Source organism: Leptodactylus fuscus, chromosome 5 (assembly GCF_031893055.1).
Source record: "Leptodactylus fuscus isolate aLepFus1 chromosome 5, aLepFus1.hap2, whole genome shotgun sequence".
Classification (NCBI taxonomy): domain Eukaryota; kingdom Metazoa; phylum Chordata; class Amphibia; order Anura; family Leptodactylidae; genus Leptodactylus; species Leptodactylus fuscus.
This window is the reverse complement of record NC_134269.1, coordinates 80,780,291-80,924,469: the sequence shown is the minus strand read 5'-3', so window position 1 is coordinate 80,924,469 and position 144,179 is coordinate 80,780,291. Positions and strand designations below refer to the sequence as shown.

At 40.9% G+C, this 144,179-nt stretch overlaps 1 protein-coding gene across 1 annotated transcript; it reads right to left on the bottom strand.

The window, feature by feature from the left end:
* Positions 1-32,616: 32,616 nt before the first annotated feature.
* On the bottom strand, positions 32,617-120,117 carry CGNL1 (cingulin like 1). Its single transcript, XM_075273489.1, has 19 exons — positions 120,020-120,117; positions 97,581-99,144; positions 84,374-84,468; positions 80,991-81,084; positions 78,192-78,293; positions 76,957-77,105; positions 75,285-75,426; positions 73,720-73,932; positions 56,580-56,786; positions 55,441-55,545; positions 54,400-54,552; positions 48,807-48,977; positions 47,871-48,032; positions 46,664-46,753; positions 39,239-39,322; positions 37,563-37,687; positions 35,839-35,947; positions 34,216-34,379; positions 32,617-32,775 (listed from the first exon to the last, which is right to left on the bottom strand). Exons 2-19 carry the CDS (start codon positions 99,123-99,125, stop codon positions 32,643-32,645), a joined length of 3,843 nt encoding a protein of 1,280 aa, XP_075129590.1. The 5' UTR covers positions 99,126-99,144; positions 120,020-120,117; the 3' UTR covers positions 32,617-32,642.
* Between the last annotated feature and the right edge of the window lie 24,062 nt (positions 120,118-144,179).

Genomic DNA, 144,179 nt, shown 5'->3' with positions numbered 1-144,179 from the left:
AATGGGAGATGATTGGGAAGGGGGACAATGCTGCTACTAATGGGGGAGACTTGGAAAGGAGGACAATACTACTGCCAGTGGTGCTTCTAGGAAGGTGTTTGGAGCTTCAAGTATCCTCTGCAACACATTGGTATTTGGCACAACTGAGGAAGTATTCTGTGCTGCACTGTGATGTTTTTGTTGCACCTTGAGTGGTATTTTGTGCTGTAGTTTGGGGTTTCTTGGCCCTGTTGGTGCGGAGAGGGAGACTTGTTGTTCTGTGTTGTAGTATTTCGTACTGCTATAGAGTATAATGTTCACTGGTGAACCGATATTAAACTATGCCTCATACTATTAACTAAAACCTTAATCTGTACAGTAATAATATAGAATTATTGCTACATGGATCAGAAGCGTAACTGGGATTAAGCCTTAATATAAAATCTGTAACTGCCTAATTTAACACAGTCAAATTTACCAAATTGATAACTTTTGTTTTAAATTTTACCAATTTACCAAAAATCTAAAACTTTAAAAACAAAGTTTTTCCTGGACTTGCCATTTCTGACCTAACTTTTTTATTTTTCTGTATACAGGGCTTTATGTGGGTCCAGTCATACTTTTGATATCGTCTTATGGAATTTCTGATAGCTTTTTATTTTTCTCACTGTGGTGTTGATCATAGGGGGAAAATATTTTTATGTGTTTTTGTTTATTTTTATTTGTGATTTAAGGAAAGAGGGGGATTTGAAATGTTATAATTTTTAAAAACTTCTTTTTTTTTTTTTACTAGGGGCTTGAACCTGTGAGCACTAGATAGCTTTTACCATAGATTGTTGCAGTTTACAGGGGAAATTGCTATGCTTTCTATTGTGCCATGTTTAGCTATGACAGGCCTGGGAGCCTTCAGAAGGTTCCAAGCTGTCATGACGCTGGGACAGCCCTTTTCCTCAGACGCTCACCCCCTACTTCCTGATATTAACCTGCACTCCATGCACTTAGTATCTTTGACAGCTCATCCAGCTTCAGTTATATCATCTTACATATTAAAAGATGGCTGAACCACTGTACCAAACAAGCCCTCATAGATTGTAAGCAGAGCCGTCGATCCTATTGCTTTATATTGTATTTATTTTGTCACATTGTAATATCCAATAATGTCTGTTCATGTACTCTCGAATACAGCACTGCAGAATATGCTGATGCTATATAACTAAAATTATTATTACTGCTCTTTCGGTCTCACCAGAAGGAGCTGCTACAGCAACCAAGGATTCTTTAGAGGGATCATTTCTGTGATTAGAGTCCGCAGATTATCATTGGGTCTCTATTCTATGAAATGTTAATAAAACAGCTATAGAACCTGCTCTGCTTCTGAGTAATGCTATATTTAAAGATCTGACATCTGCCATAATAGTACAGCAGATGTTGGAAAGGGGTTAATGAGGTTCTCCACTAGCAAACTGTTGGTGAACTCAGAGTGGTTTAAAGAAATGAAAACCGAAACACACTTCTCGATCCCCTGCCTCTCCAATTGTGATGTTTATGTGTCCCTGCTGGTCTCTACTTCTTGAAACTTTCTTGAGACATGGGTTATGCCTGCTCAGACAATCAATCGCTAACTTCAGGGCCGCTTTAAAGGGGTTGTCCCATCACAAGGATCCTATCTATACTGCTTGTTAATGTGGATGTAAGACTTTTCCTAAATACACTGCTTCAGCAAAACTGCTTTGTTTGTCCACTATTTTACTTTATTCAATTCATTGTGGCCACAGCCCTGACTTAGCTGCTCATGAGTCAAGTGATGTATCTGCTGCTCTCAGGGGGAGGGAGGAGGGGCTAAATGCAGGGAGCGAGCCTGTGTATCTAGCTATTCCTGTGTCTACACCCCGTGACCTAGCTTCCTGTTAGCAGATAGGGGAGAGGAGCTGCTTTCATTTCTTCTGTTCTCCCAGTTATCAGGCTAGCTAATTCAATTGTGTTCATTATGGCAGAGACAGGCAGTCACTGTATGTAACACAGAATGGAGTTGCTGCTGCCTGTACTTCATAGTCCAATATGGGTGGGCGGGGCTACACACGAATTTGGGGGCGGAGCTAAACGGCAGGTTGCATGTGAAACCCCGCCCACCAAATGATGCAAGAAACCAGGAAGAAAGAAGATTTTACAGCAGTAAAGACTGCTGAGTATGTGAGGTGGGAATACCCCTTTAACCATAAATCAAATCAAGCCATATGGTAGCAGGGGCTCCCTTGGGACAGTCCAGCAATTAAAATGCTGTTCCGCTGTTGTGGGCCATCCCAGCATGTCCCGATTCCAACAGATCTGCCAGACTTCCCACTACTAGACTGTATTGATTTTGCTATTAAGGGGTACATTCTACTTACAGAGGTACATTGTTTACTGAGGTAGATGATATATATTATAACAGATTAAAGGGGCTCTATCATTGGGAAAACTACTGAGGCAATTTACATACAAAAATTATGTGTGTAATAGCCTTTCTAAAGGCTATGCAAATATGTGCTTAGCTAAAAATGACTTTTCCGAATGATAGAGCCCCTTTAACATCAGTTGCACAGCAGTAGAAAACACCCAGGTTCAACATCAGCAGTGCACGCAACAGGAACAGAGCACTTTTATTGGCGTCAGATCAAAGGTCTCATGACACACATAGTCATTCCCCAGTTCTCACATGGGTTTGCACTCAACAGTCACATTACCCAGTTCTCAGCATAGCAACAAATTCAGAATACTAGGATTCGTAAACAGGCTTGACTTCTGAATTGCACTGCCCAGAATGCCAGACTTGTAGCAGTGGATCCAAAGACACTGGAAAACATTCCTTATGTATTGAAGGCTACCTGTCTGATATGACTACAAAGCATCAGGCCGTTTGTTCAGTGAGTAGAACATCATACAATCTAATGTTATCAGCATATTCAATAATATAAAATGCACATAAAGATGCATGAAACACAAGTAAATACACAAAACAGATACACAAGCCAATCTTGAGTAAGAACCTAAACAAGTCCCTACCTAAGGCCATTTTCTGGAAGGTGGCAGCTCCTACCATTTTGCAAGGTGATAATCTGTTGTTTCATATATTAAACTCACTCTCATCTCAGTGTTACCAATTCTCTCCTTTAAAGGGGTTCTCTTAAAAAAAACAAAACAAAAAAAAAAAACCTCTGTCCATATACCCTAGTGGGACATTAAGCCACCCAAGGGATCTGACTAGAGATGGGCAAAAAGAGAATCTATTCAAGAGTTGCAAGTCGGGAACTTCATCAACACAGATCTTAATTTTAATAATGTATAGTTGCCTAGTCTATAATCATGAATTCTGCCCTAACCCATTCAAATACATTGGCCTCTGCACTGGCCGCCCTAAACGACAGAATTAGCTCATTGCTTACCTATTTGCTCCCCTGACCTGCTCTGTCTACCTGCCTCCTGCTCCTGGGGCACATGACATCACAACCGTGTGCCAGGAGCAGGAAGGAGCTGGATCAGGAACCATTCAGGTTAAGTACTGATACTATAACCTCTTATTCCACACAGATTGTAGGCCACAGGCCTAATGCATGTGGCTTCCTGGTCTACCACTAGCAGAACTGTGTAGGCATCACTTATCTTAAGTTTCTTCCAGTCCGGCTGTTGTGCTTAGCCACGACAACTGCCAGAGTGCCCCCTCCTCCCCTATTCCACATCTTAAGGGTCTGGAAGATGGCTGGTTTCATCTAAGCCTTAGAAAGAAGAATACTCCACAAATGGCTGTGTGGCCATTAGCCCGTGACCCTCATATTTATGCCTGACAGAGTTAGCTAAAACCAACTAGAAACTAAAACAATAAAACTTGCTCTTGCCCTGGTCTTGATTTCACCCCTGTCCCCCCTGATATTGCTTGTGTATACACCTACCAATACAGCATACTGATGACACATGTATAAACAATACACTCACTAAGGAGATATATATATATATATATATATATATATATATATATATATATATATAGGTAGTCCTCGACTTACGACGTTGATCCGTTCTTGCGCGGCGGCGGCGTAAACCGAATTTCGACGGGCATTCAGGCCTCCTCTTCCTCCGATGTTCCGTCCTCCTCCTCCGGCGCTCGCAAACTGATAATGGCCTGGGCGCATGCGCAGTAGCCGTAATAGAAGCATTATGATACTGCGCATGCGCCCAGGCCATTATCAGTTCGCGAGCGCCGGAGGAAGTGGTCAGGACATCAGAGCAAGAGGAGGCCTGAATGCCCGCCCACCCTGCACCGTTCGGTAAGTTTCACATTCTGTTTCAGGGTTTTATTTTACAAGCTCACTTGTAACAGCAAGCTGCCAGCTCTCTTCCGATGAGCAAGGATGAGCCTGCTGCAGAACCAGCATTGATTTGCCGCAGGCTAGTCCTTGCTAGCTGGGAGTGCTGGCAGTTTTCTGTTACAAGGGAGCTGTCGTAACCACGAAACGTCGGAACCCGAGGACTACCTGTATATGATTCATTAATACCAGTAATACATCCACAAATTGGCTCCTTTCATCACAGTCTTCTTGTTCATAGCAACCAATAAACTTTTATTCTGAAATTTCTCTGAACAATAATTGGTGGCCATTTTTCTGTTTTGCGATATGAGGCCCAAAAACATATCTTTCAAAATTTTCTACAGATTTTCTAGCCACACATCTGCTTTAATTGTTTCAATACGGGCTGTATTCTTGAAGAATGTTACATAATAAACTTGCTTTGTTCCCTACTATTACAGAACATGGTTGTGTTATTTCTACAAAGTATATTTTAAGCTTCGCTAGATCCCCTAATCCACTAATGTTTCATGTTCTACCATCTCTTTTCTTTTTTTATGGTACAGTAGGTGCACATACAGGTCTGCTACCAGTTTATTTTGCTACTAGGAGTGGCCACAATAAAGATAAAACTGAGCCCACATTTCCGCCCAGAATGCAGACATACTGAGTTGTTGTAGGAGTAAGGATTAGGGAAGTTATTGCAGAGACCTTTGTATCAGAATACCTAAAGTAACTACATAAAACACTCAATTACCATAAACTTGTGCTATATGCACAGAGCGTACAATACATTGCTTCTATACTATGACAATTACTTCCATATTTAGACTGCTGTAAAGGTTAGTCCTTATTATATGCAGGGCTTCTATAATATTTACCATACTTATTAAAACGTGGCTTTATCTAAGCAGGCAATAGTGATGAATTGCATTAATGAATAGTACCTAAAATTATAAGAAACTTTATAATATATCTTATCAGAAGGTAATGTCTCTTTCTTCTTTTATCAGGTGATTTACCTGCTCCTCCTTGCTCTATTAAACTGACTTTCACTCTGAAAATCTCTACTCTGTCCATCTCAAGATGGGACTGCAGGTCACATGACTCAGATGACTTATCCTACTAATATTTTAAATTGGATGTTTGGATGTATGTGTGTTTGGATGTTTGTTCCTTAAACACACAAAAACGGCTGAACGGATTTGAATGAAATTTGCCACATAGATAGTTTGTAACCTCGATTAAAACATAGGCTACTTATTATCCAGGTAAATGACATGGCTTCACGACTGTTATGAATTTATGTTCACATACTATATTACACTGCTCCTGCAGCAGCCTTATCTCAGGTCCCAGGGCTGTTATCTCTCTGTGTAAACACACGCTAACCTTCTGTGGATTGTCTAGATGCATTTGCATATTACCTGATCTGCTCCAGGCAGTGAAGACAAACTGACATGAGCATACACCTTTAATCCAATTTGGCAGTTTTTCAATTTTAAAAATGCCTGGAAAAAGATAATCTAAAAATTACAGGCACGGTGCAAAGAACAACTTCAGTTCCAGGCCAACTAGAGAGCTGCCAGAGCTTGCGGATCATCAATACCAACAACACGCTCATTATATGGCTTCCCATCAAGCTGCTGAGATGCCGGAACAATCCTGGCACAGTGCAAGGAACGCGTTCAGCGACAGGCCAGCTTGACAGCTGTCGAAACGCTGGAACAGGCGGATCATCAACACCAACAACACGCTCATTATATGACGTCCCAGCGAGCTGCTGAGATGCCAGAACAATCACAGGCATGCTGCGAGGAACAAGTTCAGCAGCAGGACAGCTTAAGAACTGCCAAAACGCTGGAGCAGGCAAACCATCAACGGCAGCAATTTGCTGAATATAGGCGGATCATCCATTCCAACAACCTGCAGACGAAGTCATGGGCAGAGGCTAGTGTATTATAAAAGTCTAAGGACGGAGAAGTGAAAAGTGAACAAATACAAAGAGAAGAAAAGGTTTAGGCTAATGCTGGAGATTTCTAACAAAACAAAATACTTTCCTCACAGTAGGTCATTACTTCTCAATATATCCCCCTCAGAAGCAATGCTAGCAGTGGCGTAACTAGGAATGGCGGGGACCTGTGGCGAACTTTTGACATGGGGTCCCCCCCAACCGACGCCCTTGACCGACCCCCTCCTCCGCACTCTATTATGCCCCTTAGTAAGCCCTGCACACAGTATTATGTCCCTTAGTGGCTCCTGCACACAGTATTATCCCCCATAGTGTCCCCTGCAAACAATATTATCCCCAATAGTGTCCCCTGCACACAGTATTATCCCCAATAGTGGCCCCTGCACACAGTATTATCCCCAATAGTGTCCCCTGCACACAGTATTATCCCCCATAGTGGCCCCTGCACACAGTATAATCCCCAATAGTGTCCCCTGCAAACAATATTATCCCCAATAGTGTCCCCCTGCACACAATATTATCCCCAATAGTGTCCCCTGCACACAGTATTATCCCCAATAGTGGCCCCTGCACACAGTATTATCCTCCATAGTGTCCCCTGCACACAGTATTATCCCCAATAGTGTCACCCGCACACAGTATTATCCCCAATAGTGTCCCCTGCACACAGTATTATCCTCCATAGTGTCCACTGCACACAGTATTATCCCCAATAGTGTCCCCTGCACACACTATTATGTCCCACTGTGGACACCCATAAACAATTATTATACTCTAGGGTCTTTTCAGACCTCAGAGTATAATAATCAGAGACCCGGGGGGGGGGGGGGAAATAAAAACATTAAAAAAAACACTGTTGCTTACCTGTTCCCCGGCTCCTAGGCTGTTGACCGCCGCTCACGTCCTTCTTTAATGGCGTCGGACGTCACATGACCCGGGAAGCATGCCGGGTTCATGTGACGTCAGAGACGTCAGACAAAGTAGGATGGAGGCCTGGCAGGATCGTGGAGGGGTAAGTAACAGTGTTTGTTATGTTTCTTACCTCTCCTGTCTGCCGATCATTATACTCGGGGGTCTGCAAAGACCCCCGAGTATAATGATAGTCTTTGTGGGGCCCACGGTGTCACTTGCCGATCTCGGCCCAGCCAGGATCGGCAAGTGAATAGGACCTGTAACGGCCTATTAAAAAAAAAAAAACGCAGCAGTAGCGGCTGTCACTGGGCCCCCTAATGGCCCGGGCCCTGTGGCAGCCGCCTCCGCTGCTTCTACGGTAGTTACGCCCCTGAATGCTAGGAGTTCAACATGGGGGGATGAACATATTTAAGTGGGCTCCCAACTGAAGAATACCCATACTATTAATATACAGTGACCATGTAAGGTTAGATAGTGGCTCTACTCAGATAGATGAAGACCATTTAGGTAACTAGAGTGCAAGTAATAAACTAGAGTGCAAGTAATAATACTTAGAGGTGATGTCTCTGACTGTAATCATTCCCATTTCTCCTCACTTCCATCTGGACCGCCATGACAAACAATCTGAGTTCAGAACCTTATTAAAGTACAAATAGGAGGCATCTGGATGGGCAGAAAAAGAGTTTAAATATCCCTCCTCAGCTGCTGATTGGATCAGAAAACTGTCAGAGATTCATATGTTGGCACAGTAACCTGAAGGCAACAGCAGCTAGCTGTTTAGCACAATGGGATTCCTAACAATGGAATTTAGCTGTTAGGAGTCTTTGATTAAATGTCTCATGTTTCTAGCCAGTTCAGAAAAAGACAGAAAATTCTGAGTTAATAAAAATATTGGTATTTGTTTGTTCAGAATCCTAATCTGATTACATTGAGAACCTATTGATTAGAGATGAGCGAGTAGTGAAATATTCAATATTCGATATTCGTTTCGAGTAGACCCTCAATATTTGACTATTCGACCGAATATCGAATCCTATTATAGTCTATGGGGAAAAAATGCTCGTTGCAGGGGAAACCATAATTCGACTAAGGAGAGTCACCAAGTTCACAATGACACCCCAGGAAATGATGCCAACACCTTTGGAATGCAACTGGGACAGCAGGGGAAAGCATGCCTGGGTGCATCTAACACGCCCAAGTCCCAGTATTACCCCACCATAACAGCCTATCAACTAGACACTTTTCACACTTAATAGAACCACTATGAAAGTGGAAAAATACCTAGAAACCTTCTTTCCTCTACATTAATATGGACAGAAACACAAATTTAAACCTAAATAAACATTAGCATGCACTCATCACAATCCCTGACTTGATAGCTACATTAAGCAGGGTGCAGGGTACAACGCAGACCAGGCCAGAGCACCAGGAACAGGTGTTACAAGGGCTAGCGGATAATGCTTCCAGCGGCTTTTCCACAAGCCAGTCAGCCACTACCTGCAGTCGTGTTCATACCCAAGAGTCTGCCACTCCTTCCTCCCAACATGCCCAATCTTCCCAGCAGAGTCATCCCACTCTTGCCCCCTCCCAGGAGCTGTTTTTGGATCCTTTTCCACTCTTCAACTCTGTTCAACCACTTCACGAATCCAAGGAGCTAACAGACGAATTTCTCTGTCCTGATGCCCAAACACTGGAGCATCCACCATCTCATGCCGATTCTGTGGTTATGGGCCCACAACAAGCATTTCTCGGCCTCAGTGATGATGACGAGACACAGTTTCCATCGAGGCAGGCTGTGGTTATGTGCGGTTTGCAGTAAGAGGAGCGTGAGCAATTGGAAAAGGAAGTGGTGGACGACGAGGCCACCGACCCAACCTGGACAGGGGTGATGTGTGGCGTGGAAAGCAGCATAGATCTGGAGGCAAGCACAGCAGCAAAAAAGGTGGCTAGAGGCAGAGGCATGTCCAGAGGCACAGGACAGCTGCTTCACAGAAGCCAGGCCAGAGCCAGCAAGGCCCAAGATGTTCCCTGTACTAGCTACTCACCCAAAAGTCACTCATCGAGGCCACATCCCTCGATGGTGTGTAGATTTTTCAAAGTATGCGCGGAGGACAACCCAGCAACTCCACATATCCCAGGCGTTTCATTGCAGGCAGAAGTACAGCGCAACCAACCCACATGCTCAAGCCTTCAATGGCCTCATCTCAAAGTTGCTGGCCCTGGAGATGTTGGCGTTTATGTTAGTGGAGACTCAGGCCTTCCATGACCTGATAGCAGCTGCGGCATCTCGCTATGCTGCCCCTAGCCGTCACTACTTATCTTGGTGTGCTGTCCCCGCCTTGCGCCAGCACGTGTCCCATCACATAAGTCGGGCCCTAAGTTCCACGTTTTGCTCTAAGGTCCACTTGACCACCGACGCATGGACAAGCGCATGCGGTCAGGGATGCTGCTTCTCTATAATGACTGGGTGAATGTAGTGGAGGCTGGGCTTGGCTCGCAAACTGGGGCGGCCTATCTCCTCTCCCAGCCCAAAATTCATGCCAGGGGGTCTCAGAAAGCCTACTCTTCCGCTGCAACATCGACCCCTCCTGCGAGCTGTAAACACTCCAGCACTGGCATGTGGAGACGTCAGCAGGTCGTGCTGAAGCTCAGCTTGGCCAACAGAAAACACACTGCCCCCGAGGTGAGGGATGCCATCCTAGATGAAATGGCAATGTCTTTCTCGCCGATGCACCTGGGCATGGTCATGTGTGATAATGGCCGGAACCTGGTAGCGGCTCTGGAGCTTGCCAGACTCATAGACGGTCCATACATGGCCCACGTTTTCAGCTTGTTGGTGCAAAAGTTTTTAAAAACCTACCCCATTGTGCCTGATATACTGGTGAAAGTGCAGCCATTTTCGTAAGTCTAAAGTAGCCACTGCTAGCCAGAAAACATTCAGAGCACACTCCTGTCATCTTCTCACTGTTGGATGACGGAGGAAGAGGAGGAGGATGAAGTGGTATTTGATGTCACTGTCCCACACGAGGCTAGCAGGAAAGTTCAGTGCATCCCATTCAGCGGGATGGTGTGAAGGGGAGTTGAAAGTGGAGGAAATGGAGAGTGACCCTTCCGGTGGGGGAAGCAAAGTCATGCCAAGTAACACTATAGCACACATGGCTGACTTCATGTTGGGCTTCTTTTCCAGAGACAAAGGCATTGTTCACATCATGGAGAGCAACCAATACTGGATTTTTGCAATCCTCGACATCCTAACATCTCGTCTTTCATTCTGGTAGGGGAGAGGAACAATCGCATAAATGATTGCCACAAGCACCTGGTACAGAATATGATGGAAATGTTTCCATCAACCCTTGCTGGTGGCAGACAGGAGATTTCCTCAAAGAGGCAAACAACTGCCATCTGGTCCACAACCACCAGGAGAACACTCTCCAAGGTACGGGACACGTTAATGCCCCCCCCCCCCCCCCCGGCCAAACTACGCTCACTGAGGGGCCTAGTGTCACCAGGAGGGAAAAGTATAGGCGCATGTTGCATGAGTACCTGACCAACCACAGCCCTGTCCTCTCCGATCCCTCTGTGCCTTACACGTATTGGGTGTAGAAGTTAGACCTGTGGCCCTTGGGGTGAGTGGAGGATTCCCCCAGCTGAGGTTTGGGTGAGTTTGGTGAGGGGGTGCAAGTACGCCCTCCTTTTAGCCTTTTTGGTGGCATAGAGTGTACACAATGAACCCCAACTCTCACTTGCTGAGCCACTCTTCTGCTTGTAACTTCATGAAAGAACCTGCGTGTCTATGCTTTCTTTGCAGTTCTAGTTAGATTTGTGTACCTGCATTTCAAGTTTATGCCCCATTCTGTGACTGAAGCCTAACACCAGCATAGTGTCAGGCCCTTGGGGTCATTTTTTTGCCTTGTACATGCAGGGTTTTAGGCCCTTGGGGTGAGGGGAGGCTTCCCCCAGCTGAAGTTTGGGTGAGTTTGGCGAGGGGGTGCATGTACGCCCCCCAGTTAGCCTTTTTTGTGTCATAGAGTGTACACAATGAACCCCAACTGTCACTTGCTGAGCTACTCTTCTACTTGTAACGTCATGATAGAACCTGTGTGTCTATGCTTTCTTTTGAGTTCCAGTTAGATTTTTGCACCTGCATTTCAAGTTTATGCCCCATTCTATTGCTTTAGCCCACAAGCAGAGATTTTTTTTTAATGCCCCTCTGTGCAAATTCAGCCCTGCCACCCCCAGTAGTAATTCTTTCACCCCTTTCTTTCAATTGTGACTTCCCCCAATGTTTACAGTGTCAGGCTCATTCTGTTGCTTCAGCCCAGGTATATACTATATACCAGTGGTATGGAATTTCAGCCCTAAAAAGTGGTTTTGAGAACTTTCTGCAGGATGAGCCTATAAGCTGATGGTGTTTATAGACTCATCAAGCAGTGTTGCTGTTTTCAGAATATTTCCTGCTTACCAGAATCTAAAATTTCTCTCTGACCCTCAGCACGATGTCTCTCCCTATCTATCCCAGCTGCAGAAGACACGAACATGGCTGCCACTATTCTTATAAATGTGAGGTCACCTGATTTCACTAGCCAATAACTTTTTCCTATTCTTTTTTAATGCCTCCGTTTTCCTCTTTCTTGTCCCATCTCCCCTGCATATTTATTGGTGCAAAAAAAGCGCCAGGGAAGGTGGGAGGGGATACGAATTTTTACTGCGTTTACTGTGTGGTATTCGTTCGAAATTGAATATGTCAAATAGCCTGATATTCGATCGAATACCTACTCGATCAACTGGTATTCGCTCATCTCTACTATTGATTTCAATAAGCATTGTCTAATATTTCATTTCTCCTCCAAATTTCCCCATAGACTACCAACAGGAACTGTCCAAAGCGGAGATTAAACTCTGACAAAATGATGATCAGACTGCATGACGTACAACTATCTTTACAAAGGACATCTCAATGGAATGGCATCATTACTCTAGGTCTGTGTAGGTTATCAGTCTCTCTCCCTCCTCCATTAGAAGTATGTAGATAGAGAGATATAGTAGATTTACCGTGTGTCATGAATTATGTATTGCCAGTGATACCATAGATATTTGCCTATGGTGGTGCTCATTCCTGTCACAAACAGACCATCTTAGGCTAGACATCTGTTGTTAGGAACTTCCATTGCAGAGGCCATTTAAAATTGCGAATGTGCAGGACTTTCTCACTATTACGGATGTCCAATGGACTCCACTGTAGTCACTGGGGTCCTTCGGGATTTGTTGCTGTCACTCATTAGACAGATTTTTTTTTTTTTTAGCATTCGATTTTTCTGTTCCTATGAGCAGAGCCATAACCTGAAGCTCCTGAGTCCCAATGCAAAATTTCTAATGGGTTCCCCACCTAACTTTTACTATTTAGAATTGTGGTATATGTAATATGTCAAAGGGACCTTAGGAGTCCTCTTAAGGCTCAGGGCCTGGTAGCAACTGCTACCTCTGCACCCCCTATTGCTACACCCATGTCTATAGGAGACCAGAGAAAAGCAAACAACAGGCACCACCTAGAGCTCTAGAATACTGCATAGAAAGAGGATACCCTGTTTGATTTTCTAGGGCATGACACATTTATTGGCTTAGTGACCATGAGCAAGCTGATAAAACGGTCTTATCACAAGGACTAGACTATGTGTGCAGTATATTCTACACTGAAAGGAACGCCAGTACTACTGGGAAACTGAACCCATGCCTTTAATTCCCACAGATACTGTGTTATTCTATTGAAAGTGTCAGGAAACATAGTTCAAAATAACCAGGAAGAGGAACATACCAGAGCCGTGTTATGGGAATAGACAGGACATCACATTCATCTAGATTGTTCTTGTATACCATGCAGAGCTACTGTATGCAGTAAGGCAAGCAGGAATATAAAGCTCTATATTCTAATGGCAGAAATTTGTCAATGGTCTGTATCCTGAGTTATTTTCATAAATGTAAGAAACAATTCTGAAACAGGATTTTTTAATATTACTATTTTATTATTTAGTATTATTTTTAGAGGACCATTAATTCCATTGTGCTCTATCTTTGATTTATACAAGAGCAAAGCTGTACAGTCTCAGATTCCGGGACCTGTCCCACGGTCCTGTCCCAGTATCAACATGGCTGCAACCGGAGAGGACACAGATGAGTTGAATACAGCGATGAAGCAGTAGCAGACAGTCCCTGCCTCACCACTATGTTCCCTTTGTGCTCTGGCTCCAGAGTTGTAGGCGCGATGTGATGACGTCACTCACATTGTGCTCGCAGCTCCCTGAACATTCTGGGACAAGAGACTGCACAGAGCGGCAGGGAAGTGAGAAGAGATGAGTATCAGTGTTTTATTATGTTAAACTGGGGGCAGATGAAGGGGGGACATTAAATTGGGAGGGCAGATAGAGGGTGACATTACACAGTGGGGTTTGCTGGACGGGGACAATAAACTGGGGGCAACTGGAGGAGGATATTAAATTGTGGAGTTAGCTGGAGGGGAACATGTCTGCCTCTAGTTTCCCCAAGTTTAATGTCCTCCTGCAGCTACCTCCACGGTTTAATGTCCCCCTCCAGCTACTCCAGTTTAATATCCCACTCTAGTTGCCCCCAGTTTAATGTCCCCATCCAACTATTCCCATGGTTTAATGTGCCCCACTTTAATCTCCCCCACACTAGTATCTTCATACTGTGGTGCAATTGAAGGGGAACATTACAATGTTAGGGTGACTGTAAGAGGATTATACTATGTGGGGGCACATAGAAAAATGGATAAGAATGAGTGGAGTCAATATAGCAGTGGTTGGAACTAAATTTGCATAGTGCACTGCACATTCTGTCCCTCTGTCTATCTTTTGAAAGTTGCGAGGCATGGTATCATATCATAAGAGTAGGGCCCATTACAGATTTTACTTTGGGGCTTAAAGTTATGCCTCTGGATGTATATGTGTATATACTGTCAGAAACAAACACTACACGTCACTGTGAAAGTAAAATTCAGCACTTCTACTATTCTAATTCTAATATTATATATTTCTCAAGTACAGCGTGTACCAGTATACTAGCATGAATGAATCCATTAAAGAGAAGCTTTGTGTACCCCCTAGTGGTTATGATGGGTACTAGTGTACAGAGTACGACTTTGTTGGCCTTCTCTAACCAATACAATATAACTTAGTTTCTTATGTTTCCATTTCATAGACAAGACATATAATGAAAATATTCCAATGTCTTCTGTGTTTTGGACCCACTCCTGCTATTGTCCTACAAATACTGATCCAAAACATTGAAGTGGAGGAAATATATTTCATTAAAGGGGGTTTCCAAGCAAACAATATCAATGTCTTACTTTAGAATAGGTCATCAATATCAGATTGTTGGGGGATCCTCAGATGTGCGATGTTCTCTGTATGGAGGCTGTACTGAGTTACTGCAGCTCTGCTCCTGTGCAAGTGAATGGAAGGTGAGCCGCAGTAACTCAGCACCGCCAGTATATAGAGAACACAACTTTCTGATTCTGACCCTGCTCTCCATATTGCGATTGCTGGGAACTGAAGTTGGACCCCCTGCCAATCTGATATTAATGACCTATCTTAAAGATAGGTCATCAACATTGTGTGTCTGGAAATCTCCTTTACTGTAATGACTGACTAGAAGGAAGGAAAATATTACGGCAAAGTGAATGGTAATTTCCCTTTGTGGTCTGGTTCCTGGGATTGTCCAGGCAAAGTCAGAACTGATGACATGTCTGACTTTGTATGATGTTATCTGTAGCTTTGGATCCCCTTAAAGCTGCAGTCCAGCAAAAACACTTATTTTCCACCTTGCACTTTACACTTCTGTATATTTTGCACTCATATCCTTTCAGTTCAGCATTCTGTCTTTTTATGATCAAACTCCATCTTAAAGGGGCTCTATCAGCAAAATCATGCTGATAGAGTCCCACATATGCGTGAATAGCCTTTAAAAAGGCTATTCAGGGCGTCTCTGGAACAGGTTGGTGTCGGTCGGGTGTTCCTCCATAGGGTGCTTGCTTTGTACGGGGACTCCTCTGCCAGGGTGCGTGCGAACGGGATCCTCTCGGAGCCTTTCTCAGTTCGGAATGGCACTCGTCAGGGTTGTCCTCTTTCCCCCCTCCTTGCGGGATTCTCGGTGGCCGACTCTCAAGTTAAAGCAGCCTTGTATGCGGACGACCTGCTACTATATGTAGCCCAACCTGACCGCTCATTCCCAGCCATCCTTGATGAATTTTGCCGCTTTGGGGAGGTTTCTAACTTTAAAGTTAACCTCTCCAAGAGCGAGGCGCTTAACATCTCCCTTCCGCCCTCAGATGTCGCTGGTCTGGCTGCTCAGTTCCCTTTCCGTTGGCGCCACCGTTCCATTAAATATCTGGGGATTCAGATCGCACCCAACCCGAAGGACCTGGTAGACCTTAACTACTTTCCCCTTCTGGAGCAGACTGCCTCCGACTTGAGCTCCTATGGCCCTCTTGGGTTATCTTGGTTCGGCCGTATAAAGGTTCTGAAAATGGACGTTGTCCCCCGTTTCCTTTATCTTTTTCAGGCCCTTCCGATACCCGTCCCCGGGCGTTTTTTCTCTGCACTCAAATCTCTCTTTGGTCGGTTTGTTTGGGGCCCCTCCCGCAGTAGATTTCGTTTTAGGACCCTTACTAGGCGCAAAACTGCCGGGGGTGCTGGTTTGCCGGATCCCCTTCTCTACTATCGCGCGGCAGTCCTCCTCCGCTTGCTTGATTGGCGCTTTAGGTCCCGTGACAAACAGTGGGTCTCCCTGGAGGCAGCACTGACTTTGTCCTTCCTCCCTTCTCTCCCCTGGATTCCTTCGCACTTTCGCCCCGCTTCAGTTCGTTCTTCCCCGCTAGCCTCTCACTTCCTCTCAATGTGGGACAACTTGTGTAAATCTGCTGCCCTTGCTAGGGTTCCTGGCCCCCTAACTCCGTTGTTTAGGAACCCTATGTTCCCACCGGGCGTGGCTGCTCGTCGTTTCCTAGTTTGGCATGCTAGACTGGGCGCTATTTCCGAATCTTCCGCCTCCCTACCCTCCTTTGCCCACCTCCAATCTACTCACCCAGATGCCACGCTCTCCTGGTTGGAGTACCATCAATTGTCCGCCTTTTGGCGCAAATACTCTGTACAGTCTTCCTCTCCCCTCCCCTCTCGGAGGTTGAGACCTTGTTGCATGGGTCCAGCTTCCCCCCGCACGCCCTCTCCCTTCTGTACTATGTACTTCTGAGAGCTGCTGCCCCAGGCCCCCCCCCCCCCTTCATTAGTTCATGGGAGTCTGATCTGGGGTCTAGCCTGTCTGCTGCTGATTGGAACCGTTGTTTTCTCTTCTCGCATAAGCTGCCTCTACCTTGTAGTGCCCAGGAAAAGAACTTTAAATTGCTGTCCCGATGGTATCGCTGCCCTACCCTCCTCCATAAGTTTTATCCCTCGGTTTCTGACCGATGTTGGCGCTGTGGTTCCGCGGAGGGTTCTCTTCTGCACATATGGTGGGAATGTGAGGAGATCAAGCCATTTTGGTCTGCTGTGTTCTCATTGTATGAAAAGGTTACTGGCTGTTCTCCTACTCCTTCTTTGCAGCTGGCCCTCCTTTCCCTTATCCCTGGCAAGATCTCTAGAGTTAAGGGTGATCTTCTACATCACTTCCTCACGGCTGCCAAGACGGTCATCCCCCGCCATTGGCGCACCTCTACCCCTCCTTCTCTTCTGGAGTGGCTGCAGGAGTTCCTCCTCATCCGCAGAATGGAGTTCTTGGTGGTGGAAGATGTACCTGTCACTTCCAAATTTATTGCCCTCTGGCAGCCGTGGGTGGTGTTTCAGGAGTCCTCAGATTTCTCTGCTCACTTCGCATGATGTCCTAGCCTTTTTTGAAGACTTTTGCCACGAGTCTTGCCATCTCTCTGGGTCAACCCTCCTTTATGTTTCTGTAGTGCTGTTTGTCTGTCCCATTTTCCTTCTGTGTCTGGTGTCCTCGTCTTGTCCTTCCCTCCCCCCTGGTCTCTCTTGTTACCGATATTGTGACTAAAGGTTTTTGTTTTTTTTGTTTTTTTTTCTTTCTCTGTCCTTTCTTTTCTGGTTCATGCTTATTGTGATGGGGTATTCCCCACGTATTCTCTTGCCTTGTTGCTCGGCCCTGCGTGGCCGCTTTATTAGTTTATAAGTTCTGTTTCCCCCCCTCCCCCTTTTTTTTTTTTTTTTTTTTTTTTGGTTCAGTTGTTTTGTATTTGTTTCATTCCTTATTGCAAAAATCTCAATAAAACCTGATTACACCTAAAAAGGCTATTCAGGCACCGTAAATGTTATATTAAACTACCCCCCCCCCCCCCCCCCGTTTTAAAATAAAACCCTAAAAAAGAGTGTGATCTACTTACGCATCGTGCATGATGGGCGGGCATTCAGGGTGCACCGTCTTCTTCTTCATCCACACCTCTTCTTCCTCCGGTCCTGTCCTCCTCCAGTGCTCGCGAACTGACACTGATAAAAAAAAATGGCCTGGGCGCCTGCGCAGTAGCCATAGTAGAAGCCGCATGCTACTGAGCATGCGCCCAGGCCATTTTTTTTATATCAAGTGTCAGTTCGCGAGCGCCGGAGGAAGACGGGACCGGAGGACATCGCAGGAAGAGGAGGCGTGGATGAAGAAGAAGACACACCTTGAATGCCCGCCCATCGTGCACGATGCGTAAGTAGATAACATTCTTTTTTTTAGGGTTTTATTTTAAAACGGGGGGGGGGGGGGGAGTAGTTTAATATAACTTTAGCGGTGCCTGAACAGCCTTTTTAAAGGTTATTCACGTATATGCAGGGCTCTATCAGCATGATTTTGCTGATAGAGCCCCTTTAAGTTGTAAATGTCACTTTCTCTGTGCTCAGTTATCAGTCCCATGACCGCCTAGCACAGGATCACATGGGAGGCTAGAGAGAGTACAATCTCTGTCTGCTGGAAGGGAATGTAACTATCCATCATCATAACTGTGTGATAGGAGTTTGTGCCCCCCTTTGTCCATGAAGGTTCTGTGTGATTCAGGTTCAATTATAAAGGAAGGCCTGGTCCTTGATGGTGACTCCCCAGCCCTCCCCCCATCCTTGAGGCATTTTTCTCAGGAAGTCCCCATTAGATCACATGAACCAAATGAAGAGAATAACCCATACATTTTTGGATAGATATAAATAACTAAATACTGTTATACACACACACACACGTCTTTCTAGAAAAAAATGAACTACATACTTTGTATTGTGTTAATCATGTTAATCATGTGACTCATATCTAAGATACATTGTTGAAGCTAAGCATTGGGCTGGGTGGCAATTATGACCTAAATCAAAATCACGATTAATTGGTCATTTTATTTCTAATACGATCAATGATAGTTATATTAGGCTATGCCCCTTTTATAAAGCTACATTCCCAGGGCGGATTATAATAAGTGCGAAATGGGTGGTAGCCGAGTGTCTAATGGCAAGTAATTGCTTATTTTTCCCCATTATAATCAGACCTAATCTGTATTTGCATCCGCCTATACAGTTGATTACTGTTGTGGGGAACAGGATACAGTAGGTGAGTGTGTGTTGGGCAAACTTCACTGGATTCGTCTTTTGAGGTTTGCCTGGTGGTTTCATTCAGACTGGACATGTCAGAATCATAACTTCCTTTATTATACTCAGTTGTCTCTTCAGACCCCAAATAAATTAATGGAGGCCCATGGGAGGTGAGCAAACATTAAAAAAAAACAGTGTTACTCACCTCCCCTGGGTGCTGGCACAGGTCCTAATCCTCTTCAGGCCTGTTCCAGCCGCCTTAATGATATCCAGGACTACTGAGAGCTGTGAATATGCCACGTGACTTACGCAATGTTGTAAAGTTTGTGTCTATGCATCACAACGCCACATTATAGGCCTGATTGATGTCGTTGAGGTGCCCGTAAAAGGACTGAAGAAGACAAAGAGCTGTGCCAGCAATCAGATCCACAATGTAAAATCTGTACCAGGGCTTCTCAAACATTTCATGTATAGTACTGGTGGTAATTTTATATAAGGTCTATTGTGCCGTCTTAAGCATCAGGGTCTATATATGTGACCCCGACACCCACTGTACACCCTTCTTTGTGACTGCAGTGAGTTTGCTCTGCTGATTAGATGACAGTATGAGTAGTGCCTAGTACTGTAGTTTGCTCTGGTGTTCTAGCTGCCAGGGTATGTAAAGCTCATAGCTAAAATTAGCATATAGTGATTATTACTACTTTTTCATACTTGCCAAACTAAAGAATCTCATCAAAGCAAAGAATGGGAATGCCCCTTGAGATTGAGGGTTGCATAAACACCACTTCTTTTGCAGTCCTCTAATTAGACTCTGCCCTCTCTGTCCTCAAGAGTGGAAAGGCCCCAGAGCCTGATAGCATCTCCTCACTATACTATAAGAAATGTAAAGATGTTCTTTCCCCACATCTTCAACAGCTATTCAATTACATTTTGCAGGGCGGAAAATTTCCTCTAGATCTGCTTAGCGCAAAATCAAAGCTGGGTTTATCTCTGGTAGACAGGCCTCTGATAATGTTAGAAAACTGGGCTAACTGCATACGCAAGCCCATCTCGTGGTTGACTTCTGACATTGAGAAGGGCTTTGACAGTCTCTCACAGACCTACCTAGCTCATGTCTTAAAATTCATGGGCATTACTGGTCACTTTCAGAGGGCCCTCCGTACCCTCTATTGTGACTCCATTGCGTAGTGTTGCCCAACCTCTATCCATATCTGTAGTGTACCGTCATGGATGTCCCTGTCTCCAGCGCTATTTGCAGTTGCTATGGAACCATTGGTGATTGCCATGTGCTCTCATCCCAATATTAGGGGCGTGCAGATTCGAGATCAAGATTATAACTCTTGCCTTTTTGCAGATTACATATTTTGAACTATCACAAACCCATTATCCCAAATCTGTTTAACATTCTCTCCTGCTTCATGCATCTGCCCGGCCTAAGCTCAACACATCCAAATCATAAATTCTCCACTGTAATGTTCCTCCGGCCACTGCAAAGTTGATTGCCCTAAATTTTGGCTTTCGGACCAGAGACAAATACCTGCTGTACCTAGGCATCAACCTGTGTAATTCTTTAGATATTCACTTCAAATGGAACTATGTAGTGTTAATTCCAAAACACCTAAAATATCTCTTTTCATGGCATTGTCCTATTCTTTCTTGGATAGGTAAATTCAACTCCGTTAAGATGTTACCCTATCATGTATCTTCTACTACTTTCACACTCTCCCAACCCTAGTGAGCTTTGCCTCCCTAACCCCCTTCAGAAAGAAATTTTTCATTTTATATTGTCCTATAAACAACCATGTATCTACAGAACATTATGTATCGCCGTAAAAAGTGAGGAGGCTTGTCAGTCCCCCATCTTTACAAATAACATATACTAGCTGGTACCCGCGACTTTGTCTGCGGTGATTGTAGAGGTGGGTATATACAGGTGTGGGTAAGGTTTTCGTACTGTGTATAAGGTATGGGATATGAAATGTAACTTTGTATCTTGTTGTTGCTGTAATTCTGAGAGCACATGAGACTTTTGTGTTGAATGTAATTTGTATTTCAGCTGCTATACGGTGTTGGTATAATCTGTACATAGTGACTTTGGGACAGAGGTATTACAAGTGAATATACTTCAATATACGACATTGTATGATTTGTTATTTTCCGCCAGTACATGTAAGTTTTGGGCACAGGATACTCTTGAGCAGCCACATAAAGTCTGTCCCTGTGCATGACAGTTCAGTAACTCCATGTGCCTCTTATTAATAGCAATTAACCCCATCATGTCCCTCACATTAACCCTTGTGTAAGAGTTACTGATATGTGAGAGACTTGGAGGTAATAATTAAGTATCTTCATTATTGAGTTTTTTTATTAGTACCTCCATATGTCTCACATATTAGTAACCCTTATATGGGGCCCACAGGGGTTAATATGAGGGACATGATGGGGGTTATTCCTATTAATATGAGGCACACAGGGGTTAATATGAGGGACATGATGGGGTTTATTCCTATTAATGTGAGGCACACAGGGGTTAATATGAGGGACATGATGGGGTTTATTCCTATTAATGTGAGGCACACAGGGGTTAATATGAGGGACATGATGGGGTTTATTCCTATTAATGTGAGGCACACAGGGGTTAATATGAGGGACATGATGGGGTTTATTCCTATTAATGTGAGGCACACAGGGGTTAATATGAGGGACATGATGGGGTTTATTCCTATTAATGTGAGGCACACAGGGGTTAATATGAGGGACATGATGGGGGTTTATTCCTATTAATGTGAGGCACCTGGAGTTACTAAGACTAAACTAATAACCCCAAATGTCTGACATTAATGAGAACAGTAATCCTATGTACCTTTGTGTTTTTCAGTGTCACTTTGCTAGCAGCTTCCTCTCCTCCAGGATGCAGTCCACTATAGCAGGCAGGCACAGACCTGAGCAATTAAGCTCCACCCCCTGGGTTTCCTGCACCCCTCTCAAAGGGGAGTGTCCTTGAGCTCTAGCAGAGCACTTAAGGGACTTCATTTAACTCTTGCAGGTCCTGTGCTGCTGGTGTGCCAGTGAAATATGGCAGGAGTGCCACTCTTGGCATGTGTTCCAGGGGTTGCTGACCTCTGCTGTAGTATGCGGTAATATGAATTTTGTGGCTTGCTATGGTCCAAAGTGTGTGAGATTGCAGAAATAGTGATGTGAGTTTGGATTTTGTGGGGGTCCTGGGAAAAATGTATGTGCGCTATTGTGACGAAAAGTAGCCTATTGCGCAATCGAGTGTAGTGACTATGTTTGTGGAAAATTTCAGCCAAATCGGTCGAGCGGGTTTTGCGTGATTGAGGAACAAACATCCAAACACACAAACCCACAAACATCCAAACTCACAAACTTTCACCTTTATAATATTAATAGGATACTGCTAGGCTCTCCCTGCTTAGTTCTATCCATGATATTTCACACGTAATTCCAATGTTTTCTAACCACCTCTTCCCTCTTGGCCTATCCCCTGAAGTGTTTATTTGGTGGAGATAAGTGCGGTTTCGCTACCTCAAAGTCTTCCTCTGTAACCAACAGGTCTATTCCAAATAGTATTTTGTTACTACACACTCCCCATCTCCCTCAGAGGCTTTTCGGACTGCACAGGTATTTCATTTCCTCCACTCTGGAGATTTCCCCTAGCAGTTTTGAGATGCTTTGTTTCGAGCTGCAGCCAGGGGTTCTCTCTCCTTCATATTTAGTTTATTAATGGTCCCACCTCCTGAAGCTAAGATAGACTTTATGGTAGCCTGGGAATGGGACTTTGATTCTCCCCTAACCCTAGCCCAATGGATTGATTGTTGCACATCCATTAGCAAAGGGTATGTAGTTGTTCTGTATTTTCTTCTGGGTCGTCTTTCCAGGGTCTGGTCAGAGATATATACTTATAATGTGTAACTTCTGGTCTAAGCTATGTACAGTATTTATTATGCCGTCTAAGTTTAGTGTTTAACTAGGGAGTCTCAGATACAGTTTAATTACTACATCGTATGCAGCAACCATATTATTACTGTCTGCAGAGCATCTCGCAAATAATCCCCATATTATTACTGTCTCTGCAGGATAGTGTAAAGTTGTATGTGAGATGTGCGACTGCCACCCGCAGCAGATACTGTCTATAAGGTTAAATCCACATGTTGCTGAATTTCTCTGTATAGAGATTAACCTGTATTGCATACCTGAAAACCTGCATCATATTTTTCTGTTTTAGCAGGTATTTCTGTCTTTTCAACATGGCAAGGATGAAATACTTTTTGGAGGAAAGATATGCTGTTCATGTTCAGGGAGCCCATTCAAAAGTTTGCTATGGGACTTTTAGTCCGCAATCTGCCCCGTTACAGATACCTACCTCCACACACTGCTACATCCTCAATCTGATCCTCATCCTACATGCTATTGGTAATCTTGTGGGATCAGTCTGCACCATATGTTTGTGTTTGCTCATGTACTATGGGTGACCTGTTCATGCAGCTTTATGTATATTAACAATACAAGGGTTGGATAAAACTAGCACCTTGCACCTATTGTCACGTATTCCATTTGTATTGTAAACTTCTCTCTTTTTTGTTATGTGTTGGTTACTTCCCCACTTATATAGCGCTAAGGAATTTATTGGTGTTAGATAATTATTAGAGATGAGCGAACACTAAAATGTTCGAGGTTTGAAATTCGATTCGAACAGCCGCTCACTGTTCGAGTGTTCGAATGGGTTTCGAACCCCATTATAGTCTATGGGGAACATATACTCGTTAAGGGGGAAACCCAAATCCGTGTCTGGAGGGTCACCAAGTCCACTATGACACCCCAGGAAATGATACCAACACCCTGGAATGACACTGGGACAGCAGGGGAAGCATGTCTGGGGGCATAAAAGTCACTTTATTTCATGGAAATCCCTGTCAGTTTGCGATTTTCGCAAGCTAACTTTTCCCCATAGAAATGCATTGGCCAGTGCTGATTGGACAGAGTACGGAACTCGACCAATCAGCGCTGGCTCTGCTGGAGGAGGCGGAGTCTAAGATCGCTCCACACCAGTCTCCATTCAGGTCCGACCTTAGACTCCGCTTCCTCCGGCAGAGCCAGCGCTGATTGGCCGAAGGCTGGCCAATGCATTCCTATGCGAATGCAGAGACTTAGCAGTGCTGAGCCAGTTCTGCTCAACTACACATCTGATGCACACTCGGCACTGCTACATCAGATGTAGCAATCTGATGTAGCAGAGCCGAGGGTGCACTAGAACCCCTGTGCAAACTCAGTTCACGCTAATAGAATGCATTGGCCAGCGCTGATTGGCCAATGCATTCTATTAGCCCGATGAAGTAGAGCTGAATGTGTGTGCTTAGAATGCATTGGCCAATCAGCGCTGGCCAATGCATTCTATTAGCGTGAGCTGAGTTTGCACAGGGGTTCTAGTGCACCCTCGGCTCTGCTACATCAGATTGCTACATCTGATGTAGCAGTGCCAAGTGTGCATCAGATGTGTAGTTGAGCAGAACTGGCTCAGCACTGCTAAGTCTCTGCATTCGCATAGGAATGCATTGGCCAGCCTTCGGCCAATCAGCGCTGGCTCTGCCGGAGGAGGCGGAGTCTAAGGTCGGACCTGAATGGAGACTGGTGTGGAGCGATCTTAGACTCCGCCTCCTCCAGCAGAGCCAGCGCTGATTGGTCGAGTTCCGTACTCTGGCCACTCAGCGCTGTCCAATGCATTCCTATTGGAAAAAGTTTATGTCACAAAAATCACAATTACACACCTGATAGAGCCCCAAAAAGTTATTTTTAATAACATTCCTACCTAAATAAAGGTTATCCCTAGCTATCCCTGCCTGTACAGCTATCCCTGTCTCTTAGTCACAAAGTTCACATTCTCATATGACCCGGATTTGAAATCCACTATTCGTCTAAAATGGAGGTCACCTGATTTCGGCAGCCAATGACTTTTTCCGATTTTTTTCGATGCCTCCGGTGTCGTAGTTCCTGTCCCACCTCCCCTGCGCTGTTATTGGTGCAAAAAAAGCGCCAGGGAAGGTGGGAGGGGAATCGAATTTTTTTGGAGTTTGCCACGTGATGTTCGATTCGAATCGAACACATCGAACAGCCTGATATCCGATCGAACATGTGTTCGATAGAACACTGTTCGCTCATCTCTAATAATTATTATGAGGAAGAATCAGACAAGTAAATAGCTGTAGTTAGTTTCCATAGACCTTAGACTTGTATGTGATTGAAGATCTAATAGTCTAAGGGGTGCTCTTCTGTCTGCACAAACCCCTATTGTATATAGTACCATTGTCTTCAGTAGAATGTAGAGCAATTTATGGGTATCCCCAACTACACCCTTCAAATATGAAATTTGGGAAGGAGGTATATTTCTAAGTTGCACTCTGTCCTATTTTCAGCCACTTTGGGACCCCTTTGTCATAGGGCCGTGATGGCGAACCTATGGCACGGGTGCCAGAGGTGGCACTCGGAGCCCTCTCTTTGGGCACCCATCCGTGGAACAGATTATACTGTGTGGGGGCCACCGTGGAGCAAATTGTAATGTGTGGGGACCACTGTGCAGCAGATAATACTGTGTGGGGGCCACTGTGAAGCAGATTGGACTGTGTGAGTGTCACAGTGGAGCTCTATAAACCTCCATTCATATGACCATTTTTTGGGGGTCTGTAATTGTGTGCAATTGTGGATCCACAAATTATTAAGGTTAAATTGCTGTGTTGGCACTTGGTGATAAATTAGTGGGCTTTGGGTTGCAGTTTGGGCACTCGGTCTCTAAAAAGTTCATCATCACTGTCATAGGGTATATTGTAAGGCTAGCTTTCTCCTATATATTCAGCAGGTGGCACTGTTGACCAAACATCTGATCACTGAAACCATCAGTGCGTATTACATAGGCTGAGCTGCTCTTTTCTAGCATCTATTAATAGATTCAGTTATTATAACCCCGCTGACTCCTCTGCACGGTGGGAGATTTCCTAATTTGCCACAGATTTGTAGGTCTTATGTCATATTCTTATTATCCTTGTCTACTACACAAATAAGGGAATATGAGAAAATCCATCCCTTTAACACAAATCTACAGAGCACAAAAGGACCTGAGGGTCTAATCATTTTTATGGGCTCCAGCTGTGATGGGTCCAGCGCTTGGCAAACCCAAATGGTAGCTTAAGTAGCTTGGCTTACTCACTTTCATGGGTCATTTCCCAACAACGTTTTACTGATTTGCGGATAGGCCATCAGTATTAGATCTGCGGACATCAAATGTCTGGGTCCTCTGCGTGTCACCAGTACCCAGACAGTGTGGCCCACAGTATTTAAATACCGCATTGCTCATTTACTCTACAAACGGTAGCAGCGAGTGTACATAGGTGTTACAGCAAGCCCCAGTGAAATAGTTAGGACAGTGCTGGAATACCAGAGAAGGATTAAGACCAAGATCATGTCTGTAGCTCACATATATGTAGAGATATCACTGTTTAAAGTGGAGATGCATATACTCGCACTTTCACTTTAACCAATGTGATGGAGAACACATGTAGCTGACAGTGTGTAGGGAGGGAAGCTTTTTTTTTTTTCCTGCTGTCCTCGTCTCTTCAGATGACACCAGGGGAAGGGTACCATAGACTTTTATTCATGATATCACCCCTCCCAATAACAATTAGAAAGCATTACTAGCCATTTAACCCCCTAAATGCTACAGCCAATACTGACTGCAGCAACCCAAGTCATTTTACAAGTTGAAAAAAATGTAAAAACATACTTTTACCCTTTTTAATGCACACTCTCCCCCCCCCCAAAAAAAAAAAAAAAGATGGAATCTGCCACATCTGTAAAAGTTTCCAGAATTGATGTTTTCTGATCATGTCACCTCTCAAAAACAAATAGTAATAAAATGGAAGAAAATGTCATATGTACCCCACAAAATGCAAGGTCTCATAAACCTACACTGTAATAAAATGTAAAAACTTATGAAAGCGGGAATGCAGAAAGTGATAAGGCAAACGGACAGGATTTTGACATCATTAACCCTTTCCTAACATCCGCTGTAATAGTACAGTGATGTTGGATATTTAAATATGGTGGCTGCTCAGGAGCTGAAGCGGCTGCCATAGCCACTGGGTCTCTGCTATTTTATACAACAGGGACCCAGTGCTAATGCCTGCAATCAGTGCCCACACTGATTGCGGGCATTGAGGCCCCTGGTACCTACGTCAAAGCTAATCAAGGTGCCATATATCCGGTGGCACATAGGCGTGGCCATTTTGGCAAGGATCATCTGCATTTGGGACGAGATTTGGGGTTAGTGTTCCTTCGCCATGAGCGCCGAAAGCCTACAGAAGGCTCCCAGGTTTGTCTGGCATTAGTTTGTATGACAGGCTGCTTTATGCAGCCTATCATACAAATGCTGATATTTTGGCATCAGGCATCAGACCCCTGGGGATCAAGATCCCTAGGGGTCAAATAAATGCAATAATAAAAAAAGAAAAGAAAAGTTCAAATCACCACCCTTTCCCTAGAATACATATAAAAGTTAAAAATATATAAAAATTACTGTGTAGACACACACACATTAGGTATCCCTGTGTCTGAAAACGCAGTCTACAAACAAAGGCAGGGAAAGAAAATATTAAGTCGGCAAGTATTAACATACAAACTACCCTGCATCCTTAAGGTTTAATATCAGGTGCCATCCTTTTTGGCAGGTGTTTGTAAAAACCTCTCTATTAAGTCAGAAGAGTGTCAGCAGTGAAGTGAACCCTCTGATTGGGTGCAATAATGGGTTATGTGCAGATTATCAGTAAGATACTGAAGAGAAGGGCCTGGATCTCCTAGAGTACTGCTCCTACATTGCTGGCACTTGAACCGGAAGGCATCAATGATCGATGTTTTAGTTGCAGCATGGGGATAAGATGTGGGATTTTTACCAAATGTAGCTTTCAGTCTCAAGAAACATGGATGGCAGTAGATCTTTGCCTTATTCTTGATATTACCAAATAGTGTTATTAAATGTAGTGTTTCAACATGAAATATGCATACTATTGGTGTAGTATGAAATGAAAGAAGTTTTTTGAGAGAAGTCCTCAGTAGTTGATACCTTTTTTAATGGCTAACTTCATCCTGATGAAGGGACCTCTATAGAGTCTCGAAAGCTCGATATGTCATCAAAAAATTTAAGCTAGCCATTAAAAAACGTAACTAAATTTTTTTTTGATGACATAGCGAGCTTTCGAGACTCTATAGAGCTCCCTTCATCAGGATGAAGTTAGCCATTAAAAAAGGTATCAGCTACTGAGGACTTCTCTCAAAAAATTTCTTTCATTTCATATCCACTGGCTAACACGGTACAAAGACATTTTTTCTTATACATATTGGTGTAGTACTGACATATAGTAGCATTACCATACTGACTGTATCGCATATTATATAACAATATTCTGTTAGCGCTCTGTATGGTGTGAGTCTTTGTTTTTTAATTTAAAAAATACAAATATTATAAGAGGGATTCTTTTATTGGCTAACATGAGAATGATATCTGCAAGCTTTCAGAGCACAGAGGTCCTGTTGGCTTTGTGTGCTACTATTATTGTACTCTGTACTGCATAGAGTAGCTTACCTAAAAATATTCTCACTGAGACAATGCCCTGAACCTGTTCTAATCCTATTAACACCTCTCTGGTCATGGTCTCACTGATACACCTGCTTGTAGCATCCACAATGAAGATATGTTCATTTTTACCAATAGAGGGCAGCACTTACACACAGTACAAAACATAGTATACTGTATAACCTCCATGGACTGTAACTACTTTATAGCCAGTATATACCAGCTCTATAGAAATATGCATATATTCTAGTTCTTTTTGGCTTACGGCCTAAATTCACCTTGAGGTGTCCTGATATATGCAGTATGTGCAGTGTCAGGATATTGATTGTAGATTTGAAACAACCTTGTTAAACACATCAGATACGTTGCCATTATAAATCATGTTGAATAGATCAATAATTTGTTGCTTTAACCTTGTGTGACCCTGAAATATTCTCCTTTCCATTAAAAAAGAGAAGGTGTTGGAAGTGCGTGTGGAACTAAATAGACTGAAGTTCTGCATTCTAAAGCAATATTGGAGAATATCAGTGGATTTCAGGCACATATGAGGGTTTGATTTATGATCTGCATTGCTCTCATCTAAAAGTTAATGTTGGGTATGTAGAAGTCAGTCAAAGGTTAAAGAAATCACCAACGTTATATCTGAAAGGAGTGTGAGATCAATCCGCTACCCTACATACAGCAGCTCTATCATTTACTATTGTAGCAATACGGGCTGTAGCCTGATATCTCCAGCAGTCAACTGACCATGCCAAGACTGTTATTCCCTTAAGAAGCTTTCACACGGAGTTTATGCTCCGCTCATTCTGAACGTAAACTTGTTCAGAGTGAGCGGCATAAAAAACAGATCCCATTGACTTGAATGGGTGCCGGCATACGCGCGTATCACATTGAAAGCAATAGGTAAAAAAGCCTCCCATTGATTTCAGTGGGGAGCGCGTGTATGCCGGCACCCATTCAAGTCAATGGGATCTGTTTTTTACGCTGCTCACTCTGAACGAATTTACGTTCAGAATGAGCGGAGTGTAAACTCCGTGTGAAGGCTCCCTTATAATGCCGACATTACATCTACAGGTCAATTGATCTTAAATCTACCTCAGCCCTGCCCTGTTGACAGAATAATGTCAGGAATGCACATGTATAGTTTCTGGGCAAATAGATATGCGCCCAACATCAGCATGAAATGAAATATATGGTAAATCTTGGAAATGTAGAACCCATCATTATCTTTTCACGTGTATCGTATCAGATATGCAATTTGAAAGTTTTTTTGTTTTTTTTGCCACGTTCATTCGAGAGACTGTTATCCTTAGCTTCTGAGAACCTCATTGAAAATAAAGCTAAAGAATAGCATACTTCAGCTACATAGAGAAATACATGTACCAGAACAAGGAAAAAGAACTTGAAATTCGTTACCCGACTCTTTCTCAACAGCAGATTAGGGGAAATGAGGGTCGGACATGTTGATTTGCACATTCCCAATCCTTTAAGTTTATAAATGAAAATGCTGCCAGAGGCATCTAGTAATAGCTTGCTCCAACTCTCCCAACTGAGAACATGTGCAAGGTTAGCCCAGCCAAGGGGAAGTCAGAAAAAACAGCTATTAAATCTAGGGCTGCAGTCACACTAGTATTAAAGTGAAAGCCCTGTAGGTAGGACTTTTCTCTCTGCTGATTTTGTGCAGAAACTAGGTGGACCCCATTATAGTCCATGGGGTCTGCAGGTTTACGTGGGTAACTGCTGTATCAGCAGATAAGGTTTCCATTGTTTGGTTCCCCATGCGGACCTGAAGAATGGAGACCTTACTGCTAGTGTGAACCTAGTGTAAGGTGTATGGCCTGAATGTGTAATGTGATTATTTACAGTCATGTGATCAGATATACAGTGTGATATTTGTGCTTCTTACACAGATATCCGCCTACTTGTGTATGTAGGCCTGATATCTCACAGCTTTCATGATAAACTCAAGGGGAACTACTTTGCTCAGTGAAGAACAGCTAACAGTTCTAAGTGTCCTTAGTTGCCTGGTGTAATAATGGTGTTACACAAGAGCTCTTAACACACAGTAGACATTCCAATAGAAGAACATTTCCAAGAGGTTCTACTGCCAGTAGGACAGACACTGCCTGTCATGTCCTAATACCGCAGCAATAAGTTCATACTCATGTGGGAAGAAGACAACTCCTAAATCTCCTTTTCTCCTGAGCCATTTTCTTTATTAGTCATGATTGATTGTCTTATACAGCCTTTTATTAGCTGTTAAACCTGGATATCAGCGCTGTGTCACACCCTATGGGACTGAATATCAGAAAGTGAAACATTTCCTTTGTGACATTGCTGTTGGCCCTGCCCTAGCAATAGCACAATGGATCCTCTTTCCTTAGTGCAAAGTCTTTAAAAAGGGTTTTCTGGGACTACAATATTGATGGCCTATACTAGAGATAAGCCATCGATATCAGATATGCGGGTGTGTAAATCTCACCACCTTGCTGGTAAGCTGAATGAAGGAGCCGTGGAAAACCATGCCATCTTCATTGTTTGCCAATAGTATAGATTTGTGTCTGGTAATAGCTATCACAGCTCTGTCTTATCCCCCTTGAATGAGACTAAGTTGCTATACCCAGCATAGCCACTACCCAATCTGGCGTTGTCCCTAGTAAACAATGTAATGGGACCCCACTAATCTGATGATGGCCTACTTGAAGTATAGACAAGCATTTCGTATTCAGGTAACATCTCTTTTACAATAAAACCAGAATTTTATCCAAAAAAATAAATTTTTAAAGGGATTCTACCATTAACTTTTTTTTTTTTTTTTTGTGGATAAGACATCGGAATAGCCTTTAGAAAGGCTATTCGTCTCTTACCTTTAGACGTGGTCTCCGCCGCGCCGTTGCTCAGAAATACCGGTATGCAAATGAGTTCTCTTGCAGCGATGGGGGTGGGCCCCAGCGCTTTAACAGCGATGAGGGCGTCCCCACCGCTGCCAGAGAAGTGTCTCCAAGCACCACCTCCTTCTTCGTCCGCCGCGTCATGTTCAATGTCTTCTTCCGGTGCAGGCTCGTAACCTAGCAAAGCAGAGCAGACTGCGCAGATGCACAGGCCACGGGAAAATGGCCGCTAACAATACTGTGCAAGCGGCCATTTTCCCGTGACCTGTACACCTGCGCATTCTGCTCTGCTCGAAGTTACAAGCCTGCGCCGGAAGACATTGAAGATGACGCGGCAGACGAAGAAGGAGGTGGCGCTTGGAGACACTTCTCTGGCAGTGGTGGGGACGCCATCATCGCTGTTTGAGCAATGGGGGCCGCACCCATCGCTGCGGGAGAACTCATTTGCATACCGGTAAAAATCGGTATTTCTAAGGAACGGCGCGGCGGAGACTACGTCTAAAGGTAAGAGACGAATAGCCTTTCCACAAAAAAAAAAAAAAAAATGTTTTAATGTTTTTTTTTAAGAAAAAAAGAAAATCTAAGGTCTTATTTCCACACTGGTACTTTTTTGCACATTTTGTTTCTTTGCAAGTCAAAACCAGGGGTGACAAAAGAGGGAATGTTTTTTTTTCAGATTCACACCTAGAACTGTCTCAAGAAAATACATAAAAATTTGCATATAATGAGCAGTGTGTGAACATGGCTTAAGACACTATTCTATTGGTTCATTCAGAAGCACAATCGACCGAACGATTTAACTTGTGATGCTAAATTTTACAAACGTTTGCATTCTGTTAAAAGTCCTTTAATAGGTAAAATATTATTAAAAAAATATGATTTCATTTTGACAGGAAAGTGACATCAGGATTAATAGATATTCCAACAAGGTAATCTAGAAATCAACACAGATGAATAATTATTTACAGCACAGTAGTGTCTACACCTTCAACACTTCCATTCACCAAGTGCCGGGATCTGCCTTCACAATAGCAGATGTGCAGATGGTCGCTTTCTATTGATTTATAGCCATTACACAGCTGTGGGCGCCAATTTCCTTTCACATATTGATTCTTGTAACAGTTTGGTTGAATACATTTTTATGAAATGCTTAAAAATCATATTTCAATTAGTATATTTACAAAAAACAATTGTTTTATGACATGAACCTGTACAAATCAAATTCCTTCAACCTTATACAGAACGATATCTATAACGCTGGTAGACCTGAAACTTATGGCTATAGCTTTTGTTATGTGGGACTATAATATGTATTAAAATAGAGGTTTCTGGCTTTATAGTCCAAATAGAAGATCCGAATTAGGAGAGTAAGCCATCATCTCTAGCGAATTTATATACAGACGGAGATTCATAAAGACTGTCTCCATCGGTGCTTAGGTCATCATCATCATCCAAGTCATTCAGCATCTTGCTTGGTGAACATCTGCGTCTGCTACAAGAACAAATACATGAAATAATAAATATACTCCAGTGAATGATTTAGAACAAAAAGATCGTACGAATGAAATATATATTACTGGGAAATAAAGTAAGCTGTCACAGTATCCCTGATGACTGATCCAGCTTAGTATACCTTTGGTATTTAAAAAAAAAAATATTGCAATGAGGTTAAAAACTTAAGAAAATACGTGAAAAAACCCCCCAAAAACTAATAACTTGCCCAAGTACTTCTCCAAGTTTTACAACTATTATTCTTGTCCTTTTAGATACCGTATATACTTAAGTATAAGCCGACCCAAATATAAGTCGAGGCCCCTAATTTTACCACAAAAAAAAACTTATTGACTCTAGTATAAGCCGGGGGGGGGGGATGTAGCAACTACTGGAAAATTTCAAAAATTAAAATGGTTGGAGTTTTTGGGTGCAGTAGTTGCTGGGAAAAGGGAGGGGTGTTTTGGTTGTCTGTCTGCCCCTTCCCTGAGCTTGAGGACTGAGGTTTTTTTTTTCCCTGGAATTCAGCCTGGCTGAATATAGGGTATCTGCAGTGCTCCTATTAACTCCTTCCCAACAGAACAGGAGCACTGCAGATCTCCTATATTCAGACCGGGCACTGTCAGACACAGGGATACCTAATGTGTATGTGTTTCACAGTAATTTTCTACTTTTATATGTTTACTAGGGAAAGGAGTGGTTTAAAACTGTGCTGAAAAACTTGGCTTATACTCAAGTATATACGGTATATGTTTTGAACAATGAAATAAATATTTCTAGCTTTGTCATATATAAACCAATTGCCTATATGGTTTATAAGTGGATTTTAAGGGGACACCAATATAAGAATGGGACATATAAATACTGTACTTTTCCATCAATTTTTGGCTGTCTTTTTTTTCCTGGCTAGACCTAAGAAATTAAAAGCAAAACTTTGAACAAATACTTGAGTGCTGCAATGTATCAAACCGTCTGTCACTGAATACTGGTCAATCAGGCATCTTACTGTACAGCCCAAGCAAGATTGGATTTTATTAGTTCATAATTGCCAGCAATGGATTAAGGGGAGTAAATTTGGTAGTAAAAAAAAAAGGCCGAATAGGCTAAAATACCCCCCATCCCAACAAAAAAAAGCATGACTCACTCTACCAATGTTGTTGCTTACTGGATCCGTTCTTAACACACGGCCTGCTAAGCTAACCCAATCACTGGCGGAGGCGGTCACTACTGTAACCAGTGATTGGCTGAGCAGGTATTTCCTTCTGTACTGACACAGGACCAGTGGGGATCTGGTAACAGCAGCTTTGGAGAGATCAGTGAATTTTTTGGCCCATTTTGCCCTTTTAATACAAAATTGTATCCCACTAGAAAGCCCCTGTAATGATTTATTGTAGTATCACAACACAGATATGCATATTATAAGAAAGTAAGTAGAACCTACCTCAGCTCTTTCTTTGCTGCATTTAGCTGTGCTTGTAGCTGTTCACTGATATCAACTTGTTCCTCCAAATCTCTTTGAAGCTTCTTTTTGGCACTTTCTAATCTATCTATTTCTTCTTCTGCTTCTTCCACTTGTCGCTTCATTGATTTCAATCTTAAACTTAGCTAGAGAAACAAGTGTCGTTTTATATGATATTGTGTTTACTATAAATTATGTATATACTTCAGTAATAAATTAAAGCTTGTTTATACACATACATGTACTAATGTTTCACTGGTTTTGATATTTATGCACCAACTCAGTGTCCATACAAACCCCTACTAAATTCATCAGCAATTACAACCAGGATAGACTATGAGGAGTTGCTTCACATCCAACACAAGCCTATAACTTTGATTGTCTACAGATGGCTAAATAAAAACACTGAAGATTTTGGCTGTGTTCACATAAATGATAGGGTTACTTTTCTAAAAGAACATCTATGCCAAGGATGGACTCCATTGACTTTAATAAAGGGATGAATGTGGGTTCCGGTATTTCTCCTGTTACAAATACTGGAGTACCAAGCTAAGACCTTGTCTGAGCCCGTTAATACCAAAGAAAAAAAGTAGGTATTCTTTTCACCTGGGTGGGGGGATATATTTGAGTGAAAAGAGATTACTTGGTTCATACTGTACAATGTATTAAGTCCACCATAACACTTCACAATGGATTAATGGGTTTACCTTCACTAGTAAAAGGGCTAAAGCATACATATGGTTCAACCTTTGAGACAAGTCCCCAGATCACTGAAATAAAATACAGGAACCTTCTAATATCATCCTTGCACAGTGCTATCATGAATTCAGCGCTGTGCAGGTGCCGCAATTCCTTCGCTGGGAATAGTACTAGACAGAGAAAATGCCCAAATGGTAGCAACCCTTTTATTTGGCCAGATCCCCACCTTTTATTAGTTATGAAATACCGTATCTTTAGGTTATACCATAATCTAAGGTGGTTTAAAAATACATTTTAAAGGAGCACCCAAAGCTTAAAAATTATTAGAGGATAACCCTCTGGTGACTTCCGAGTTGGCAATACTACAACATGGTATAAATGTTAGAATCTTTGGTCATATTGCGCCATTGGTGCAACTTTACTGTAACTACCCTGTTTCTCCGAAAATAAGACAGTGTCTTATATTAAATTCTCTTCTGAAATAAATATATGACCTGTCTTATTTTCGGGGGATGTCTTGTGCAGCGGCTGGAGCGAGGAAAAATCGGCAGTCATGACGGCGCTTCCTTAGCGGAGCACTGGCATAACTGTCGGTTGTAGGTGGTCCAGGAGGTGAAGGGGGGAGGTAACTTATTTTCGGGGAAACGGGGTAACAGGCAACCAGGTTGCAGTACAGCACTGGACTGGAATAAAAGTCACTTTGTTACAAACAAACATATGAATGTTAGTGACATTTACTGTGCAGAAAGAGAACAAGCCTTGCTTATAACTTATGTTTCTTAACTTGCAAAGCTACGGGTAATACTCCTAACTTCTGATTTACCAGTATATGCCAATTTCTAAAATTTAGATGGAAATCCTCCTTAATATCTGACATTTAGTATTTAGTTACATTAAATATTTTACCTGATCTTTCTGATCTGTTAAAGTGAGATGTTCATCATCGACCTGCATCATTAACTCTTTCACCTTCCTCTCCAGCCTGCGATTGCTCAGTTGGAGATTTGCCCGGTCCCTGGGGGAAAGGAAAGCACATTGTTTTGAAATTGAATCAGGAAACGGTGCCAGATTCTTTTCAACTTTCCCTCAGAATGCTGATGAAACGTACATTGCATTTAATATTCTGCGGATTTGCTGCTTGCAGCAGAGAAAGTTTCAACGTCCTTTCTTTTGTCATTCAGAAAAGTGATAACGTTATTGTCTCCAGCACCAGAATGTCAATAATGTAATATTTTGTAAACCTATTTGATGAGGACGTCTGCTGAGGGCTAGAACAGACTGTGATCCAGGTCACCAGTACAAAAAATATAGGCAAGAATTCAATCCAAGACATTCTGGTACAGTATTAAGGTTGCTGGTGATGTGATGCTGACATTAGTGGAATACTAATGCTAAGCTTTCAGCTACAATACAATATACCCGTCTCCAAAGAAAATCCCTCTCAGTGTGTTATTGTAATATTGTGATATATCTTCCTGGTAGTATCCTTTAGAGTAGGCAAACATGGGCAAGATGCCCTTTCATGTCCAATCCAATATATGAATAATCCAAAATTTGTAGATGAAGTTGGTTGTATCCCTAATTAATAGATATGGACATGTTAAGAATAGCAAAGAACTTTCCTCGTGGTCACAGGGGTCAATTCAGGACTACAGATTGTGTGTATGTGTATATACATATACATATATACACACACACACACACACACACACACACACACACACACACACACACACACACACACACACAACACTCAGGTCAACCATTTTTTGAATGTATGTATAGTTATAGGGCTCCCAAAGCCTATTCTGAGTTTCTGGAAACTAAAAGTGCAAGAAAAATAAATAGTTATTTTAACTCTTTTACAATGTCAAATGTGTGACCCTGCTAAAATATGTATATATAAAAACACACACACACTAAGACATGTTTTTCTAATTAAAAACTATAGCACAGGTATGGAGGTGATTTTTTTTCAGTTTTAGAATAATAACCTACTCTGTTTTAGAATAATTTCGCTAATGAATATGTGCCATAAAAATAGCTTAAAATCTGACCTTTTGCACACAGCATAGATATAAAATCATACACCTGGCCACAATGGCTCAATGGTCCATTCACCAGGATTTATGGAGCCTTCACACGGAGTATACGCTCCGCTCATTCTGAACGTAAACTTGTTCAGAATGAGCGGCGTTAAAACAGATCCCATTGATTTCTATGGGTGCCGGCATACGTGCGCTACCCATTGAAAATCAATGGCAGGCTTTTTTACCTATTACTTTCAATGTGATACGCGCGTATGCTGGCACCCATAGAAATCAATGGGATCTGTTTTAACGCCGCTCATTCTGAACGAGTTTTCGTTCAGAATGAGCGCAGCGTAAACTCCGTGTGAAGGCTCCCTTAAACTGTATTAACCTGTCCAGCAAGGGCTTCATAAATGTCCTGGGATTTTGACAGTGCAGGAGTAAAGAATGTCAAAGGTTTTTAAAAACTACTATAAAAGATATATGTTCTGGCTTGTTAAAGGTCCTAAACTGTAGACAATCCAAGTACTTTGGCATAATTAGGAAAGAAGAGGTTAATCACACCCCAATTTCAACTACACACGCAACAGCCTCCTCTACCTTTCTTCGTTTTCCAGGCGTTCTTCCAGCTCTGTTATTCTTCCTTCCATCTGAGCAACAAGCCCTTCTTTATTGGATCGATGTGAAGTTTCAAGATGAGCTATTCTGCTCTTCAGATCTTTGTTCTAGATTTTAGAAAAAGGTGCAGTGGGTCAAACAATATCCAACTTTAACAGTTACACAAGTTACAAAAACAAAAGGGTGGATGTTCGAACAATAGCTACTAAATATCGCAGAAACAATTGTTTTATTCTCCAGCCTTCAGAGCCCTGCACTCTTACACAACCTGCTTACGTCAAGAACAAGTGAATCTGGATTGAATATTTAATGAGAAAGTCTCAGTTAAGTAATTTAATTAGGGCATTTAGACATCATAGCCAGGGATGCTGCGTGAGATCCCACTCTATGAGCTGGAAAGCCACTAAGGCCTAATATCCATGCACAGGGTAGCACATAGCTAGCGCCTTTGGGTCCATACTACAGACTCCTTTGTGTACCATCATATGGTGCTTCGAGGAGGCTCCATATTCTCCCCTAGATATTCCTATAGAGAAATACCTGTGAAATACAGAACGCCACGTTACTTATTTCAATGGTTCAATATGAATAGGAGCGGTACAAATGTATACTGTGCCTCATAGCAGTCTATGAGCACGGTGCATAAATCCAAAGCACACAGCTCTATATAGGGCAGTGTGTACAGGCCTCTCTCTCTGGCCCAGTCATAATTACGTGATTGCCCACTGAAATTAATTGGCAGCGCATAACACAACAATTTCCTTACAGTTGCCTGAATATGTTGGCAGTCAGAAATATTACATAATTATGGTTTGCTATAACATTACCTAAAAGTTATAACATCCCATAGGACAACCAAAGTCTGGCAAGTCAGCTTGCTGTCAGTACTCAATTGCAAGCTAAAATGGTTAATTATATAGGGAATTTGCAGAGTAAGTTTATTATCATTCATTTTACTTCTGAATATCAATATTTAAAAATAAACACTTATAAAAAATACATGTGTATAGACAGATGATGGTGGTTCTGAAGAGGACATTTCTACTTTGTGTAGAACCCATTCAATACAACCCACTTTAAAGGGATTCTACCATTAAAACACTTTTAGCTATAGGGGATGCAGTGTCGGCACTATGGCCGCGGGCATGTGCAGTACGTTTGGCGAAGTTCGCTGAACACAGCGTACTGCGTAGGCGTCCGACGTCCAGCCGAAGAAGGAAGGGGAGGATGCAGAAGAAGACAGAGGCGGCGCTGGATTCGGTTTTCGAGCAGCAATGGGGACGCCCCCATCGCATCTCCTGCGCTGGGGGACGCCCCCATCACTTAGAGAGAACTAATTAGCATACCGGTACAAACCGGTATTTCGAACGCACAACGCGGCGGAGAGCACTTCCAAAGGTAAGAGACGAATAGCCTTTCTAAAGGCTATTCCGACGTGTTACCTAGAAAAAAAAGTTTTTTAATGGTAGAATCCCTTTAATATATTCATAGGCTCAACATGAAGTCCCTGGGCCCCATTGCAAAGTCTGTCAGGGGGCCCTTACCTACCCCTACTTTGTGCATTTAGCATAGTGGGGAAGAAGGTCCTTTTGCAATTACTACCTCTGCATCCCCTATAGCTACACTCCTGACTGGATGTATAAAAAATTAAGCATTACCTGTCTCTCCAAGGACATTTTATCACACTCCAGATCTTGTCTTGCTGCACGTTCTTGAAGAAGTTCTCCCCTCATTTGTTCAATCTGTCATATAAGATATAATTGGAATATGTATTTTTTTGAGATACAAAACAGACATTTCTTTTCACTTACTATTTTATTAAAATATATATATATATATATATATATATATATATATATATATATATATATATATATATATATTGCAGAGCAGGCACTTTTACAATTGGACTTTTATAATATAGATATATAGCATTGTAAATGAATAACCACATAGGCTTATATTTATTTGGATCACTGAGTCAGAATTCTAATAATGTGGCAAAAAACTAGCAAATGCAATTCACCACATTTTTTAAAATCTGATATTTATATATTTTTTGCACCTTCCCATGCATTTTATAAAGGTGACAAGAATAGAAGATGTGACTGCTCAATGGCACGGGACAGTTTTTTGGAGCAAAATACTAGTGTAAAGGGGAGAGGAAAGACGACAAATTGGGTCTAACATACCAAATGTATATCAGTTTTTTTTTTGTTTGTCTCTGTTATATATTTGGTGCATCTTTGGCATTATAGGTTTATTCTATTTAGAGTATGTCAGTATTAAAACTGCAAACCCACACAATCCTGAACAGTCCTTTTAAGTTTTAACAATCACAGTATAGCGCTTGTGGCGTCTCCCCTGGCATTGGGTCATACCTCTCTGGCCACCATTGCTCCTGCTATTAACCATTAACCATAACAGAAGAGCAGCCATATCCCCTCCCTTTCCCCCCCAAACACATACGTCAGGGATCTCCTACCTGGTTCGCAAAATCTGCAGAGTTGGAGATTTACAATGTTCATAACACTTTAGTTAAAGGGTGCTAACAGAGATGATTTCTCCACTCAATAGACCTATTGCTACTCTAGGGCCTGCCTTATAACTGGGGGTATGGTCAGATATGTGTATAACAAATAGTCACAAAAACAGTTACGATGAATAAAATATATGCAGAGAGAGTACAACTATATGTAAAATTTCTTACAGGAATACCATGAACACCCATATAAAAAAGTAGTTCATGAATGCAAAGTTCATTTATACACATATAAGATTAAACCATGATGGATGTCTGGAATTACTGCCACCGTCCTAATGAATTCATAAACAGGAACAGAAAAAGTGGCCCCACATACCAGACAAATGAGGTCACATTGGGCTGTAAGGACTCACATGGCTTTACGTCTAATGAGAGTAAATGACTATTCAGATCCTTCTAATTGCACAGAACAGCCTGTAGGTGTTATACGCGCTTCTGTTCAGATGACTTTTCTAGTTGTAATATGACTGTGAGAAGAACAATGTAAGGCTTTGTCCACACCAAACAGGGTTTTTTTTTTTTTTTTCCCAGCCGATGCCAGGAGTGGATCCAAAAACAAAAGTTTAAAGGGGCTGTGAGGGTCTAGGGAAAAAAAGTCTGACTGTTTTTCTGTACTCTTGTCAGTAGGCGGTTTGTGTTTGGTATTGTAGATCATTCTCACTATCTACTTATTGAGCAAGTTACCTCCATACTGACAGATTGAGTACTGTGATCTGGTTTATAGTTGGGGGTGCGGTATGGGAGGTCCCCTCTGTACGTTCAGATCTCATTTTTACAATCCTAACTGTTTCTGGAAAGGCTGTATGCCTAGCATAGCCAACATCCTATACTACCTTAAGGGGGAATAGGTCATCAGAACCCAGTATATACCAACCTGGCTCCACAGACAGCTAGGATAGGGGAGTGGTGATCTCAGCCAGATACCTGGAGCAACAAGAGTATTGCAACTTACCTCTGAGGAGCAACATCAACACTCTCATTGCTTCAAAAAATATGCTCATTTGTATAATGACAAAAACAGCGTTATCTTGTCAACAGAGACATCAATTCACAAGAGGAAAACACAGGTCCAGCCCCCCTAACTTATCTACCTGCAGGGCCAGGTTGGTAATGCTGGTGACAGACATTGCAACTGGCAAGGCTTGACATGTGAAAGGTCTATTCTGCTTCTCCTGTGTTACCACAGCATCAATATAGTGGATAATATAAGACAGACTGATGGCTAGGTAAAGCTGTTGTCAGGCAGTGTGTGCTTAGCAACTAGTCAGTCTTGGGTTACTCAGGCCTTCTGCCCAAGGACAATTTGGCACAGAGCTGAGGGCACACAAGGGACAGAGAAGCTTGGCAGTACTGAGACCAAACTCTCCTTTGTTCCTTCCTGGCATTTTAATCCCATTTTTGTAGAAAAAAAAATGTTCAGTTCATTTTCAACGTCAAGTTGTTTCTTCTTTACAAAGAAAAATGTTAAAATGATTTTAGTTCACTAAAGCATGGGGTCACAATACGTCGTCTCTCCAGCTGGGGCCATACAGTATGCACCGTTAGTAATGTATGTACCATTTAGAACTACACTTTATTAATGTGTGCAGCCATAAAAACAGGTCTAAGATCCAGCTGTCATCAGTCACAAGTGTGAGCCCTTGCAGTGAATGAGGTTGTACACAGACACGCCAAAGCAAACACACTATTTTAGGAAGTGCAAATTATAATTAACTCTTTAGAAGCTAATGAGCTAGGTTTGCAAATGTCAGGACTCTGTTATTACCTAGCCTGCATGAAGAGGACTTGTCACCTTGCCAGACATGTCTCTTTTAGTAAAGACTTATCTGCATTAAATAAGTTTAGAGCATCTTTTCTTAGAACTCTGCACTGTGCTGTTTCTCAGGTATTTCTCCTAGAAATGTATAAGACATTGACAACTGTGTGTTACAACTTGGGGTGTGTACGAACACTGTCAGGTCAGTGTAGACAAAGGCAGTGTGTGCAGGAACTTAGCTTTATAAGGGGAATGGTAACCGAAGAACAATACAATGTGGAGTAGTAAGAAAAGATGTACCAGAATGTTTTCATGAAGAGGCATTTACTAAAGCAGATATGTCACAAGTGATGATGGGTCCTCCTCAAAACATACATTACCTGTAAAGATGCTTCATAGAAAATCTATTACCTTATTTATTGTCCTTGGCTGTACGAGAGACCTCACTGATGCCATTTCCTTAGAGCTCTATTTGTCTTCTCTAACTGTAGACAACCATTCACATTCCAAGTATTTAGAGTAAGGGCTCGTTCACATCTGCGCCCGGTCTCCGTTTTGCAGGTTTTCGTTTCCTGCCCAAAACTGGGCAGGAAACGTAAAACTGCAGTCATTCTTCAAACCCATTCATTTGAATGGGTTTGAAAAGTGTCCAGCCGTGAGCGCCGATGAGCGTTTTGTGCGCTCTGCAACGAAACAGTTTTTTTTTTTTTTTTTTAACCGGACACAAAGTCGGACATGCAGGACTTTGTGTCCGGTTTCGCTGTAGAGAGCACAAAACGCTCACTGGCCCTCACGGCCAGACAGGTTTCCGTCTTCTGCATGCAGAAGACGGAAACCTGAGAACGAAGACCGAGGCACAGGTGTGAACCTAGCATTAGCAAACAATCATCAAGTGTGTCATTATATATTTGTGAAATCCAGTGCAGTTGCCATGCACTTTCCAATGTATCACAGCACAAGAATAGTGTCCTATTCTATGTAGGTGCATTATGAAATGGTTCACACCTGCGCCTGTATTGCATTTGGGGTTTCCGTCCCTGAACCCACCAAAAAAGCAGGACTTTTCTCTCCTCATTTTCCAAGAAGAAACCCGGGAGACCCTATTATAGTCTATGCGGTTATCCGCTTTTTGAGCGGATTATCTTTCTGTTTTTCAAGTCCCCGAGTGAATCCGAAGTAATGAAAGCCAAATGTGAGAGCGAACCTAGTGTAAAATTAAATAAAATGTCCACATTGCACGCATATATAATTTTATGTATTTAAGAACCAATATGTAAATATTCTTAAATACTACAAGAAAAATATGGACTGGTCCATATAACTGTAGTGCTATAACCTACTATAATAGAGAAATGATAGGTTAGGTCCCTTTATAGAAAAAACACCACAAGGCAGGGTTTTCATGGGCAGCTATGGGGGTGGTAGTGTGGATAACTATATGCAGTTTGGCCATAAAGTTCTCAGTCATGTTAAATTACAGTTCCATGGCCATCCTAGTCAAATGGGCATTGCAGTTTGTTTGTTTTTTTACCCTTAGGGAAGCTTAAACATGATATAGTGCATTATAGTGCCTACTATTTGTCCATTCAGCCTAGGAACCAGAGGAGAGTTTTGATTCAGATCCCCAGTCTTTATTAACTGTTGTCTGTGCAGGAGGCTAATGCTTAGTTTGCACATAGCACCACTACTCAGTCGCTGTTCAGCTGATGCTCTCATTCTCAGGTTAAATGTGAGAAAGATCAGGGACCTGAACAGACTAATATGCATGGTGTATTTTAAGCCCACCAGTATAAAAAAAATAAAAGGTCAGGTCAGCTCCTCGCTTCGCCGCTGCGTGTCTCTCTCGCTGACACATATGCGGCTGCAGCGAGGAGCTGACCTGTGTCAGCTCCTCGCTTCGCCGCTGCCGCCGGCTCCTGGTTTGCAGACGCGATGTGACACATCGATGTGTCACATCGCGTCTACAAGCCAGTAGCAGCGGCAAAGCGAGGAGCTGACACAGGTCAGCTCCTCGCTTCAGCCGCATATGTGTCAGCGAGAGAGACACGCAGCGGCGAAGCGAGGAGCTGACCTGTGTCAGCTCCTTCCTTCAGCTGCATGTGTGTTCAACTCAGAGCTGCGTCCTCTGGACGCAGATCTGAGTTGAAATCGGGACATACCTCCCTCCAACCGGGACCGCGGGACATGTCACCCAAATCGTGACTGTCCCGCGGAAATCGGGACGGTTGGGAGGTATGAAATATCCCTTTAAACCCAATCTAAGAAGTAGGCCCAGACATAATATGGTCAAAAACGGTTAGAAGCAGTGAACAAGCTAGGAACAATTTTCAAGGATCTACCAAGGTAACATACATGTCTGCTGCATGTCACATCATTGGCGCTACATCTGATCTTAATCTCGTAATGTAAAAGAAAGCAGCCCCATTCTATAAAGTTCAATGCGATACTGTGGTGTATTTCATTTGCTATATGCTGTATATTTACTACAAGAATCACCTGCACGCTATACTTGCCTCTGTATTACTATAAAATTGTATGAGCTGGTTTGCGTAATGCTCATTTTTACAAAGAAACAATTTGTAAAAACTTTTGGGAAAAAAAAAGCTGTTAAAACAAACTTACAAAGCCAAGCTCTTCCTTTTAACATGGCTGCTGTTATTTAACTCTGCTACATTTCTATAAAACATGATATTTTCTAGGGACCAGGGAATTTTAACGCGGGTGCTAATTGGGGCTCGCGAAGTAGCGGGTTCCTCTGGCAGCAAATCTGTTCATTTTTAATGCATTATTTTCACCCTCAGCGGAACAACAAACATTGTACATTTCAGCAGAAGTTATCACAGCTGGGCTTGGTGAATACTGAAAACAAAGTATTTTCAATGAGCCATAATACCCCTCTGAGAACCGGCATGGATTTAATAAGCAGAGCCCATGTTTATGCTAGACGTGGTATTAAGAACAGCTGGTTATCATCGTCTTGTTAATGAAACTGCACAATTTCATTTCTTCTCAATTATTGATATCAGGAAGCCTGGAACCATCCCTTCATGTCTTTTTAGACCACTTCTTATAAATGGTGTGTGTCATGTAAGCCCGCACTGAGGGGGAGAGCCAGCAGTTACAGTAATGAGGTGCATATTCTATTTCTCCAGACAGATGACTCCAAGGAAGAAGCAATGGTAAAGATAAAAAGAGCACAACGTCAGACACTTCATTCACGGGAGTAGAGAATTCATTGCTATACTCTCAATGACTTGCTTCATACACCTGGAGCACACAGACTGGAACAGGTGTTGGGAAACCAACCGGGAATGCTGCTCAGAAAAGGAAAACAAAAAATTGACTAGCAAAGCCACTGTAACTTTACCCTGCCATATTTACACTGTAGCCATAGAAACGCTGCGCTCTCCCACGGTTTCAGGGAAGAAATCTACAAGCAGAAGGTTCTCATTTATTCCCCCCCCCCCCCCCTCATGTTGCAGACATTTTACAAATAACTCCTTTCCTGTTAGTCGGGTCCCCACAGCCCCATTTTGTAGTATGTTGTAGTCCCCTTGGAGTGTTGTCTGTAAGAAATTCTGCGCTGTAGGACCAGACTTGTAATTAAGACACTAAACATTTGTTTCTGGAAACCTACATTTTCCTAATGAAACACCAACATTATGCTTCACAGTATATGATATATCTAAGCAAGCATTTGAAATGCACACAATGCCCCACTTTGATATAATCATCACAAAAGATCAAGGACACGATCCCTTTTTACTTATTTTTAACTCCTTTATAGCTTTATATACACTATGCTATCATCTTACAGGCTAAAAACACTGTCAAACCAGATTCAATTACAGTTTTTTGTCTTGTACTATTATGCAGCAATGTTACATAACAAAATAGCAAAGCACATGGCAAGCAACAAAATACAAATATTGTCATGATATAGCTATCTATCAACAATTCCGTAAGCTTGGCGTCGTTTTCTGAGAGGCTTAGGCTCTGGTCACACAGATGCCATATTCAACTTTCTTCACTGAGCCGCCATAATTAAGACAGATGTTTTCTGTGAATTAGTGCTTCTATTGCCGATATATAATCAGTTTGCAGCAACAAGAGTGTTGCCATTGTTTCAAAGAGACAAGCAGCAGTGCCGTTCTTGCCCCAAAAAGTTTCTCTGCACATTAAAACAAAAAAAAAAACAAAAAAACAGCGCTATCTTGGCAATGGAGGTACAAATTCACAAGGGGGAAAATGCTCCAGTCAAGTGACCTTAGCCTATATATGGAGCTGGGTTGATGTGCCATGTTCTGTTGACAGACTCACTCTCAGGAACTTTAATAGTGGTTATGTGTCAGAGCTGATCAGCCAGCCAGAAGTTGCAGAAGTTGCTACAAGGAAAATGTAGTATTACATAGGAACCATTTAAATCAAGAGCCTTTATGTAGTATATGGATAAGCCAAACCAACCAGAGTGAGATTCTTTGTTAGCAGCCATCCACTCTGACTCCATATATTTTTTGTTCTCCTATCAGTATGTCTTTGGAGTGTGGGAGGAAACACACGCAAACACGGAGAACATACAAACTCCTTGCAGATGTTGTCCTTCGCAGGATTCGAACTCAGGACTCCAGCTCTGTAAGGCTGCAGTGCTAACCACTGAGCCAGCGTGCTCCCTCCATATACTTCTACGGAGCATGAGACAACACCTTCAAGCGTTAACAAGTGGCTGCAATATTGGTCTACAGTATTTCTTCTATTTTTGTATTCACAACAAGAAAGACAAACCTGTTCTCTGCATCGAGTTATCCTTTCCAACAGCAAGTCTGAATTGTTCTTCTCTTCATCGAGCTCCAACTCTAACTGAGAAAGCTTGTCCTTAAAAGAACAAAGGAAATCTGTATATGGAGTCTAGAACATTGATCCACAGATGAACAAGAATGATCATTAACAAAGATTGTTGCTAATGTGTTGAGTGACTTCATGATCTATGATGTCATCTGCAATGCAATGTATACACATTTACTATTTGATGTGATGGGGAGGGAGTGCCTGACCTGCAGGTGAGGGCTAAGAAACAATTGCCAGTTTGTCTTTTCTTAAGCCATGTATAAAGTATGAATGAAAGATTGATAGAACTAGTTTCTATTACCGCTTTGGTTTCACTTTTCATACTACATCAACACAAGTAAATATCTGCACTGCTCTGAAGATGGCATGATATCCTATTTCCCTGATGTATACTTCTATACTCTGTAAAAGGCATTTAGTGTAATTCAGGCCATGTATATTGTACTACTTCCTAGAAAAATAATCCGTGACAAAAACTAAACAAAAAAGATCATTCAGTTGTGTGTCCACTGCACAGAACTATGGAGTCTTGGAAGATGAATATTAATGATGCCTGTGTCTACTGTTTACTTCTGTGTCTGGGGCCCTTACCGATAACCCAGTTACAGGGCAGAGCAGCACTGTAACAAATGTTGAAATATTTCCATTTATTCCTTCATATGGAAGACATTTATATATGTATATTTGGGTCAAAAATAAAACTGGTGGGCCATTAAGCCAGAAAAAAAATTAGTATATTGGATATTAAAATGCCCAATTCTTTGTTCTTGTGAGAGAAAAAAGGCCAGCAGAGTGTGGTATATCTTCATCTCCACATTAAGAACACATGCATACATGGTTCGGAACATATTCAGGAGAAATAGCATTTTGTTGACTATTGCAGTGTTTCGCCAGCTTATGTTCATTTCAATAGACCTGCAAGGAAACTGAACATTGGAGTCATAGCCATAATAGGTTCACACTTTATCATTCTTACTGTGTGAGACCGTCCTAATGTGCATTCTGCAGATCCACAGAAGATCTACTGATTCAATCTGGTAAATCTCTGATCGGTTGTAGTCTCATTCCATAAGTGGAATACAGCTCAATAAGACCCATCCTGTGTGTGTTTTTTTTTTATTATTGTAACAGATACATATTATACCTCCATTGACTTCACTTGTTTCAGACGATCATCCTTCATATGATTTTTTGCATCCAACTCATACTGAAGATCTTTAATAGTTTGTTGTAGAAGATGGTTCTTGGTCAGCGACTCATCATGAGCTCTCTGGTGGTCTTGTAAATTTTCTTCCAAATGTCGGATCTAAGTATAGTATAGAAGATATATTGTGATTTACTATGACACAACTCTGCTCCAGAGATTATGTATAAGGAACACTGGCATTCTTGAATAGTTTTGAAAATAAAAGGTAGTGAAGGGTCAAATTTCAAGAATAATGAAAAATGAGCAAAACCAAGATCAGTTATCAAAAGGATTTTCTTCATCCATGAAACACAGAGGATATTGCACTCACAAAGAAGCTTTTTAATCCTGTGTGTTAACATACATGTATATTCATTCTGTAGATCAGGTCACAGACAGTACAATACACTTGATAATCTCATTATCCAATCTATAAAAACATTACACTAATTGTATTAAATGTAAAACTATATACCAAATATAGACAACAAATAACGTATAGACACTGTACCACTGCTGATGGTGGGCAAAGAACCACCAATATTTAGTCCTGGATTTACTTAAATGATGGTACTTTTCTGTCACATCTTAAAATAATGGAAAACATTTTTCAACTTCCTAGATATGTGGGCATGGCTATACAGGAAAGTGGGCAAGGCTTAAATATGCCAAAATTGTGTTGTACAATTCGGACTCAAAATTAAGCCAATAAAAAGATGGTATAAACTACACAGAGACTACACAGTGTACAGAGCTCTGGATGAAATCTAATAATCTGCCACTGTGATAAATCAGGCAGATTTTCAGACTACCTATCTAGGTCTAGCTATAGGTAAATCAGGGCCACAGTATCAAAAAGGGACTTCCAGTGTGGCCTAGGTGCCATTAACCTACCTCCTCTTGTAGTTTTCTGACTGTCTGGTTGCATCTTTCCAACTCCAGGATTTTATCTTTTAATTGTCTTTGCATTTCACCATTTTCCTTTCGATTTTTCTCTTTATATTCATCAAACTGTTTCTGAAGTTCTACAGTGGACGTCCGGGAAAACGCAACATGTTCTGACACCTGATAATAAAGACAATATGAAAATGTAATCTCAAGTAGAATATAAATCATGCAGTATAACCCTAAGGCTTTGCCCATGCTGGCACCATAGGTCTTGTTCAAGATGGATGTGATGGATCGATTTTGATCTTGTTTGGCGTTCTGTCTGTGAGAGGCAACAGAAACCTGATGTAAAAGAACCATACAGCCTATGTGAATACCATAAAACTAGCAAATATAAGGAAAGATAGTACACGGGTTTAGGTAAGCTACACATATCCTGTTACAACCTTAATTATAAACTATGATTGGATGGATTGTTTATAAAGATATATTTATTATCGTTAGGAGTGTTGCTTGCAGTACTTTTCTCTCCACATGATTTGTGCGGACACAGTGAGGAAAACACGCGGACCCCATTATAGTCTATGGGGTCCATGTGGTCGCTCTGCTAACTGCTTTTTAATGCATTCGGTATTACGTTCAGGTGGTTCCCAAGTGTTCTACATACACCCAGAATATCTATAGTCTGTACTATTATTACAAAAAAGTGACATTTTGCCAAACACCTGGCTCATATGCATTAGTATACCAGTTGTTCAATCCATATTATGGCTTTTCTTAGAACATCTGGTATATGTGCATCCAAGCCAGAAGTAATGGCAGACACATGCACTTGTACAACTTACAGTGACATATGGCTGGGCTAAATATCTGGACACTCTCCTGGTGTACACACCAGATCTACAAATAGAATGTGGTATGATCAGAGGCTTAAGAGCCTGTTTGCACAATGGTGTTGATGATCAATGTCCACAGTCCACAATTTTGCAATTCTTGCTGTTTTTTGTTTTTTGTTTCTTTTTTTAAATATAAGTACTTATCATAGGGGAAGTGCAAAACATTTGTAAAGGAAAGGAAATATTTTCTCTCTACTGAAAGCATTAATTTATGTCAAACAGAGAACAAATGACAAATGTGGCAGTGTAAACTGCCTTTACTGTGTATCTAAACAGATTTTATTTTTTATGGTTTCTAGTCCTTTAATGAACTTCCTTTGCTAATGACCTTCACAAAAGGAAAGTGAATTCTGCAACGAGTTAGAAGGCCTGTGATCCAAATAACTTTAAACAGAGCTCATGACCAAGTAGACAATGTCAAAACAAGCAGTGGGACTACAACCTAATGATTAACAACCCGGAGGCATTTATTCATGATATCGGTAGGCACATTCCAGGAGAGGACTGCACTCCGGCAGCTACAGACCAGATCACACTGGAATTAAACTGAACTAAATGAGCTCTAATGAAAAAATATATCTGCAGCAAAGAAAAGGGATGGTTGCACAACTTCTTCAACCTAGGACACTAAGATCTTTATTGAATATAACAGAAACAAATACAATGCTTTTTTAGCATTATAAATGTGTGAACTCTCACAAGGCATATTAGTAAATATGTCTGTCAATGTCTGTGTGGGCCCTTGGGTGACAGAGCTTCAATGGGCCACTTTGTGGCACAACTCATGGGGCAGCAATGGTTTCCCTCTAAAAGGTGCCGAATAACAAAAACCTGAGATTGGGAAGTTTTTGCCACGGCAACCTGCTGGAATGCTGTAGGTCTTCTGTAACTTGCAATCTTTGCATTGCAAAGATTGAAAACTGTTGCTGAATTTTGTAGCTATAAAAGACGTATAATGGACCTTTATGCCCCCATAAAGGATAATGGCCTCCTTATGCCCACATACAGTCCCTGGCAGAAGTTCTGTCGCTTATTCATGTTGTGGAATCAAAAAGCTTATAACCTGACTTTAAATTCATCTATTGGTTTTAGAAAGGACTCATATGAAAGCTGAAACCCCCCAAAATGTGTTTTTGGTTTTTTTTTTAAGAAAATAAATTGGCTTCACTGGCGAAATATTGATCATTTAATGAACACAGAAAGGTGAAAGGGGACTGATGTGAATGGTGAAAAGCTCAGTACAACATTGTTTAATATATTGGCATTATATAAGCAATGGAAAAAAAAAGATATTATAAAATGGCACAAGTTTAAATCACTGGGAGGCCAGACATGGGGATGTTTTTGTTGTCATTTTTAAGTGTACCAAAGTTTTGGAGAGAAAAAAAACAACATACTTTTCCAAGAAAGCATTAAAATAACTGAAAGTCACGGGAATTTGTGACCAGATTCATTAAATTCATAAACACCCTTTCTAATGCATGCTAGTGACTAAGTGCTAAATCTAGAGAATTACTATTTACTACTAAAGTGACTCGAAATAAAAATCCTAAAAAAGCAGTTTATAAGGAGAACAGACAAGGCCGTGAGAAAGTCACGCTAATAGTGGATAAAGTAAAGCATGGAATGCTAATTGTTCCAATTCCCTTTTACTCAGGACCAGCCGAAAATGATGACGATTCTTCTGAAGGTTAGGACTACATGTCCATGTTACTGCTTTGTTAATGTTTTATTGGGAAGTTTTCTGTAGTGGCATACAAAGTACCATTTTACTGACCGCATTTTTTAACTGCCCCCTATTCTGCATCTCATTGTAGCGATCCGCTGTTTATATGAGCAAGACACTCTATATAATTCACCTCTGCCCTTTTGAAGAAACCTCTCCGAAAATTGGCATTGGTGTATAATAAGCACATAAGAGAATAAGAAGCACAAGGCGCTTTTCTTTTTTTTCTGTGAACACAAATTAAAACAGACATTTGTTGCAGGAGCTGCACAGAGATCATAGAGTGTGAAGTGCTCTGATCAAGCCATTCACAGTAATTTGGGAAGAGCCCAAATTGTTAATGAATAACCCAGAGAAAAGCCATCTTCATGAACCATACAGAAATAGAGCAGAGAAGCAGCTGCTGAATGCAAAGCCACAATCGTGTTACAGAACGGCTCTTTGTTGCTAAAGTTTATAATTAAATTCCTTAAACTATAAAGTAAAAACCAATGCAATAAAACACGGGCAGTTCCTAGATCTTAAGATAACTGCCATTTCCGCCTCATCACAAAAATAAGCAAATATTTATCAAATATCCTCAGTTCGTATACAAAAGAGGATTACATGCCGATACAGGTATGTACACAGAGTTTTTTGGAAGCTGAGAAAAAATCTGCTTCAGGAATTAAGAAAATTTTTGATACACTTTTTTTTACATTATGTATTTTTTGCCACAGTTTTTTTTTTTTTTTTTTTTGCTCCAGCACACTGTATGGACCTGGAAACGTCTTGAAAAACGCTAGCGGTTTTTGATGCGGCTTTTGCAAAAACTTCTTCAAAAACCAAGTCAAAAAAACACCTCACCTCCCCATTGATTTTAATTAGTTTTTCAAGGTGGAATCAAGGCTTTTTGTTCTCTCTAGCTGAAAAAAAAAAAAAAAAAATCAGCTAAAAAAAAATCAGCTACAGGGAAAAAAAACTGCTACTGACTCCCATTGAAAGGAATGGGAGGCATTTTTTGAGATGGATTTCTCTTCAAAATCAGCCTGCAATAAACTCTGTAGGAACATACCCTTATACTTAAAACAGTATAATCCTATCCTACTAATATTATATCCTACTATGTGAAAGTTTTGATGTTTGTTCCTCAATCATGCAAAAATGGCTGAACGGATTTGGATGAAATTCGGCACATAGATATATTGTAACCTCGATTAATATATAGGCTCATTTTTATCCCGGTAAATGACATGGTTTCACGACTGTTATGAATTTTTGTTCACATATATTATCTGATCTGATCCAGGCACTGCTGAAAAACTGACATGGGCAAACACCTTTAATCCAAATTGGCAGTTTGACAATTTTCAACATGCCTGGAAAAAGAAAATCTAATTAGTCACAAACGAGTTATGAAGGAAGCCAGAAGTCATAGAGTTCTCAATCGGAGCTGAGGGGGATCATTGACGCCAACAACACGCTCATTATATGGTGTCCCAGAACAATCACGGGCACAGCTCGAGGAATGAGTTCAGCGGCAGGTCAGCTTGACAGCTCCCGAAACGTCAGAGCAGGCGGATCATCAACGCCAACAACACGCTCATTATATAACGTTCCAGCGAGCTGCTGAGATGCCGTAACAATCATGGGCACAGCGCGACAATTGAGTTCAGCAGCAGGCCAGCTTGAAATGCCAGAGCAGGCAAACCATCAATGGCAGCAATTTGCTGAATATAGGCGGATCATTGACGCCAACAACCCACAGACGAAGTCGCGGGAACAGGCTAGTGAATCCATATAGAACATGCTTAGCTCTTCAAGGTTAGCCAAGTAGAAACAAAGGGGCACAGCAGATTGCTGAGCACTTCTGTCCCTCAGTTTCAAATATAGGTAGGGATCTCAACGCCACCAACACATGTCAGTAGGTTACTTAGTTGATATATTCCATTCCAACATGGCTACATGACTAATAGGTTGGTGGGAAAGGATCTTTGCTTCCAATTGTGCTTACTTTGATATCAATAAGAACTTGCCAAAAATGTTTATGAAGAAGTTGGAGATGGAGCATGGAAAAAGAGAAAATCTGTAAGCTGGCTTACTGACTGCAACAGTTCTATCTTATGATAAATTACCAAGGTGCTGGAAATTATCTCCTTGCAAAGTAGCATTCCTCTGTGTTTAGTACATATCTAAAGACTGTAAACTGACTGTAAACCTATTCTGGCTCCAGGAGAGGTGAATTAAATGTAGGGTCACATCTGAATGAGGATGTCTTGTTATAGTGGATGGGCTTTTATAAGCTTGAACAATCATGTATATGAAGAACCTCCAATTTATATGCATATAACAGATAGCAGCAGTTTACAGAGTGCTGCTGTATTTTTTTTTGTATTTTTCTATCTATATCCAGTTATTTCTATTACAACCCCCATGCAAGTGGGTGCTGGGCAGAATGTGCCCATTTTCCTTTTTGATATTCCCAAAATCAAAGTTTGAAAATATAATATTGCTATATTTGTCGGAAAACCCACAAAGGTCTGGGTTCATTGGACAGCAACAGAATGCTAGATTATTAAACTTCCCAGTTTAAATGGTGGCTAGATAAATACAAAGTGCAGAAATACACAACTACCACTTCTTTTCATCAGAAGTGCTACCTGTTTTTTGTTTTTTTTTACCTTGGTCTTGGTTACCAATACACAATACATTAATGTTGGATGAAACCACCAAATTTATGGGAATGTTCTGACTCTTCCCAACAGATGGTGTCAGTGGAAACAAGGAACAGGTACATTGGATTTGACATAATAGATCTTTTTCCTTGCTAGAGAGAAAATACTGCCAGGCGTGTTTGGGGCAGCATGAAAGAACAGCTACCAAGGAAGACACTTGGGTTAGAACACATAGATTAATTAATTAATTAATGTCAGATTAAAAGAATTGCATTACATATTTTATACAGCAAACACTTTAGCAGTCAATCACAAGCACACACCTCCTTCTGTAATCTCTCGATGGTCTTGTCGAGTTGCCAGCGCTCATTCTCCATCTCATTTTTCAGGTTTCTTAGTTGTTCTTTCTGATTAGATTCATCTTTTAGCCTCTCAGATAGTTGTTGATGTTCATGGCTGATCCTAGTAAGGCTTCTCTGGAATTTACAAACATTTTAGATGAGTATAATAAAGACCTAATAAATCTCCATTCACATGTCAGAATCTGCTGTTGATTTAGAACCAGATACTGCCTGAAAATCAGCACCAGATTCACCCTGATTCTGTCTGCCATGGAATTCAATGGGAGTTAGAGATTGGAGCAGGAAACTGAAAATAAAATAAATGCCCTTCTCAATTTTTCCACGGATCCCATAGCTCGAGACTACCCGCTGTGATATTCCACTGTGAAGAGTCAGGGGCTGGAAAATGAAGAGGAGTCCGTGCTGGATACCCAACTCAAATTCCTCGTCATTTTCTGACATGTGAACGGGGCCTAAGGATCTAAAACTGGTAACACCGATGTTGACATTGTTTATAAATGTGATGTAATATGCCTTTTCTCCTTCTTTACTTTTGTGCTGCTTGAACAAAAGTGATATAGGATTATAATATGAGGATTTGATTGTGTACATGCTATTTTCAAGTATATTTGTTGCCCTGGTTCCAGGAGAGATTTTAATGTTTTCAGTTTTTTTGTTTTATTCTTTAAACCCATTAGTAGTCTGTTGTCAAAATGGTTTCCCAACTGGAAACTCCCTCTAAAGACATCAGAGGTCCTTCAAGGATATCCATAACAAAGCAACCACAAGAAAGAAAATGATAAAATAGATTTTCTATTGTACAATCTGGATGAAATGACTCCACCTGATATGTGCTTAAGGAGTGTGTTCTTTCCTGGGATTAATTGCAGGAAGGCGCTTGGCAAAGCTATGACAATGACAATACTATATGACTACAGTATGTGAATATGTTAAATATGTGACTCAGTATCCTGGCATGTGCTTTTATAGATAAATGCCTTGTACAAATCTAATCCTGTTCACCTTTGTGTCTTCAAGTTGATTTTCCAATCCTCTAGAAAACTCCAGAGCTTCCCTCTCTTGTTCTTTAGCTTCATCCAAAGTTTCAATCAATTGCTGCTTTTCTTTCTGTAATTTACATCAGGAAGTATTTAGGTATTTTGTGTTTAATACGGACAAACACATTACATAACTGAAATAAGTGCACTTCATACATGCCAGAATAGCATGGCTAGTGTGAATAAGAAGTCTTCTACTTCTAAATTAAAAATGTGAAAAAAGAGGCTTCTTTTTTTGTTTACATTTTCATGTTACAGTAAAAGAAAAAAACGTTTCAAAATTACATAAAAATAAGGCTTTATTTTTCACAGGAAAAAAATAAATAGAAAAAAAATTAATTTGAATAACCCGAACAAAAAAAAAAAACATTATAGCCCTCAAAATCTGTCTGGTCCTTAACCATAGAAGATGATCCAGCACCATAATGGTTAAGGACATTAACAGTGTTTGAATAGGGCTTTGGGGGCGTTTACGCTAGAGTGCATACAGAAACCAACTCTGCAAAGTAAACGCCCCTAAAGCCTTTTCATATCAACAGCATATTATAGGGTGGCATTAACACAATGTAACGCGGCATTGATTCTGACACGTAAACTCATGTCAGAATCAGGGCTGCAAAACAGAATCCCATTGACTTCAATAGGTTCAGTTTTGCACGTGTAACACATTGAAATCAATGGGTTAAAAAGCCTCACATCGATTTCAATGTATTACGCGCGCTAAACGGAACCCATTGAAGTCAATGGGATTCTGTTTTGCAGCGCTGATTCTGACACGAGTTTACATGTCAGAATCAACGCCGCGTTACATCATGTGAATGCCCCCTTAAACAACAAAAGTCTCAGGAATGAAGCAGCAGTCAAATATAACAAAGTGCAGTGAGTAGATGTCATCATTTTTGTGTTGGCAGACTCCCTTAAAGTCCAATTATGCTGGACAGCATATGGCTGCCTGACTTATACCTCATGCTTACCAACATAATTATGTGGCTATTTAGAACCAAATGAGGTTACCATACTGGCCATATCCCTAACCCACGTCAATCCCTAAAATACAGCCTAAATGTTGTTCTCACTAACCTTCTATCTTATAGGATTACTTACCTCTGTTTTCCTAAGCCTCTCTTTAACCCTGTCATTGTCTTCAATCAGTTCATTGATTTTCTGATTAAGTTCGGTTATTTTGAACTCTCGTTGTTGTATCTTCTGTTTCAGTTCTTCATTTTCCTGCAGCAAACTTTTTGCTTTGTTTTCATATGCTATTTTCAAGTCATCTGCTTCATACTTCTGGCTAGAAAGGTCACGTGTATTCTTTGGGAATAAAGAAAGCAAATACATAAATATTTCCAGTTAAAAAGCAAATAAACCCTCCCCCCACTTAGCAGATTAATAAATCAGTAAGTAGTTGGATTTTCTAACCCTCTATAGAGCAATTCTAGTCACAACTTGAAACATTTTTGCTAAAATATAATAAGCGCAATTGTAGAAATTTAAATGATTATTCTAAGACTACATTCACAGTATCGATATTAATGTCCATTACTGTCATACATCATAGGAGACCCTCAGTGTATGTCTATTCCTCCAGTCTTCCGTCATGTTGGTTTACTTTAATAAAAAAAAAAAATCCTACATACAGGATTTTCTCTTCCATCAGAAAAGTAAAACACATGACGGAAGAAAGATTCCATCAACTTGGGGTTTTTTTGTTTGTTTTTTTACATGGGGTGAATGCAGATTGACACCCGATGGAGGGAGCTCTCTCTGCATCTGTTACTTAATGGCCGCTGCTCTCTCAAGCCCTTATTCTTGTTTCCTCATGAATAATATGGTTCATCAGCACATTCAACAAGAAAGAATTTTTATCGTCATTTCTAAAGTTCTCACATAGCGATGTTACTATCAGGAAGTATGTATATTTTTTTTCCTTCCAAGAAGAAACCATAGCTGCATTAGTGTTCAATACAAATAATGGCGAGCTAGTGATTTCTTTATGAACACAGGAATTTCTTTTCTACCGATAGGACAGAAGTGGATTACAGTGCTGTAATTCACATAAAGGGAGTCTGTCAGCAGTAAATTGGTTATCAAGGCAGGGTTCACACCAGTGCTTGAGATACCTTTGGGGTTTCCATCTCCAAACCCACTTAAATAATGGGGGAGAAAAGTCAAGCAGTGCTTTTCTTTCTGCATTTTTCACCCTATTCAGGTGGAAATTAAGTGGACCCCATTATAGTCTATGGGGTCTGTGGGTAACCGCTTTTTATAAATGGATTAGGTTTCCAATCGGGGAGTCCCCAAGTGGACCTTCGAAACAGAAACCAGAACGCAAGTGTAAACCTAGCGTAACCTATTCACAGGACCTTGTAGAAGTGGTTCTACAGTTTCCAAATATTTTTCAACTTTGGAACTCCATTTTCATGTAAATTTTACAGGGACTTATAACTAGGGAAGTAAACCCCAGCACAACCACTGGGGCTCAAATTGACTTCTGCTATTGAGGTCCCCTTTCTTTGGTGTACGTCTCTTCCTGGCATGCTAGTAAACGATTTTAGGTGAAGGTAAAATAATAGGGGTGATGTTCATTCTTACCCTATTTTGTCTCAAATAATCTTTATGTTTTTTGCAAGTTTGCTTTCCTTTGCATCCCTTGCACACTTTTTTTTTTTTTTTTTTTAACTACATTGTACAATGGAAGATCGCTTACTATAGAAGGAGGATCATGAAATATCCAATCTCTGTTTCTGTTTGGTATACTCATTTAATAAAAAGTAAAATAAACAAAAAAACTATATACACAAACACAAAGTAAATTCCATCTACTAACATTAGTGCTGATCACAATCTACAGTATATGAAAAAGACTCAGGTTCAAGAATATCCTATAGGAAACGTCTTACATTTACCCTCCTCTTTCATTAACAAAACAACAAAAGTTGCTGCTGGTATGCTACAGCGTTGTGTCAGCAGAAAATAAGAATAATAGGGTAAACAAATAAGGAAACAATGAAAAAGCTTCCTCTAATGCTTGACCTGTTTCAAATGTGTTCAGGACGAGCATTAGACAAAGAATAGGAAGAGGGCCAAGACAGGGTTATTAGGAGGTACAAGAGAGTGCTTATAGTGAGATCTTGCTAGTCAGCATTACTGGTTGGTATGGGAATTACTGGATTGCATATAAACAACCGTACGTGGGCCCCACAAAGGCCTTTAAAGGATGTTGCAGATACACTTTTTTCCATTGCAAGCATTTATTAAAGGAGAATTTACTGAATGAGTAAAGCAAACCAAAGAAGACAACTGTTTAACACATTTTACCAGCCATACAGTACAGGTGGAGAGCATACAGAGGTAACTGGAAGGGCAGAGGTTTTAAAGTGCGTATTAGTTTTTAAGATGTACCACACGGTAAAAATAGATCAGAACTTGTATTCTCTGCTGTATGTGAAAGCTTAATAAAAAAAAACAAATAAAACAACAACTTTGGACTTAAAACATGAGGTCAGGTAAGCACATGTGGAAATACATCATCTAATTGTAATTCCTGCACACGCTGCCACTACAGGAAAACAGTTTGTACGAAACCTAAAACTGAGTCAGGACAAGAAGTTGTACACGCCTATTACAGACTCCTTCCCTAAGATGAAGTAACTTTTCCTTAAAATATCTTGAGTCATTTCACTAAAACAAGGTATGATCACAAGATATGTCTTAACTTGCTGATCATGGGGGTCAGACTGTTGGGTCTCCCACCCATCCTGAGAACGAGTCCAGTATCTTCATTGTTAGTGGAGCAGTAAGTCATGCAAGCATATGGTTGCTCCATTCATTAACTAATGGTTTAAGAGTGATAGAAAGCTCTACTTTAAGATGCTTTGGTGGAACAACCCCTGTAACTCCTTCAGATGAGCACTGCAAGATTTTCTTCATAAACACCATCAACAGTTGGCAATATATGACTCCTGCCAAGACCCCCCATTGACCTCAAGAATGGTGGCCCCAAACCACTGTTCCAGATATTGCTGAGTACTATACTCATCTACCAGTGTGTGTCCTATAGGCTCTGAATATAGCAGCCGGTATGCATGTATGACCACTATTTCATACAAACGTTCTCAGAACAGTGACTTTGGACTCCCATTATAGTGATCAGTGGGGGACCCATTGATCATACATTTATCATATAGCATATGGATAGCTGATAAAGTGGTTAGTTCATGAAAACCATTTGAGAAACTGACACTTTTTTCATATACGTCTGCTCATTTTTACATTAAACATTGAAGGAAAAATTAAAGTTAATTTAGTTCAGAAATGTATATCCTATCAGTAAAGTCATTTAGAATGGTGGGCAATATGAACTCTTTAAATTGCTATAATGGTCTTATTAGAGCAAAAGTTCAATCCATGCTCAAAAGATATGGGTATGGATTGAATGGCGCAACAACTACTTTGAAAATAATATTTTTGGAAGGTGACAATCCACCAAGTCCAGCCAGTGTAAGGAGTCTTCTTGAGTAAAGTATGCAAATTAGCTCTCCAGACAGAAGACAACACAAAATCTCTTAAAGGGATCCTATCAAAACTCAATTTTTTGTCCCTAGCACGTAGGAATAGCCTTAAGAAAGGCTATTCTTCTCCTACCTTTAGATGTCTTCTCCGCGCCGCCGTTCGGTATAAATCCCGGTTTTCGTTGGTATGCAAATGAGTTCTCTTGTAGCACTGGGGGCGGACCCCAGCGCTCAAACAACACTGGAGCTGTCCCAAATGCTGCGAGAGAACTCTCCAGCACCGCCTCCATCTTCTTCTGGAACGGGCTCTCTTCGCATCTTCTTCCGGCAGTGGCTTCAAACTTCTTTGGCCCCCGGGCAGCCGACTTCGCATGCCTGCCGGCTGCAAGAAAATGGCCGCTTACAATACCGTGTAAGCGGCCATTTTCTTGTGGCCAGCAGGCATGCGCAGTCGGCTTTGCCCTAGGCCCGAGGCCTAGAAGTTTGAAGCCACCGCCGGAAGAAGATGCGTAAAGAGGACATTCCTGAAGAAGATGGAGGTGGTGCTGGAGAGTTCTCTTGCAGCATTGGGGACGCCCCCAGTGCTATTTGAGCACTGGGGCCCACCCCCAGTGCTGCGAGATAACTCATTTGCAACCGGGATTTCTACCGAACAGCGGCGCGGAGAAGACATCTAAAGGTAGGAGAAGAATAGCCTTTCTTAAAGGGGTATTCCCACGTCACATACTCACCAGTATTCACTGCTGTAAAATCTTCTTTCTTCCTGGTATCTTGCATCATTTGGTGGCTGGGGTTTCACATGCAACCTGCCGTTTAGCTCCGCCCCAAAATTAGTGTGTAGCTCTGCCCACCCATATTGGACTATGAAGTACAGGCAGCAGCAACTCCATTCTGCGTTACATACAGAGACTGCCTGTCTCTGCCATAATGAACACAATTGAATTAGCTAGCCTGATAACTAGGAGAACAGAAGAAATGAAAGCAGCTCCTCTCCCCTTTCTGAAAGCAGGAAGCTAGGTCACGTGGTGTAGACACAGGAATAGCTAGATACACAGGCTCGCTCCCCCTGCACTTAGCTCCTCCTCCCTCCCCCCTGAGAGCAGCAGATGCATCACTTGACTTTTGAGCAGATAAGTCAAGGGCTGTGTCCACAATGAATTGAAAAAAGTAAGACAGTGGACAAACAAAGCAGTTTTGCTGAAGCAGTGTATTGAGGAAAAGTCTTACATCCACATTAACAAGCAGAATAGATAGGATCCTTGTGATGGGACAACCCCTTTAAGGCTATTCTTCAGTGTTAGGGACAAAAAATTGAAGGCAATTCCAATATAAGCCTTTATGGCTCTATCTCAAGACACTATGATAGGTAGAGACAATCATTTAGGTTCAGCAATGCACATGAATTCCCCATCCTAACAAAGCATTTCGTTCATCCACAGGGTAGTATCAACCGGGTAATCGATCAGCCATAACAAAGAAATATGCTGAAAGGTTTATTACACAGTGAAACAACAAACATGTGGTCAAACATAACCAGAATACCATGAAGTTAAAGAAATATGTGAGTAATGTAAACCAGCCAGGGCACTAATCCTCAGAACAGGTCACTTGACTTGTTGAGAGTTTAGCAGCAGTATGTCTACACTGCAGAAATATACTGGAAGTGCACCTCATAGGAAACGTCATAACAGCCAGGCCACCCACCTCTGTGCCAAGTGTCTGCTCAGTCTCTTCATGAACAAGGAGCTCTTTTATTTAAATACATTATTTACAGATATTATACCACGTACGTAAAGAATACTGTAAATTGTTTGCTTTCAGCTTTAAGTTTTGACATTGTTTCTTCTCACGCTATACATAACAGTTACCAACTTCATTTTCTGCACAAACATATTTTCCTACACACAGTAGACTTTACTAACAGGCTTACCATGGAAAAAAACAAGATCATTTGGTGAGCAGTATGCTTAGGGGTTTTTTTTAAAAAAAAAAAAAAACTTTATGCATGGAATAGTATAGTCTAATCTTACCTCCCAAACAAAATGTATGCCTATGTATACAAATCCAACAAGAGTGGGCTTTTGACATGTCAGGCAAATGGGGGCCTATGGATACAGTCGGCATATACTCTGGTAACTTTCACGTAGCATGAGCTAATCATATGGCTAAAACATAATGTGAATAGGCCCTTAGGCTCTGTCATCAAAGGCATATGTGAGAAAGATTTCAGAAACTTTACATCTAGTATCATTCAAACCCTCAACACCTCCTGCCGCCTCCAACTCAAAAACATCCATCGAATCGGCTCCTTCCTCACCCCAGAAACTACTAAGACACTCGTCCATGCCCTCAGAATCTCCCGCTTAGACTACTGCAACACCCTCCTCCATGGACTCCCAGCAAACACCCTCACCCCCATCCAGTCCACCTTAAACTGTGCTGCCCGCTTAATTCGCCTCGCTCCCCATTCTTCATCAGCTGCGCCCCTCTGCAAATCCTTTCACTGGCTACCGATTGCCCAGCGAATTGATTTCAAGTTACTAACGCAAACATACAAATCGATCTACAATCTGTCCCCTCCATATATCTCCAACCTAATCTCCTGCTACCTGCCCACACGTAACCTCAGATCGTCCAAAGACCTCCTACTCCGCACTACTCCCATCTGCTCCTCATACAACAGTCTCCAAGATTTCTTCCGTGTATCCCCCATACTCTGGAACTCCTTACCAAGACACATAAGACTGACCCCCACAATCACAGGCTTCAAGAAGGCCCTGAAGACTCACCTATTCAGGAAGGCCTACAACCTCCAATAACGCTACTGTCACCACATCACCATCTGTAATGTACAGCCTCTCCCCTCACCTTCTGTCTCTATCCCTCATAGATTGTGAGCCCTTGCAGGGCAGGGCCCTGTACCCCACTGTGCCAGGGTCAGTTAGTATTATATCTGATTGTATATTTTGTGTACTGTATGTAAACCCTCAAATGTAAAGCACCATGAAATTAATGGTGCTATATATAATAATAATTAATAATAAATAATCTAGTATAATGCTCCACAAAGCTTGGTTGTCTTGGCAATCCAATAAATAAAAGAATAGAATAGCAGTCTCCATGTTTTTGACAGAAGGTACTAAGGACAAGACCCCCATCCTTGTGTTTGGTGGTGGTCCCAGTTCTCCCATCCCCTATCCTGTGCATGGTCATTAAATATCTTCTGAAGAATTTCAACCTGCTAGGCGAATCTTCTATTGCACTAGACATGGAAGTCCAAGTTTTGAAATATTACTACAGGGCATAAGTTGGATTCCTTCTCCCCAAAACTCTGGAATAGAAATTGCCATTGTAATAAGTAAATTACTGTCTAGACTAAAAAAAAAAAAAAAAAAAAAAACTTAACACATGGTTGGTGACAATATAAACAATCTACCTCCCTGTAAAATAAAAAAAAAATGGTGAAAAGTAACCAGAGAGAAAAGGAAAATTAAGCCATCTGTGTATAGTAAGCTGACACGGTCTGAAAACCAGTCCAGTATCCAACTCCTAGTCCTATTGTTTGAAGGGTGACTTCACCTTAAAAGAGATGTCCAGTGTCATCATCTAAAGGTTGTCTATATAATGAAAAATTAGATAATTTTCTAATATATTTTCTTCACTTCCTCTTGTTTTTCTAGATCTACGCATGCTGTTGTTCTTTGGTTCCATTGGATGAACATCAGTCAAGAATTAATGCAGAGAAAACTGTATAAGTGTTCATTACACAAATAACGTTTATTTGCAAAAACTGGACATGCCCTTTAAAAAGTACTTTTTACCACCTCCATCAACTTCCATTGATTAGCATCTGTTAATAGGTTCTGCACCGCCAATACCAGATTTTTTCTCTAGCCTGCAACGTTCCCAAGCAATCAGTGATTTTAGTTAGTTTTGGTACCTCATATACTATTCAGGCTCTTTACGGTCAGATAAGCAGCGACAGGCAGGAGCAGACAGGGGGCGTGATTCTGAATTCTTATCAGAGGCAGCCAATGTCAGAGCTCAGAATCACACTCCTTGTCTGCTCCTGCCTGACATCACCCTCCTGACAGTACATTGCCTAAATAACATATCAGGCACCAAAACTAACAGCACTTATTGCTCAGGAACAGTGGGGGATAGAGAGAAAACTGTGCTGGAATCACTTGAGCAGCACTTATTCAATGATGGGCTAGACTTGACAGAGATATCACCTAAGGCTCATAGCGAAAAAGCACTACACAAAAATCCAGGGTGGAAATGCATTGTGGTTTTTCCCAATGCTATATGGAAAACACCAGCATTTCTATATAGGTATAATTGACATGCTACAATTTACAAAAATGCAATGGTTTTTGAAATTGCAGAATTTCCAAAGGATAATTTTTCTGCAATGTGTGGATGGGATTAGCCAGAATCCCATTATTTTGAAGGTACTGTAAAATGCCGTGGTTTTTGCCACAGAGTTCCATCTTGGTAAAATTGTAGCATTTACATTATGTGGGGCCCTAACCTCAAATAGGAATTCCACATCAAAATAAGCAAAATGATCCATATGTGACCATGACTGCCTTTGTTCTCTTAGCCTACACAGATTTTACTTGTTAATACAAGAAGTCTTTGTTCCCGCACTACTCTTGACTGTACGTAGGGATAGGATGCTGAATCCATTGCCAGTCATATTGAATGTGATTGAAACCTCCCATTAATCACCCAGTCACCTAACCTTCTCCAGTCTCTATGCTCTGCTTTCTTTCCCTGGCAGTACATACAAAAGTTTATCTCTTGGGCCTTTTGTCCCCATGTTAAAACTCGGTTCAGAAAACTGGTTCTCTGCACATAAGCCCACATTATGGTATATTACCTTTATAAAGTATCTACAATACAATAGCTCCATGACACTTAGACACTGCCAAAATTAGAATTACTTATATACATAAACTAAAATTGACAAAACTGTGTCCAAGTCTCATTCATGGGGGACAAATTGATGAAAAGCCATTCATTTGTATGTAGAGTCAGGAAGATTATTGTTCATCTTCACTAAGCAGAAGCAGAAAATGACTTGTGTTAAATATGCTAATGATTAAGACAAAGCAATTATTCAGCAATTACGGCCTCAATCTACAATAAATGGAGTCCTATTAATAGACATACAAAAATACAAGGTAGAAACAAAATGAATGTTAACTTTGCAGAAGCCCAGCACCCCCACCCGCCTGGGACCATTCATACAAAAAAGGAGAACCTTCAGTAGAATGACTGGCTCATTTGTAAAATACATAGAAGATATGTAATGAGCCGCTTCTGCTTTTCTGTGACATTACTATGTTACTCATTAGTAGGTGCTGGCTGCTCTTTGTTAGTAAGAGACAAGCGTCTGTAGGAAGAGAGAGGTTGGGAAAAAGCATTATTTTCTGGTCTAGTTCCCCTCTAAGCAACTTTCACACACAGCTAGACAACTGCATGATTTTTCCAAATCTTAAAGCATAAAGCAAAATTAAAGAAAATCTGTGATTTAGATATTTCTCAGAGATACACCAAACACCACTAGATATTGCCAAACTCAAAACATCTATGGATGTCTACAGTATCACTTAGTGCAGTGCGTGAAACTTTGGTGGAAAGATGGCAGCATATCTTTCTGCAGTTCCTTAGGACATGAACCAGGAAGCCTTTAGCCTTCTGCTACTTCATTGAGACAGCTGCTAGTGATGTCTTAGGCTCAGGGCAGGCCTCTCCTCCAAAGATAAATGGAGGAGAACTGCAGAGATGTCTGCAGTAATAGGGTTGGGTAAGCTGTACTGTGTTTTCTTTTTTACCTTAAATGGCGCAACTACATTAAGAAGCCACTTTTAAGGCACTAAAAAGCATGTGGGAGCCACCGGGGAGCATGATACCATGTGGGGCACTAACAAAGCATGGTGAATTCTGATGTATCCTGGGTTAGGGTGGTTGGTTGGAAAGTATAGAAGATAGATTTCGGTGTGTATTCACATAAAACTGCATCAAAACTGCATAGAAAAAAAATTCATGTAGTTTTGATGCCGTTTCTGGTGAACTTTTCTAATTTTACAAGTGAAACTGTTTTATTAACCGTAACATTTATCAGCCGTAAAAACTGCTGTAGAAATCACAATAATCAAATATTTTAGTTGTGTCCTGAAGAAATTTTTTTTCCAGGAGTGTCCCAAGTCTGAAAAGGTTGGGTAACACTGGCTTAATTTACAGGAAAAAGTATAATTAGAAATAAATATTAAAAGCTATAAACAAATAAAGATTATATATATATATATATATATATATATATATATATATATATATACACTCACCGGCCACTTTATTAGGTACACCTGTCCAACTGCTCGTTAACACTTAATTTCTAATCAGCCAATCACATGGCGGCAACTCAGTGCATTTAGGCATGTAGACATGGTCAAGACAATCTCCTGCAGTTCAAACCGAGCATCAGTATGGGGAAGAAAGGTGATTTGAGTGCCTTTGAACGTGGCATGGTTGTTGGTGCCAGAAGGGCTGGTCTGAGTATTTCAGAAACTGCTGATCTACTGGGATTTTCACGCACAACCATCTCTAGGGTTTACAGAGAATGGTCCGAAAAAGAAAAAACATCCAGTGAGCGGCAGTTCTGTGGGCGGAAATGCGTTGTTGATGCCAGAGGTCAGAGGAGAATGGCCAGACTGGTTCGAGCTGATAGAAAGGCAACAGTGACTCAAATAGCCACCCGTAACAACCAAGGTAGCCAGAAGAGCATCTCTGAACGCACAGTACGTCGAACTTTGAGGCAGATGGGCTACAGCAGCAGAAGACCACACCGGGTGCCACTCCTTTCAGCTAAGAACAGGAAACTGAGGCTACAATTTGCACAAGCTCATCGAAATTGGACAATTGAAGATTGGAAAAACGTTGCCTGGTCTGACGAGTCTCGATTTCTGCTGCGACATTCGGATGGTAGGGTCAGAATTTGGCGTCAACAACATGAAAGCATGGATCCATCCTGCCTTGTATCAACGGTTCAGACTGGTGGTGGTGGTGTCATGGTGTGGGGAATATTTTCTTGGCACTCTTTGGGCCCCTTGGTACCAATTGAGCATCGTTGCAACGCCAAAGCCTACCTGAGTATTGTTGCTGACCATGTCCATCCCTTTATGACCACAATGTACCCAACATCTGATGGCTACTTTCAGCAGGATAATGCGCCATGTCATAAAGCTGGAATCATCTCAGACTGGTTTCTTGAACATGACAATGAGTTCACTGTACTCCAATGGCCTCCACAGTCACCAGATCTCAATCCAATAGAGCATCTTTGGGATGTGGTGGAACGGGAGATTCGCATCATGGATGTGCAGCCGACAAATCTGCGGCAACTGTGTGATGCCATCATGTCAATATGGACCAAAATCTCTGAGGAATGCTTCCAGCACCTTGTTGAATCTATGCCACGAAGAATTGAGGCAGTTCTGAAGGCAAAAGGGGGTCCAACCCATTACTAGCATGGTGTACCTAATAAAGTGGCCGGTGAGTGTGTATATATAAGATTATTCAGTACAGAACATGAACTAAAAATGTGGTGTAAATAGGAGGGGGTACATCAGTTGGTGCCAGATCCATCTGTCTAAATAGCAAAAGGCATAGGCACTCTGGCAGAGATTTATCATGCCTAATCTTTATGAGGGACTATGTACACCTTGCACTTCATATATCTGCCCCATAGTTCTTAAGTGAGGGATGCCTGGCAGAAACTGATGTATTCACTTCCAAAAAGCCTGGAGAATTAAAAAAATTTGAATAGAAAATTGCAGTAATAAAAAATTGATTACCTTTAAATTTGTGAAAATACATAGACAACCAGCAACAAAGTTTAAGCCAATGCTCATAGCTGATATATACAGTACCGTGATATAAAGTACTTATGCAACCTTCAAGTCTAAACTACAATATATACCAGAATATACTGCAGATGAAATGGCCTTTAAAATAAAACATATTTTAGATCAAACTAATATTGAGCACTAATTATTTTCTATAAAATGGACAAGTCTGTATCCTCAACAAGCAAACCCATTTCATGGCAGAATGTCTGAAAACCTATCAAAGTGACAGCATCACATAAAGATATTAGCTATACCATGAGTAGGTGATGACAGTAACATTCAAGACCAATGAGATTGGTTGCAGCTTCTGTATAAAATTACTGCCATCCTAAACAGTAAATTTGCCAGTCCTGGTCACATAGGTCACTCCTCCGCAGTGTAACTGGGCTTCTCTATCGCTGACTCAGCTAAAATAAAATAATTCTATTTAATTAGCCATCATCCATCAGAGGCACCACTAATCCCTTACCAGATACAACAAGCCAATAGTGAAGAATGAATGCACTCTAAGCCCCTTTCTCAAGCAGATAATCAGTGCTGGGTTGCTGACATGGTTCCATTTCTTAGAAAGTTTAGAATGTGGTCTCATTCCTGGGAATTATCAGGTCAAGACCAGAAAGCCTTGAACAGAGGGTTGAAAAGATTAGTTCATTAGACTTCAGAGTTACACAATGTTCTTTTTACTAAATCGAAAGCCAACATTTAGATTAAAGTCACTATAGTCAAAAGAGACTAACCGAGATAATTGGAGAATTGTAAAGTCAACAGCAACAGCGTAAAACGCAATTCAATAAATGTAGAAATAATGAAGTATATGAATGAAGTTACATTGTAAAATGGGAAGGATTCCTATAGCCGGGATTACACGTTCTCAGTTGTGAAGTGGCATATTTGTTAGTAGGGCAATCCTTTGAGGGGTAACAATATAGGATTTCTAACCATCCACAAAGGTCCAGTTGTTTGCATATGTCTACTGCATTACTATGCTCTACACTTCGGGTCCATACTTGTGGAGGACCAAGTGTGACTTCTAGCAAAGAAGGAGCCCAGACATACAGCCTAAATACACACTCTCATCAGGGTTGCCAACTGCCTTTTTAACATATTTTTAGATCATTTTTGGCGATGAAGTTTTTCATTTTCCATGTTATTATATAAAGTTAAAAAAATCCTAAAAATCTTGTGGTTCCAATCTTGCACATAGCCTAAAGTAACACCACTGAGTGACAAAAGAAAAAAACCAATCTGTATCAAAAGACCCTTATCTACCACCAACTGGAGAGTATCAGACGGTAGCCATTATGGTTCGGACGCTTCAGTATGCGCAGCAATAGATAGTTGAGACTTAGTCATAGACAAGGATGGTAAAAGAAAAAAAAATGTGCAGGATCGCATCGCCATAGAGACTCAGATTATACCGCAAAAGACAAAGAAGAGGAGTGCACACACACACACACCCGCTTATATATTACTACAATCGATGTATAGGAATCACTAGGAAATGACCACAATGGAGGTAGAAAGGGAAATAAGCAGGGCTCTACATGTGGAAAAGTTATACCACACTGGTCTCTTCCATAAAGTGTTATATTTAAGACCAATAAGATTGTACTATATAATTAGGTTCATCTTCCCAGTCACAGATGGATTCTAATAATATAGCAGTGGAACGATTTCAAACATGTTATTAATTCAGTAGAAGAGAGAAAATTACAATTTGCCATAATCACTGGAAATGAATAATTACTGACATCTTTTGCCGCCATAGGACTAATATTTAGATACTGCTTCATATGATTGACTTTAGAACTAATGAGTATTCTAGGTGAAAATGACATATCAAAAATACAGAGTTGCATATGAAAAACTGTTAAAGAAATGAAGCAAACGTAAAGCCCTCATTCAAAAATTGTGGATTTATACAATCCAGTTTCTCAATCCACCATGCCTCTTTTCACAAGTTGTTGTTTTGTTTTTTTTTAATTTTATTAAGATTGCCCTTTCTCAGGCCTAATTTAATTTGGCAGATACCCCAAAACGTAAGTGTTTCTTCATTTCCATTATGGACAAACCATATATGTTGCAATAACAGCATTTCAACCTAATTATAAATACTGACATGCTTGGAAATATGCCTTCATAATTGTTGAATACTTTTGCCCACATAGGTTTTAGGACATGTACACTGGGCAGCAAAGATTTGCCATTAGATGGTAAAGAATACAAAATTTGCCATCTCATCACACGCTGTACATGTGGTGTGATCTATGCTGTCCAATGTTAATATCCTAAAATCTATGTGGGCAAAACTATTCAATAATTAAGAAGGCGTATTTCCCAACATGTTAGCAGCATTCATAATCAGGTTGGTACGCCATTATGACGACACATATGGTTTGTCCATAATATGAATGCAGAAACACAATTTTTTTGGGGGGGATCTACCAAATGAAATTAGACCCAAGAAAGGGTCATCTTAAAGGGTTTGTCTGGGGAAAAAAAAATGGTATATTTTAAATAGGCCAGGGAAGGTGATGAAGAAAAAAAAAAAAAAATCATACTCAACTAAGAAAGGCAAGTAGATTTTTTTTTTTTACCTGGACAATCTTTAATATAAAAAAATTGATGTAAAAATAGGCATGGTGGATTGCGAAACCGGATAGTTTAAGCCTACAAAGTTTGAATGAGGACTTAACATTTGCTGCATTTCTTTAAAATTTCTCATAGGCAATTATGTATTTTTGATATGTAACTTTACCTTAGAATACTTATTACTAATGTCAATCATGTACAGCAGAATCTGAATATTACTCCTATGGCAGCAAAAGATTATTCATTTCCTGTGACTGCGGTAAATTGTAATTTTCTCTCTACAACTGAATTAACTCTCCTGCTGGAGGCATTTTTCAATTTTGGTTCATTGATTTCCGTTCTAAAAGCCATATGAGAACTTAATATATGCAGGACAAATTGTTCTTCATAATGCTACCATTTATTATTCTGTACAATGTACTTGGAAGCTGGAAAAAAAATGCGCAACTTTCTTACAGGCTTTGTTTTTACGGCGTTCACGGTGCAGCCAAAGTCACATGTCACCTATATTCTATGTTTCTGTATTAATCTGGGGATACCAAACATGTATGTATATAGTTCTAGTTACATTTTAACCCCTTAACAAAAATCCAAAACATTATTAAATTTATTTTTTTTTTACTTAGAGTTGCCATATTTGGGAAAAACATTTTCATAAGTTTGTAGACGAGGTGTTTTCAGACACAGGGATACCTAATATGTATGTGTTTCAGAGTAATTTTATAGTTTTATATGTATTCTAGGGAAAGTTGGTTGGTTTGAACTTTTAAAACTTATTTTTATTTATTACTATTTTAATAGCCCACGTAGGGTCCCATAGACTTGTAGATCCCATAGACTTTCCCTCTGTTACTATTGTGGCTAGTCATAGACCAGCCTCAATAGTAATATTCCTATAACAGGCCTGGGAGTCTTTATAATGCTTCCGGCTGTCACAGGAAAAGGCCAACTCCCACAATCTCGCTGTACAGGAGCCAGACTGCAATGAGAAAGGTACGGTGAGGATCGGCCTGGGAATTATTTTTTTTTTCATTTTTTTTTTAAATTCTGGGGTGGGCTACGAGGTAACAAACTCCACTCTGATTGTCGGCATTAGTGCCGGATCTCTGCTGTATATTGTAGCAGAGACTCGGTAGCTACAGAAGCCGCTTTGCAATAGTACAGTGGATCTTGGGAAGGGATTGATAACATTTTTTAAATGGTCCCACTGTTATTATTATGATCTGTGAATGGAAAGATTAACTTAATTATATAGTATAATCTTATTAGTCTTAAATAAAACCCCTTACGGAAGAATCCAGTGTAGTATAAAGTTTCCACATGTAGAACCCAGCTCAGTTCACTCTTCACCTCTATCTTACTCATTTCCTAGTGCTTCAAATATATCAAATGTAGTTTTTACCTGAGTTATAAACTATGTCCTGTTTGCATGCGCACTCTTCTTCTTTGTCTTTTGCGATACAATCTAAGTCTCATTGGAGGTTCACTGCAAGGTTCGCATGTGCACTTCATTCTTTTATTATTCTTGGCTATGACTAAGTCTCAACTAGATATTACTGCATATGCTGAAGCGTCTGAACAATATTGGTTATTGTCTGAGACGCTCCAATTGGTGGTAGATAAGGGTCTTTGCAGAAACCCATTAGTTCTTCATTTTCAAATATATTCATAAGAAGTGTTCATACAGTGCAGTTTTGGGTCACTTCAAATAGTTTGATTATTTTTAGCCAACACCATGTCTTTATTAATAAAGAGAAGTTCACTTTCTTCTAGAATTTATCTTTTGAGGATCCCACTCTAGTTTATGGGGGAAAACATATGCAAAAACCCATGACTGTGCCTTCTAAGTGTCAAAATATGCTGATTGTTTTATGACGAACATTTACTGTTCAGCTTGATAAATTTGCATCTCCATAAAAAAACTGCATAGCTTTTTGTTTAGAAACCATATCATTATCACAGCTGTGAAAACTGCAAACCATTTAATGTACTGTATATAACTGCAGAAAAAAGCAGCAAGTAACTGCAAGAAGAGATACAGTTGGATACTCCTTATAAAAAACAAAAACAAAAACTAGCAAAAAGAAAGCTAGGTGGCGCTAGGAGCAAATTTCTGTTTTTCACCGAGTTCTTATTTTTATTGCTTTCCTCTAATTCTTTGCAGGGCATGCATGATCTTATAAGTCCCTCCATATAAAAGACTTTACCCTTTCTAATCTACATCAAGACTTCTAAGACAGTAGTTAATGTTTAGATATTTGAGTTATTTAAGTAAAGAATAAAAATATGATCTCATTGGTCAAAAAGAGGAATTTGCGCGTAGCGCCACCTATTAGTAGATGGTTTTAGAAGAAACCTAAATTTTTAATCTGGGGATAGCCAAGGCAGTAAGAGTCCGCAGACAGTCCGCACTCCAGAATTCAAAAACATTACACATTTACGCTATTTTGCACTTCTATACTGCTGAGTCCATGGTTGAAGAATGAGCAGGGAAGTATGCATGTGTAGCTACTCCTGATTTCTCACATGAAACGTTTTAAAACTTGCAATCTCATTCCATCAGGGGGCGGTGTAGAAAGTGGAGCAACGTTTCAGAAGAGAAGTGACTTATATCATGAGCCAAATTTATCAAATACTGTGCAACATAGACTCTAGCAAACTGAATAAGTCGGATTCCAGGCTCCAAGAACATTTTGTTTCATCAATAAGGCCGAATATTTTAAGACTCACCCAGTGATTATTGCACAATGATTTTGAAGAACTTACTGTACGTATCTGGCATTTCTAGGTACGGATGATAAAACTGAATTAAGTGGTTTAACAGCTTAGATATTTTTTTTTCAAGGGAATACCTAGATGTTGACAGTAATGTCATAAAAGAGTGTTAATGAAATTTAAAGGTTAGTTGCCACAGTTTTCCATATGTGCAGTAAGTCAAGAGAATGGACATATATTACCATACATTCCTGGAGTTAGGCTATGTATATCGTCTTACTGCACCAAAATGTAAATTAATTCTTCTAGGGGATAACATCACCTCAACTCAGAATTCAATTGATCATTCCATTTTTTTTTTTCTGCCAGATATTATATGACTTTAATACAGGCGCATGGAGATACTGTTGGTGCCCCAAAGAAGCTCATAGGTGCCCTATTATGTTTCTGTCCATGTTGGAGGTTACACATGCTTAAAACGAGCAATGTTAAAGCAATGTTATAATCTACCTTGACGGCCTCATCCAGACTCTCTCGCATCTTCTTTAGTTCTTTTTCATACTGCTCTTTCAGCTTATCAATCTCCTGGTCATGGCTGGATACTTCCTCTTTCAGGGCTCCTTTTAAAGCTGTAAGTTCACGTTCTCTCTTCTTTAACAAGTCTTCCTGTTCTTCCCTGGCGATCAGCAATTCTTGAACTCCTTGTTTCATGTGCATAAGGTCCTAAAGGAATTCATTACAAGTAGGTTGAAAATAAAATTTTTACACCACAATCACTTAACTCTTAGTATACATAGTAGATGAGGTTGGATAAAGACATTAGTCCATCAAGTCCAACCTATAACCCTACAATCCCCTACAGTGTTGATCCAGGGGATGTTGATATATACAACATATACTGTAGTTGAACTGGAAAACCAAGACTTACGCTGGTCATACACATCAAACAGGTTGAGTGGAATGTGTATGGTTATTTCAACAACAGGAAGAGGATATATGGCAAGTCACCATCAGACACCTCTGGCAGCATTGCAGTGCTTAGATCTTGTGTGAACTTTGGCGATCCTTGTCTAGCACCAGAGAGGTGTCACCAGTGGACTATCACATTAAAAGAAGAACACCAGGGTCTTTATTACCATCCCATTCATATATGGGTGATTCCTCCTGCCTGTTACACTTCCTTATGATCTGCTTTTCACTAGCTGGAGGTCACAATATGTTTCAGTTAACCAGAACTCAGTCTGTCAATGTCTTCATAAGACAGCCTTGTTCTGAATTACATAGGAATGCACTAACAGATTGAATTCTGAGTCATAGAAACAGACAGTGAACTATGGCCAGCAAAAAGCAGGTCAGGAATCACAAAATCTGCAGAAAAAAAAGCAACATGGAAATCTACCTCTTACAACATCTTGGATTGCTTCTCTAGATTATCAGGGGTCCACCCAGGCTTTTAAAATTGATGAACTGCTTTAAGTGTACTGCAGCTTTTCCAATTTAGTATCCTGCACCACCACAACCTATAGGAAATCTACAGTACAAGCCAATGCTCATCAGCAGATGTTTGTAAGCATCAAGTCACCAATCTAATATTAACTTTAAAAAGATATGGATAACCCCATTAACTATAACAAAAATAACAAATGTAATATAAACTTAATTTTTCTGAACTTCTGTGATAACAAATGACTGACAATGACAAACATTTGTAATGTGTGTTTTCTCATATAAGAGACTCAAAGTTCAGGAAAAGTCTAGAGCAGGGCAGTTAGTGACTGACTGACATATGGGTGCTAATCCCCAATTCCCACAAGAGTCAATTTTATAGGAAGCCAATTTTGTGTCTTTGAAGTGTGGGAGAAAACCAGCGTGCCCGGAGAAAAATCCACATAAACATAGGAGAACATACAAAATCCATGCAGATGTTGTCTTTGGTAGGATTAAAACCAAGGACTCTAGTACTGCAAGGCAAGTGCTAACCACTGAGTCAAAATGCTCCCTTTATCATTGTTATATGAAATGCACTTAACATGGCAGTGACATCCTAACCAGACAAAAAATTTCTTATAACCAACCTGTATTAAAGCTTCTCTTTCCCCATCATCGACAACTGATCGCTTGGCAGTATCCAATTCATCATGCATTTCTGACAGCTGCTCCTGAAGGTCTCGGATCTCAGTCTGATATTGCTCTTGCTCCATCTTCAGCTCAAACAATCTGTCAGAGGAAAATAAAGTTGTCATCCAGTAGACAAACATTTGCTCCCATAGGTGTCTGGTAAGCAAGTCAGAAAATTGCTTAGTGTGGTAGATTTAAAACTTTAGCCATGTTAACCTGTGACTTTTGAGTGGATAACATTGTATTAAAAAATCTATCGTAATGAAAACTAATGGTGCCTGCAAATTTTATAGTGCATATCCAGTGAGGACTAGTCATATGGACAAGAGACCCCAGTATAAGTCATCCTATCTAAAGTCAGTTACCAGAATCTGTACTTACTAAAGGTACAAAGTAAAAATGACAGTATCATAAAAATGTTAATCCCATCCATTTTCTTCCAGTCTTGAGGGGTCACGGATTATGATTTTACTGCATGCTGATTCAAGGACGTGCCATGTACTGTAGTTAAATCATTTTGATTGTAAGCCTAAAAACTGCCACATCATACATAACCATTCCCTATAACGTAACAGTTGTAAAAAAAATAAATTAAAAAAACATTTGCCCTCCAAATCTGAGCTGTGACATTTCCTAGCTAATAATCCTAAAAATTAATGAATAAATAGTATTGATTTAAATAATATTGATTGGTAACACCCAGTTGTCTAACTGTGCAGGAACACATCTGTTGGACAAGTGGGCGTTATGTTCCTTGAGACTCATACATTTCTGCAAGGAATGACAGAGGAATAGCCTAATGTGGCATTCTTCAAAAAGATAAAGAATGCAAGTATTTACTAACACAGAATGTCTGAGAGCTGACAGTTCCTCAGTAACCTACGTATTGCTGTATTGTAGGTTAAGAGTTAAGGTGAAAAACCTTTACCTCATTTTGCCTTAGAGGAACAAAAGGAGTTTAAAGGCGTGTGTTATATTCTCTAACACAACAAATCAGAATTATTAAGATTTTTTTCTTAGTGGTTTATTGTCTAGCTTATTTTCTATGACATATTATGCTGATGACCATTTTATTAACAGTCTACTGTAATATTACCTGAATTATATTCACTTATTTTATGTGTCTTGCATTAGTACTATTTTAATTGCATGAGAAATGCATATGACATACCTTTCTCTGCAAAGAAGAATTAACCTAAACAAGCTAAGTCAAAGTTCATACAGAGCAGAATAAATCTGTGCTCATCTACATATAAAGTGTGCATATGTTGCACAGCAATGAGTAAAACCTGCAGCAGTATTTTGCAACAGATATGGAAACCAATAAACTAACAAGTGCACAGCTTGTTTGCATCCACCACTGGTATTTTTCTAGTTATAGGTGGGCGCTAACTATCAACGGACTGTTCTTTATACATCCAGCACATACCATAGCCTTTATGTGTCAATCACCTGAAATAACACATACAATAAATAATGGCATATACTGGAGGTAAAATAAAAACAGGAAAAAAAATTCTTGAAACCACATCTTTCATAGTATTTACAAAAATCAAGAAGTATAATGAATACCCCATACAGTATGAAATCAGGAATGTGCTTTACAATGAAGGATTAACCTAAACATACTCTTCTAGGTGTTTTCTTAATTCTTTCTCACTCTCCCCTAGTTTCCCACGAAGAGCTAAGTTTTCCTCCATGCTGCGTTCCAGTTGTCCTTGAATGTCCAGAAGATTTGCCTTTGTCTTATTCTTCTCCTCTTTGTTGCTTTCGTGATTCTTTCATAAGAGAAAAATACATTTATTAGTATACTGTTACTAAACACTTTTTACTTGGTATAGGACACACAAAAAAATCCTCACTTTAGACCTGTACTGGTCACTGTTTGGGATAGTCTCAAGACTTACAATATCTGTGGGAATTATTGAGACTGGGCATTATAATCCCGGAAATAAATGATGGTATATTTGGCAGTAGTGATGGTTGTCCCTACAGCTTGCTCTCATCACATGCCCCTTTGTGGAAATGGCAGCATAAGAATAACACCTGGCAGAGGTGGAGCAGCACCATGATAGATGCCATTCTTACTATTAGGGTATGTTCACACGGCGGAAACCTTTTATTGCTGTGTAAACTGTCCACACAGCTAGCTGCGACAGGATGCTGATGCAGTGCACTGTCATGGCTTCCCGCTCCTGATTAGGCCCAGATGAATGGGCCTAATTGGGAGTGAGTCTCATGCCGCAGACATCGCAACTGTCTCAGCTGCGGAATCTGCGGGGAGATAGAGCATGTCGCTTCTTTTTCCAGGTAGCTGAAAGAAAACCGCTAGCGGGAAAAAGATGGGAGTGGCTCCAATTGAAATAAATGGGAGTTGATTTTGCAGGCAAAAAACTCTGTGTGAACTAGCCCTTAGAAAAACAGAAAAGATTTGTGGAAGAGCATCCTACAGTGAAAAAAACGGCTAGTTTAACACAGAAAGATGTGCCATTATGATTTTGCCACAATGGATGAAATATCAATGAGGACTAATAAACAAAATAGATTAGAGACAGGAAAGCATTATAGAAATGTATGAATAAATTAACAAGTGGGTGCTACCAATTTACCTTGTCAGTGTGGTGTGCCCATATAAAATCTGACACTGTCCAATCAGAGTAGGGGTCCACCATTTGTATAAAGAGAATAGTAACACCCAGGTATCACTTTATTCAGACATTTGCTGTGCTGATAGCAGAGGAATGACACAAAGCAGTGCCCTCTACTATTATTTTATAGAGAACACAGGTACTTACTAAAATAGACATCTCAGGAGAGCAGTTTACAGCATATCATATATGGTAGTTCAGAATATGATGCAGTACCTTAATCTGCTCATCCAGCTGTCTCTGGAGGGTGGCAACCTTCTTTTCAAGTTCATTTTTCTGATCAGACAAAACCTTGAGCTCTGCTGTTGGATCTGGGGTCTGAAGAGAACCAGACAAGTTAGTTTCATGCATATAAAAGCTAGTCTACAGATTTACATTTGAAATAGCTGTCATGCATAAAGTATTTCCATAATAAAACAAACGTTTCATAGAAAGATTTACATTTTATCACAACACTAAGAAAACACACAACAATAAAATGTATAAAAAAAAACCCACAAAACTGAGCAAAAAGATGATTTCTGCATTTTAAACTTATAACAGCGTCACACAACTTATAACAGAGATTTCATTGGTCAGAAAAGGGGTTTTTCACGCCTAACACATTTATTTAACAAACAGTTGATGTAAAGTAAAGCCAGACAGTAGTAATACTCATCTAACTAATCTCCCTAGATGAAGCCTTGTAACCAATGTGTGCGCTCTACATCCAATCACTGGCCACAATGGAGGTCTCCATGGGGTTAACAAATCCTCAGTGATTGGCAGCAGCCGTCATATCTACAGATTTACGCATTTGACTGAATGTGGAGAACAAAAAGATGGTAATACTGATATTGGGTGCACTCACACATTGACACTTTACTCAGTTTTTGCCATGATTTTCATATACCTAGAACTATATTGCAAACATTGCACAAAACCAAAAAATCCCCACAAACTTAATACTACCCCTGTAAATGCACTCCAAGAAAAAGCCAAAGGCTTGATCATACTGTTAGTTTACTACATGGAAAAAAAAATTGGATTCCCAGCAATCCTATCCAGTGTATGGCTGAAAGTATTAATGGTGGTAACACTACTTCTACCGAAACTTGCAAATAATCTGTCAGACAAAAACTTGTTTGCCCAACAACAATTCCTCCCAATACTCTCCCATACACATGCATGCTACATATGGCCAAGGATGCAAGTGTTCTTAGTGGTGTTAGTGGAGACCTTCCCTCATAGAACGTAAGCCCTCTATCTCACTCTACCAGTCAGTCACTTACTATCGTATTTGTTTTGTGCATTGTATATAACCAAGGAATTAATGGCGTTCTAATAATAAATCATAATAAGCTATTGTCAGGCATTACTTCCGGTAAGAACAAAGGATAGGGCATGTCGAAATTCAACATTTAAGACCGTTCTTTTTCCAACCTCATCTGTCTGGGGAGGGTTGTGTACTTGCTTCACTAAACTTGTTGGTTCATATAACTTTACTTTCAATTATAAGGACACCTTAAGATCCATCTCCATGTATATATGGCGATAGGAGGAGGAAACTAGAATGTTCTTAAAATGATAAACTACATAAAGTGCAATATTAAGTCCATTAACATTCACTGGGACATGGTAAATGAGTATTTCCCTCACACTCAACACTACAAAATAAAGGATCAGACAAACCACTTAATAATTGTAGGGGGACATGGTAAATTTAAGCCAAATGATCATGTGGTTTTGAACACAGGCAGCTGAATGCATATCTCAAGGAGTCTTCAAATTCTGTATTTAATCTGCTCCGGTAGGCAGTCATGCGATTTGGATTAAGAAAATTAAAACAAGAAAAAAAAACCCAACAAACTATGCTACCATACTTTAGAGCAAAAATGTTTGACTTTCATTTAGATTCACCTTTTCAGTTCCAGACTCAGCTGCTCACAGTTATCTTGAGCCACGGTTAATAAGAAAGTGAAAAAGAATAATATTGTGTCCCAATATTGATTCGTGCAAGCAGTGCACGGCAAGCACACGGAGCCCATTATAGTCTATGGGGTCCGTGCGCTTTAACTGCACAGCGCCTGCAGTTGCACCGATATTCCGTTCGGTGGGGTCCTGTGGACTCCTTCTGAACGGGAGGCAAGCGCTAATGTGAACCGGACCTTACTCGTCCTGCAGAACCAGCATTGATTGGCTTAATGCTATACACTGTATAGCATTCGGCAAATCAACGCTGATTTTGCAGCAGGCTCGTCTTTGCTAGTCAGGAGAGCTGGCAGCTTTCGGTTATGCGGGAGCTGACTTTTTCTCATGGGAATGTATTGACCAGCATTGATTGGCCGAATGCTATACAGTGAACAGCAATCGGGCCAATCAACGCTGGTTCTGCTGGAGGCTCATCTGTGAGGAGGCGAAGTCTAAGATCGGACACAGCAGTCTCCATTGTGGTCCGATCTTAGACTCCTCCTCCTCACAGACGAGTCTCCGGCAGAACCAGCGTTGATTGGCTGACTGCTGTACACTGTATAACATTCGGCCAATCAACACTGGTCAATGCATTCCTATGAGAAAAAGTCAGCTCCCGCATAACAGCAAGCTGCCAGCGATCCCGACTAGCAAAGACGAGCCTGCTGCAGAACAAGCGTTTATTTGCCGAATGCTATACACTGTATAACATTCGGCTAATCAACGCTGGTTCTGAAACAAATCTTTACTGCGAATAGCGAGTAGTATTCGAACGAGTACGAGTATTTCGAATACAGTAGTATTCTATCAAATACCTACTCGATCGAATACTACTCGCTCATCTCTAGATATAACAGCTAATTAATGCTTATTGTATGCTATAGTGCTGCAGTAAATGGTCAGAATGTAGGTAGGCTAATATTGACCATCCATATAAGTAAAGCACCCCAAGTACAATATAACTGGAAATCTCAAAAAGGCCATTAAGAGAAGCAAAGTAGGCCAGCTGATAACACAGGGCACGTAAAATGGAAAACACTTATTGAAAGTAGTTGGAATAGTTACCTGCACTGTGCTGGATGCTCGAGATTTTAAGGTCTGAATTTTTTCAAAAACCAAATTGACTTTTCGTTTTGTTGCATCATCATTATCGTGGCTCCTATGAAGCAAAATAGCAGTAATAAACACACATACTTAAAAGAAATACTATAGGCATATTTTATTGTGTGGCATTAGTATTTGAGGAAAAAAAATAGACACCCTAGGGCTATGTTCACACTACTGTTATTAATGTCCATTGCTGCAATCCGTCATAGGACGATAGCAATGGACATTACCTGAAACATACCCTATTTCTCCAAAAATAAGCTCCACCCCGAAAATAAGCCCTAACTTGATTGCAGGGTTTTTGGAGTAGGCTTGAAATATAATCTCTACTCCAAAAAAAAGCCCTAGTTACAGTCAGTACCTTCAGGGCTAAGTTTTGTCACGTCACAGAGAGGGAGAACAGGCATACCATAGTTCCCAACCATTCTGGACAAGTGGTCCACTACCTCCCGCCACTGCAGGGCAAAATCTGCTCATCCGTTCCAGAGTCCCGCTTCCTGTGCCACCTCTTGGGTTCCACCTCCCAGCCGTTATTATGCTGTGGTCTTGGCTACCTACGTGACCAGACATCAGGTGCAACCCCTGCTTGCTCTCACAGAAGCAGCCACTGCACTACTCAGCTCCCCCTTATTGTAAAGAAGAGGAGATAGAGAGGGCACGGTGCCACGGTCACAAAGTGTTTAGAAAAAGTTTCATAAAGACCCACTGACACTACACTATCAATTGTGAATGTAAATAAGGGTTACTAACCCTAAGCATTTTACAATATTCATCCGGACCAAATCAGAAAAATAAGACCTGCACTGAAAATAAGCCCTAGCTCTTTTTTTCAGAGAACAAAAAATATATTACCCTGTCTTATTTTCGGAGAAAAACAGTAGTAACTGACACAGATGGAGTCACCTCTTTGTCCATTCCCACTGATTCCAATGTAAACAACATGAGGATGTCAATCTTCCATCATATTTGTTTGTTTACTTTTGTAACACAAGTAAAGTAAGGGCTCGTTCACACGTGAACAAAGGGGCAGATTTTGACAGCGGATTTCGCTTCAAAATCCGCCCTTTTACAATGGTGGTCTATGCAGACCGCCAGGCTTCTTTTTTCCACTAGCGGCGGGCTGCTGCTAGCGCAGAAAAGAAGCGATATGTCCTTTCTTCAGGCGGAAGCCGCGGCACGCTTGACGGCAGCACCCTCCTATGTCGGCTCATTCATTTGAACATGTGAACTAGCCCTTAAAAGACATGACAGATGAACGCTTCTGTTTTGTTACTTACATGGGATGAATGCAGAGAGACACCCAATGGATGGGGCTTCCTCTGCACCTGCCATTTAATTCCCATTGCTCTCATCCCGTGACGAATAAATAACAATAGTGTGAACTTACCCTTACAAACATCTTCTGCCTGCGCCCTGTCTTTTTTTCAATCTTATAACAGCGATTAATATCTAGAGGTGTCAAATGCACAAAACTGGAGCTTCCGCTGCACAATCTATAAGTGGTCTGACCTGGCACTGTCTATCCAACAGGCATGCACATTTTGTCAAAAACATACATCACTCTGCATGGATTCTTATGACCATTCACAGATGCAAGCTGGCTTGTACAGCAGCATTTATGTAGCAGGTATATATAAATGGATGTATATAGTTATCTGGATATACACATTATCTCTGTGAGAAAGCTAAGACAATAACAGAGCTCAGTAAGATGACATCGTGAACACGGAGCAGGAAGGTAGCCTCAGGTTTCAAGCCTTTTTCTCCAAGAACTGAACACATTGCACAGAAATAATTATTCTTTAAATGGGAAAAAGGGACAATGAAATGGTAAACCAACCATAGCCAGCTAAGGTGTGTATTCTGCTGAGAAAACAGCACACTTACTGAGAAAAACTCTCGCTGCTCATTTACATCTATGGACAGCGGCAACAAGAAGGATATCTGTCAGTAAAGCTGTCCTTGCCAGAGTACTGTCTCTACTTTCACACTACAGTTGAGCACCCAGGGTTTACTAAAATGTAGAGAGGTTGTTTTTGTTTTGGTTTTTAAGCAGTTTTTGCAAACAAACAAAAAAAACCTCAAACCTCTTCAGAGTATTTTTTCTACCCTCCATTCATTTCTATGAGAGCTCCCAAGCAGAGTCTGCCTGAAAATGGGAAAACCAAAAAAAAGGAGGGAGAGTCAGGCATTATTGGAGAAGGATTTTGAGAGATAATCTGCCTTAAAATCTACCAGCAAAAGACTCTGTGTGACCTTATATAGCGAACGTTATTGGTGATGCAGAAAAAATGCTGCATTATACACTACCAATAAGTGAATCAGATTTCATTTCATCTCATCCACACTCTGTGGGAAAAAAAAAAAAAAAGATGCGGAAAAGCTGAATTTTCAAAAATGGGTTTTTGGTAATCGCAATATGTTAATTTTAGCAGCAGAAATGTGAGGGGTTCCCTTAGAGGTTTAGAGGCAGAAAAAATACTGAAGAAAACACAGCAAACACTCAGTGAGAAGGGCAACTGCATTTTTTTTTAGCTGTGTTTCATTACATGGGGTCTTCACCAAAGACGTGCTTTCATCTAAGAACATTGTCCTCCCAATAAGTGGTGGGAACACACCTATAAAACATACGCCATAGCTGTCTACAGTCTTAATAAGTCGTTAATAGAGATGAGCGAACAGTGAAATATTCGAGATTTAAGATTCGTTTCGAATAGCCGCTCAATATTCGACTATTCAAACGAATATTGAACCCCATTATAGTCTATGGGGAAAAATGCTTCATTTCAGGGGAAGCCACTATTCGACTTAGGAGGGCCACCAAGTCCACTATGACACCTCAGCAAATGACGCCAACACCCTGGAATGCAACTGGGACAGCAGGGGAAGCATGTCTGGGGGCATCTAACATGCCAAAAGTCACTGTATTACGCCACTAATAATGCGGGAGCTGAATTTTTCCAATAGGAATGCATTGACCAGCGTTGGTTGGCCGAATGTCATACAAAGTACAGCATTCGGCCAATCAACACTGGTTCTGCCGGAGGAGGCGGAGTCTAAGATCGGTCCACAGCAATCTACACAGCAAAATGACAATGTGAACATAGCCTTACAGGCGTACTGTTTATTCCCAGTAATGAATTGTGCAATCATCAGAAGCTTCTACATTGCAGTGTGTAACACTTCTACTACTAGACTTACAAGTCAAATGAACTAATCCTTCAAATATACAACTTTTACATATTTATAGATTTAGGAAAAAGTGCAAAACTAAGCAGTTAAATTCTAAATTATCAAAAATAAAATAACATTTATATGATACAGGAGATGAATTTACTAACCCTTCCTTCAAGTAGTTAAATAGTATCTGTTTTGCGGTTTCCTCATTAGTCTGCTGTGCAAGTTTTTGCTGCCCCTTCAAAAGATCCGGAGTCACCTGAAAACAAAGAAATTCCATAAATCTTAGTCTTCAATACAGAAATATACTGTAGGCCAATCCAATGTATGCAGAGGGCTCCCTCAATGCCAATGCGGCAAGGTAACAGTACTAAAAGTTGAGGCAAGAGGAGGCTGCACAAATATATTGGAAAGCTGATTATGACATTAGGAGGAAGCTACAGTTAAAGCTTCTTTCAGTCTGGTATGGTATATGCCTTTAAATGCCATTCAAGTGAATTTCCGTTTTAACTCTAGGATGTCAGAAGCCAAAGTTGACTGGGGGAAGCCTGACAGTTCTCCCAGTAGTAGACAATGTGGGAAAGAATAGAGATGAGCGAGTAGTTGAATATTCAAAAATTCGAAATTCGATTTGAGTAGACCTCAATATTCGACTATTCGTTCAAATATTGAATACCATTATAGTCTATGGGAAAAATATGCTCATTTTAGGGAAACCAAAATTTGACCAATTGGATTCACAAAGTCCACAAGGACACCTCAGGAAATGACACCAACACCTCTGGAATGCAACTGGGACAGCAGGGGAAGCATTCCTGGGGGCATCTAACACGCCCAGCATTATTATTGCTGCTGCTGCTACGGATTTAGCCAATGACTGCATACGTTTTTTTTCCAATGCCTACGTTGTCCTAGTTCCTGTCCCACCTCCCATGCATAGTTATTGGTGTAAAAAAAGCGCCAGGGATGGTGGGAGGGGAATCTAATTTTTACTGCGTTTACCGCGTGGTACTCGGTATTTATTTTGAATACCATAGTATTCGATCGAATACTACTCGCTCATCTCTAGCAAAGAAGCATCAGACACGTTGACTTGGCAGCGTCTGGCGGTGGCCTATTCTTTTCCTGCACCACAGAAACTATGTACAATTAGCCAATCTGTGGGGGAGCCCGAAGACTCAGCTGGCAGGTGACAACCATCTTACCTGTGACAGGAACATTTTAAAACTGACAGAAAAACTGTCACAAATTGTAGAACAAAAGGCGGGCACCGAGTAATAGAAAAGAAGCAATACCATCTAATGGTGATAGTGACAGGATTTAGCACAGTATAAAGCTTCACCTGCACAAGTGGCCAGAGAGATGGTGAGGATAAACAGTAAAGGGGACACAATGCTAAATGGGTGATGAAACCTATTCATCTGCAGGATGGGTGGTGGTCCCAGAGGCTGAACCCCTGCTAATGATGAAGGGATAGTTTATCCTAGGCAAATGTTATCTCTTCATAAAATGGGAATACCCCTTTAATGATCGTCTCAAAGGGTATCCTATATACTTAATGGAGATTATATAATCTGTTTTGCACCCATTCCCTCCAAAATCTCTAAACTATTATACATGCAGTGAAAATAATGGCTCGAGACAGTGATTAGAAAGAGAAAAGCAATGCTTGTGCAGAAGGAAGGCTGACATTTATTCCAATACACTGGAGAGATACATGGATCCCCGCAGAACAGCAGCCATTACAAGCCTGTTTCCATTAGTTTAGCACTCCGGGCTTCACCACAGGAACTCATTCCTATACTTGGGACTTTACCTTTGAAGTAACACATTTAGAGCAAAGCATTGAAAGATATATTTAACCCATTCAACAGCTAAACAAATGTTAGAGACAGGGTGAATTCTATCTACAGGGAGGGACAGAGGACTCAGGAAAGGCCCTCACATGGCATGTACATTCTCCACCCTACTGTGTACATATGTATTCAACAGATAGACAAATGGGTGGTGCAGGGATTAGTAATGCTACCTAAAACTAGGATTTGTCATCCATCCCAGTGAATTGACCAAGCCATAACAAGTGTGCTACATAAAAGTGCTAATCTGATTTTCTGAGACAAGACATTTATTTACATAAATAAATCAACCCTACAGGTCCAGAGCAGGAATGTAGTGTCAGTGTAGCCCGACCGATACGTAACTGCGCCATCAGTTTATTTTATACTCGATTAACTTCGCAAGCAATATAGTAAAATACAGAAAGGACAATACTCTATTTTTACTAACGGAATGGCAAGAGTTGCAATTTTATCCATATCTGTAAATAGATATTTACATGAGCTCTGTCCTGTGACAATCCCAGAACCCCAAACAGAGGACGGTCAAAAAAAACAAAAGTTAATAGTTTTACTTTTGTAAGGTTAGATCTAGCCCTTATAATACTAGGTTTCACAATAACAATTTTTTATTTCTTCCATACAAAGCAAAATAAAATCTGTGAACTATACATAATAAAATGTAATATTTTTATTTACACACATTATATTTATACACATACACATATATCTCCTATCCTACTAATATTATAAATATGAAAGTTTGTGTGTTTGGATGTTTGTTCTTCAATCACGCTAAAACGGCTGAACGGATTAAGTTAATTAAAACATAGGCTAATTTTTATCCTGGTAAATGATATGGCTTCATGACTGTTATGAATTTATGTTCACACGCTATATTAAACTGCTCTTGCAGCAGCTTATCTCAGGTTCTGATAGAAAGATAACAGACCCGGCTTTATGTAAACAATCAGCTAACCCGGAGTCCATTAATATGCTCTTGCATATTATCTGATCTGCTCCAGGCAGTGCTGACACACTGGATGGGGAAACACCTTTAATCCAAATTGGCAGTTTGCTACTTTGAAAAATGCCAGGGAAAAATAAAATCTAATTTGCTGCAAAATTCTAAACCAACGAGAGCTATGAAGGTAGCCAGAAGTCACAGAGGTCTCCTCAAGCGGAGCTGAGAGAGATCATCGATGCTAACAACACACATTATATGGCGTCCATGCAAGCTGCTGAGATGCCAGAACAATCACAAGCATGGTGTGAGGAAGCACGGCGTAAGGAACTAGTTCAGCAGCAGGACAGCTTAAGAGCTGGCGAAACACCGGAGCAGGCAAACCATCGACGGCAGAAATTTGCTGATTTTTTTTTAAAAAAAATATTATATATTTATTATTATTATTATTATTTTTTTAAATTTTTATTTATTTTCTTAAAAAGCCTGAGTAGGTAGCATTTTCTGACTCCAATGTCACTCAAAACTGCCCCCGACTAACTCCACAGCCCTGATTAGTACATAAAAGGAGACTATATACATATAGTTGAACTGACCTAAGTCTGTATAACCTTTTTTATTTACAGTCTTTAACCTTAGACATCAGATCTTCAACCAATCATCTGGTGTCCGAAAGTAGCAAAGCAACATTATCAAAAGATAAAAACTCTCCTGAATGGCCTTTTCTAATATGATGCTCAGGATGAATAGATTAGGACTCGTTCCAAGTGTCTGCTGGTTTTAGAACTGTAGAAGAGACATTTATTAGAAGCCAATATTTTACTACATTGGTCTTGGTCACTTAAATGAATGAGTTTATATAGTGACAGAATTTGTTCCTGTGACACTATCAATGACCCAGATCCCAGTGTGACAATAGGGCCTCAGCAGCAGGGAAACAATACACTATGCATTCTTAAACTGGCCATACATGGTCATTTTCTGATGACTGTGATGCAGTTTGCTCGATCGTGCATTCAGTTGGATAAACAATTCTGTCATCAATATTAACAACTAAACTGCACAATCGGCAGCCAGATTAGTAGTTTGGATCTGTGCAAACTGGCTGATAACCAGCCAAAAGTGGCCGATCATGCCAAACATTCATTTTGTATAATCGCCAGCAGAAAAATCTCCAATACAGCTACAAATGAGTGTGTGTAGCATTTTTATGTCCACTTAAGCTTAAGAAAGTAGAAGTATATGGCCAGATTTAAATGGTCGCTGACTTTTTCAGAAAACGCAGTTTCATTTCAGAGAGCATGTGATTCTGGAGCAAAATTAACACATTTTGATTAAAAATGTGATTGCTTTTTGCCTGAAAAACCTCTCTAAAGTTCCTGCCACTAGGGGTCTTTGTAGCTTATTTTCAGTTCATTTGCTGCTGTTAGGCAAGTTTCATCTCCAAAGATGCAAGTTGAGTTCACAGTGATTGGAGGGGGGAGGTTCTTTTCTCTCTTCACACAGTGAATACAGATGGGAGGAGATGAATCTACTCACAGGACATCTGCAAACAACTTTCTCTGTGCAAAGGACTTAACATTTACTTCTGGCTACCTGTGTGGTTACAGATGAGAGTCTTATTCACAAACAGTAAGAAGCTTTCTCGACTGTGCATATAGATTGCTTTTTTTCCCTGCAGCATGCCTGCATTTATTTGCCCTATCTTTGGTGGATCTCCTATATGATGGTCACTTGGGCTTTTCTCGGGTATTGGTTTGCAATTGTACTGTTACTCCTGGCAGAATTACATGTAAAATCAGTAGTAATGGATAGGGAAGGGAGGCAGACTGTTCTTTATTGTTTACCCACCCATCATATAGACAAATGTAAAATGGGCTGTGAATATCAGCAGCAGAAAATCTGAAAGAACACCATGTATGAAAGCTTATATAGTCAAAAAACAGACTGCCCAGCAAGACCTTCCAAAATTTTCAAGTTTTGATGAAAAAACTCAGGTACCCTTTAAAGAGATTATCCAAGGCCAAAAATTAATGTACATTGTGTACAGGGAAGGTCATTCATATTTTATTTTGTCTAATCCCTTTGATTCAAACTAAGACTTTCCCCACCCAGTTTTCAATGCTTCTTTAAAGAGCTGTTCAGAATTCGACTGAAGTCAGGCAACACAGTCTTAGGCTGCATTCACACGGAGTAACGCCAGGCGTTTTTTGTGTGTATTTTGTGTGTATTTTTACAGCCGTAAAAAGCAGTCTCCATTGAGTTCTATAGTAAAATGCTGGCGTTTTTTTACGTCGGTAATTTTACGTCGGTAATTTTATGTCCGTAAAATTACGGACGTAAAAATACAGGCGTATTTTATTATAGAACTCAATGGAGACTGCTTTTTACGGCTGTAAAAATACACACAAAAAACGCCTGGCGTTACTCCGTGTGAATGCAGCCTAAAGCTGATCAACACATTAATTGTCAGGTAAAATTTTACATTTCAGCTGCCCATTGACAAACTATTGTAGTCAGCCATGTTTAAAGCTTTCAGTTGTTATAGTGCACAAATGATTTATGTGCCTTTGCACATAAAATTTTGCACATAAAATTTTGGAACATTCCTTGAATGGTTCCACATTGTTTGCTCATCGACTGGTGACAAACATGTATGACCTGTCTCAATGACTGTAACGGCTTGCAAGGATTAAAAAAAATATATATGGCTGAATTGGCATAATTATTCTTCAGTCAATTGTTCAGCTGTTTAACTACCAACCTAGTAATGTAGATAGCCTCCTTTAGATTCTTATAGCAAATGAGACATCAGTTGCAGGTATCCCAAAAAGAATTATAACGACAAACCATTTATCCATCCATTTATTTCATTTGACCAGGGCAAGGACAGATGCTTGTTAGTGGCTCTCCACTCTAGCTCAAGGTATAAGGGGGTGTACAAATTGGATATAGACTATGGAGTAGGCATTGCGAAAACCCATTCCAGCACAACTCAAGACCTGCTGGCTAACTGGCCTGACAGCCCTTAGACTATAGCATTTAGCAACCTCAGCATTATATTTGATGTAAGGTACATAGGTTTTACAGATTCATGTAACTACATGTTACTAAAGCTATACAGGTTAAAACCGAGGCTCTATCCTTAGGACAAGCCACCGATATCTGATCAGTGGGGGATCCGATACCCAGGACCCCCACAGATCAGCTTCTCAAAGTGGCAGCACCACATCACAGGTCATTCATCACATGTTCTCTTTTCAGCTCAGTGCTATTCAATTGCTGTGCTTGTTATTCAGAGAAGAGTCAGCAGTGCTCACCCGAATGCTGCGGTCTTCAGCCAATCCCCACCAATCTAATATTGATGACCTATCCTAAGGATAATCATGAGTATTACAATCCTGGAAAAACCTTTTAAATCTTTATGTTGTAGATATTGGATAGAAACAATGACTACTTACTTAAGAGGATGAAAATCTGGCCTGCTCATGTGATGGTACATGGCTCAAAATAGTAAGGCATAGCAACTTCAAAAATTGCAGTATAGAGATGCATTTATTGCAACCAATGAAAGTGCATGCCAACACAATGGTCACAAATAATCCATCAGATTTAAAATGTTTGTAACTTCTGGTGCCAAGTTGTGGTGACTTGCGACATGACCACTTTAAAGGGGGTTTTCCAGGCTAAAAATATTGATGACCTATTTTAAAGAAAGGTCAATAATATCATATCAAATTTGTAGGGGTCTGACACTAGACACCTCTATTGATCAGCTGTTCTCAGCAATAGATACACAAAGAAGAAGGACGTAGACAGCACCCTTCTCTGTATAGTGGCTGCACTCACTGCAGCTTAGGCCCTAATAAAGTGGATAATAAATTATCTGTACTACCCTGATCTGGCCACTACACAGAACAAAGCTGTCTGCTTCCTGCTACATTTCCTGTGTATTAGCTGTGGAACAGCTGTTACTGGGAATGCCAGGTGTTGGGCCCCCACCAATGGCAGATGGGATAGGTCATCAGTATTTTTAGCCTGGAAAATCCTTTTAACTTTTATTAGCTGTAAGAAAGGCAAAGCTACACTGCTATGTTTCGTCAATAAGGATGTGTTGTGGACAAAAGTCACCATGCAGCTATAGCCTTATCTCAGCTCATTCTGTGTACTGGTGAAATGATCACATGACTGGATCTTTATTCATTGGAAGTCACCAATGAAATATCCTATTCAATGACAAATCTTGGAACTGAAGCACAAATAGGATATCAGCATATATAAAGACAAATGCATATAAATACATAAAGAATAGGCTTTATTTGCTTTAACCACTTCAGTTCCGCACCAATTTGTGGTCCAGGACCAGACACATTTTCGGGTTTTTTTTGTATGTGCGGTTTTGAGGGCTGTAACATTTTTCTCATACGTCTCATTCAACTAATTTTTGAGTCTTTTTTCGGGGACACATAGGGCTTTATTTTTATGTTGTTTTTATTGTCGAATGTGTTTTAATTTTTTTTATACTTGGGAAAATATAAACATAATAGGAGGGAAATTGTGTCTGGTTTTCACTTTATTATTTTTTTTTTTTTTAATTTAATAACACAAAGTGCTACTGAAAAACTTTATAAAATAGTTTTTCCTCTCCGGTAATTTTTATTTTGTATGGTGTTGTCGGGGGTGGGGCTATAACCTTTAATAATGGTGTTTTATTAGCGTATTATTGTATTTATTTTTTATTTTCATTTTTTTTTTACTTTTTTTATTATATTTTCTTTTTCTTTTTCTTCAAGATTGTGTACCCATAAGGTCATAAGAGACCTTTGGGGACATCTGATCACTTTTTTTTTTGTTAGGGAGGCTGATTTCCCCTATAACTGAGGCTGCTACATTTACCCTCAGTTGCAGGAAGAATACAGCCTCCTGCACACTGTTCTTTACACTTACAGAGCTGATCTAGGTCCTGTAGGACCCAGCAGCTCTTGTAAGACACTGATCCCGACGGAGCACGTGACCGCTGGGTCAGAGGGCGGCCGCATCATGGCGGCGCCCATAGCCGTGTATACAGTGCTCATTGAGCGCTGTATACACAGCGATCGAGAAGGCAGGGAAGGGAATAAACCTTCCCTGCCATCTCTCTGGGAGCTCCAGCTGAAGTTACAGCCGGCTCCCAGTTTCAGCAGCTGCACAATCTCTGTGCAGCTGCTGTGTTCTGATTGGACGTACCGGTACGTTCTGTCAGAACTAGGCAACCACTTCCCGGACGTATATAGTCTATGGGCGGTCCGGAAGTGGTTAACAAATACCCCTTCCATAGTTGCAAGAAATATGTAAGAGGGATGTGTGTAAAACCTAATTTGGTTATAATCATATAAAAAAAAAAAAAAAAAAAAAAAAGTTTGGTATTATTTTGTATAAAATAAATGAATGGTCATTTGAACAAAAAATACGTTTCCATTCCTATAAATGCTACAAAATAACATCACAGACATAATAAAATACCACAAATCCCCACTATTGTGAAGAAAGTAGGTAAAGGAGCTTTGATTCCACCCGGCTGGCACACGGCCCTCTAGTAGTAGTCAGCGCTCAGACTGGCTACAACAAGTGATTAATGAGATTGACAAGGCATTTATTAAGATGATTGGGGTCACAGCAGTAGCTCAGGATTTCCATAACAGCCATGTTTATCAAAGTTCATTGTGAAAGGGCACTATGACGCTCATGTTATTGCCTGTAGGGTGGCCGAGCAGCAACTGCTGGAAAGGAGCCATCTTGTCCTATCGTTCTTTTCTCTCCCTCTAATATCGCAAGCCAAGAAAGTCTTTCAGATGTACAGTACTAAGAGAGGACTAGGTAAAACGAACAAAAAGTAACTTCATTGTATCCAAGCAACCAAAGAATAGCTGATTTTTACAATTAGGATATACTTGGGTTATGATAACAGTTTTTGGTTAGTCAGGAGGATTTAACTGGATAGGGAATAACATGCTGATCTTTGGGAGTCCAATCCTTGGATTCAGTGGGTGTCCCAGCAGTCAAGACCCACTGATAAGTACGGTATGTTAAAATTTGGACCAGCCCCTTTAAGCTGAGGCCCTATGTTACGTAAATGCAACATTTTTTGCTGCAGATTTAGCAATTTTTTATTTTTTTTTAGCTAAAGTCAGGAGTGGATTTAACAGAAGGGAAACGTCTTAAGAGCTTCCGGTACTATTCCGTTATCGGGCCAGCAGAGCTTACCAGCACCAGCATTGGGACAGCAGCAGTCAGCATTTCAGCATCGGGAATGACATCTGAGGACTGACTGCTGGACCGATGCTTGTGCCCAGCTCTCCTTCCATCTGCCCTGTACCCCTCTCTGGCCCGCCCCAAGGACTGACTGCTGGCCCGATGCTGGCGCCCTGTCTCTAGTAACCAGTACATCAATGCCCCCATCCATCCTCCCAGTGCTGCCCCCCAGCTCTTCTTACATCTGCCCCGTACCCCCTCTCCCTGCCACTCGACTAGGCCTCACCTCGGCGCTCTCATTCTGGCCATTAGCGTTCAGGAGGAAAGAAAGACGCTCGCACTGGAAGCCATGGCCGGCACAGAGAACGGAGACCGGAAGGAAAAAAATAGCACACACCGGGGCTCAATAAAGGGTCCTGAAAGTGGCGGCGGAGATTCAGGGATGCGCTGACCATAGTAACGGCGGGGAGCTATGGTGACCCAGAGGGACAAACTTCCTGCAGCGTCCCGGCGACTAGTAATGTCGGTCAAGCCTAGTCACGTGGCGGGGAGAGGGGCAGATGGAAGGAGAGCTGGGCCAGAGAGGGGTACGGGCAGATGGAAGGAGAGCTGGGCACAAGCATCGGGCCAGCAGTCAGTCCTCAGATGTCATTCCCAATGCTGAAATGCTGACTGCTGCTGTCCCGATGCTGGTGCTGATAAGCTCTGCTGGCCCGATAACGGAATAGTACCGAGCTTCCTATATATTTTCCATTCCTTTTCAAGCCAATCCTAAAAAGAATGGTGCCTTTTCCTTAAAGATGTATTCCAGCAAGTTTCATCTGATCTGTGACTGTCTGACACCCAGACCTCACACATGCCAGTGGCTCCTGCAGCCTCTGGACACTGGGGGAGCATAAAGCACTTCTAAGGATAGGTCACAAATTCTAAATTCCTGGACAACCCCTTTAAGCGTGTGGATTTTGATTGTATTATATTATAAAAAAAAAAAAATTATTCACGTGTAAACTTGATCTATTTTTAAGGCTCCAAAAAACTTAAAAGCCAAACTAAACTTTCAGACAACTATTGATTTTGTGGCAGCTTTTGTGTCATTAATAAACTCCATAATATATTGGCTTCTTTCTGTGAAATTCGCTATTGAGAGCGGTTTCCTGCTTCTCATTGTGTATGGTGTACGGCGGTGTGAAATGGAGAAAATGAGGGTGGGGAGGGTCACTTCCGATGGCTATATCTTGGGCATTATAAAAACTTGCTTTTGTTGTGATATGAAACTAAAGCCCCAATCACATCTGCGTTCAGGTTTCTGTTCAGGGAGTCCACTTGGGGACCCTCCGAACAGAAACCTATACACATTAAAAAGCAGTTATCTGAGGAACCCGTGAACCCCATAGACTATAATGGGGTCCATGTGGTTTCCGCACAACACATGCAGAGAGAAAAGATCTGCAAGCAGCACTTTTCTCTCCACATGTTTCGCACGGAAACTGAGCGGAAACCACATGGATCCCATTATAGTCTATGGGGTTCACGGGTTTCCTGAAGGTAACCACTTTTTAATGCATATAGTTTTCCTTTAGGGTGGTTCCCAAGTGTACTCCCTGAACGGAAACCCAAATGCAGATGTGAACCGGGCCTAAGGATGCAGTTATGATTTCCAGAGAGATCATTGGTTGAAAACACAGTTGGGATTGGGATATTTATATGCAGCATATCCTAATCTCAACTGTTTTCAACCAGTGGTATCTCTGGAAGTTATACTGGTAGAATTGCTTCTTCTGCATCCTAGAAGTGAATCTCTTCTTTCACATGACACATTAAAAGCAAGTTTTTATGAATATTAAAAGGAGTTGTCTGGGATAAATAAATATTACATTTAAAAAAAAAAAAATCCCTAAACTAAACTCCTCCCCCCACCCAACTTTTAATTGGATATATATATATATATATATATATATATATATATATATATATATATATATATATATATATATATATATTAGCTGGTACCCGCGACTTCATCTGCGGTGATTGTAGAAGTGGGTATATACAGGCGTGGGTAAGGTTTTCGTAGTGTGTATCAGGTATGGGATATGAAATGTAAGTTTATATCTTGTTTTTGCTGTAATTCAGAGAATACGTGAGACGTTTGTGTTGAAGTTACTTTGTATTAGAGCTGCTATATATACGGTGTTGTGAGAAACTTTACATAGTGACTTTGGGACAGAAGTATTTGAAGTTAACCCTTTGCCGCCGATGGCATTTTTTGATTTTCGTTTTTGACTCCCCTCCTTCTAAACCCCATAACTTTTTTATTTCTCCGCTCCCAGAGCCATATGAGGTCTTAATTTTTCCTGGGACAAATTTTTCTTCATGATGCCACCATTATTTATCCTATATAATGTACTGGGAAGCAGGGAAAAAATTCAGAATGGGGTGGATTTGAAGAAAAAATGCAATTCTGCGACTTTCTTATGGGCTTTGGTTTTACGGCGTTCACTGTGCAGCCACAATGACCTGTCCCCTGTATTCTGTGTTTCATTACGATTCCGGGGATACCAAATTTATATGGTTTTATTTATATTTTGACCCCTTAAAAAAAATCCAAAACTGTTGAAAAAAAATTATTTTTTGAAAAGTCGCCATATTCCGACAGCCGTAACTTTTTTATACGTCTGTGTACGGGGATGTATAGGGCGTCTTTTTTTGCGGGACCGGGTGTACTTTGTAGTTCTAACATTTTCGGGAAATGTTATTGCTTTGATCACTTTTTATTCCAATTTTTATCAGAATCAAAACAGTGAAAAAAATGGAGGTTTGGCACTTTTGACCATTTTTTCCGCTACGGCGTTTACCGAACAGGAAAAATATTTGTATAGCTTTGTAGAGCGGGCGATTTCGGACGTGGGGATACCTAACATGCATGTGTTTCAGAGTTTTTAACTACTTTTATATGTGTTCTAGGGAAAGGGGGGTGATTTGAATTTTTAATCCTTTTTATTTTTTTTTTATATATTTTTTTACTTTTTTTAAACTTGTTTTTTGTTTGCATTTATTAGACTGCCTAGGGGTATTGACATGGGTGGGCGATGTCGCGGATTGTCAGAGGGGTGGGGGTCGGCAAACATGGCTGCTCCGGAGCGTTAAAGAGAGCCTCCTGGAGTATCGTTAAGGTGAGGGGCAAAGTGGTAAAGTATATGTATATGTGATTGTGTGGGGTTAGGGGCGAGGCTGCAGAGGGCAATATGAATTTTGTGGCTTGCTATGGTTCAAAGTGTGTGAGATTGCAGAGATGGTGGTGTGAGTTTGGGTTTTGTGGGGGTCCTGGCACAAACGTATGTGCGCTATTGTGACGAAAAGTAGCCTATTGCGCAATCGGGTGTATTAACTATGTTTGTGGAAACTTTCAGCCAAATCGGTCGAGCGGTTTTTCCGTGATTGAGGAACAAACATCCGAACATCCAAACTCACAAACTTTCACATTTATAATATTAATAGGATATATATATATATATATATTTTAGCATTATAAAAACTCTCCCATCCCTGTTCCGAACATCTTCATTCTTCTGGCACCAAGCGGCACTTACTCAGCTTCTCCCAGCGCGTGCGCTATAGAGCTTTAATGTACAGTCACCAGCAGAAGTGAAGAGCACATAACACGCATGCGCAAGAAGTCCACAGAAGAAGATGCCAACAGGACTGAAAACACTATTCTCCAGGACACAGAAGAGAGGTAAGTATGATTGTGTGTGGGGGTGGGGGGGGGGGGGGAGAACATGGGGCTGAGGTAGGTAGGTAGGTAGGTGGATAGGGCAGTAGTTCACAGGCTAGCTAGGGAAACAGGGAGGGCGTGTGAGAGAGGGAGTGAAAGGGGGGATCATGGGAGCTATAGGCTAGGACAGCAGGAAGCTAGGGAGAAGCATGTAAACAAATGCAGAGAATGCGAGGAGCTCACTGACAAAGCCAGAAATAATTCAAAACACTGCTAAAGGTATTTGGGTACAATTGTTAACCCATTAATAGCAGTTTTTGCCCAGAAAACCCCTTTAAAGCCTGAGATATTGCCCTTTAAAGTGACTCTCCCCACCCTTATTTTCTCTTCATTTCACACAGCCCATACACTGTATACCAAGAGTAGCAAGGAACAGCTCTGAATAGAGAAGAATGAAAATAGTGAAAAGTGCAGGCTTTTCACAGAAAGGATCCAAAATGTTTTAATAAAGTAGTTTACAAAATGCATTAAATGACAAAAATGCTGCCAAAAAGAATCAAAAGTTGTCCGAAAGTTTAGTTACAGTTTAAATACATTACCCATTAAGTGCAAATATTAGTACTAACCTGTGCACTTTGACCTGGATTGTGTGCATTCACCTTCCTAATTCCCTCATCAGATGAGAGAGCAATTCTGTTCTGTAACTTTAGTGTTGATGTCATTGTTGTAAGATCTCCATTACTTTTGTTTTGTCTTGGAAGTGTGACTGAATCAGTTTGATCAAAGGAGGTTACTCTGTTATTTTGTGTGTCCTTCCGATAAGGCAGAGAACTGTAGTTTTGCCTAGGGACACTTTCAGAGGGCGCAGTTTGGTTGGCAAGGCTTCCCGTGGTGTTTTGTCTCTTGAACGGCAATTTATAATTTTGTGTGTGGGATTTCTGTTGACAAATCTGTGACGGCCTCAACAAATGTTCATTTGATTTCCCCAAATTCCTACTGAACTCATTTAAGTAATCTGTATTGCCTTGAAGACCAAAGGGTAGTGCGCTGTCAACACTTCTTGCCCTCTTTCTGTCCTCCGGATTAATCCTATTCCGTCTAGCAGATCGGCCTCTTCTTTGCACGGGAATAGTTGAATCAAATTTTTCAATTAACTCGTCAACTCCAGGAATACACCCTGTGTCAATGTCACGGCCCGTCCCTGGTATAAAAGGAATATACCTCCGATTTTCATGTCTGTTGACATTATCAGCATAGATAGCATCTTCTTGTTCTTCTAGCCAGAATTTCTGCAAAGAATGAGATGAGGTTGCTGTCGTTGAAGAACAGGAAGACCTACGTGAACGAGATCCCTCAAGAACTGGCCCAGCTGAGTCTTGTCTTCTGAACTGGAGAACATCAGGTCTGGTCTTTCTGGATTCTGTTGTGGTTGTAGATGTTGTACTATATGGAGATTCATTACTAGAAGTAAAAGACTCTGATGTACAATTATCACTAATACTGCTTAAAATACTAGAATTATCCGCTGGAGATTTCTCGAGGTTTTCTTGCCTTGCAGACATGTCTTTGCCATCCACTAGGTTTTTTGCTATATCTTTTATAACAGAATCTTTATGCAAAGACATAAAAGGCATAAAATCTTTGTTTTCTTTTTCAGTGGGGGATAAGGTTATTGTACTTGTTGAACTTTTATATTTGTCTATGCCAAGTGAATGTCCATTTGGATCATATGGTTTCAGGAGCTCAGGATGTCTTTGAAAATTTAACAGGTTGGTTTTTAGGGGTACTTCCTTTAATTCTGAAGTACTATTTCCAGATCGTGCATAGGTCACTTTATTTGATGTGTTCATCTTTGGTTTGTATGGGTTTTCTGGGAAATCTTCATTAACATTGTTTAGGGAATTTTGACTGTTCTTTGAGTTCAGTACTGATTTGCTATGAGAGAGGCGATCTGTTTCAGGCATAGAAACATTATTTCGTGAAACGTGTCCTTCTTTGTTATTTAGAACAATAAAAGGATGGCCATCAATTCCTTGCACTCTGATGCTTACTCCATAGGAACCATCTGTTATATTTTGGGAATTTCTTATTTTTCTTTTCTTCTCTTCATTATGTTGGTTTAAGACGCTGGAATCTTGTGGACGATATTTCAAATCAAATCGGGGATCCATTATTGTGCCTTGTTACCACCTGTAAAGATACAAGCTAAGTCAATTTACCAACATCTATACATTAGAGGTCTTTCCACCTAAAGAATATTTACACATAAAAGGAAATGTAAAAATTACTTCTTAGATCTAATATAATTTATACCAGAAAACTGGAACAAGGTTCGCTTTCCGCTGTCTTAGTCTACAGCTATCATTTCCTCTTTCACACCCCCTCCCCCACGTTTCCCTAGCTAGCCCGGGGACCACTAGCCCTACCTAGCCAGTTAACTAACTCAGTCCTCCAACCCCCTCCCCACCCCATCATACTTACCTGTCTTCTCGTCCAAGAGATGACTTTGAGGTGCCGCTGTCCCCTCTTCTGCCCATACCTGTAATCTGGAACTGGCACCTGCGCAATAAAACGCCAGCAGAAGCCACACATGCACAATAGAACGCTGCCTCTTTTTGCTTCTGCTGGCGTTTTTTTTTTTTTTTCACAGGCTCCGGATCCCTTATGAAGGAAGTGACGCCCAGCAGAAGAAGAGGAAGTGAGCGTTGGTGAGTAATGCATTTTTTGTTCACATTCCAGCCGGGAATCAGCCTAAATTTCAGATATGGCAGAATCTAAATGTACATTCCAGAGTCATAGAAAATGATTTACCCAACCAGTTTACAGAATCTTGCCACACCAGCTGCATTCTGTTGTGTAAATGCTAGCTTGGGTGGAATGTGTAGGTGTGTCCACTCGCTTTTATCACGATGATATGTTCACACAGTAATCTATGAGACAGGCAAAGGAATTTATTTGGGAGTCAAATCGTGGTTTACTCTTGGCAAGCAGCTTGCCATTGCATTAAAGGGGTGGGCCAGGGACAGCATTTCACTCAAAAAAAAAAAAAAAAAAAAAAAAAAATAGATGATAACTCAGAAAATATTTCTAGTTGCTAAGTAGCATCCATGTACATATATCAATGTGTCAGCGGGAGGTTCAGATCAAGGACTCTGCAGCAAAGAGACGGCTTAAGAGGTATTAATACATTTAGGCGCCATGAATTGATAAAATACATTCATATAAATGTTAAGTACATATAAGTATTACCACTGAAGTTAATATACTTTATGGACAACAGTAGTTGTGTTCAGTGTATACACTACTTATGACAGTACTCTGCATTCAACAATGTTGGGGCATTGAGTGGTACCACCTTGTGGATCATAAAGACCACCGGCTCTGGAATAAAACTAATGACTAACAAGCTGGAAGAGTACGGTAAAACATGGTAAGCTATGGTATTTTGTGGACGAAAAAAAATTGGTTCAGTACTATAATCAGAGTTGACTGGCTTGCACAATTTCCTTCTTCATAGATTTCACTGTAGTTATGGCTGTTACAACCATCTAGGTCATACAGTTGAGGCCAATCCCTTATGACAGACACCAACAAAATCCAATGGTCCCTATTCATTACAATAATGTGTGTTGAATGTCCGTTTTGAGGTCAGTCCTTTCAGCCGAAAAAATAGCGCTGCATGCCACACTATTTTTTTCTGTCATTGACCAACTGCTTCACCTCAAATGTGAGAAGGAGCATTATCGTAGGTCCTTCCTCCAAACCGCGGTCAGGCTACATAATCTACATCAGGCCAAGCGAAGAGCAGTCCGCACAGAGAACTAAATGATCCTGAAGTCTTCTTTTTCTTTAGCTGCTATGACTCCTAGTATTTTTCTCCGATCTGCTTTTTCTGAGCTTATGTGTGTCTCCTTCTGTAATATATTACAGTTATCATCCTGTATCCGTATTATCATGCTGCTGTAACTCACTGAAATTTTCCCATGGTGGGACTATTAAAGTATTATTTTATCTTATCTTATTTCTGACAGAATCTGAGAAACAGGGATATACAAAAAAAGTTAGTGGTCTTTAAAGGGAGGCAAATCACTAGACCACTTATACAACCAATCCAAAATGGAAGTCAATGTAAAACAGAGGTTAAGGCTGGGGCCCCTCGTAGAAACGTCTCAAAAAAAAACAAACCCAAAAAAGACAAGTGTTTTACAGAATCCCAATCCAACGTTGCGGTAAGATATGCGCAGAGAACACACTGCGATTTCCAAAACCATTGCTTTTCTTTGGAAATCGCAGCATGTCCATTATACTTATGGAAACCACCAGCAGTTTCCCTATAGGTATAAAGGAACCTGCAGTTGGATTTCAAGTGTCTGATCCTTCTGTTCAGAAGGAGATATGCTCAGACTACATCTTTCTCTCCTCTGTACACATACACTGCTCCGTCAAAAAGTGCGATGCATTACCACCACGGTTTTTCCTGCAATGCGTTTTTGCTGCGGCTAGCTACGTGGGGCCTTAGCCTAAAGAGATTTTCCAACCCCTAATGCATATTTCATACTAATGACCCATCCACAGGAGAGGTCATCAGTATCCAACATATGGGCGTCCAACCCAGATCAGCTGTTCGACAGCTACAGCTCTATTCCCATTATCTGAATAGGAGCAGACTGCTTCTACTGCAGCACCAGACCACCACAGATCAGATACTTATGGTCAATCCTGTGGACAGCTCATTGGTATAAAACATGCATTAGAAGTGGTAAAAAAACCCTTTAAATGGACTGCTTAGGGTCAGTACACACTGAGTTTGTTGGTGCTGATTTTGATGCTGAATCCGCCTCAAAATCAGCCTCCAAAAAAAAGCCTCCCAATAGAACTCAATTGGGAGGCTTTTTTTGGAGGCTGATTTTGGAGCGCATTCAGCGTCAAAATCAGCGCCAAAAAACTCAGTGTGCACTGACCCTTAGAAAGAAACTAGCACACAAAAAAAAAAAAAAAAACCAACAATGTCTGATCTATAAGAAAGCAGTAGAGAAGGCAGTGGTCTTTTACTTGAAGAGAACTTAAAACTTAATGTCCATAGAAAACAGCCATTAATTATTTTTTTTTTCAGGAGCTCCATGTCCATATCTTATCATGGGCGCCCATCATATGCATAAGAGTATCTACTGTATATAAGAGTCAGTCCCATATAACCACTGTAGAAAATCTAGGTGCTCTAATCCCAAGAAGCCAACTCATAAAAGTTTACTTTAAAGGCTCTAAATTGTGTAAAGTCTCACACAAGAGTGAATTCACCAGGATTTGTGCAACTAACAGAATTGTTTTCCCTCGTTGTCCTTTTTATACCTTCTCCCCTTTTCTCTATATCTACTCCCTCTTTATTTTATACACAATAAGATTACATACTTCTTTTAACCTAGCTTGCCTTTCTTGTATAATGTCAAAAGAGTTTAGAACATTAGATTGGTATGATACTATCTTAACATGGAAAACAAAGTTTAAATAAATAAATACACTGGCAAATCCCCAAGTCTCCAGCAGATAAACCCCAGTGCTCTTCCACAACACCAAGCTAAAAAAACAGCAATTCTATATTAAATATAGACACACACACATGCATATACACACTACCTACCTAAACATCCAAATTCCAGCACGTAACGTTAGACCTCATCTATAAGCACAACTAGTCCTTTAAAAACATAACATGAGAACATAACTAGGTCTCCACTACACTGCAATACAGATCCAGCTGTGTCACCGGCTCCTCAAGAGTGATGCAGATCTGGAATACAATGTGTCATATTCATATAGGAATTATGTAAGAATGAATGACCTAAATACTATGGGACTCAATAACCAAAGACATAAAAGCCTGAATTACTATAAAAAAAAACTAATAAACTGCAGGAAAAGAATGAAAAACAATGACAGATAAGTTTTCAAGAATGTGAGGAATCAGCCCCTCGATACAGCTGACTTACAGCAAAAATATATGACATTAGATGCATATAAAGCAAGCAACCGCCACCTGGCAAACCTGTATATAGTCCATGTCTGCCAAGTTGCCTGGTGACTCAGTAAACCTACATAGCAATGTATACATAATAACTCTGATAATATTTATATAGATCGGCATACTCCGCATTTTTGTCATGGACAATAAAAGTCACAAATGAAAATACTACAGCGCACAGTTCAGTTATGGGGTGATCCAGGCATTTTTACACATTCTGTAACACGACCTTTATAGAAGGGCACATGAATCTTAACATTTTAGTCAGTAATAGTGATTTAAGGCAGAACACTGCTCTTAAAACCGCATGGAAGTTTTTCAAGTGTGTTTGTCAACTGAATTTATCAAAAACCCACCATGTGAATGCAGCTTTAAGGGTATAATCCCTATATACACTCAAAAATAGGTGAATAATAGCTACGTAAATCTTACATGATCTAATAAAATATTTGTGAAAGGCGCACTCAAAACAGAGCTGTACCTCATGTTATAAGCATTAGGACTATTATTTACTGTTACTTACAGTATATGCCAGGGGTCCTTAAACTACGGCCTGCGGGCCACTGAAGACACCTGTCCGGCCTGCCGCACGTGGCCCACGCACCGTCGCCCAGATCGCTCACTAACGGGGAATCAGGTACAGGAAATTCGCTGGGTAATTGGTAGTCAGTAAAGGGATTGGCAGAGGGGAGCAGCTGATGAAGAACAGGGGAGCGAGGTGAATTAAGCAAGCAGCACAGTTTAAAGTGGACTGGACGGGGAGTCCATGGAGAAGGATGTTGCAGTAATCTAAGCAGGAGATTATGAGGGCATGGACTTTCTGTCATATTTAAACCACAACTAGTTTTGTGTGCAGCCACGGCCACTTGACTAGCAAGTTGGGAAAATATCTCAAATTTGATACACAGGACATACATTTTACACCAAAGTCTAATCATAACTACTCCCCAATCTACTGGCCTTGCAGACACTGAGCTTTCTTGGTTCTCCTGCTATCTCTCTGACAGCATCTGTATCTCTGCCTCTACACCTTGTTGTTGGGGTTCATTAGGGCTCAGTCCTAGGTCCTCACCTATTCTCATTCTACATAGCCTATATAAGACAAATCAATTTGACTTTCAGTACCAACTTTATGTTGATGATACCCAACTATATATCTCCTTCCATGACATCCCCCTGCACTACTACAGAACACCAGTCGCAGCCTCTACTTTCCAACCTAACCCTGATATTTCCATTTCAGCCAGTGGTCTTACAATAGCCATTTACATACCATGGAAAGATTGAAAACCCTTATTGTCATCCTGACACACTTATCTACTGTAACTCTCTATTGTTTGGTCTTCTTCTCTACAATCCATCCTGAATACAGCTGCCAGGCTCACCTTCCAATCTACGTGATACACCGATGACTCCAGTCTGTGCAAGTCACTGCTCCGGTTGTCTGTTCACTTTAGAATACAATGTAAAGGTATGACCCTCATCCACAAACTACTGCGGAAGCTCCCTCTATCTCCACCCTTATTTCTATATACTGCCTTACTTGTGCTCTACATTCTGCCAGTGATCTATAACCAGAACTCCACTCCTGTCTCCAAGGCGTCTTCGGATTTATGCCAGTTCTCTGGAATATGCTACTCCAGACCCAACTTCCACAGCTTCAATCGCATCCTAAAAAACACATCTATTCAGGAATGCCTGCAAGATTTCCAACTCTAATACTCCTGCATATGCGCTCCCCAAACTAACACTCAACTGTTCATACCGCCACCCCTACCCACATTATCCCAAAGGATATGATGCCTTTATATAAGTGTAGCCCTGTATGCAGAACACTGGGTGGTGACCAGGTCATACAGCTTTATTTATTTGTGTAACCTTACCTCATAAGAGCAGCTGGACCATTATACAAGCAGTTTTACCTTGTGTCACCCCTTCCACCTCATAGATTGTAAGCTCTTGTGAGCAGGGCCCTCCTCCTATTGTGTGAATTGATTTGTTACTCTGTAATGTCTCATTTTATCTGTAGCCTATGAACCCTATAATTTGTAAAGTGCTGTGGAATATGTTGGCGCTATATAAATAAAAATTATTATTCTAACTGAGCAGGAGAAGGTATTCCAGCACTGCTCATGTCCACAGTAAAAAGTTCAGCTTTATTATATTTATCATCATTTAGCATATAGTCACACAACAATTGTACAAAACGACCAGGAAAAATGGATAAAACTGTACATTTTACACAGCAAATTTTAATCCATGGGACATCTATGTTCACGGATCCCTCACAGACACGAGGGCACGAGCCTATCAGTGGTCTGTGAAAAACATCCAGAAAAAGGACATGGCAGGTTTGTTTACAGGTTGGACTTTATGGACTTGTATCTTTATCTACTGTGTTACTATGTCCTATTTTTTAGAGGATCATTCACACGGTCCATCAAAAAATGAACATTTGACAACTGTCCAGCCATTTCTGCTATGTCAGACAACAGTAGTGCTGGAATACACTCACCGGCCACTTTATTAGGTACACCTGTCCAACTGCTCGTTAACACTTAATTTTTAATCAGCCAATCACATGGCGGCAACTCAGTGCATTTAGGCATGTAGACATGGTCAAGACAATCTCCTGCAGTTCAAACCGAGCATCAGTATGGGGAAGAAAGGTGATTTGAGTGCCTTTGAACGTGGCATGGTTGTTGGTGCCAGAAGGGCTGGTCTGAGTATTTCAGAAACTGCTGATCTACTGGGATTTTCACGCACAACCATCTCTAGGGTTTACAGAGAATGCTCCGAAAAAGAAAAAACATCCAGTGAGCGGCAGTTCTGTGGGCGGAAATGCGTTGTTGATGCCAGAGGAGAATGGCCAGACTGGTTCGAGCTGATAGAAAGGCAACAGTGACTCAAATAGCCACCCGTAACAACCAAGGTAGCCAGAAGAGCATCTCCGAATGCACAGTGCGTCGAACTTTGAGGCAGATGGGCTACAGCAGCAGAAGACCACACCGGGTGCCACTCCTTTCAGCTAAGAACAGGAAACTGAGGCTACAATTTGCACAAGCTCATCGAAATTGGACAATTGAAGATTGGAAAAACGTTGCCTGGTCTGATGAGTCTCGATTTCTGCTGCGACATTCGGATGGTAGGGTCAGAATTTGGCATCAACAACATGAAAGCATGGATCCATCCTGCCTTGTATCAACGGTTCAGGCTGGTGGTGGTGGTGTCATGGTGTAGGGAATATTTTCTTGGCACTCTTTGGGCCCCTTGGTACCAATTGAACATCGTTGCAACGCCAAAGCCTACCTGAGTATTGTTGCTGACCATGTCCATCCCTTTATGACCACAATGTACCCAACATCTGATGGCTACTTTCAGCAGGATAATGCGCCATGTCATAAAGCTAGAATCATCTCAGACTGGTTTCTTGAACATGACAATGAGTTCACTGTACTCCAATGGCCTCCACAGTCACCAGATCTCAATCCAATAGAGCATCTTTGGGATGTGGTGGAACGGGAGATTTGCATCATGGATGTGCAGCCGACAAATCTGCGGCAACTGTGTGATGCCATCATGTCAATATGGACCAAAATCTCTGAGGAATGCTTCCAGCACCTTGTTTAATCTATGCCATGAAGAATTGAGGCAGTTCTGAAGGCAAAAGGGGGTCCAACCCGTTACTAGCATGGTGTACCTAATAAAGTGGCCGGTGAGTGTATGTTCTCTATGCATAATACCAAATCTGCTGTTTAGTTTGCTAGTTTTTTTTTTATTGTGTAAGAGGTTATTTAGGATGAACTGTATAATTTCACTGAATGGATATTCTTGCGCTACATCATATAATGAAATTCTAGGGAAATATTTATTTCCAAAATTCAGGCAACGGTCTGGAAAGCCCTTTCCTGTTTTAGTATAACAAAGCCCAATGCACAGTATAAGGTCAGTAAAAACTGGTTGGCCTAGCTTGATGTGGTAGAACTTGAATGGCCAGTATTCAGCCCAAACCTCACCCCAAAAGAGCCTTTTTGAAGAAAAGAAGAAGCAGCCGGACTCAGTGTTATCTGAGTATCTACATAGAGAGATAACAGACAGGACTTTATCAGTAAACTGCAATTAGTGGAAACTGATTGTCCTGCCAGCAGTGCTGTAGATAACAGTGAGTGATGTCACTTGCCCTATCCAGCTCTATGGAAATGCTGTGTGAACAATGGGAGGAATGAGTTCACATAGCAGAAAATAAAGCAGCAATATATTTAGGAAAAGCAATTTACATAAGCTACTAGTATAGATAGGATCCTTGAGATGGGAATACCCCTTTAAGTTAGTGTGTGCAAGAGACTTGGAAAGGAGCATGGTTTAGAAGAAAAGGGGTTTTAGGCCAGGGACAGATGTCACACAGTGTTTTACAGTCAATGTAAACCCCATTCACACATTGAAGAAAAATAAAAAATTTCAGTTGGAGTATTTTCTCTAGCTCCCCAACAGTGCAGTTAGTTCTGATGCTTAATATGCTACTTAGGATCTGTACTGTCAGGTGGGTGGTGTCAGGCAGGAGAAGGCAAAAGGGCGTGTTTCAGAGCTCCAATCAGAGGTGGACCGTATCAGAGCTCTGAATCGCACTCCTTGCCTGCTCCTAGCTGACACCACCCACCTGACAGTACAGAGCCAAACAAAATAACGGCATTGATTGGCTCAGGAACAGTGGAGGCTAGAAACAAAATTCCAATTGTGCCAATTGTGTGGAGCAGAGCCTAATACATGATGTGAAAAGCTGGACTTGGCAGCTGGGTGTTTCATGAACATGCGGAAAATACTGCAAACAGTGGGGGGGGGGGCAATAATTGCCATTATTTATTTCTAGGTTTAATGTTCCTTTAAGAGAAGAAAAATATTAAAATCAGCATAAAAAAGTAACAAGTTGCGATTCAAAGTTAACTTTTCTACGACATTATCAAACTACATGGATACCTACAATGACTCCTATATGTACATATTAACATAGTGATTTGATTCCATATCTGTAAAGTAAAAAAGTAAACACATTAATGGACTGCTTCAGGCACTGAATTGTCAGACATCATTCACTGACCACAAGCCACAAGCTCCCTTTCTGAAACCACATAAACTTTAAACAAAACAAGTCAAATAAAAAAAAAAAAGAAAACAACTGGGTGTTATACTTAAGTCATGTGCTGCATGCCGATCCTATTAACCAAGCTTTTGTACTCTAATGCTCTTTCATTTCAGTATTCATATATTCAAATAACAATGGGTACAGACTAGAAAATGTCTGAATATTATGATTATTACGTCATCTAGCTTTCGAATGAGATATTAAGCTGTCCCATATTACTATTAGAGCTGTTTTAAAAGGGAGGCTCAAACTAAAACACTTGTAAGGCTACATTCACATCTGGTTGGAGACTCCGTCGCCTGCATGAAATACCTTTAACTCTATAATGTAGATTAACAAACATACACATAGGTCGCTCTACCTATTGTAGACATAATTAGACTGATATGAGCATGAAAAAGTTTGGGGCTTCCTCTACAAGTTTCAGTTTTAAAGGGGCTCTAACAGCAAAATCATGCTGTATGAGCCCCACATATGCGTGAATAGCCTTTAAAAAGGCTGGGAATGCCCCCCAGTGCTGCAAGAGAATTCATTTGCATACTGACAAAAACCGGGATTTATACGGAACGGCGGCACGGAGAAGACAATGAAAGGTAGGAGAAGAATAGCCTTTCTTAAAGAGGACCTTTCACCATATCTGGGCAGATGCAGTGTTATATACTGCCAGAAAGCTGACAGTGCGCCAAGTTCAGCACACTGTCGGCTTTCCCGATCTGTGCCCGGTGTGAAGAGCTTACGGTCCGGTACCGTAGCTCTTCTATGGTCAGAAGGGCGTTTCTGACCGTTAGCCAGAGATGTCCTTCTGCCTCGCGGCGCCTATCACGCTGTGCTGTGGAGCGGGGAGGAACGCCCCCTCCCGCTCCTGATAATACTCGTCTATGGACGAGTACTGCTAGCAGAGGGAGGGGTCGTTCCTCCCCGCTCCACAGCACAGCGTGATAGGCGCCGCGAGGCAGAAGGACGTCTCTGGCTAATGGTCAGAAACGCCCTTCTGACCGTAGAAGAGCTACGGTACCGGACCGTAAGCTCTTCACACCGGGCACAGATCGGGAAAGCCGACAGTGCGCTGAACTCAGCGCACTGTCAGCTTTCTGGCAGTATATAACACTGCATGTGCCCGGATATGGTGAAAGGTCCTCTTTAAGGCTATTCCGATGTGTCAACGAGAAAAAATTGAGTTTGAATGATAGGATCCCTTTAAAGAACTCTAAGCGTATTTATTAAAGCGTATCTCAAATAATAAATAGAGAACTGCATTAATAACCATGCAGTGCTTTCCTGAGGTTTTCTGGACTACTGTTTAGAATGGAAGCTACAGCTGCTTTTCTCGACTTCTGGGAGAAAAATCAGGTACTTACAATTCAGTAGGTAAAAAATTAAAGAAATAAAAAAGCCAATCCATTTTAATCCAGATTTGTTATAAATAAAAAATAAGCAAACAACTGGCCTATACACGTATCAGATGACTGTATTGGGCAGATGTATCACCCTAAAATTGTATCTATGGGCACAAACATTTAGGTTTCTTTCTAATAAGGTCTATTGGTGTAACTGGCTCCTGTAGCCTGCAATAGTTCATCCTCCCTTGATTATGTGATATTCTATAAACATGTTCCACTACACAGCACAATAATGGAGAAGGAATCTTGTGTTTGGCTCTTATTACGGTTACTATTTGTTTTTTGTTCTGCTGACATTTGGTTTACTGTATCAGTGCAATACAACCTTCCCTTGGTTGCAGGATATGCTCCCTTCGCAGGACAAAAAAACAGAATGTACCTGCAGAAACTGCTTTCCAAATAGCTGGAGTTGCATGTTTTAGCAGTGCCTGGACACAAGGCCTTCAGGTTGATGTCACTGACTTTCCTGCCTTTCCAGCTGAGGAGGATGTGGAGGGCTGGATCCAGGCAATCTGCTTCCTGTTTCTGATTGGCAACACTTGTGAAACTTGTTCTAGTATTAATTCTGCTAACCGAAACCACACAAGACAATTCATCTCTTCAGCTCAAGAGGAATTACAGATTTCACTGCCAAGCGGGAATGTAAATAGCGAGTTCCTCTCCATTGACAGGCTTCTGCCAGGTTTCACAAAATGCAGCATATTCTCCACAGGTGACAGACAGTGTCAAAGTCATTCAAAGCACAGAGTTCAATTGCCATTTAAGAAAGTCAGTAGTGTAAAGGCGAAGGGCAGACAGGATTAGGCCGCTACTGAACTGCCATAATGGAGAATTCAGCAGCAGGTTTTTGTGAAAGTGGCCGCCATCCTTCAAGAGGGGTAGATTTTGAGAGGGCATTCCAGCAGGAATCACCACTGGTCTTCCTTTGCGGTCAGCCTTTGCCAACTTAAAACACTGAAGCATTTGGATGAGAGCTGGAAAAGGCAGGGAGATAGCTGCTGCTGACCATGTGCGAATATGTCCAGTGTCAAGGTAGTTTACAGCCTCATGGTCATGGCAGATCAGGGCAGAATCCATTAGGACAAACATTTGTATCCCACTGCACTTTTATGGGTACCCATTTATAGCTCTAGGGCTGCATTTATTAAAGATATTTTTGTAAAAAAAAAAAAAAAAAAAAGTCACAATGATGTTCTCAGCCCCAGAAACAAGCGCTGTATATCATCAATACATGGAAGAGAAAAAAAAAGGCACACACGTTTCAGAACATAGACATTAAAAATAGCTATTCAACAGAAAATATTACGCCTCATCAACCCCATGAGGGCACAAATATTGGACACCTAACTACAACAATACAATCTGGACTTTCTAAATCAGGAACAGGACCATGATCATTTACAAGTACTGAAGCCCAGAAGCCATCCACCATATTCATTACAATCAGAACTAATGCCAATTTTACCCAACATTATACCATGCTACTAGCTTTGCATTATTATATTCTGGAGTTGCACAAAGGTCCGTGTGTCTTGCTGAGACGCTGTAACCACACATTTCATAGTAAAGGAAAGAAAAGAAACTGATTTACTAAGGTTCGAGGGTCCTGACCTCTCTTTTCTTTTCAATGAATGAATGTCTCAGTGTGGAAATTCACTGACTGGGAACAATGACATTGACTTTGAACTGGGAAGCTTGACCTAGCCTTAAGTGGTCCTAAGCCAATGTCCACGAGAGACCCCACTGAGAAACGGAATGTAAACACTTGCTGTGGATCAGTAAGGTGAAATAACACTTTATAGCATAGGACCCAGATGCAGTACTGTGTTGTTCTCATGTGCAGGCCACAAAAATCCCCAGCTTGTGGTCTCTATGTAAAATATCTTCCATTACATGTGTTCCAAACCTATTGATAAAATGACAAAACCTGCAATGTATGTCAAGCAATATTCACGGCACATTAGTCTCCAACCATTCCCTTTGTCTTCCATATGTGCCCTAAATGCTAGACTGAAGAGATGCATTTTGAGTCTTGGTGTAAAACTGTTCAAGGATGAGATCTCTCTGATTGGTCTGGGCAATGCAGTCCAGAAAGAGGGGGCTGCATGGCAGAAGGCTCTAGCCTCAAATCATTTAAGGTGGATCATGAGGATGGGCAGGTTATTTATGCCTGCTGGACTGAGAAGTTGGCAAAGATTATGGGGCTCCAAAAGTAGTAATTTAAGGTGGATTTGGAGGATGGACAGGTTTATTTATGCCTGCTGGTCTGAGAGTTTGGCAAGGATTGTGGGCTCCATAAGTAGTCAGGGCCTAAGTTGTCTATAGATTTGTCATCAAGCAAACTAACAGTGATTGTCCATTTACCAGGCAGTGAGCGCAGGATGGGGGTTATAGGAGCATGTTGGGGTTATTAACCTAACTGCAGCATTTTGGACCAGCTGAAAGTGATGCATTTCTTTCTCTGGAAGACCTAAATCATAGTAGTCCAGATGCAAGATTATGAAGGCCGGGACCAGCTTGGAGAGGTCTTTTGTTGGACTATGGGGCTTGATTTTTGCCGTGTTAGTCTAGTGGAAGTATGAAGAGTTTATAATGAAGGATACCTGGATCCTGAGAGACAAGTCCCCATCAATAAGATTATGTTTTGCACATAATCTGAGCTTTGAAGAGTTGTGTCTTGTTGGGATAGATGTACAATCTGCCATTTAGTCCAGGTTCAGCTTTAGCCAGCTGGCATTCATCCATTCTTATAGTTCAGATAGGTATGAATTTAAAGTTGTAGATGGGTCATTGACTCCAGGTTTTAAGGATATCTACCATTGGGTATTATCTGCATAGCAGTGGTAGGAAAGGCCATGACTCTGGATTAATTTGTTAATGGAAGCATATAAATTGCAAACAGCATTGGGGCTAGCACTGAGCCTCTATATATTGAGGGGACTGGTGATTATGATGATGAGCCAAGAGAAACACTTTGTGGTCTGTGAACTAGGAAAGAAATAAACCACTAAAGAACTGATCCCTCAATTTCACAGAGCTCCTTGGGGAACATTTATTAAGCTACCACCATCTTTTTTTTTATCTAAATTGCGCCTTTTTGTAGTCTTTTTTGCCCTGTGCTTTTAGTACTTGTGTATGCTCATTCAGTGCTATGTTTTTTCCTGACGCCTGAGTAAAAAGGGTCATAGATACCATATAGTCTGGTATCTAGTTGTATTGCAACAGCATTTTCTATAACTTTCCCTAAGAAGGGTTGGTTAGAGACTGATCTGTAAGCTACTCAAGGGATCTGGGTCCATGGAGGGTTTTAGAAGGGGCTTGATGATGGCTGCCTTCAGTAGATCAGGGAAGATCCCACACTACATAGGACAGTTCACTAAATTCTTGATTTCCAGAATGAGCAGCTCGGGACATTCCAGGAGAAGTGATGTTGGACAAAGTATACAGTATGTCCTAACACTGTCTAACAGATGTGAATCCCACCTCTAGGATCCACACCTATTTCTAAAATAGGGATCCCCGTCGTGCCTAGTAAGATGCCTGTCATAACTAGGTGAAAAAGGAATGGAGAGAAGAACACACGGCTCTCTCCATATTATGACAGTTCTGAGAAAGCTGAGTGTACTTGCTCTGCTGTTCACAGAATTCCCATAGAAGTGAGTAGACAGTGCAATGCATGTGTAGGCACTTATCCTTTTACAGCAGCCAGGACACCAAGGGACAAGGGATTCAGGGAAAGACTATTTGTGGAGAGGAGTCCTAGAGGTTGAATCCACAACTATCAGACAATGTGGATATGTCATACATGTCTGTGATGAGAATATCTCTCTAAATTGCTGGCAATGAGTTACTAGTTTTTGTAAACCACTGACATCAGTAATAAATATGAGTTGCTGAACCACATTACACAGAACTTGGTGTGCCTCCATGGGAATGTCTTACCGCCATATAGTACTGTATATGTCACACGGTGCATGCAGGCAAAAACACAATGGATAACGTGTGTGCAGCCCGTACCTCCACGCCACCATTTATTGAGGTCAGTGAACACAGGCCACAAAACAGGCAGAAATAGGACCTGAGTTTTGCTCACAGCCTCATACATGGGACCGTGAAAATACATGGTTGTGTATATAGGCCCATAGAAGTACATGGGTCAGTGCACTAGCCATGAAAAACACGGCTAGCACATTGACAGTGCACATAATCATGTACCTGGGGCCTAAAGTCACGTTCACATTTGTATCAGAGTCTCCATTTGCAGTGTACATCCAAAATCGCTGCAGTGCTACAAGTTCAGCATTTTTGCTCAACGGTTTTAGTGTAAAAGAACAGATACCTGACGGCCCCCATTATGGTCAATATAGAGAATTGTATTCACTATTTTAGCAGACACAGCTGTGCAGATGTGAACATAGCAAAACATTGTTGTGTGTACAATCACCAAAGGCTTTTCACCTAGCCAAACCAGTAATCTGTCATGAGGAACAAAACTGTCCCTGGATGAGTGTTTGCATCACATCCTGTCAACTTTCAAGATTTGTATAAGGAGGTTATCCAGCTTCCAAAAATTATCTGCAAATACATCCACAGCAGTGCTGAATACTCATGTTCCCTTGCGCACCGTTTGCTGGTTTTATTTTACTTACTGCTCCTTGTATTACTGTTATTGTTACATGCAAAGAATCTGTAGACAAACTACATTTCCCATGATTCATCTGCCTGATCTTACTCTCTGTGTAACACACCCCCCCCCCCCGTGAGGCAGATGAAACATGGGAAGTGTAGTTTGTCCACAGATTCACTGCATGTAAATAACAGTGATACAGCAGGCAGCAAGTAAATTAAAGCCAAGCAAGGGTTGCACAAGGGAACAGTAAGGATTTTGCACCTCAAGGGATTCACACATGACAGACAAAATTCTGCAACTGAAAGTCAGTTCCATTCATCTGAATAGGATTGTTTTGACATCCAGCACATGGATTTCTACAAGCTCCATTAAGATGAATGGAACTGAATTTCATTTGTGCTACACGTGGACATAACCTAAATGGTCGGCTAAAGGTCTGACCCATAAGACGGCTGTTGTCTAACAGGTAATTTTTTTTCTTATAAGAGATCTAATTTGCATACCTTTGTCCGAAAAAAAAGTATTGCATGGTCGGTAGATCAACCAAGATCAACATAGTATTAGTGACAGCTAACAAGATTATACACTGCATAATGTGAATCTGAAGGGGACAGGCTTGCGCTTCTATCTACACCCTGGCAGAGCTAAACCACTTGTTCTCCATTACATAACACATTTCTCCATATAGTACTAATAATAATAATCACACCCTTCCTCCTCCCCGGGAATCAGCTAATTCATGACACAGGAGAGGAGAATTCAGAAGGTGCCCAAAGTTCAGGAATGCAAAGAATGTTATTGGGAATCTCAGTACCATCCCCACCCCCGGAGAAAATAGGTATTGTCTAAAGATGCCACTTTAGCAATGCGGTTGCATACTCGCATACTCAGACACATTCAGATTGCTGACAGGTTTGGAACTTAATGATAGCTTTCATGTAGCAGGCTGCTCCAGTAGCTGTGTATAATCCCACAAACCCTAACAGAGATGCTAATGACCTATTGTCATAATAAAAGGTAGGGGATGGGATTATACCCCAACAATGAAACACTTACATAAGAGAAACAAATCTAAAACAATGGTACAGAGCCATACTAGATGGGGAGAATGAGTCTTTATTTGCATCAAACTGGTCAAGGCGGCTTTTGGGGCATAAACCATATGGCTGCCACGTACTTAATATGGTATACACTGTACATTTTGTGGGATTTGGAACATAAACTAGATGGCTGTTACATATTTACACAAACATTTGGTGACAAATATTAAAAAAAAAAAAAAAAAAAAAACGTAAAAAAATAAAAATTTAAAGCATATTCCAACTTTAGCCAGGGCAGGAATTACTGAACGACATATGTATGCATGTAAGTGTGACTGCAAATCTGGCATTGTGCTGTACCAACAAGGACCATTACTAACCAAAAGTCTAAATGCTCGTGGGTCTCTTTTTACCAAAATAATGCAGCAGATAAATTATTGGTATTAAACAATTACAGTAAGAAAGTTCTCAGGACAGTCCCCCTTACATTATTGTATAACCTCCTAGCTTTATGTATTATCTATAGTAATTCATTACCTAGGAGCAGACCTCTATATGTGCTGTGCATCACAAACAGCATGTACCATGTTCACACTCAGCAGATTTGTTGTAGTAATTTTTGTGATTGGAAAGTATATTTCATACACCTGAAAGGAGCAGTATCTATGGTATAGTCACGGATTTCTGCAACCCCATTCAGATGTACAACGTGTATGCGCAGACATTTATGTAACACCTATATCGGCTCAAGTTCTCTGCCAGATCTCCAAGTATCTGGTGGGTTATTGATCATTTCTGCAAAACACAATCCATCTCTATGGGACTGCCAGATATAGCCGAAAGATGTTCTTTGCTTCTCTTTGGCAGTCCTGTACAGAATATATCAGACAGACAGATACCAGGCTCGTCCTACATGGTCCAGGCACTTCTGCTATGTTGGTATTTTAGAAGACGTTGTACAATAAGGGCTTGTTTACTAACAGGTTTTTTGGCAGAAATACATGAGCAAATACAATGGGACTTTACTAAGGTTTTCTATCTATACCTGGCACAAGAGGAGTGTCTGCTCATGAAGCTGGCACACTCTGCGGTGGGGTAAACAATAGTACAGCAGTATATCTCTCACAAAGTCTTCCCTTTTTGGTCAATGATACACCAAATATCAGACTGCCATGGGCTTCCTCTTACATTGGGGAATGAAGAAGTAGACTATGAAATAATGTTTGTCACCAAAACCCAACATAGCAACCCAGCCCCACAGATCAAACCATATGGTGTTTTGTGAATCACGGCCTTTGTTGCCGCGATGTCGCTGTTTTTCTCAATATGAATATAAGCTGTTTGGAGCAATGAGGACCAGGCCATTGCTCCACTGAGGGAAAAAGCAGCAGCTTCATTGCTTCAAAGAGTTCATTTGTAGAATTACAAAAATGGCAATAACTTGGCAACAGAGGCCCTGATTCACAAGGGGAAAACACCATGTGACTCTAACCTGTCTATGGGGTTGCTGATGAAAGACTCCCCCAAAGACAGGTGAGCTATACAGAACAGTCTCTACAAGGTCTGTAAAAAAAACATCCCAAAAGGTCAACTGTGCCCTGCAGGCTTTGTCACTGCTGAGAAGACAGCAACTGTACTGAAGCAAGAGCAAACACACAGGCAGTGAGGCAAGGACTACATGGCAGACCCCTATGTCACTCTATAAGGCTATATCTACACAAAGGTCTACAGCCAGCACACTGCACTTCATACAGCACATGGATTACATTAGGTTTATTCACAGGCTGTGTTTTTCATGTCCTCTTTGTCTGTTGTCACAGATCCCTCCAGAGACTCAAGTCTATGAGATCCATGAAAACGGATGTTAGACAGAGGCAAAATGGCCATGTAAAAAATAATCCATGTCACCAGTTTTATCATGAGTGAGATAGCTGATACACTATAAATATGTGACAGGACATAACTGGAGATGAATTTTATTTCTCTTTAGTAAAAGTTGTGCTATTTTTCTAAATAATTCCCTATATAATATACTACTACCATGTAGATACCATGTGACTTGTAGCTCACCAATGTCAATATTAATGAATTTCTCCACAAATACTGAAGTCTTTTTAAGGCGGAGTTCACACCTCTGCTGGGTCTTCACTTGGGGACACTGTTCCCCATTCTGCTTTAAAAATGAAGAGGGAAAAAAGTCCTCTGCATTTTTTGGGAGGAAATTGGGCGGAAACCCGGTGACTCCCCATTATAGTCTATGTGGTCCACGGGTTATCCGGGTAACCGCTGTTTTGTAGTGGATTAGGTTTCCATTCATGGGGTCCCATAGCGGACCCCACACACAGATACCTGAATGCAGGTGTGAACCTAGCGTAGCGTAAGCTGCCCATACACATGAAATAAAAAAGGGCCACATGGCAGCGTGCTCTGGGCATCTCTCCTACAGGCTTCTCTAGGAGGTGACATTTTTAAGTCTGTTTAAGGTCAGCTGTACACCTGCCTTCACAGTCTGTATATAGTCTCCATATTCCCTGGACTGCAGTGTGGCCAAAGACTCAAACTCCCAGCAGAATAGTTAGAATGGAAATCTAAGCCAGCATGAAAAACGCCTGAAATCAGTCTTCCATTTATTTTAATCGGAAATAAGGATATCATTTTAATACAGGTCAAGTTTTTCAGAGACTTGAAGAGAAAAATTAAATCCTGCCGGCATGATCACATGCAGATTCCCCAATGAATAAGGAGGTGCAAATCCGTGACAGAAAAAAAAAAAAACGAGGACCAACCTCAGATGTCAGCCACGGCCTTCAATTTTGACAACATAAACCCTAAAGGAATTATAAAGCAGATCCATGCAAAAAATGACAGTGAAAAATGGGCATCAGTCATTCACACTAGGTTTATACCTGTGCTCAGGTTTCTGTTCTTCGGGTTCACTTGGGGACCTGAAAAATGGAGACTCAGTCTGCTTAAAAAACGGTTCCCATGGAAACTCATGGACCCCATAGACTATAATGGGGGTTCACTGTTTTTCTGCATTTTTCAAGCGGAATGGGGGATGGAATGCCCCCCCCCCCCCCTCCCAAATGGAGAGTGAGCACAGGTGTGAATCCAGCCTTAGTAAAGCTGGGTTCACACTAGGTTTTTTGGTCCGGATTTTGACATGGAATCCGCCTCAAAAAACTGCTTCCCATTGAATGTATTGATTTCCTTTTTCTGCAAGCGGTTTGTTTCCACTCACAAAAAAAAAGAAGCGACATGCACTTTCTTGACGTGGACTCCACGGCACGGCACTCCCTCCCAACTAGGCGCATTCATTTGGGCCTAATCCGGAGCGGATTGCCATGACTAGATACCTGTGAACTGTATGCACTACATCGGCACCCAGTCGCAGCTAGCCGTTTTTTGGACCAGATTCTGAGGCGGCCCCTGCGTCAAAATCCAGTCCAAAAATCCCAGTGTGAACCCGGCTTAGCAATGAGAGTGGATGGGTCTATTCTTGTGTCCAGTTTTCTGACAGCCCATTTTTCACAGGCATCAAAAAATTTAACATGTTCTATCTTTGTCCATTTTGACAGACACACAGGGCCAATAGAAATCAATGGATCAGGTTTTTAACGTGTTAGGACAAAATATGAAAGACCAATGAAATTCAGTTTGTTTGTTTTAAAAAAAACAAACTTAAAAACAGATAAAACAGATCATCCCACCATCAAAAAAGGAGAAAGAGCAGAACAGATGCAAAACGGCCTTTAAAAGTGTACATAAGGTCCATGAAAAACAGCACTGTAGTGTGAACAAGGCCTAGTACACGGTCATGCTAAGTCCTCCAGAGCCTCAGCTACTTGTTCTAGTCGCTGTCCAGTCTGACTCGGAGGAGTGGTCCTATACAGAGGTCCCACCCGCTACGACCACCATATACGTGCCAACATCACATGATCACGACATTGTCCAAAGAGTTCATGTGACTGAAAACTGCCCACGTAACCCTACACAAGTCAGTCTGTTCTCAATAACCAAGGTGTGAAATATTCTTGTGTTCTTGTCCACAAACTCAACAAACCCACTAACATGAGCAAAGAATTTCTGTCACTCATAAACAGTCCTTTCAGTAAAGACATGTTCACATGGGGCAGATTGACTGTAAATCAGTTCCATAGATGAAAGGAGACGTGTGCGCGGCACATCAGACATACCGTATACAGTCACAGAGATGGCTGCCACCGCCTCCACAATATAAATACACATTAATACAGAAACAAATCTGCAGTGTGTGAATAGACACCAAGCAGTAGTGACCATCCATACTGTTATACTACCCTGCTCTCCCATAGCAGATGTTACAGTAATAACAGAAGACACCTGTTCTGGAGCTACAAGTCCCATGTGACACAGTGCATGCTGGGAGTTGTAGTCCCACAGCCTGCATTAGCAGCCCTGGGCACGCAGTGGTTAATCAGCCTTATCACTTCAGTCCTGCCACAGACCCGCCATCCAAGGTCACAGGAGCCGAGTGTGGCGATGTCCTGATAACAGAGAAAACTTACTCCATAATAACTGCAGAAAACCAGGGAGACATTGTAATGTCCAGCTGTGCTGGAAGCGGTCAGGTACCTACAAGGTGTGAACTAAGAGCGCACACACACACACACACACACACACACACACACACACACACACACACACACACACACACACACACACACACACACACACACACCGTCCAGTCACAAAGTTTCGCAGACTTTTCTGTGTGTGTCTATGGCTGCCTCCATCCTCAGCAGGTTACCTCAGGCTGCTTGTACAGGACAGGGACCATCATGGTATCTCACTCACCTTCCTCAGTGAGTCCCCTCTGCTGTGAAGTTATTCCAATCTTAGCCCAAGCTGTGCACTGCTCTCCGGCTCCCTCCCTCACAAGGTGACCACCCCTTCCTTCTTTTGTTGAGAGGAATCCGAAATCTGGCTAAACGCCACACTGCCACCTGCTGTGCGAGCGGGGGCGCTGCACTCATGTATTATGATTTATGGCAGAGCCAGGTACCCTCCATGTCCTGAGGATGACCCCCAGCCCTTGTGTACCCCTCCCCTTGTGTAGCCCCATTGTCTTGTGCACTCTGCATGTATCACAGATTTATTCCTGAAATTACACTCATTCTATAGTTTTATAGCTATTTCTAGTGCTCTCTGGGATAATATGCACATCAAGAAGCCATGATAGCAGAGATGTCAACTTGGGACAGCCCTTCACGAAAAGCAGATGACATCAAAAGCGGGAGTGGCCCTTTCAAGTGGCATGGCTGTTATACCTATATTGAGACCCCATATAATAACTGACCTCAAGTAAAATAAACCATTGCGCAATTTTAAGTTTTGCCATTTAGTGATCAATATGTTGAATATTGTATTCATTGTGTTGTGTGATGCGTAACGGTTACAGTGACATAATATGTCTATGTTACTATGTTTTGCTAGGCCACTTAATAAAGTGTATTTTAGTGATTTTGTAAGATATATAGAATATACATGAAATAAAATATAAGGCAAGGATTGAGCCCAGGACATCATATGTACAAAGCATGCTAAGCTGCCACAAACTCCATCATTTTCATTGGGAGTTTTGTTTCTCTTAACACTAGGTTCGCCCTGACAGATCCAAACAACGGAGAGGTAGAATGGTTCCACATAGATCCCGGAAGACCTCACTGACAAGGTATCACTTTTAAACTGAAACCAGCGGAGGAAAGAGTCCTCTGTGTGGGAGTTTTTCCTCTGCCAAATTTTGGTGCACACAGAAACATGATCACCGAAAGAGACTAGAGCGCAGATGTGAACGTAGCTTTTCCTGTTCACTCTCTCAGTAGTATGCTTCTTTCCCTGTATAATGTATTGGTATGTAGAAAAATATCTCTATGTAAATATATATTTCAGCATACAATGTACTAACTCTACACACCAATACATTATACAGGAAATAAATATACTATTCAGAGAGAAAAGTGAGCGGGTAAGAGAAATAAAACTCCTGTTGAAGCTAATGGAGCTTATGGCTCAGTCAGCTTAGCATGTTTTGTTTATATGATGTCTTGGGTTGAATCCCTGCTTTGCACCTAATAAACTAAACTTTAATTGAATGTAGCATTAATATTTACTACAATCCTCATTTATATTGAATACTAATGAGCCCGCAGCTCGGTGAACACTGCAGTCTCTTCTACTAGCTTGATTCAACTGATTGGGAGTTGAGGTGCAATTGCATGGCATGGTCACAAAACTACATTGCCAGGAACAAGGAGCAGAGAAGTAATTCAAGTTTTACCCTGATCAGTGGAAACACCAACATGTGGGTGTGGATGTGCGGCCAGAGACACTGCCACCACGATTTTTCCAGTGCTTTTTCGCTGTGGCCTACTATATGGTGCCTTTGCCTTAAGCTGTATTCATACGACAAATTCCTGTCTATGTGCTGGCCATATTTCCTGGGCTGAGCTCAGTAGTATGAATGGAGCTCACTGCATCATTGTAAGTTGTGATGCAGTGATCTCTTTAAAGGTCTCAGTCCCCATAGGTAGAGGCTTAGCCATTACTATATGGGGACACTTACTGCATGGGGCAAATAAAGAGTTAATATACTGTGTGGGGGGCCAGTAAAGGGGGCATTTACTATGTGAAGGCCAGTAAAGGAGGCAGCAAGCTATATGACAGCCAATAAGAAGGCAAAATACCATGTAAGGAGTAAGTATGGGGACATTATAACATGTGGGAGCCATAAAAAGGGGTTTTATACCATGTGGAGCCCAGTAACCGGAGCGTTATAATGTGTGGGGGCCAGTAAAGGAGCCTTATACCATGTGGTAACAGTAAGGGAGCGTTATACCATGTGGGGTCCAGTAAAGGGAGCATTATCTCATGTAAGGTGCCAGTAAATAGGGCATTATACCCTGTGGGGGCAAGGAAAGGGGGTAATATAGCATTTGGGGGGCCCTAGTTTAAAGTTTGCTATGGGCCCCTATCTTTGCTAGTAATGCCACCAAAACCTTGCCATGTGAACAAGGCTTAACTTTCTTAACTCTCCATCAATCATTAAAGGGGTTCAACATTATTATTTTTTATTTTTATTGATTTGACAGAGGTAAAAAAATGTAAATACTGTAAAGAGGACACATCCAAATTTATGGTTATACTGTTCACAATTTTAAGAACTTGAGACATTGGAAAGAGATCAATGCCAATAAATTTTCTATGGAAATATTGGGGAAACCACACTTGTCAGTTATCAGAGGTGAGCATTTTGACATGGATAAAAATAATTTAATATATAAATTAAGGCTGCATTCACACGACTGATGGCCAAAACATTCCAGCATATGGAGGGATCTGTGAAAACAGGTAAAATAGAACATGAACAATATTTTGACTTTTGGTTATAACGTACCATCAAAATATTGGTCAAAGGAATAGCCCCCCCATTCACATGAATGAATTCTAATACGACTGTGTGAGGGGCATCAAAAAAATGACCATTAAACAGCCAATATTGTTTGTTGTGTGAATATTGCTTAATACAGCAAGTTTGGAGGTCACTGAAACAATAGGAAATGGTTACTACATCTCATACTGGAATGAGATGATATAAACTTTAAAGTCTGTCGCTAAAAATCTGGTCCTATGTTTTTTGGGGTTGGAGTTTTGGGGGGATGGGTTTTTAGGGCATGTGTAAAACTGTAGATCTTTGGTAACTGCTTGACCTGGGTAGAGCATTCCAGAGAATCGGTGTAGCTCAAGAAAAGTCATGAGTGAGGAGTAGGTTTTTCGGGTAACAGAGATGGAAGTCTTAGAACAGAGAGAACAAATAGGGTGGTAGACAAACACAAGGGAGGGGGTGTAAAGATGTGCAGCACTTTGGAGGGATTTGTAAGAAGTTCACAATGTGTTCTGTGGTGTATGGGCAATTTCAGTGCAGTGATAGTGGTAGGTCAGAAAGATGAGTCTAGCTGCCTCACACAGGACACATTGTAAAAAGCAGAGTCAAATAAGTGGAAGTCCTATTAGTGGAGAATTACAAAAGTCAAGACTTTGATGTGTCAGAGTGACAATAATGGATCTTGATGTTTCCTCAGTAAGCAAAGGACTTGCATATGATGTATTCTTTTGATGTATTTAGCTGTATGGGACCAAGCTGCAGCTGTACCATGTGACCAATACCACAAAGAAGAGGCCGCATTGCTCTTGAGCACCAAGGCTTCTCTAAATAGCTGATCTGTGTGGGACAATATAGTCCCCTGTAGAGACCACTACTGAGGAGATGCCTGGCAACTATATGGCAGTCATTTATCCCTTTCTCAACATCCAACCTAAATGTTAGGCAGATGTCAGGACTTTAAAGATGGAATTCACTCAGGAACTAGGTCTGCACTGTTTTAAATAATGGAGACCCAGCGGCAATGCCTGTGATCAGAGTCCTCCTGGACAAAAGCACTTGGCTTGCAAGATCCACAGGCAGTGATCTATTAGGATCCATTCACACGGAGGAAAATGATGAGGAATTTGGTGTGGAATTTCAGCACTGAAAAAAAAGCTTCCCATTGACTTCAATGGGTTCCTTTTTCTGCTAGAAGGCATCCATTGAAGTCAACGGGAGGCTTTTTTTTCAGTGCTGAAATTCCACACCAAGTTCCTCACCATTTTCCTCCATGTGAATGGACCCTTAGCATGTGCTGTCATAGGCAATCTGTCATAGAAGCCAATGGATTTGACAATATACTGCAATACATTAGTATTGCAGTACATTGTATTATTGATCTAAGGGGTTATAAAAGTTAAAAAAAAAATAAGACATTACATAGCTTTAAAAAAATCTTTATATATACTGTAGATATATATCTAGACATATGTATATATATTTGAAATCACCACCAATTCCCTAAATAATAATAATAATAATACATAAAAATAAACAAAGACAAACATACAAACGTTAGGGTGCATGCACACTACGTAACGCCGGGCGTGTATGAGAGCCGTACACGCCGGCATTACGGCAGACTGCCGAACACTTCCCATTCACTTCAATGGGAGCGCTCGTAACAGCGGCGTTTACGAGCGCTCCCATTGAAGTGAATGGGAAGTGTTCGGCAGCCCTGCTGTAATGCTGGCGTGTACGGCTCTCATACACGCCAGGCGTTACGTAGTGTGCATGCACCCTTAGGGTGCATTTACACTAAGTATACGCTGAGCTGATTCTGAACGTAAAGCACGTTCAGAATCAGCGCGTACAAAGCAGATCCCATTCATTTCAATGGGAGCCGGCATATGAGCGCTCCCCATAGAAATGAATGGGTTGCTTATTTCCCTATTGGTTTCAATGTGATACGCGCGTATGCCGGCTCCCATTGAAATGAATGGGATCTGCTTTGTACGCGCTGATTCTGAACGTGCTTTACGTTTAGAATCAGCTCAGCGTATACTTAGTGTGAATGCACCCTTAGGCGTTGTTTTTGCTGCATTTTTTTCTTTTTAACAATTTTTTATAAAGCGATCAAGGTATTAAAAACATATTAAAAAAAAACTACACAAAATTGGTATCACCGTGATTGAGCAACAGAATCAGAGGCGGATTAAGGCTAATATGGGCGCTAGCCTGTATGAAGATTGTGAGTCCTTCAACAGGATAAAGTTTTCAGGGCCTTTTAAATTGGCAATAATGAACTATTTATAGGAAGTTATTTATAGGAATGCTCATTCTCAAACAATTCCCAGTGTCAGATTGGGTTTATACATTGTGCATGCAATGCAAAGAACATGCACCTGGAATCTTTTCCAACCAAGGGATCAGATGAGTGTAGCAAAAGGCAATTTTATTTTTAATGGCAATGGGTACAGGTTGCAGGACTTCATTGTGAAAGAGCAACAGGTTCCTTCACTCCTCTCTTTATGTGAGAAAGTTTCTAATAAATGATGAAAGGGTAAAAAGTTTACCTTGGCTTCAAATGGTATTCAAATATAACCCAGTTATATTTTTAGAACTATGGATGGCATTTGCACACTTTTACCAATGTATGTATTTTTTCACAAAAAAAGGTACCATATTTTACGGACTATAAGGCGCACTGGACTATAAGCCGCATTGCCCATGAGCGCCTTATAGTCCGTCTCGGTTCATATATAAGGCGCACCGGACTATAAGCCGCAGTCCGGTGCGCATTATATCTTATTGAAAGCGGCGGCAGGCAGACTTTGCCAGCGGCCGCTTAACCCCCCGCGTGCCAGCTGCTTCTATTGGAAGCGCTCGACAGGCGAGGATGGGCTCTATCAGCAAAATCATGCTGATAGAGCCCAACCGTAAACGTTAGATTAAACTACCAACCCCCCCCCCCCCCCCGTTTTAAAATAAAAGCCTGAAACAGAATGTGAAACTTACTGAGCGGTGCAGGGTGGGCGGGCATTCAGGCCTCCTCTTCCTCCGATGTTCCGTCCTCCTCCGGCGCTCGCAAGCTGATAATGGCCAGGGCACATGCGCAGTAGAAGCATTATGATATTGCGCATGCGCCCAGGCCATTATCAGCGAGCGCCAGAGGAGAAGGACGGAACATCGGAGGCAGAGGAGGCCTGAATGCCCACTCGCCCGCCCTGCACCGCTGGGTAAGTTTCACGTTCTGTTTCAGCGTGACAGCAGGGCTGCCGGACACTTCCTATTCATTTCTATGGGAGCAGGCATGCGAGCGCTCCCCATAGAAATGAATGGACTGCTTTTTTCCATTCATTTCTATAGGGAGCGCTCGCATGCTGGCTCCCATAGAAATGAATGGGAAGTGTCTGTCCATTCATTTCTATGGGGAGCGCTCGCATGCCTGCTCCCATAGAAATGAATAGGAAGTGTCCGGCAGCCCTGCTGTAACGCCGGCGTGTACGGCTGTGATACACGCCGGCGTTCGGTAGTGTGAATGCACCCTTACGGTGCCTTTTATGTATGTATGGAAGCGGCACGCAGTCTTTGCCGCCGCTTCCATCCATATATAAGCCGCACCGGACTATAAGCCGCACTTACAATTTCTGAGGAAATCGTAGGTTTTTATGTGCGGCTTATAGTCCGGAAAATACGGTATTTTTTGCCAAGCATAGTGTGGCATTACAATGGAAAAATATGTCAAATAGCCCATTCCCTTGCTGCCTGCCTGCCCAGTTCTCAGCTGAAAGATGTCATATTCCCCCTTAGTGATCGATCAGGGAGCCTGGATGGGGCGACAGCGCACGTGCTAACAGAGAGGGCTCTGAGTGCCCTGTGGCTTGTATACCATAGGTTCGCTAACATGAACCTATTGGGTAAGAATCCCTAATTTGGCATAGCATGTTTAATGGGTCTTCTTGGTGATTATGTTCTAGGTCCATTGTGTGTTTCATTGAGAGGTTATATGAAGAGGTACCGGATGGTGCGTTCCTTTTACAGCTTAAAGTTATGTTTCAGTTTGCAGCCTTTCTATATTTGCTGTTATATTGAGTTTGGTGTAATTCCTTGTGTACAAGTGGGAGGAAGTCTTTGGAAATGATATTCGTTTCCATCAATCCCCTCCTGAATATATAACAGCTATCAGTACAAAAGACCAGAGAACTGACCAAATCAAATCAAAAATGCTTTATTGGCACGTCCGAATAGATATTTGGCATTGCCAAAGCTAGTAAAGTGGGCGGGGGGGGGGGGGGGGGGGAGTTGGGTTGGGTGGGTATGGGGGGGTGGTTTGGGTTATAACCGTCCATGGAGTCTCATCTTCCTCTTCATTGGTGACCGCTATATGGGGGGGGGGGGTTGAAGGTGGGGGTGGGGTGGGGCGGGTGTATTGGGATAAATCTCACTTGTCCTACTTCTGTATTTTTGTTTGCCTTTGTGGACTTTAAACCCAAACACACAAATGTCAACCTCCAGCATACAGCACTGCTGATAACTAATCCAATGTTAACTAGGAAACATGATTATAACATTTCAGTCTAGAAATTACAAACTGATGCTGGGTTTACACCAGCCCTTGCACTACGTTCGGGGATTCTGTTCCCCTCTCCGTATTTTTCGCCCTTTTCGGACGGAAACCTCTCGGAATCCACACAGACCCCATTATAGTCTAAGGGGTCCACAGGTTTTCTAAGGTAACAGTTTTTTTATGCGGATTAGCTTTCTGTTTGGGGTTTCCCCCAAGCGGACCCCTAAATGGAAACCCAAATGCAGATGTGAACCTAGCCTGAGCAAGAACGAAACTATTTTGCAGACGTACTCTTACAGTACATCTTCTAGGCTTCACGCAGAACAGAATAAAGGAGTGTGCATATAGTGCATATGACTGCATATGGATCCCTTTGCCTGTGTCTTTCTAGAGAACTTTTTCTCTGTAATTCAGCAACCAACTGTACTGTACAATTTTTTGTCTGCCAGATCCACATACAAGATCTGCAGGAAACGCTTGTTACTAGTGTTTTGTTAATAATTGACCAGTGTATGTGCAGCTGCCAGTCTCCCATCTATTAGTTAGCAGCTCAAATATTATTTTGGAGGGAGTGTATACATAATATTTTGAAGGGCTACATCATCATTTCTGTGTCTGGCGGCTCCTGTTTGTTTCCTGACATCTTAGTAGTTGGCACCTGGACCACCAATGTTTAATTTTTTATCAAAACTAAAGTTTTGATATAACTGCAGAAAAAAAGGAGCCCAAAGTGCTAGTTTGGAACCCATAGCATGGAAATTGTTGCATCAAAGGATCAAAACTCTCTAACTGCAGGTGTAAAACCTGCAGCAAGAAAAAAAAGCAGGATGTTGCTGAGGCAGGTGTACTGCAAGATATCCCATTGCTTTTTCCATTGGACTAAGTAGTTATCTGAGAGATTGCTTAGTAGTTTGTTTCTTGGCTGTCAACTACTAAGTTTACCCATTGGAGTGATTGGTGGTGGGCTATGGGATGGGGTTGGAGGAGAGCTATGCAGAGGGTCCCCTGACGTGTTGGAGTAATTCCTTATTGACCTCTTTGCCAAGCCATTCCTGATTGGCTGGTTAAGAAAATGATGGTAGGCTGGCAAGTTTATTTGATCTTTAATAGCATAGAAAAAATTAAGTTATGATATTAATGTTGATGCATTGGGTACAGGAATGCAAAATTAAAGAGGTTATCCCATCTCAAGGATCCTATCTATACTGCTAGCTTATGTGGATTTAAGACTTTTCCTTAATACATTGCTTCAGCAAAACTGCTTTGTTTGGCTGCTATCTGAGATTATTCACTTCATTGTTTACACTGTGTTTCCATAACCACGGGCCTGGGGATAATCTTATGTCTCCATCCAGTACAAGTGACATTCCCGCCCCTCACTGCTCTCAGGAGGGGAGGGGGAGCTGAGTGCTCGGGACTCGGGAGCAAGCTTATATTTCTGAGCTGTTTATCTCCCTCTTCCAGTTATCAGGTCTGCTAATTGAAATTTTCCTGATAAGGGCAGAGACAGGGGGTCTGTTACCTCTGTATGTAACACAGACCTAAAACTGAGTTTATTGCAAGCTGACTCTTGTCCTGTAGTGTGTAAGTTTGGAATTATCATCACCTATCAAATCCAGCTCTGCTACATCAGCTTCATATTGTGCATCTTTCAGTGATACTGTGCTAATTTATATACAACTATCCCTTATTACTGACTGCAAACATGTACTGCTATGAAGAGAGCTAGCAGAGCAAGTGAAACCCCGCCCACCAATGTACTGAAAAAAACAGGAAGTGAACAGAGCACACAGCCTGCAAGCTGGTGAACAGGCGAGTTGGGAATACCCCTTTAAGCCACAAAACCATACCCATACAAAACATAACCATACACCAAGGTCAGACGTGTTGTTATATTTTCAATGATTCAATTGATAAATAAAGTGATTAATTTAATTTCCCACACACAAAATGGATGAATATGATAAGTGACTATGCACCTTACAATATGTTGGTCAAGCTTACCTGTTTTGGCTGAGCCAGTCTTGTACTGTATATACTTGATAGGTGGGGATTATTTGATGTGAATAGGGGTGTCAGTTGATGTTAGGTTAAGAAGAATTCGGCATGTAGTGTTTATATGCCTCATCTGTAGTTCACAAGGAAGATAATTATATTGCAAAGAACAAAGTAGTCAGCGGCACTACTGCAACAGCGCTCGTATTCACAATCTTGTGTCAGTATTGGCAAATCTTCCAGCTGTAACAGCCAAAAAACCATGGAATAAATAAAATCCCAGGGTGGTGCTCACTGTGAAAAAACCTAGACAGGCAGTGACATATGTGAAATGTAGAAAACAGGGCACTCACCCGCCACGGGATACATAAAACATTCGTTTTTATTTCATCCTCTTTAAAAAAAAAAGGGTCAAACCTTGACCATCGGGGTACAGAAGACGGAATGATGCAAAGAAACAAACAGCGACGATCGTTTCGTGCTTAGTGCACTTCGTCAGGCTTCTTTCAACTGCTAGCAACATCATTGATTTATCCAGATGGAACAGGTCAACACGCCTACTTTTGACCTTACTACACCCAAGTTCAGATAATTATATTCATCAGTTAAAAACAAGTTAAAATACACAATCGATGTAATGTTGATAACATGTAATACATCATACATTATTAGCCTCAGTTTGTGACATTTTTCTCTATAGAGCGTAATTCTTTTATTAAATGTGCACCAAATGGCGCTACCCCTAATTCACCTTCCGCCACCAGCACATCTATATAACGGATCTATAAAAGGGAACTACATTGCTATTCCTATACTGAGACTGTAACATTTGTCATGATCCCTGATTATCAATCTATTAGAGACGGACCCAGACAGGAACTATATACATAAACTACCTTTATCCTCGTTCCTGTGCTATGGGGCAGGGGAAAAAAAAACAAAAAAAAACCTAGCCTACTCAAAACTCCTCCCCTTCATTCTTTTAAATAATATAGGACTAGACAAAGCTGTTCCGTTTAGGTCTATAGCAGTCTCTTGTTGTCTAATTGCTGTAAAACTTCATCAGATTCATTTTTCTGATAGCCCTGTAAAGATCGACTTCAAAGTCGACCGGATCAAACGTCTCAGTTATGCCGAAGTTCAGTCCTTTTTGCAGTACTGCTATACAATTCTTATCCAGTATTTCATTGGTTAAATTGATCACTGCCGGTGTCTGGCTGGTGTTTATCTCCTCCATGACACCTGTTTCCGCTTGGTCCCAATGCGTCTTTCTTCTTCCTCCTCGTCTGATAGACTTTTTCCTAAAAAAACTTTTTTCTCAGTATTGGACATAACTTTCTTGGACACTGATGGTATTTCAGATGCTGACAATGGTTCATCAGAGGTGCTTGACTCAGTCTCCATTGTCCAATAGTCCTTCTGTCGATGAAATCGTCCTTTTTTATAATTGCTATTATGTTTTTGAAATTTATTATTATTTTTTTGTCTATTTTTTTGTCCTTTAAACCTATTATTGCCACTGCCTGTTTTTTTCATGCCAGTTGAAAATACGGCCCAATTCAAAATCTTGTTTGTCTCTTAAAAATTTATCGCGCTTCCGTTCCTTTATTTCAGCTTGAACGATTGCAGTTTTTTTCTCCAATCGCTTGATTGTGCCATTATACGTTTCTTCTTTCATACGTAGACTATTAGACCGATGTATCATAGGTTTAGGGAACATGTTCGGTCTATCAGCAGTGGCAAAGGATCGCCACGACTGATAGAACATGTTAGGGAGGCCCACGGAGGGAGAGCTGATTGTCTGTCTTTCTGTGGGTTACGCCATATAGAACCCCTGCCCAGAGGAGGTGATAGAGGTCGAAAGTTATTACAGGAAGAGGCTAAGATCATTCTGCGCACGGGAGCAATGGGACCACTTGGTCTCAATGAGAGGGTTGATATGAGCGTTTTTTTGTAATTTTCACATGAACAATATGTGTCTGCTTCGTCCTGTTTGTTTTTCTTATGTTATCCCCTAGAAGAGCTTTGACACGTCTTATAATGTGCAATATAGGAAAAAAGTCCTTACTTCAGCTACTTCCGCTAGTAAGGAGTGTAAGATAAATCGCTGTTTACATCTAGCGATACCTGGTACGATCCGTTATAGTTTTCCATAGATTGATATACGTAGCTAGACAAATTTACTCAGCTTCTTTTTTCGATAGGCGTTTATAATCCTGTGGTATAGGGAATTAGGTGTAGACAACAAGAGACTGCTATAGACCTAAACGGAACAGCTTTGTCTAGTCCTATATTATTTAAAAGAATGAAGGGGAGGAGTTTTGAGTAGGCTAGGTTTTTTTTTTTTTTTTTTTCCCCTGCCCCATAGCACAGGAATGAGGATAAAGGTAGTTTATGTATATAGTTCCTGTCTGGGTCCGTCTCTAATAGATTGATAATCAGGGATCATGACAAATGTTACAGTCTCAGTATAGGAATAGCAATGTAGTTCCCTTTTATAGATCCGTTATATAGATGTGCTGGTGGCGGAAGGTGAATTAGGGGTAGCGCCATTTGGTGCACATTTAATAAAAGAATTACGCTCTATAGAGAAAAATGTCACAAACTGAGGCTAATAATGTATGATGTATTACATGTTATCAACATTACATCGATTGTGTATTTTAACTTGTTTTTAACTGATGAATGTAATTATCTGAACTTGGGTGTAGTAAGGTCAAAAGTAGGCGTGTTGACCTGTTCCATGTGGATAAATCAATGATGTTGCTAGCAGTTGAAAGAAGCCTGACGAAGTGCACTAAGCACGAAACGATCGTCGCTGTTTGTTTCTTTGCATCATTCCGTCTTCTGTACCCCGATGGTCAAGGTTTGACCCTTTTTTTAAAGAGGATGAAATAAAAACGAATGTTTTATGTATCCCGTGGCGGGTGAGTGCCCTGTTTTCTACATTTCACATATGTCACAAGGAAGATAAGATATCACTATAAGTGTCTGGCAGTGCCCTATTCTACATATCCCCATTCAGAACATATAAATGCTCTGCTGAGCCAAGTGTGTATATGTTTTTAGGGACCAGTACTCTGAGGAATAGCTGTCCGATAGCTGAGTATTCGGTTGACAACTGTTGAAGATGTTCAGTCATCTTTACAAAGAGGCCTGCCCTACCCTTGCTTCACAAACATAACCTCTCACTAACCACCAAGGTTGAGAGCTATTATTTAGCCTTGCTCTCATAGTGTTTTTCAATCTAGTGATAACACAGCCTGCCTTTGCCTAAGGCCCGTTGCACACAACTGTGTGCTGTCCGCTGACTGTGAATGAGCAATGAATGGGCGTTGCAGAAGCACAGCCACAAAACTGGACAGGAATAGGACCTATCCTGAGTTTTGCATCCCAAACAGTTGGCCCGCAAACTGATCTGTGTAATACACGGTCATGTGCATGGGTGAAAGAATAGAAACAGGATAGCTCACTAACCTAGCCCAGGGTCGTGTGCAAGAGGCCTAAATGTTATGGGACTATTAAAAGTTACTTGAAAAAGTCACTATAATGAGAGTGCACTACTTTTAGTATAGGCTTAAATCTTACCTAAACTTTTAAACAATTTTTTATTTCCTGCAATAATATTGTTATTATTTTGTAGAATACAAATTTTAACTCCTTTCTGTGAAATCCTGCACTGAAATCCACATAGACCTGTACAGTCCTATAGCATGAGGCTAAGGCCCTACGTAAAAAGCGCTTTTCTTAGAAAATCCTCTGCAGGCTTTCTGCTTCAATTATACCTATAGAGAAACCATGGTATTTGAGCCATGTGCGGCCCAGACCTAAAAGTCCTCTCAACAAACAGAAACAATACAAGTAGATCTTGTTGGCAAATAAAAGCTGAAAATCTCATATTTAATATGAAACTATTAAAACAGTTTGAGAACGACTGTTCTTAATTTTATAATGATTCTGATATCCTCCCCAGCCTCTGCTCCTCTGAATTACACCTGTTCTCCCCATACTCACAGCCAGAAGCACTGAAGATTTCTAATGCCAACAGAGAAACACAGGACAGAAGGTGGATTTCAGTATAGGATAGGAGAAAAAATCTCAGGCAGATATGTAAGTGATTACAAGTGTGGTCTGAATAGAGACTGGGTCTTGCCACAAGAGGATTTAAAAGTGCTTCCCCCACTGCCATATAAAAAGCTTTCAGATGGGTAGTGTACATCTGTTGGGTATTTCTTGGTAAGAGATCATTGACTGCTAGACATGCCTCCACAATGCACTTTAAGACAATTGACAGACTTTTAGATGGGGTGCGCCACTGGACAGAAAGAAGCAGGATGAAAAATTACCATCATATAGGCCAATCTGAGCTAGCTGTTTGTATTGTTGGGAACCGTGGTTATGCAAAGGTAGGCACACATGATGAACAGGCTCTGAATAGCCCAGAAAGACCATCAGTACAAAGGATTTTTGGATTTGCCGAAAAACACAAGCAGCTCTCACAGTCTCCATGCTAGAATAATGGTCTGGGGAATCATTACACATGACAGTCAGAAGTGATATAAGGGGCACTAATAACAGCTCAGCAGGGCATCCTGCGACCATATGTCTTTCCCCACGTGGCGCAGCTTTCCACTGACACTGAGCATTTATCAGGATAATGCTCACCACACACAGCAAGAGTTTTCCAAAAATGTTTCCACCATACTGCAACACTTCCTTGCCCTACCCAGTCGCCAGATTTATTGCCAATCAAGCATTTTTGGGACCAACATGGGACCTGCAGGGACACCAGTCAGTACCTACTAGTGTATAGAATCTACAGGCCTAACTGCATCATCTATGGGCAAATGTGCAACAGGATACTATATTAAATCTGTATGCATCCATGCCCAGACGAAACTCACCTTGAATCCAGGATGGGGGAGGCTAACAGGGTACTAGAACCTCCTTTAAATTGTACAGTTTTCCCCAGTATATGCCTCCTTTTATTGTAAAATCATATTCACTTACACATTTCATTCCTTTACACATAGAAAGTTTCATTTGATATCAACAACTCCATCTTGGAGTGAGTGTATATTACATTTAATAATGGCACAAACCAAAATTTGTTCAAAAGGTACACTTTAAATAAAAGTGCACAAAATATTCAACCTAATGTTTTATATTTTTATTTTTTTCAGATAATTTGGAAAACAATATAAAATACTTCCATACTTAAAGGAGTGGTCCATGATATTTTATTTAAATTAAGTCAGGGGAGGTGAAAAAACCCAAAAACGACTCACCTGATAATGGTGCTCTGGTGCCTCCCAGTGTGGTCTGGTCCTGCTGCTACGATGTTTTCTTCTGGTAGAAGTCCCCTGCTTCACGTGACCATTGAGGCCAATTGGTGTCCTCAGTGTAGGACATAATGTTATGTCAGTCCAGGTAGCTGCAACGGGGCTAAGGAATAGCAGTAGGGAATCTCGCCCTGCACTACTCCCACTAGCTATCCCGGTCCCTGCCTCATGGGTGTGGGTCGGCTGTACTCAGGCTAAGCCTGACCCCGACGGCTCCTCTCTCACTGATACCGTAGGCCTAGAGGGAAGTGGGAGAAGGAATGCCCTATAAGATCTCTAGGGACTGGAGACTAAAGGGGGTCACCCCTAACGAACAAGTGAAGCTGCTACTGACAGGGACTGACAAGGGTGTGCGCTGACTTACAACACAAGCAGCACACAGGAAACATGTGGGAAAGGATTCCCCCAAACCAATATGGGAAGGAACCTTACACTAGGAAACAAACACAGGGAAACTGAGTAGAAATCAAAGGATAAGGCAATTCACTCACACAGTCAATTATACACAGAGGGAGGATTGGTGAACACAGAAGGGAAAACACACAAACCAACTCGTTCACCCAAACCTCCCAAAAACCAACCACGGAACTTCCTCTATCCAAGATAACCACCTACTCCTCCTGCTAAGGCCTAGCACTGTAAAAGAGACACTCAGCACAGAACCATGGGAGGCATGGGTTTAAATACAGAGTAGAGACCACTCCTCCCAGGTGCAAATGGGAGGACAGACTAATCAACCAGGAAATAAAGCTGCCTACCAACAGTGCGCGCGTGCAAGTCAGAAGGTGTGCACCAATACCCACGACAGGACAACCCCGCAGCGCCAGGATGCCACCCCAGACACCGCGCAGCCAAAAACTCCCCAGGTAAGAAAAATAGAAAGCAATGAACCTAAATACTCCTAACACATAACACATCAGTACCTGTGATGTCTCTGGGTCCTTTCCTTAGGCCAATTGGCGGCCTAAGGAAAGGGACTCAGGACGTCACAGCCGGCAAGGTCTTCCACTGCAAGAAGACATCTGATCAGAAGGATCAGACCGCACTGGGAAGCCTCAGAGCATTGGGAAAAGGGGAGTATGGGTTTATTTCTTTTTTTCACCTTCCCTGGCCTAATTAAAAAAAAATTAGCCTGGACAACCTCTTTAACCAGGGGACTATACAGCTATTGCTCTGCACTCACTAGTTTAATCTTTTTGGCCATCTTATGGACACCATTATTTAAGGTTCTAAACTCTTTTGATCACATAGTTCTTGAAAACATCAAATACAACCTTATTTTTAAGTGAAATTGGACATGAAATTTATACTAAATGAAACTGTAACTTGTATACACTGTGTATTAATGCTTTAAGCAACCAATAGAATGATGAGATGATATATTATTATATATTATTAAAATTAAAATATACATATAAAATATGCACTATTTTGCTGTTGGACAATACCGCCACCTGGTGGAAATGATCAATTTTACAGTTTTTTTAATGAGGGGAAAAATGTGTGCTACAGTGTGAACTTATGTTATCTATATTTTTAGCAGGAGCACCTAAGAAAGAAAAATTATGATATAAACTACTTCAAAGAAAAGAGACAATTTTCCTATTTAGTTAAGCAAAACATGGTACACTAAAAAGTCCATCTAGTCTGCTTCCTGCTTCCTCCCCCTCACCTCAATTACAATGGGTTGGAATGGATATGCTGTAGATACGCTTGTAGTGGCACAAGTAAAATTTAGACTTCATAGTTTAGAAAACACATTTTCATGCAGCCTACTAGGGAGTGTTCACACTACCATTAGTAATGTCCGTTGCTAGCATCCGTTACAAAATACTAACAATAGACATTAAAGGGATTCTACCATTAAAAATCTTTTTTCTGTGGCTAACATGTCGGAATAGCCTTTAGAAACGCTATTCATCTCCTACCTATGTAAATTAGTTCTCTGGCAGCGATGGGGGCGGGCCCCAGCGCTGAAAATGCGATGAGGGCGTCCCCACCGCTGCCCGAGAACAGGATCCTGCGCCGCCTCTATCTTCTTCTGTTGTCCATTATACTGACAATTCTTACTGTTCATATTTTTGTTCTGCACATATTCAGCAGAAAAAAAAAAACTGTATAAAAACAGACAATAACTGATGAATTGATGTTAATGTGTGTACTTTTTTTTTTAACTTTGCACCTCTGCTTATTCTGTGTTTAGTATTCTCAAGGGTATTCCCACTCAGTGTTTGACAGCCATCTTTGTGTGCTCACTGTGACAAAGATAGTTGTCAATCTCTGAGCAGATCCACCCATGGGACTCCTAAACCCAGGGTAGGCAGAGATTTCAATAAATAAATTGCTAGTTATATAGTAAATCTCTCCTCACAGAATTACATGTTAATTTCCTGAGCTCCTCTTCAGCTGATTGATCTTGGTGAATTTTGCTGTTGGAATCTAAACCAACTAAAACATGGTGTAAAATTAGACTGGACAGTGTAAAGAGGCACAAGATTTATCATTCAGCATTAGGCACCTTATCAGGTGTAGTTAAATATCTCTAATTTTTAGACAATATTAGCAAACCTGCCCATGTATGAGACCGTGACGAGACCGACTGCATCACCCCAAATGTGAGATGGAGTATTATCGAAGATTCTTCCTCCGAACCGTGGTCAGGCTGTATAAACAACATCAGGCTAAGCGGCGATCACTCTGCACAGAGAACTAAATGATCGTCTTTTTTTTCTTCCTAGTTGCTATGACTCCTTGTATATTTTCTATCTGCTATGAGCTTGTATGTGTTTTTTCTTGTAATATATTACTGTATTATTCATGCTGCTGTAACAGTCCAATGGTGGGACTATTAAAGGATTATCTTATCTTATGTTGTGTTATCTATAGTTGTTATGGTTTATGCACGGTATAATGGATGAAGAGAAATTATGTTCCCACCATAAAGCATGATGGCATATTCCTAGAATACATCATAACTGATCAGCGAGACCCTCACCACTACCAATAATGAGTAGATTCTCTCGACCATCCTGTTTTGTGTAGTATTGCCATTAGAATGTGGGCTGTAACCACTAGTTAGTGCTAGTGCTAGTTAGTGCTAGTCTTATTCACACAAATGAGTATCAATGTATAAATAACACAAAAAATTCTTTTGATTTTAAATCTAAATTTATTGTTACAAAAATGTTTTTAATTGTAAAAAATATTGGTATCAGGAAAACAAACACATAAAAACATTTAAAAGCACACAACAAGAGTGGAGGTCGCACTGGACTGAGCAGCTCCAGCAGCTGTATAATCTGCTAGTGGTGTAGGGGATGAGAACAGCCACAATAAATGTGTGTATAGAGAAGCCCAGTATTTTGTATATATAAATGTAAATAGGCTCCTATTGCCCACAATATCACAAGATCAGGGCACTTAATTGAATAAAAATATATCTGTAGCATTGCAAAGATCATACCCACATCACCACTATATAGTAAGAGCATATAAGGTAACAGAACCATGGGATAGCAAAATTTACAAGTGTAATTTTACTTTACAAAATAAGCTAGCGTTTACTCAGTGTGAATGCACCCTAAAGTTACACACATGCCAGTATTACATAAGCCAACCTACATAGGACAAAATGTGAAGCATATACATAAACCACTGCTCACCAGCTGCGACCTCCACTCTGAGCCCCGACGGACCGTTTCGCCCCTGCTTCTTCAGGGGGGCTACAGAGTGGAGGCAGGAGGGGAAGCTTTTATAGGGTACACAATAGTAATTAATGGCGCCATTAATTCATTCAGGTGCGGCTCCCGCATCACAATGGTGCGAGAGCATCACATGACAATGCTTGAGCTAATCAAAACAGTAGAAGTGTCCAAAGGGGACACACATACAGCGTGTATAGAAGGGAAAACCACAGTCACCGCACATATAAACCAAGAGCAATATCTTATATACGCCTGTGTATAGCCACCAGAGGAAAAAAAAAAAAAAAGTAAACTATGGATGATGTTAATCTACACAAAAGGTTTTCAAAAAGATATGAACTATTGTTACAATACTACATATAAGATATAAAAAGGTAACCCAGCAAGGTTTTTTTCAAGATAAATGTGATAAAGGTGCAGGAAAAAATGTGAAAAGTCAAGTGAAATATGCACTTGAATAAAACAAATGTGAAAACGTGAATTGAAGATGCCAATGAAATTTAATAAGACGATGGCAATAAAGTGAATCTAAACTTACCTACAATATCTCTCAGAAGGAAGTTGATTTTTTAGATCTAAAAATTAGTGTAGATGATACAGGAAATCTACATACTACTATCTTCTGTAAGGAAACCAGTGTGAACGCGTTCCTGCATGCTAACTCAGCTCATCCCTATCATGTCATAAGAGCAATACCGACTGGACAATTCCTCAGGGCTAAACGTATCTGTGACTTACCTGACAAATTTGAAGAAGAATCCAACCTTCTGCGACAACGATTTTTGGCTCGGGGCTATCAACCCAGTGATATTGAAAGGGGATATAACCGAGCAGTGGAGGAACCTAGGAGTAATCTCCTCAACTTCAAAAAACGGCCACGAGCAGGAAATCAGATACGGTTTATTACCAACTACAATAACAGGTGGAAAGATCTACGTAATGCTATGTCCAGATTTTGGCCGATTCTAAAACAGGACAAGACACTTGAAAAGATCTTGCCATCAGAACCCCTAATGGTGGCTAAACGTAGCAAAACCTTAGGGGATCACCTTGTCTGAAGCCACTACGTCCCTCCACCATCAAGATTTATCTTTTCTAGCAAAGGTCCGAAATGGGGCTCCTCTGAGTGTGGTCATTGTACAGCATGCAAATTTATGATAAGAACAGACTCCTTTCAAGACTCTCAAGGATCTTGCCATTATAAGATAGTACACAGTATGAATTGCCGCAGCGAGGGTGCTGTATACCATCTGACGTGCCCCTGCGGACAAATCTATATTGGTATGACCACACGCCAATTACGTGTACGAATATTGGAACATATCCGTGACATCAGGAGGGCTCAGGATCCAAATGATGTATCTTTGCAACTGAACATAAAACCTGTTGCGAAACATTTCCGTGACCACCACATGGGGGATGTCCGCATACAGGTAAGGGCAATTGACAAAGTACATTTGGGTGTACGTGGAGGGGACATTAAGAAGAGGTTGTTACAATTGGAAACTAAGTGGATAACAATGTTGCAAACTGTATCACCTAAGGGATTAAATGATAAGGTGGGCTTTGGATGCTTCCTTTAATATAGGTTATTCATTCTCTGGCTTTTATTGTTTTTGAATGATTTATGTGATGTTTTGTATTGTACCTTTTGGGGAGGGGGGCCTTTTATTGGGGTCTGTTTGGAGCTTATTTTGATGCAGTAAAGTGTAAATATTATGTTTTTTTCTCATGTAAATAAATAAAACATTCTTTTCAGTGTTTTTGCCATGAGACGGAAGGGATCACATATGTGGAGAGTTGCAGCCGTCGTTCTCTACCATCGGAGCCTTCTACATATGGACTCCATATTTGTAGATTTGCAATAAAAAGAATAATTTTTTTTTTTTTTTAATTTTTCCAAATTTATTTTTTATTTTTTTAAATATTTTGTTAACCTATACAGACATACTTTTATTTTTTGCACACTTTCACTATTTATTATATTGTCACTTATTTGATTCACTTTATTGCCATCGTCTTATTAAATTTCATTGGCATCTTCAATTCACGTTTTCACATTTGTTTTATTCAATTGCATATTTCACTTGACTTTTCACATTTTTTCCTGCACCTTTATCACATTTATCTTGAAAAAAACCTTGCTGGGTTACCTTTTTATATCTGATATGTAGTATTGTAACAATAGTTCATATCTTTTTGAAAACCTTTTGTGTAGATTAACATCATCCATAGTTTACTTTTTTTTTTTTTTTTTTTTTTTTTTTTTTTTTCCTCTGGTGGCTATACACAGGCGTATATAAGATATTGCTCTTGGTTTATATGTGCGGTGACTGTGGTTTTCCCTTCTATACACGCTGTATGTGTGTCCCCTTTGGACACTTCTACTGTTTTGATTAGCTCAAGCATTGTCATGTGATGCTCTCGCACCATTGTGATGCGGGAGCCGCACCTGAATGAATTAATGGCGCCATTAATTACTATTGTGTACCCTATAAAAGCTTCCCCTCCTGCCTCCACTCTGTAGCCCCCCTGAAGAAGCAGGGGCGAAACGGTCCGTCGGGGCTCAGAGTGGAGGTCGCAGCTGGTGAGCAGTGGTTTATGTATATGCTTCACATTTTGTCCTATGTAGGTTGGCTTATGTAATACTGGCATGTGTGTGTAACTTTACATTGGTTCTGTTACCTTATATGCTCTTACTATATAGTGGTGATGTGGGTATGATCTTTGCAATGCTACAGATATATATTTTTTTTTTCAATTAAGTGCCCTGATCTTGTGATATTGTGGGCAATAGGAGCCTATTTACATTTATATATACAAAATACTGGGCCTCTATACACACATTTATTGTGGCTGTTCTCATCCCCTACACCACTAGCAGATTATACAGCTGCTGGAGCTGCTCAGTCCAGTGCGACCTCCACTCTTGTTGTGTGCTTTTAAATGTTTTTATGTGTTAAAAACATTTTTGTAACAATAAATTTAGATTTAAAATCAAAAGAATTTTGTGTTATTTATACATTGATACTTAGTTGGTGCTTTGAGTTTTTGCGGGTATCTTTGTTTTTTATCTAGTATTGAGATTGCTTTGGGTTTGTTATTCACACAAATGGTATGTTAAGTGACTATGCACCTTACAGCCCAATGTGTGTGGCGTGTTGAGCTGGTAGAACTCCAGTTGCTGGAGCGCACAGTTTAGTTAGTGTGCAGGAACACTAGCTGCCCAAAGTACACATGAATGTTAATTTTAGCAAGCACTTCTGTATACATTTAATAGGGAAATAGCACACATTTAAAGAAAGGAATATGTATATTTATATTTTATAAGATACTAGCTTCTGCCCACAATTTCGTCTGCATGGACTTCAGAATCGGGTCCAGAGAGAAATGAAAAATGTGTGAGTAATAAAAATTTTTTGCCTGCTCCGACGTTTCAGCAGCTCTCAAGCTAGCATGCCACTGAACTTGTTCCTGGTGCAGTGCCTGTGATTGTTCCGCCATCTCAGCAGCTCGCTGGGACGCCATATTATGAGCTTGTTGTTGGCATTGATGATCCACCTGCTCCGGCGTTTCAGCTGCTGTAAGAGCCGCTTGACGCCTAGCTTGCTCAATCCTCCTCAGCTCCGCTTGAGGAGAAGTCTGTTGACTTCTACATAACTTCATAGCTCTCGTTTTTTGAGAATTTTGCAACACATTAGATTTGTGTTTTCCCGGCATGTTTAAAATTGGGAAACTTCAAATTTGGATTAAAGGGGTTCTCCCATCTCAGTGTATCAGCATGCTGCCTAGAATGTCTGCTTCTCACTTCCTGTATTCATCTCTCCCCTCCTCCCTCTGGCTGAACAGGACACAGAACACTTATGCAGATCACATAATATGCAGATGCTTGTACAGAATGGACTCAGTGTTATCTGTGTGTTTACATAGAGATATAACAGACCAGGAGTTATCAGCAAACTGCAATTAGGTGAGTTGTCCTGCAGTTTAACATAGTATATTAACATAAATTCATAACAATCGTGAAGCTATGTCATTTACTGGGATAAACAGTAGCCTATATGTTAATCCAGGTTACAAACTATCTATGTGCCAAATTTCATCCAAATCCATTCAGCCGGTTTTGCATGATTGAGTAACAAACATCCAAACCCACAAACAGACAACTTTCACATTTATAATATTAGTAGGATGACTAGTACAGTATTTCCACCAGCGCTGTGGAGTTGGTAAGCCACACTTCTAACTCAGACACCTCATTTCCTCACACTTTGATTGCAGATCCAACTCCACCTCTGACTCCTTATAAAATGGGCTTATAATTAGTATACATTTAGATATGTCAAGTAAAGTGATATTACATATGTTTTTGAGAGTCCTCTTCTGTTGCAAAAACTACCTCTTTAACATTCGCCTATGGCATTATCATATTTCAGTAAATACATACTTTTGCTATGTTTTTGTAGAACTGTATTTTTTTATTTTTGCTGTTTATTTATGGTCGGGGACACAACAAATAGTTAATGAATGTTTCCCATGTAAAAACTTTGCAGATGATTCAGAGTAATATGAAAAGTTTTTAAAGTATTAAAATGTGCTTAAAATGATTGCCTCGACTTGTTCTTGGAAGGGTGATCTCATAGGAAAAAGGAACAGATGAGCTCCAGAAGATGTATTGTTACCTTATACATAAAGGAAGTGCGTGGGAAAGCTTAGTATGCTGAACAAATAAATAACAGCTCTTTCTATTGTCTCCACATCACATTGGAAAAAATGACATGCTGCCCTATTTGATAAGCTATTGGTTACCCACATAGGATCTCACTTATATCTTAGTGGTAGCTTGGTCACCATCCGAACTCGACACAGTTCATGATTAGGAAATGAGATAACTCCGGAAGTTCAAGTACAGTATGTTTACATGAAAATATACAACAGAATGTAGTAAAAGTGTATTTCAGTAAGAAATCTATAATACTATGTATCAGAGGAATAGTCATTGTCATTTTGTGAGGTGTTCAATAGCACATAGAGTCCCCCGTGGCTCCATACTCGGTAGCAGCAAGGACTATGTGTACCGCTGTGTGGTGCTTCATCGAGTGCTGTATGAAATTACTCTCCTATAGTGGCATTGGTGGCATTTTTGTGTCATATTTGTACATAAACTAACAGAAAAATTAGAGACATAAAGCATCAGTCTAATACAATACCATGATAAGTCTCTAAATGAATTTGGAGGCATACAGGGTTACAGTAGGGTCTAAAAGAGTAGACTATTACAGTTTGGGAGGTTGTATATAGTCATAATAAGACCATGTGCATCAGGACTAATCAGGGCCGCTTTAACCATAGGTGCAGTGGTGGAGCTGTCATTCCTTATGGTTCAGGGGGCCCCCTCAGCCACTGCGGATCGAGCAGGACAGTCCCACATTTTGGGGGCTCTCCCGCTATTCTGGGTGACAGGCAGTGATTGCACCTCTATCTGTGTCCTTAGGAGGTTGAATACTATAGTAGAGAATGGATCTATTAGCTCCGCACACCATTATTCAGCCTTCAGCTGATAATGTCTGTGCCAGAAAAGTGCAATGAGCGCCAAGCGACAGGCATTACAAACGGAGCACGAAGGTCCACGAGAACGTGGTTCGGTGACTATTCATTTTTTATTTTTTTTAATGTAACATTGGTGGTTGAGGGGAGCTGGAGAAATAAAGTTACAGGGGATATTGGGGGCTCCACTTTCAAAAAGTTTGCACAGGGCCCCCCATTGCATTAAAATGGCCCTGGGCCAAATACCAATATAAATTGCAAACATAATAATAATAAAAATCGTTCTCTATAACTTTTATACTTGCAGGTCACAAGCAGAGTTTCATTAGCAGCTCACAAATGTGTTTAAGTCTTGTGATTTAATCTTAAGGCAGGATATTTAACACAGATCATTACAGTCTATAGAGATCACTAAATAAAACCTCCCGCTACCCAG

What these genes read in the sequence shown, in the direction of transcription:
- CGNL1 (XM_075273489.1), bottom strand. Translation starts at nt 99,125, where the DNA reads ATGGATCCCCGATTTGATTTGAAATATCGTCCACAAGATTCCAGCGTC. An exon ending in TCAGAAAACTACAAGAGGAG is followed by an intron (nt 48,033 to 48,806) that starts GTAGGTTAATGG and finishes TACTATACTTAG; the next exon opens with ATCCGACATTTGGAAGAAAA. An exon ending in TAACAGATCAGAAAGATCAG is followed by an intron (nt 34,380 to 35,838) that starts GTAAAATATTTA and finishes TTGTTTCTCTAG; the next exon opens with CTAAGTTTAAGATTGAAATC.